This window comes from Gambusia affinis, linkage group LG15 (assembly GCF_019740435.1).
Source record: "Gambusia affinis linkage group LG15, SWU_Gaff_1.0, whole genome shotgun sequence".
NCBI classification, from domain to species: Eukaryota; Metazoa; Chordata; class Actinopteri; order Cyprinodontiformes; family Poeciliidae; genus Gambusia; species Gambusia affinis.
In genome coordinates this window covers 20,124,548-20,256,288 of record NC_057882.1, presented here as the reverse complement: position 1 = coordinate 20,256,288, position 131,741 = coordinate 20,124,548, and the positions used below count along the sequence as shown (strand labels likewise).

At 36.1% G+C, this 131,741-nt stretch overlaps 7 protein-coding genes across 9 annotated transcripts; 5 read left to right on the top strand and 2 right to left on the bottom strand.

The window, feature by feature from the left end:
- The first annotated feature begins 16,915 nt into the window (after positions 1-16,915).
- LOC122844542 (rho guanine nucleotide exchange factor TIAM1-like) lies at positions 16,916-31,131 on the top strand. 2 transcript variants are annotated; one of them, XM_044140123.1, is made up of 13 exons: positions 16,916-16,952; positions 21,590-21,814; positions 22,039-22,107; positions 22,691-22,816; positions 23,534-23,642; positions 23,807-23,986; positions 24,123-24,241; positions 24,342-24,450; positions 24,956-25,014; positions 26,659-26,755; positions 27,718-27,805; positions 27,897-28,069; positions 28,168-31,131. In XM_044140123.1, the coding sequence occupies exons 2-13, from the start codon at positions 21,632-21,634 to the stop codon at positions 28,803-28,805; spliced, it is 1,950 nt and encodes a 649-aa protein (XP_043996058.1). In that variant the 5' UTR covers positions 16,916-16,952; positions 21,590-21,631; the 3' UTR covers positions 28,806-31,131. The 2 variants fall into 2 exon arrangements, with proteins under 2 accessions (XP_043996058.1, XP_043996057.1); XM_044140122.1 differs by lacking the exon at positions 16,916-16,952 and adding an exon at positions 20,400-20,543.
- A 2,897-nt stretch (positions 31,132-34,028) lies between these two features.
- Positions 34,029-60,693, top strand: grik1a (glutamate receptor, ionotropic, kainate 1a). Its single transcript, XM_044141517.1, is given in 23 exon segments — positions 34,029-34,396; positions 41,733-41,801; positions 41,804-41,881; positions 42,556-42,665; positions 42,667-42,814; positions 43,419-43,488; positions 43,490-43,574; positions 44,126-44,179; positions 44,329-44,499; positions 45,765-45,809; positions 45,811-45,912; positions 47,925-48,032; positions 48,224-48,268; positions 51,845-51,961; positions 52,177-52,380; positions 52,484-52,612; positions 52,718-52,872; positions 53,234-53,325; positions 54,592-54,766; positions 54,768-54,819; positions 55,462-55,684; positions 57,028-57,278; positions 60,625-60,693. Coding segments are annotated over 23 exon segments (2,634 nt in total). The 5' UTR covers positions 34,029-34,314.
- A 5,482-nt stretch (positions 60,694-66,175) lies between these two features.
- On the top strand, positions 66,176-76,580 carry map3k7cl (map3k7 C-terminal like). The gene is made up of 5 exons (XM_044140684.1): positions 66,176-66,285; positions 67,549-67,626; positions 70,607-70,669; positions 71,713-71,828; positions 74,618-76,580. Exons 2-5 carry the CDS (start codon positions 67,555-67,557, stop codon positions 74,796-74,798), a joined length of 432 nt encoding a protein of 143 aa, XP_043996619.1. The 5' UTR covers positions 66,176-66,285; positions 67,549-67,554; the 3' UTR covers positions 74,799-76,580.
- Positions 76,581-78,246: 1,666 nt separating this feature from the next.
- On the top strand, positions 78,247-83,806 carry LOC122845060 (transcription regulator protein BACH1-like). 2 transcript variants are annotated; one of them, XM_044141053.1, is made up of 5 exons: positions 78,247-78,373; positions 78,518-78,757; positions 80,328-81,794; positions 82,834-83,040; positions 83,128-83,806. In XM_044141053.1, exons 2-5 carry the CDS (start codon positions 78,518-78,520, stop codon positions 83,410-83,412), a joined length of 2,199 nt encoding a protein of 732 aa, XP_043996988.1. In that variant the 5' UTR covers positions 78,247-78,373; the 3' UTR covers positions 83,413-83,806. The 2 variants fall into 2 exon arrangements, with proteins under 2 accessions (XP_043996988.1, XP_043996987.1); XM_044141052.1 differs by having other exon boundaries at positions 78,247-78,396.
- Positions 83,807-89,597: 5,791 nt separating this feature from the next.
- rab38b (RAB38b, member of RAS oncogene family) lies at positions 89,598-96,086 on the bottom strand. The gene is made up of 3 exons (XM_044140530.1): positions 95,655-96,086; positions 93,304-93,581; positions 89,598-91,103 (listed from the first exon to the last, which is right to left on the bottom strand). Exons 1-3 carry the CDS (start codon positions 95,881-95,883, stop codon positions 90,954-90,956), a joined length of 657 nt encoding a protein of 218 aa, XP_043996465.1. The 5' UTR covers positions 95,884-96,086; the 3' UTR covers positions 89,598-90,953.
- A 1,473-nt stretch (positions 96,087-97,559) lies between these two features.
- On the bottom strand, positions 97,560-120,536 carry grm5a (glutamate receptor, metabotropic 5a). The gene is made up of 18 exons (XM_044140906.1): positions 120,298-120,536; positions 119,879-120,174; positions 119,658-119,791; positions 117,255-117,516; positions 116,980-117,094; positions 113,780-114,029; positions 108,884-109,119; positions 108,648-108,769; positions 108,437-108,561; positions 108,182-108,350; positions 106,598-106,724; positions 106,104-106,221; positions 105,289-105,475; positions 104,586-104,744; positions 104,366-104,491; positions 103,591-103,773; positions 103,318-103,487; positions 97,560-101,314 (listed from the first exon to the last, which is right to left on the bottom strand). Exons 2-18 carry the CDS (start codon positions 120,098-120,100, stop codon positions 100,444-100,446), a joined length of 3,576 nt encoding a protein of 1,191 aa, XP_043996841.1. The 5' UTR covers positions 120,101-120,174; positions 120,298-120,536; the 3' UTR covers positions 97,560-100,443.
- A 4,113-nt stretch (positions 120,537-124,649) lies between these two features.
- Positions 124,650-131,273, top strand: LOC122844839 (tyrosinase-like). The gene is made up of 5 exons (XM_044140634.1): positions 124,650-125,471; positions 126,363-126,579; positions 129,485-129,632; positions 129,725-129,906; positions 130,768-131,273. The coding sequence occupies exons 1-5, from the start codon at positions 124,650-124,652 to the stop codon at positions 131,022-131,024; spliced, it is 1,626 nt and encodes a 541-aa protein (XP_043996569.1). The 3' UTR covers positions 131,025-131,273.
- Positions 131,274-131,741: the final 468 nt, after the last annotated feature.

Genomic DNA, 131,741 nt, shown 5'->3' with positions numbered 1-131,741 from the left:
AAGTAAGGAATAAGAGCTGTATAATGTAGCCATTATCAAAAGCTTTTTTTGTAACAGAAATTTAATATCAGAAATGACCCCCTAGTCCTGTTCAGTGATCCACTACCAGAACAGAGACAAAAAGCTCTTGGCATTTCTGGGTTAATTCACACGCAATTCCTGACCACTGAGCAGCTCAGACTCACCAGGTTTCAACAGAGCATGAGTGTGTGTGTACACACTGTGCCTACTGTAAGCTGTGTCAGTGTGCTGTCTAATCACCTCTCGTGACACACACAGCTTAAAGCTAATAGATCAAACCTTCCTAGTTAAGCTGTATAGAAGAGGTTGTTTCAGTATAAAAAAGAATGGAAATAAAAGAGGAAATAAAGGAAAACCTACAGATTACTGATTATGTTATGTTTTTACATATATGCTTTGTTTTAAAGAATAATCTGTTTGGCAGCTTTTTTATAGTGAGCAACTATTTATCTAATGTGTAAAATGGGAGACAAATAGATATCATGAGGTAGGAGAAATATGCAGAATTGTATGAAAGAAGAAAACGAGCAAGAGGAGAGTGGACACAAGCTAAAGGAAGAGAGAGTTTTCTAAACCAAAAAGAGATGGGGGCAGAAAGTGTTAAAACTGTTCGTGGGAAAGTGCCTGAGGGATAGATCCTCATTAATAGTTTTTATTGATCCGCCAGTCCCAAAAAATAGATAAAAAAATACAGTAGCTGTGCATGTTTGTGCGTGTAGAAAGATATATTTTTGCATATCTCTTCCAATCAAGACATGTTAGCAGAGCGTGATGCCATTTGAAATATAATTTCATCATATGACACTTTCAGAATCATACTTCCACATCTATATAGATCCTGCACGTGCCAGCTAAGCATCTGGGTCCTCATGCATAAAGCGTGCGTGTGCACAAAATATGTGCAGCGTTATATTTTACGCATAAGTCGGCATGTACAAAAATTTACTTTGCGTCAAAGTTTGTGCAAATATATGCACACTTTTCCGCTGGCATGAAAATGTGCGTGCGCACGGCTTTATACATCCTAATTTTTTGCTAAATTTCTTTTCTAAATTTTTCTGTACGCCAAGTTTTAGTGTGAAAACTGCACACTTTTTTATGCATCTGGCCCCTGGTGTTGTATGACGCATCATGCGAGGAATGAGAATGTTAGTATCTAGCTTGGCTTTCTCAGATTGAATTTTTTTCCCACCACATTTTATAGATGTCTACTCAGTATCATTTGTCTCAAATGTGAGTTCTATGATGATGATGATATTATAGATATTATTGATATTACCCAAATCATGACTTGATGTGGGAGTGGCTGTATTTTAACGTTAATCTAATAACTTACAAAATTTTAAGTCTCAAATATCCATTCTTGCATCTATACTTTGATAGGTGTCAGCCCGAACTGAAGGCAGCATCAGGAAGCGAAACCAGGCTGTGCAGCGAACCTTCAGCAAACGACGTAGCCGATTCTCTTCCCTTTGGGGTCTGGACACTGCTTCCAGAAGAAAGACCAAAGGACATCCTTCAGCTCAACAGGTCTTGATAGATTTCACCTTCTGACTGAATACTTTAAAATTAATTTCTATCTCATTATCTTTACCAATAATAGTAAGAACGCATAGTTTTCTGAAAACCTTAACGTGAATGTGGTAGTGCTATAAATCTCCATGGCTTTGTGTGCATTTGGACTCTAATCTATTTTTTTTTTATAGGTGTTTCAAAATGGGACGGATCCTGTAAGAAAACCACTGGAGCTCATGTTTGAAGACTCAGCCAGTGAGATATCTGTAAGAATAAATTTAGACATGTAAATTGTTACCCAAACTAATATAATCCAAAAAAGTTGAATTGGAAAATATTTTATTAAAAACGTTGGGAATTGTTTTGTGATGCAAACTAGTAAAATTCAGTGAATCTAGATGCTCTCTGATTAAAAAACAGAACCTTTGAAAAAATTATGAATACTTTTGAAAGGAGTAGATATGGTAAAACAGTCTCATTTCTAGAACAGCTTAAGTTTAGTCTATTTTGAGTTTAAAACATTGAGGACTTTCAGGTACACCAAATTTGGAAAATTTTGGCATTTTATTCTTTGCAGTAGCTGATTATATAAGTAAAGAGCATCTGAACGACTCCTACTGGGTGCATTTAAAGCTAGCTAACTCTAAATTAAAAACTTTAATAATGTGCAATGTTGTATAAAGTAGGTCACGACTTGTCTCGGTTTCTTTGTAGTTCTCTGCCATGCTGTAACTAAAGTGATATGAAAAAAAGCCACATCAGAGAATGTTTACATCTATACAGTAATAATCTTCACAAGGCTAAGCACAAAGAAGCAGGTCTTGTTTTGCTGTGGGCTAATTACTCATCATTGTTTGCTTTTCTTATATACCGTACTATGAGAAAGATCACTGGGGCATCTGATGGATCTTTGTGCTTGTATAATAGGATAGGGGCTTCTTAAGACCCCGAGGCCAGCAGCATAGTTGGATTTTCCACTTCCTTTGGTTTTGGTAGATACTCTAACTCTTTATGTGATGCTTTATCTGGGGGAGGCACAAAATCCCTGCACCCTTTTGCACCAGTGAGCATTCATTTGAGGTCATTCTCAAGCTATTGCTTTAACATTTATAGACATCCACTTCTTCCCCTCGACGTGGAGTAAGTGTACAAATTTGCAGGCTTATGAAAATTTAAAATTAGCAGTCTCTCTTCCCACACACTCAGATATTTCTGGAGCTTCCAGAGCCTTTGAAAATTATCAGTGCATCTTGAACTTTTCAAAATTTATTGTATGCTTGATGGGTTTATTTGTGACAAAAAAATCCATTAAAAACATGACTAAAAATGAAAAACCTTCAAGTGGAGTGAATACTTTTGCATGGCACTGTACTTGTGGTGTATAAGATTCTTCTGTAGATTATTCTCCAGCTTCAGAAGAAGAATTGACAAATAACTTTTTTTTCTATTGTTATCAACAATCTTCTATTACTTTTGTAGTTTTATTAGAGATCAAAACAAAAACCCACATCATTCTTGATGGATATCCATCTCTTTATTCCGTTGCTCCAGGCAATTTCAGCCAAATCAGAATCCCATTAACCATCCACTAGAGACATCTCTCTCTGCTGATCCCAGTGAGAGAAACCAGATCTGATATTTGCGGATCATTACCTCAAATTATGCAGACATTAGCTACCAAAGTGCCAGGCAGTTTCACACCATTTGTTCTCACCTGTGTTGTTCTGTACTGACCACAATTTACAGAAAATTGAACGTCCTAGCAAATATTTTAACAAAGAAATCATCATAGATCTCATTTGGATGTTTCTGATTATTCATCACAGATAAGTAAATGTGTGTCTTTTTTTAAAAAATGAGCTAGGAAGGAAAGGGTCCAATTAGGCAGAGGTTGTGCAAGGACAAGCATGCCTGCTCCATATTTCATGAGAAGCAATAAAAAAACAGCCGAAAGTGTGGGAGAGGAAAAGACAGGCCTCTGTCTGAACCTCGCAGACAGAAGAAAAACTGGGGCAATAAACCACTCTTGCTGTGAGGGCCCCCTGCGGCAGGAGGAGAGATCAATTTCCTTCCACCCACGCCCCACCTCAGCTGGCAGGGGGTGGGGGGAATGGGATGGCCGTAAAGAAATGCACAAGAGGCAGCATGCCCCAGCTTTTACTGATACACAGCAAGAGACCTCACATTACCACTGAAGATTTTTCACCTCTGACAGGCTGGCCCCTATTATAAGACTATATTTATTCTGGGGAGACCGATTGTTAACGTAAGAGGGAAGTAGATAGAGGAAGATTTTTAATATGCCTGCTGGAAATCCTTCATCCCCCCCAGCAGAGGAATCTTAGATAGACCAGGAGGGAAGCCAGATGGTGCTGAACAGCCTGGGAGTTCAAGGAAGTTGGGGGAGGTACTGGTCACGGGCCCCCCAGCCTGTTTTCTGTCTGGGAAAAAGAAGTGTCCCTTTTTTTTTGTCTATGTGTATTTTTTTGCACACATCTTTGCGTAGTTTTGTCTTTCAAAACAAACCAAACATGCGCATTCAGATACATACTAATTGTAGACTAAAGGATCAGATTTTGTTAACTGTCGGGAGATTATTTGGCAAGAACGACGGCAGCGCAGAAGCGAGCTGGTGGAGCGTTGCACTGATCGGGGAAAGGGCACCAGAAGGAGAGGCACTGATCGATGGCAGGGTGGGTGGAATTGAAGAATTGAAGGAAAAATGTGGATGCAGTTACTTGATAGGAAGAGCTAGGTTACAAACAATGTGAGGGCAAACAGGAGAGATAAAAAGAGAGAGGCCGACATGATGGCCAGACTGTTCACTTGGATCAAACTGATGGACCTACAGATTACTGAATGCAATCTTTGTACAGACTCATGTTGTGAAAATGTAAATGAACTCCTACATACAGAAAACAGCATACATCTCAAGGAAAATCAAAAAGTTTTTCAAAAGACATTAATTAAATAAAATCTTCAAATCATTACATGTTCACCTTGTCATTTAGAATTCTTTTTGTTTTAGTTTAAATAATAATTAAAATCAAGATGAGTTTGTCCTACATGCATATGATGTTTTGTCTTATTACTTGCCTTTACTCTTATATTTTGTCAGATTTTGTTCTATACAGTAGCTGATTATACAAGTAAAGTGCATGTCTATGTTCCATTTTCAGAAAAAAACTGAAGACTCCATGAAAACTGTTCCTCAGCAAAGCGTAGACAGTGATATTTGGGTTCCCGATTATCTGAAGCCGTCCTGGGTTTGTCTGCCAAACAATCAGCCAGTCCTGGCCATCGTTCAGCCTGGGGAGACAACAGTGGATGTCTTGAGCAGTGTCTGTAAGGTAGGCCACTGTTCAGACCATTCTTATGGCTTAACAACTTTCACATGAGATCCAACAGTATGTGTTAGAGTGAACAGAGCCCTCTCTAAATGTATGTAACAGAGATGGCCCTCCACCTTCTGTTGCTGCTGTCAGCTGGCCGAAATGCTAAACTTTCTCCTGACTGACTAAAAACAAATGGTTGTTGGAGATAAAATATTTTTTTTGTATTTGAGAAGAATTTATTTTTGTTTTTTTTAAGAAACTACAGTCTGCTAATACACTACTGTGTATTAGCAGACTGTTTAGTGTTACTGTACATATTTTTGGCTACTGCAGATGCACAAAAGCTGCAAAAAGACTTTCTAAAACCCAAAGTATCAAGATAATTTTCTGAATTCCGCAATGCTGTTGTAAATGTGTCAAATGTAATTGATATGAAGATTAATGCTAACAAGTTGATATACATTTTTGTGCAGAAACAAAATACAGAAATTGTAATATCATTCTTGTAAACAGTGTCTTTTTGCATTCAAAAAAATATAATTACTAAATAAATTTGCTATGTGTTTTTACTGACAAATTATCAAAACACCTCTGTCTTCCATTGGAAGGTTAACTTGACATCACATGAGAAAACAAATAAACATCAAATATTTGGAGCAATGTTGGAGCAATTGCACAAATTTCTTTCCTGTCTCTTTACTTCCAGACCCATCAGATTGAGCCCTCTGGTCACTACCTGCGTGTCAAGGTGTGGGTCGACAACCAGTTGCTTTATTATGTTCCAAAATCTGAAGAGGAGATATCTGATTTGGTAAGAGACTGCATTTTAAAGCTCTGTGATTTGTGGAATCTGAATTAGGATGATGTAAGCAATTAATTAGCCAAATTGTAATTTTATTGCAGATTTCATGTAATGTTGTGCTTCAAAGTATTGGGGCCCTATATAATTGTTCTGAAAATAACTTGACTAAAAACATGTCAAAATGGTAAATGTGCTCCAAAAGATAATATTACAGATATACTGTAAGCAGGAGTGTTTTGGAGGACCTACTATTCATTCTTGACATTTTTTAAACATAATATAGCACAAATGAAAATAGGTGATATATACCAAGAATGAATCAAAAGTAAGTTAAGAATAGTTGAATTGTAGAAATTAAATAAGAAAGCTCAAATAAAATGGTGCATAAAACAACACAAGATCAGATTTTTGTTTACGAGAGTTATTGTGAAACTCCAAATGAACACTCAAAGCTTTAAAGCAAGCATTAAGCTCAATTTCTCTGGTTGAATTTTAACAGGACCCTCAATTTTCCATACGCTTTATTGTAGTCTTGTTAAACCCTTAAAGGTGAAGAGCATAATTGTAAATATTAGTCGGTGTTAGTTTTAGTTCTGACCTTGGAATATTTTAACAGTTCAGATAATCAGAGTTAGTGAAAACAACTAGCCAACTATAAGAGTCAGTTTGAGTTATCAGTGGTTTTAGTTTTTTTATTACACTATGACATGAATCAGCCACCCATCTGAACTTTAGATCCATTTCATTATAAATTAATTTTTGCTATTTTTGCTGCCAGTATGGAGGCAGACCTGTGCATTTTTTATAACTCCCATTGCTGACTCGATGTGCAATGCATGCAAAATTCCCAAGACAGGATGGAGACATTTTGCAATACCTTATAAATTATGCAACAATATTCAAAGTGTATTGTGAGGACTGCGAATAAAAACCCATTTGTATTTATGTGTGTCTCTGTTTGGAGTTATTCATATACACAATCCCTATTCCTAGAATTAGGCCTCACCTTATTATTCAGCTAGAGTAAACCACCAAAATAAATTCTCTTTGTGATGATGTTTTGCAGGTGACACGCTGAACCTTCTCTCAAAGCACACTCTCTCCATAACTGGGTTTTTTCCTCAAGAGCCTTTTTATCTTCCTGCTTTGATCAGTGACTCGTTTCACCCTCTTTCATCCTCCGTCTGTGATATTACATTGTTATTTCTCTTCGGTGAAGGCTATTACACACAACACAGACGTCTGTCCCTGCTGTTGCTTCATACACACAGCTGTGTCTCTGCTCTGAGGTCAAAACCCCATCCTACACTCACTCATTTTACAATCTTAACCCATATTCTGACCCCACAACCTTCACATGCACTTGCTCTGCAGAATAATGCATGGAGCAGTTCATTCTTTATTAAGAGTAATAGTCTGACCTTATCCATCTTACAGCGACGGTATTTTTCCATTTTCTCCAATGAAATATGCATTTATTTGTATGTGTTGGCAGATCTACAAAGAAATTGAGATTTGCCCCAGAGCTACCAAGGTGATCTGTTTTGACAAAGCAGAGTCCAGCACCATTGGATACGGTACGGAGTTCGACACACTGAGAAGCTGTATCAAATTGATTCCTTAATGGGCTTTATTGAGTCTTGCTCTGATAATTACTTAAAGAGGGTGACTTAGAGGAAGCACATTTAGTCATAAGTGGACCTAATTGGTTCATATTTAAATCGCTGTGGTGATCATTTTTAAAGATATATTTATGAATGACAATCACACTCTTAAAAACACATTTCCCCAGGTTTCACTGTGGCAGTTACAGAAGAGGATGATGTACAGCGGCTTCATGTCATCGAAGTGAAACCAGAAGGCCTGGCTTCAGCTAAAGGTAAATATATATTTTTAATTTTCTTAAAGCAGACCTGCAGTATGGACTACCTTACTTTTAATGTCTGGTAGATATTTGACCTCTCTTATTGCCAGAATTAGTTAATGTTTTAAAAGAATATGTTGGCTGTTTGGCACAGACCTAGAACTTGAACGACAGTACTTTAATTTCCAATAGGGATGGTGCAGAAGTTGTGATGATGAAAGTGAAAGACAGTACAGATTATTTCAAACATCATATTGATCGCAATATTATCACTTTCCTAAAATCATGTGGCCCTAAGCAAAGTAGAGTTTTAATTCATAAAGCTCCAAAACATATTGAATGAGAATATCACTGAGTAATCCTCATATTGTAATAGTTTCCTTGATGGTAATACCTGGTACGAAAGGGGCCGAGATGCTAACCCTCACAGAGAAAAATGGACATATTAGGATGTTGAAAAAAGACAAGAATAGCAATAAATGTACAGGATAAATATAATGCATGTCATTATTATGATAAAAGACAATAATATCATTATTGCATGTGCTCTTAATATAATGAAGCATTTATACTTTTATAGGTTTTTTAGACAACAGATACGAGCTATCTAGGTGAAAATGATACACCAATTTTTAAAATAAAAAAAGAAATGAACAGATCTTGAACAGATCAGTGAGTCTGTAGACATATTTCAGCAGTGATGAAACAGAAGATTAATAAAAGAAGAGCTTCTGTGCACTCATCAGAAAGTCTAAAAAAACATGACTCATGTGCCCTACATTCTGTGTTTGTCTGATGATTTATATTTTTTTCCTTAAGGCGGGATGTGCCTAAACCTTTATCCATAAGATAATAAAATTCAATGCTCTATTTTGTTTGTCTGCTTTGGGAAGGTGGCTCTCAAGATCTGTCCGCCACTCACAGGTCCCTATCTTTTAAGCGAGGCAGAGAGACCTAATTGGTTTGAGAAACATGCAGCTGTTTCGTGGACACAGCACTAATGTATAGAAAATAACATGCTCCACTACCATGCCCCGAGGTCGAACCAAGGTTACTCAAGTGTGAGATTGTGCCCTCCAGTGTATTAGCAATCAAAAAGCTGCTATCTTAGCAGGCTGCATGCAGCCAAAGGACACAGCTGTACTGATTCTCCACCTCTACTGGGAGGGAAAAAGGTTGTGTCAATCAGTGAGCTTAGTGGATCTTAGTGCAATGTTTCATGCTTTACATTTTCTGTCAATGTAGCTATTGTTGCAACTACTGTCATATAATCATACATGTAAACAATGTGGTACAAAAGTATTCATACCTCTTGATTTTTTTTTTTTAGATTTGGTCACATTATAGCCACAAACCTCAATACATTTTAATTGGGATTTTAACAGACAAAATAGTCCATAGCTTTTCATCTGGCACTGTCTTATTGAAAATCTGTCAAGACTTTAAAATCGATGTTTGCTCTACATCTAAGCTTGAGTCCCCAGATGTGTATAGCTGGAAATTTACAACAAAACACTTGCAAGTGTGATTGTTTTTTCTCCCCAATCACAATTAAGCACTACTTTGCGTCAATCTATCACATAAAGTCCCAGGAAAACACTGAAGTTTGCTATTACTTTTGCAAGACCCTAAAACTACAATACACTGGCAAACACACCCACACACACACTCCTAAAACCCACAGCAGTATAGAGCTAGAAGCGTTATTGCTCCCTCTCCAATAAATGTCATAAGTCATGACTTATGACATTTAGCCATAAGTCATGACTTATGGCTAAATGTGCATCTCTTGTCTCCATCTATAGCTCTTTGTGTTTGCTTTCCTCTGCCATTTAATTGTGGGTTTGACAGAATTTCTACCATTTTCTTATGAAAGTGTAAAAATGCTGCCCAGGCAAAAGAAAAACAGGGCTGTATCATGTTATTACCCAAAAATGTCAATGTTCTAACAACATGCTTTTCGTGTTTGTACTATATACAGTAATTTATAGCTTTGCCTGGGTGGCAGCTCTGCAATTTCAGATTTTCTACAGGAAATAAAGTGTCAGGACATTTTGCACTAGTTATCATGAGTGCGTCTGTTTCTGCTAACAGAATAAAAATCCATTTGTATAACTGAATTCAGCATTATGGGGCAAGTTAGATTGCTATTAGATCCCAGAGCAGCTGTCACAACTAATCAGGTTGATTGGTGAAACTGGCTGTTTAAGTGCTAATTCTCAATTAACAGTGCCGAGCACAGGTGGTCAGAGGGGGGGAAGCGTCAAACTGGAGATGTGTTCCAGTGAAGTCAATGGGTTCCCTTTCATGTGTACAGTCTCATAGACAATGTATATGATAACATAAGACGACAGGAATAGACAGGCTTTGCACACTCCCTTCTAAATCCATCCAGTCTTGTTACATCAGGACTTGCCGCAAGCAATAAAGGAAGGAAGCAAGCATGGGAGGATGCATTTTTAATGTATTGGAGAACATTAGAGTCCCAACATGTCTGATTAGTCTCAGAAATGCTGTTAGGAAGTATGGTACACACATTTTGCTTGTGGGGATTATTTGTACATATAAACACACAAAGTCACTCCCTTATTGGTTATAGTCTCACAGATGAGACTAAATTTTTTTTTCACCAAAAACACCAACATTAAAACTTGTTTGATAAATTTGCTACTTTCTAGAATAACTTGAATGGTCTTTGTCTTTTCTTTTTATTCAACCATTAGGTTTGAAAACAGGCGACGAGATTCAGTTTCTCAATGGTAAACCTGCCTCCGTGCTCCAACTGGATGATTTGAGGGCAGCTTTTGGGAACCGCATGCTTACCCTGATTGTCAGCACTCTGCCCCAGCTGGACTCTAAGGTGCTGTGCTTCTGTCCTCCTCATCGCACCGACGGAGAACAAGACCCAACCACAGACATCTTTTCTCAGAGTCAAGGTTAGACTTCATCTTCCTGAATACACCTGTGCACTCCATCAAAGAACCCTAACTTTGTATACACAGAAAAGGAAAGTGCATCACTATCTGCAGGGTCTCCTAATTATGCACGGATGCTGTCTGATACTTAACCTGTAGGCAGCCGGCAGCCTTCCCCTGACCTGCTCTTTTTATTTGTGCAAGGGCATCATTTGTATTCACTGGAAATAGGGGGCTTGTAATGCACAAGCTGACAAGCTGGCATTGTTTATACAGGGGCTCAGAGCTATATGAATATTAATATAATTCCTACAGCAGTGTGGAGCTGTCATCACAGAGAATGTGCCATATGTTGAGGGTCAGATGGAGAGTCAAACACTTTTGAAGCCAGACGGAGGTCACTGATGATGTTGTGCTTGAAGAGGAGGTTGAACATGAAGTCCTCAAAATGAAGGAGACTTTAAATGAGAGATTTGTCCTGAACATGGACTGAATATGTAATCTGACTGTAAAGCTGCATCAGTAGACCCTCTTAGGGAGTGTTTTATTAGAAGTTCAATATAAAACCCAAACAAAAGGATTTATAACTTAATATTAAATTACAATGCCTTGGAAAAGTATTTGTCCACCTTGAACTTTTTTATATTTTGTTGCATTCTAATTACAAATATTCTAGCATATTTTTTTGGTACTTTACCAACAGAAAGTAGTGTACAATTATGAAATGGAAAGCAAGTGACATATGAAATCAGAAAACATTGATGTGCATTGTACATTCATCTTTTTTCTCTACTACATCCAAACAACGTCTTGTGCAACCAAATACATTCAGAAATAAGCTAATTAGTAACCTTTTTCAAGAACATTAGTGAGCAAACAACATTTGAAGATAATGAATCAAAGCAGACAGGTCTGTCATATAATTGTGGTGAGCCTTAAAGCAAATTTATAGAATAAAACTTTATCCCAAGCTTTGAACATCCAAAAAAAAACCTTTTTACCAACTCTTTAAAAATGGAAAGAGGATTAAAATGGGAAGCATATCAAATCATTGCTGTTTTTCATGCCTACAATCTCTTCACATAACAAATATTAAATTTGCTGACCTCAAACTATGAACAGTGGCAAGAAAAAAAAAGCTATTTTTGAAAGAAAACCATACAAAGTGCAGTTTAGGAGAAACCTGTTTATTAAAATAAAAGTTGAGCTAAACAAAGACACAAAAACAATTGGAACTTGGGACACTTTTCATATTAGCATTTGTGAGAACAATATATACCATGTGTATTTATTTTTTATTTTTTTGTGTTGATTGTACAAAGGAAGTTGTTGTGGTGCTTGATAATATATTGTTTTCTAAAAAAAGAGACAAAACGATTGATTTATTGGGTCAGAATTGTTCACGTTGTGTATTTTGATCCAAAATACAAAAAAGCCAAACAAATATGCATCTTGCATTGGAAACTGTCTTTGTTGTCATTGCAGAGAACATCCTGGACGAGGTGTCAGGTTTGACTGTGGAGAGCCCTGATGAGAGCATGGAAGAGGGACCTCTATTAACCCTGCAGAGCCCCAGAGATCATCACAGTGATAGAACATTAATGGCAGCTGGACAAAAGGTAGGAGAAGGCATTTAAAGATACTAAGTGCAGTCAAATGCATGAATAAGATTGTGGACATTAAAGAATACTAAAATTGGCATTTTAACCCCTTCTAGCTTTGCTGTTAAAGTCTCAGATTAACTTCATTTATTTATCCCTTTTAAAGTATCGCCATCTTTGTGCAAAATGAACAAAATCAATAGCTTTCAAGTGGACTGTAGTTTGAGAAGATTTGCTTTCATTAGCTGGCTTTATTGAGTGGTAAAATGATTTATAAACCTAAATCCAGCAATAAAATGATTTGATATAATTTAAGGAAAGTCTTAAATAGGTCAATTATTTTTCATGAAAGAGGCAATGTTACACTGTGTATGTGGGAGTTTGAGAAAAGTAGCACAGCACTTAGTATCAAAATACACAACAGGATGCCAATATTTCCAAATCCTTGATCCTTTCTTTAAAAAGATAGTATTCTTCTCAGTTGTTATGACTCCAATATTCTGACATAACTTCCACGGTTCAAATTGTTTGCTCAAATCACACACTGTCTGCACTTCATTTTCTCATTTTCAACACAAACCTTTCTTTAAATATGCCAATGGGGCATATTTAGAAACCTCTACATGTATATTTAAAGTTTAAACTTTAAACAACCTACAAAAACACAACTTTGCATCTTGTGGCAAAAAAACAACAAAAAAAGCTCCACAAGGTAAAATAAAAACTGATTCTGGCAGCAAACATTGTGATAAAAATGATGCACCAAGAAAAACTCTGGCCCTGAATGAATGAAAAAAATGTCACTGATCTTAATCTGATCCTAGTTAATGGTTTCACTGCATTCATGTTTGGTTTCATTTGCAAAAGTTCTGAAAAAAATATTTCATGAGATTTTTTGTGTGAACCTGTCAGTCAATAAATGAGCAGATGTTCATGCAGTACAATCTTTGTGTGTGTGTGTTACATGGACAGAGACAGGTGAGGGAAAGAGTGAGACAGCAGCATCACTTTCTAATTAACAGTGTGTCTGGTCCGATTAACGTCTGTGATGTGATGTCTGGAAGAGACTGTGTGCCAGCCAGTCTCCCTTGGATACGGTTGTCACTTCCTTTACCACAGCCAAGCCTGATATTCTGAAACCACCGGAAACATTTTTTCTTTGCATCTGCATTTGATGTTGAACTTTTATGCTCAAGGAAAGGGGCAGCAGAAATGGTGCCGAAGTCCCTCCTGGATGTGTGTCAGTGAGATTTAGTCAAGAGAGGACAGCGCCAGCCTCATTCCAGGCCTGGCTATGTTGGACAGAAATGGTTCTGTGACTCTGATTTGCCATTTTAGATTGAAAGCAAAGCACTGAATGATAGAAGATGCTTGGGAGAGTGGGTTGGGTTATATTTCATTTGGTGCACTTGATGTGAGAAAAAGCTGTGAAACTCCACAGCTGAGAACAGTTCCTGATTAAAAATATACACCTTTGCAGCCTTTAGCTTTTACACTTCCCTTTTTTGCTGCACCGTTTTGCGTGGTGCTTTTGCCAAGTTCGTGATCCATAATTTAAAGTTTCGCACCACTTAGTCCTACTCTAAAAACAAATGACATTCTTAATACATAGTCATGTGCCTTTTTTCTGTGTTAAAAAGTGATTATTTATCTTTTAGGGTTTGGAATATTAAATGATTTGTCACCTAATAACCAGTTTCTGAAGTTTTAAATTCTTGTCTCAGGTTCCATTTAATCTGACTGAACTTTTGCTATTTTGCAAAGACAAACTGGAAAAAGTAATTCTCTAGATATGTGGAAACTGACATACCCTGCTTGTTACGGCCCTGGGCCTTATGGCAACTTTGTTTACAGAAAAAGGTAAATCCACCAAACTCTGACTCATCAGTGCTGACAACCAGTGATGGCCTCGCCTTTTAGACATTTGCTGGTAAAGAAAAGTATACCCACTGTATGATACTGCTACCGCTGTGTTTCACTAGGCAAATCAGGGTGAAGTGAATTTCTGCCATTCAAGGACTTTTACAATGTAGTTTTTTATTTGACCAGAATATCATTCTTTCACATGCTTGGTAAACATTTTACAATTATATGCTCTAGGTTGCTGTTATTTTGTCAGATAAAATCCAGAGAAAATATACCATTATGGTTGTGATGTGAGAAAATGTAAAAAAGAAGCTTTGCTAGAAATTGTGCTCTACATGGAGCTGAAGATAATAACAAGAAGGAAAATACACTGTCGATCAAAGCAGAAGATTTTTTGATCTTGAAATATAAGGTGCTTTTAAAACCTTGACATTGTTTTCTGTCTTAAATGAGACATCCCATAAAGAAAAAATGGATTTTGATATTTAGAGAAGAAAACCAGTTCCTCTCCAATCAGTGTGCCAGAAGAAGTATTAAAGTCCTATTACAAAACCCTGGCAGTCTGTGATCTCCATCTCACCTTCCCGTCTCTCACCTCCTGCTTCAGTCTCACATATGCTGTCTGATTCATGTCCTCATTTCCATCTGTTGCCTTTTTTAGACCCTCGTTTTTGTCTTTCATTTCCTCTGCATGTAGCTATTTGATTTACTGTCATATTTTGTTCCCATAATTGAAAACAATGTGACCGTTTCAGACATGACACTAGCATTTTTTTCTTCCTTCCTCTAATCAGTCAGTCTCAGGGTTTGTTTTCCTTTGTTTTGAATGCCCTTTGTTTCTTGTATGTCCTTCCAGTTTTCTCCTCTTCTTGGTTTCTGCTCCCCACTAACCCCCTGCTGTTCATTATCATAAACAATGTGAGGCTTCTGCTGGCGTTCAGACAGAATTTGCTCTCTTTAAGCCGTCCAGCCGGCTGTAAACCTTGACCTTACCCTCAGCACTTGGATGCTTTTATTAACAAGGATGATCCAAATTTGCAACACAGATATCCAGCAGACAACTAAAACAATAGATTTTTATCATTTTATTTGTATTGTCCTTTATTTCCCCCTCATGGTGCTTACTCTTTTGTTTCACTGTCTCTTTGGAAAAGCTGGGAAGAGCTGAGGATTGTGTCTTACCTCATTTCACCCGGTGCCTACGGTCACATAGCGGCAGACGACTGAAGGAAAGGAAAAAAACTGTGAAAGTGGGACAATTTTAATTATCCTCACACTCTAATTACTTCACTCTCCGGTGTTTCACATCATTTAGTAGAGATAAATGAGTGTATGTTTAGCCAGAGGAAATGGAAATTTTCATTATTTTAGACAAAGCACACAGCTACCTTCCCTGTATGATAAACCAACTACAGAAAAAAAGCTGATTGCTTAAGAATCACAATGATAATAAAGATGTCTGTGATTGTTTGGGGGTCTCCATGCTGCAGTCGGCATTACTGCTGTCTCCCAGTTATAATTCACAATTATAACCAGGGACACATGAAATGGAAAATGCAATATTCAGTGTTTAGGGCAATGGTTCCCTAAGTGTGGGACGCCTGGGGTGAGGGGGGGTGGGGTGAGACATAGTGCCATTGCAAGAGTCGTGCAGGAAAAAGTGTTTCACTGAAAAGATGGTGTCTAGTGTGTTTTGTTGCACCTCTGTATTGATATTTTTTTTTTTTCCGTGGGGGTGGATTTTGTTGTAATCCATAGAAGGGCCCAGAAGAAAATCTTTGGGAACAACTGGTTTAGGGGAAAATTTTCATCAGGGTTTGTTTTGTTTCATGTTCTTAATCAAAAATATGAGAACATATCAAGTTATGTACTTGTCGTTGTCAGAGAAAACACAGAGAAAATATTAATTTATTTATATAAAATATAAATACATTTCAATAACTTTAGTGATACAGGTAATATATGAGTTTCTTATGTACAGATTTGTTGAATATATTGAGGTTTTTAATTGCCTTTAGATACTTTTTTTGTCAAGATGAGAAAAAGAAAATTATTAGAAGTAATAGCTTCAAATAAATACAGAACTGTGTGTTTAATAAATCTATTAATTTTAACTTCAAGATGCACTTGAAACTTCATGCTGTTTATGTTATTTTTTTAACCAGCTTCATTGAATCAGGCTGAAATGTTGCTGTTCTCCCATTTTTTCCCAGTGGAGGGCGCAACGAGATCATTAATCAAGCCTGCAAGCGAATGTTTACAGTATAAACATTAATCACATGAATATACTTTTCCAGTAATTTCTAACAACTGATAGTTTTCATTTGCATGATACCCAAAAGATTTTCTTGGAAAATTGGGACAAAAATATAAGTCACTATTTCTTTATAGTTCTACTAAGTAATACAGAGAGTAGTTTGTTTTCACTTCTCCCATATGATTTAAATATCAGGAAGAAGTTTGCACCTTGAAAAACAACAACCTTAAAATCCACTTTTCTAGGTTTGTGAGAATGTGTGTCATTATGTTACTATACTTTAAGATTAACTGATTACATTCTTTCTCTCCTCGCTTTTTTTTCTTGTAGGGATTTATGGATTTGCTTGCTTTTTTCTCGTGATTGCCCATGAAACAGAACTCAGGACTCATCCCTCTCTGCTTTCCCCTCATTCCTCCTGTGTTTTCTCTGACAAAGACAAGTACATACTTGTTACCACAGTGGCAGGAAAAGACAAGTAGTCAAAAATCTGCTCTCAAATGTACATTGAGTTCTTCATGTCAAAAGGGGAAAAATAAGTGTGGGTAATTAAGAGTGAGGCCTCTAATTCGGTCACTGAAGTGTGAGTGTGATTCCTGCCAGGATTATAAATGTATGTTTGCAGTTTCAGCTGACGGGTGTAGGAACTGGTTTTTGCTGACTTGCTCCACCCCTTTGTGTTGCACATCCCTTTCTCTCTGTTCTGAATGTGGGGAAAGACAAGGATGCGGTACATTGAGTAATGGCACTACTTTTGTTGGATTTATCGTGAAAAGGTAATTTTTGTTGTACTTCATTGACTTCTTGATAGGCTTTCTTTTTTTCAAATAGATTTTAGTTTCAAAGTTTTTGTAGCATATTTATAGCTCTATGATTCTTTAACTGGCATAAGGTGCTTTAAACTAACTTCTTTGAGAAGAAGTGCTCTTGAGTAACCCTTACAGCTGATAATGCCGTTCTTTGGACTTCCAAAGGACAATATGATTTAGATACCTACCATTCAAATGTACAAACATCAACAAGTTTTTATGGCAGGGTTAGGGTGAAATATGTCTGTCTTACACAACACAGGTTCTTTTTTCCTGTTGACTAATCTGAAAAGCTGTTTAACTTAAGCCAAGTAATTTTTCCTGGAAGTTATCAATAAGGAAAAGGAAGTGTTATCTTTGGATTTTTTTAAGTGAGACTGTGGAAGCTGTTATTAATAACTGCCTTACCTGTAGTAGAAGACAGAATTTTCTCAGTGAGTTTGCAAAAAAGTGAGGAAATCCTCAGAGCAGTGGAAGACTAGTAGCTACTTGTATAAACCCTTTACCGTTTACAGTCATGTATTGCATGGCTATTAGATTTACATAAAATACATTATTGGCTTGTATTAATAATAGCTAGTATAAAAACTTCACTTGTTTTCTGTCATACAACAAGACTCCGCTTAAGTTGGACGTAAGTTGGTGCAAATTCCTGCTTGAATATATTAGTAGTTTAATACAACAGGTGTGATTTTCTGGTACTTTAATTTATCTAACAGCGTAGCTTGCTATGTTGTGCCCAGGAAAACAGTTCTTGACTTTAGGAATGCTATCAAACTAAAATCAATTCTGACTTTCAACTCCAAAGTAAGTGCACCAATATCACATACAATAACACTAATAAAATGCAATGTTTGGTAAACGGTATGGTGGAAATATAAATTTAGCTCGAAACATGCACATGACAAGGCATTAATCTATGGCATGCTCTTCTGCCCTTTGCAAGCCGTGATGTTAATACATCAGTGCTGCCAATGTAATTATAGAAGTAGTAACCTGATAGTTGTTTGGCTGAGAAAAAGCAACCACTGGTTATTTTCTTCAAATATAGCGTTTCATCACATGTTTATGAACACTTTCAGTTTAAATGGTTTTAAAATGTTAAAATCAACTAAACCGGGATCGGAACAGCTGATTAGCTGAGTATTTCATATAGTCTGACATCAATCTAGCACAAGAAAGTGAACTACTGAAAATAATTTTGTACAATTTCACTTTAGAAGATGAAAAAAAATCCCTTAAAAGCATCTTTATATTCCAAAATATCACTTGATGGTACAAGCCGGATTCTTATTTAACTGGTTTGGTGTTTGTATGCTAAATAATGTCATAATTCTCACAGTGACATACTTCAGCTTTACCACAAAGAGTTGAAGTTTAAGGGTGCACTGATATTTATCTCTCTGTCAGTGATGCAAAAAACTGATGTCTGTCTTGGTGTGTTTGAATCTAACCACATCTCACCTCCTAAGTCTCCGCCCACAATCCTCCCCCTGGCTATTCTTGAAGAGGATGTGATGTTTGCTCCTTTTTTTAAAACATTGCAATCTGCACCACTGGTCCTGCTGTTCTGAGTCACCTGGACAGAAGACTAACAGAAGCAACGTGGACAGATGGGAATGGAGAGGAAGAGTAGAAACAGAGAGATGACAGTTGAGCCTGCGGAGTCAGTCGGGATTTAGACAGTGATTGGATGGACGCTGTAGGATAAGATGACATGAGAGCTCTGTTGTACATTGCTGTCTGTGTAATGACCTATTTGTTCAGCTGCAGCAGCATTTGCACAGCACTGTTGAAAAGCCGACCTTTAAACTTCTGCCAAACGCTTGCTTTTAGTAGTTTTGAAATAAAAAGGTGAATTCACTGCGGTGGGCCGTTTTTCGGATGAGTTTTCTGGAACTGACCAGTGCAGGGTATTGAATGTTTTTTCGACTCGGAAATTACAGAGCAGGAATGAAGGGAACACCTGAAACCTTTTTGACCTGCCAGGATGTCGGCTTTCAGGAGGAGCAGAAAAACTAAACCTTTGACTGACTCCATCTATGACGCGTTCCAGGTGGTGAGCATTGCAGTGCATGAAAGGTTGCATGTTTGATGGCTTGTGATGTGGAGTTGAGCTCACATAGGTCAGTGATTATGTAATGGTGCCGTACCCATACTGATGAGATTATTCTCAGGGTATGTTCTCTTTGGAACCTGCCATGCAAATCCATACATCCACCATACATTGTGTATGCTCACCTATCCCAGCAACTATAGGGGTTGGGAGCAACAATCTATCTTGGCATCTAAATGATTTGGATAATACTCGTAGTGTGGGATAATTGTTCTGTTGATGCTTTAGCAAAATCAAAACCAACATTTCACATTTCTCACTATTATGAACAAATATTCATATTTATTTTATTATATATTTTAATTCAGGTTGCAGAATGCAAAATAGCAGTGGTACTTCTGTGAAGCATCATGCTGCCTTTTTCAATCATTCATCTGGCTCTCAATAGATTATTTGCCACCAATTTTCCTGGCTGAAATTTATGAGATCTTGTTCATAAGTCACCGTAGTGTTTGATTTGTCATTAGAAGTATACATGAGAAAATTACAGCATAGATCAGTGTTATTTTATTATTTTGCCTATTCCACAGATCCAAATATTACATTTCTAACACTTAAAAAATATAACGTTATAAGGGTATAACATAATAAATTATCAATTATATTGCTGTTGATTGTCCACACACAAAATATTTAGCCTTAATGTTTATTAATTAATACATTTCTATTTGAGATCATCTCAATTGAAATGGCCTTCAATGCATTTGCTCCCTTAAAGATGGTCATCGTGACATCGTGACATGAAAAAAAGATTCACAGCATCATGTTGCAAAGCTGCTTTGAATACCACGATGGAAAATTGTGCTGTCGCTGCTGCAGCCTTACAGGAGACAAGCTGTGTTATTTGTCAAGACGGAACCTGTCTCATCTGTCTCCAATTAAGTCAGTCAAATAAAACAAGAAGGGTGCTCATCAAAAAACAACAAAAGTACATGATGTCACACAAAATAGAGGCATTTTATGGTATATATTTGCAGATTAGAAGCGTTAATTATAACAAACTAAGTAGGGGCATCAATTGGATAGCCTCTGCGTCTATGCAACTTCACATGGTCTCTTTTACATGTTTTATTTTTATTTTGGAAAGACAGCAGCTGTAGTAATGTGAAAAACTTATCTTTATTATGTACTTAAAATATACCAATATGCATATATGTTGGATAAAAATGAATTAACTTGACTTTTTTAATGGCTTTGCCTCAAAAATGAAGTCAATCAGAATCAGGTTTTAACCCGTATAATGTGATGAGAAGAAGGTTACTTTTGTTTTTCTCCAACACACCTGAATCAAATGAATGGCTTGTTACCAGATCTTTGCCAAACTTAGTCCTGTTGGGGTAATTCAATCATTTGATTCAGCTGGGTTGGAGCAGGTGCTAAATGTTGCAGGGGAGTAGCTCTGGAGGACTGAAGTAGGAGATTCCTGATTTAAAGTGAATCCGGTCAGTAAAGTGTAATTGAAAGTTTACTCACAGAGGTTTACTGTAGGGGTCTAGCAATTAAAATATGGAAAATGTCCTTAATTTGTCTCTGTAGGACAAAGTCCTTCCAATAGCTATTGAGCAATGTAGTGTGGTTAATAAATGCTTGTAGTAATCAAATTCTTAGGTTGAGGGATTCTAAACTGTGAATAGATAGGAGAGGCAAAAATTAGCATGTGGCCATTAAGTAGCTTTTACCTTAATGTTTACTTGAATCAAACTTGTGAAAGGAACATCTGTGGTCAGAACATCTTTCAGATACACCTCAGACATTCCTTAGGTTGCATCTCTGCTTATTAAAGAAATACATGACTTTGTGCCAGTATGACTGTCAACTAATATTTGTATAAATGCATTTTTTAAAAACATTTTTTTAATATTGGAGATTACACTGCTCAAATCTTACATGTCTGCTCATGTATGGAATGTTTCTAGGATTGGAAGTGTGGCTCTTGAGTTTTCACAACCACATTGTATGTATCCCTTGAGTTTCTTGCTAAAGTGTTCATACAGCTTGAAGTTTTGCACATTAGTCATGATCTAATCAGAAACTTTAATGTAGTTTGAGGTTTTTTGTGATTTGTCAGTTCATAGTAGTACATAGTTCAGAAATCAACAAGAATTAGTGATATTAAACCTTTTTAAACAGTTGTCTTTTATTTTATTCTGTACTTGTATTCTGTACACGCATGTCTCAAGCTTTGGACATGCGTGCACAACGTCGGACCTACCTGAGATATAGGTTTTAATCAAAGAATCAAACAAGTAAGAAAGAATCCAATGCTAACCCTGGAGAAGCTGCAGTGAATGTGTTCACAAAACTTGTTTGCCTTGCTTTCAACAAATCAGTATTTTTTTGAAAGAGTGTCAGGGAAGAAAGCCAATCTTAAACTCATTTTACATTTTGGCTCAAATCATGTAGAGGCTAACATGCAAATACAAATAAGGGTGAGGGAATTCTGACATTAGACTAATGGAATGTCTTGTTTCCCCATTTCCCACCACAGAGCACAGAGCAAGTCACTGCTTTCTGCCGCAGTCTCCATGACATGAATCCCCTGGAGTGCCCAATGTCATCCTCCTCATCATCGTCTTCATCGTCCCTGTCACCGAGCCCTGTGTCAGCTTTAGCGCCTGCTGCCGGGACTGCCGCCCAGAGGCAGCTTTCCCATGCAGACAAATTGCGCAAGGTCATCTGTGAATTGGTGGAGACAGAGAAGACGTATGTCAAGGTGAGTTCTGTTTTAACTTAATTTTAAGTCAACTTTCTAAACCTGTCAGGGGTTTCAAACGTGTTGGATATATGTCATAATGACCAACATACCATTAGTGTGTTGCATTAAGAACCGTTGGCGCTGACTCATTGTTGTTGTCCACAATACTTGGCATTGAATCACAAAAACACCTTCTGCACAATTTGTGCTCAAAGACGGATCTTGTTTTTTATCTTTTTCAGGACCTGCGCTGTCTCATAGAGTGCTACTTGAAACCTTTACAGAAAGAGAGCTTCCTAACACAGGATGAGGTACTGTCATGTTGCTTATTATCTATACCAAAAATAACAATACTCCATGCTTGCTTTTGGAAACTATATGTGAATTCTGAAATCTATTACAGAATATTGCATTGAAGGGATTTAAGCAAATCGAAAGAGTTTTATTATTTGGTTTCTAGTTGGTAGCTTGTCTGTACGTAGAGGAAGTGAGTATGTATGTAGACTCCGTAATTAATGTGAAAGTAAAAGTAGAGCCTGGATATATTTATGGGTACACAAATCACAATCAGAAGTATTGTATTAGCAATGGACAAAAGTCATTTTAAAATGTTAATGGTTTGTTGGATGTTATGAGCAGAAAAAATGTTTTTGTGTAAAGATTACACAAGATAACAATCTGAGGTTTTGACATGTCTGTGTGAAAGCATTGAAGTTAAATTTGTGTGAAAGGTTGTGAAGCAGGTGCTGTGACAAATTCAAAACCAGTCTACAAGACTGTTGGTTTATTTATTTATTTTTTTCTGTCATAGAGGGAACTGTGAACATTAGTTGACAGCCATTAAGCTTCACTATGTACGACAGTACTAACAGAATTCTCATTCTTTCTTTGTAGCTGGATGTTTTATTTGGTAATCTTGAAGAGATGGTGGAATTCCAGTTGGAGTTTCTGCGAACGCTTGAAGATGGAATCAGACTGGTGCCTGATCTGGAAAGGTTGGAGAGAGTGGACCAGTTTAAGGTGACCAGTTTTTCTCTAAACCTCGGAATCATTTGGATATCTTTTATGACTGGAAGATCAAGGTGTAGTTATTTTTGCTGTTTCACAGTGTGAAAAAAACAAAAACAAAAACCTTCCAATTAATTATTTGTGGTGTTATTGCAAAAATTCTCCACTCAGAAGAAAATTCACTCTGGTTCATGGGTATTATCACTATGGGTTGAGCTACTGTGTTGGTACAAAGATACTCGGGGCTTAAACACATATCCAAGACTTGAAAAAACATAAGGTGAGTCTTAGAGCTTCACATTTACTTGCCAGTGCAAACAAAATTTTAACAAACAGTCTGAACAGGTTTATCAAGGTTGTTTTGAATAAAGATCCACTGTTTGGAATCTTAGGAAACATTTCTCATTTTAAGAAACAAGCTTTATTTGAAGAAGCCTCTCTAATTGATAAGGATTTATTTTGGTTAGATCATAGAATCCATCTGGCAAGCGGAAGTAGGCACGAGACGAAAGAGTCTAGGATTGGACTCTTTCGTCCAATCTTTCCATAGTTGTATGGATACATACAACTATCCACATACAACTATGTGGATAGTTGTATGTATCCACATACAACTAAAATAAAGAGTTGTATGTGGATACTGGGACAGACAATATATTATATCTACCTAAATCAATACAAATATGGATCATTTTTATTAATGCGTTATGTTTTTTTCCCTCTCTACAGAAGGTGCTTTTCTCTTTGGGTGGGTCATTCCTTTATTATGCTGATCGGTTCAAGATCTACAGTGCATTTTGTGCCAGCCACACAAAGGTCCCAAAGGTCCTGGCTAAAGGTAAAAATGCAGATATTCATTCTTAGTGGCAAGAGCACAATTAACCTAAAGACTGCAGTTCTTTAGATCTGCAGTCTTCACAAATCTGCATACAAATCATATTGCAGAAACTTATACATTTGTAGTGACTTGTAACTTATAAACAGCGTCTTCTTTTTTTCCAGCCAAAACTGACCCAGAGTTCAAAGCCTTCCTGGCTGAGAGAAATCCCAGACAGCAACATTCATCCACTCTGGAGTCTTACCTGATCAAACCCATCCAGAGAGTCCTGAAGTACCCACTCCTACTCAGGGAGCTCTACTCTCTCACTGACCCAGACAGTGAAGAACACTACCATCTGGATGGTAAAGCAGTGGTTTTATTTAGTTTTTCCTTCTACATCTATTAGTCCTATGAAATGGTTTCAACATTAGCTATGCCCCTCACTGTTTGGAGCAGTAATTGATTAAGACATAGCTAATGGACTGTTGTCTCATCCAGTCGCAATGAAGGCCATGAACAAAGTTGCGAGTCACATCAATGAGATGCAAAAGCTTCATGAGGAGTACGGAGCAGTTTTTGATCAGCTCATCAATGAGCAGACGGCGGATAACAAACAAGTAACTCACCTTCTAGATCACCGAACTGAAATTTTATCAAATGTCAGAACAGAATTAACTTAATTTTTGTTCATTTTTTTTTTTTAACTTTTCAATAAAGGTGCTTGATCTCTCAATGGGTGACCTTCTGCTGCATTCAACAGTAGTGTGGATGAATGCTCCAACCACTTTTGGCAAAAGCAAAAAGGACCCAGAATTATCTGCTTTTGGTAAGAGTTAAATAGATGTTTTTGGTTATACTGTCATTCTAAAATTACATTATATAACATTCTTTCCATACCATATTACAGAGAAAAGCAATCTACCTAGTGCACAAGACAAAGTTAAAAATGCACACACAGAGTCACTGTTATTTATTTCACCTTTTTCCATGCACTAAATTGCTGACATGTCATGTTCACCCAGCTCCAAAGTGCACAGATGTAATAAAAATATAAAACGTTCACGCAGCTGACATGTTTTTCTTGCAATAAATGTTAGATATGAAAACTTTAATGGCTTTCTTTGCCAAGTGTTGGTGAGCAGAGGTGGCAGCTTTTAGCATTCAATGTTGACATGATGAATTTTTCTGATCGCATATCACTAAATATTGTAATTTTAATCTTTAGCTGCCACCAAAGGTATTCTTTAGCATCCTATAAGTTGAATTATGACTAAAATAAAGCGGATAATAAAATGTGCTTTGATTGATGTCATACCCTTTATCTCTCTCAGTGTTCAAAACTGCTGTTGTTTTTGTCTACAAAAACTCATCCAAGCACCGGAAAAAAATTGTAAGTACACTTAACATTTTTTCTGTGCATTGGTTTTAATTTGAAGAAATGGATTGAAAAGATAAACTCATTAGATGGAAGTTGATGACACTGTTAACGATCAATTTCATCACATTGTTTTAAGTAAATTATTCCACTTGTTCTTAGAGGACTGCCAAGCCAAGATGTTAAATGAATCAATTTTTAAGAAGCCCCGACTTGCAGTCTTACAATTAACTGAAAGTATTTTTAATTTTAAAAAAAAATTAAACCTTTGTTTATACAGCTATAAATATAATGTAAATGTAAAATATGCCTCAAAACTGGAAACATATAAAGTGGCCTACTAGTCATCAGTAACTAAAATATGACCAACCAATTAATTTTTAATGATTTACAACTAAGAAAACAATAACTTGGGGCTTTTTATTCAAAAGTATAAATCTGTGCAAAATGTTGTGCATATACCAATTTAAAGATGAGTGTAAAACTAGAATAAAGCTCTAACACCATAGTGAAATACTCACTCTTTCAACTTCGGTTATCCAGAGTGAGCAATTTTTGTGCTTATTTAACCATTTGAATATGAAAACATTCAGAACTTTTAAGACTGGCTATGACTTCTGCTACTTATAACCTTTATGACTATTTAACTTTAAAAAACACTTAAGTCCAACAGAGTGAATAGGGTAAACTTTCAAATCAAATAACAAACTTGTGTCTCATTACTCTCGGCCAGAAATATCATCCATATTTTAATTGGTCACAGGACATGGGGCCATTACCAAATTCTTCATCATTACCAAATCCTGCCACTGACCGTATAAACATTATGGAAAACCTTCAAAGTTTGAAGATTATACTATAATTTGATGTATTTTTATATTTTTAATATTCCTTTTCTTTTATAGGACCAAGAACAGATTGTCATATTTCAATTGTGTTTTAACACAGAAATTATTTTCTAACATATAGAGCGTTTAGTAAGGGGCTTTAATATCTAGAAACTAACAGATGTTACATTTCTTTATGAACTTTTCTTTTCAAGTCCACTTTAAAAGTTATGGCAAACTACTCAAAACTGTCAGCAGGAAAAAAAACATTTAAAAAGTAAGGAAAAAACCCCAGAGCAAATATTGTTTGGATATGCTATTTCCTGAAAGAGGAAATGAACTTGTCTGACCAGTTTCACCCTCAGCACTCTTAAAACCTTTACAGTTACTGTATTGACAAAAGGTGGGAAATGTTTGCTTAATATATGCACATTATTCCAATTTCTATTTTATTTAAAGATAAAATATAGTATGGCAACAGAGGTTGTCAAGCAAAACCTATTTTGTCTTTTAGTTTTAATGTGTTGTTGGTTCACTGGGAAAGTGTAAAACAGCCTAATAATGCAAAATACAATAATAAAACAGGAAGCCATAAAAACAAGATCAGTGGTGCTGAAGTTTGCTGGTGGGCCTGTTTGTTGGTGCATTCTGAAATAAAATTACTCTTAAGGTCTTCTAACAACCATGAGTTGGCTTTGTATATATTTAATGTTGTCATTTGATTATGATGCCTGACAGAAGCTGTTAAATTTCATGTGTTGTTGGACTTTTCCGCCACCTGCTGTCATGTTGATGTACTGCAGTAATCGTTCATGTGTGTTTTGTTTTTCAGGGGGGATCTCATCGTGCGACTGTGAGTGAGGACAGGGATCATTTCCGCTTTCGATACATGATTGCTACAGACTCCCTGCAAGTCCGGGCCGCTGCAAGTAGGTCTAACTTGTTTTTCACAAGTATTCCTAAAATGCAACTTTTAACTTTTCTCATGGCATACCAATAAAAAGTAATGAATGTTTTCAAAAAAGTTTGTCTTTCTGTTATGAACTGCAGCCCATCCTGATCCAAAAAAATGTTGTTGTCAAAACTCCAGGCCGCCTGTTTTATTGTCTCCATTCACAAATTGATTGGCTAGTTTATAAACTGCTCTGTAAAACTGAATTATCATCTTATAAGTCTTATAGTCTTAGACTTTGGACATTTGAGATTACCACAGCCTCCTGAATCTCCTCTTGATAATTCTCTGCAATGGAAGGGCATCATAGATGGCTCGTTTTCAGTGATGGAGCTGTTGCTGCACAGTCACTTTGCCTTAAGTAAAATCTGATGAGCATTTACAAAGCATTTGACAAGTTTCATTGATGAAACTTATGTGGTCATTTTCACCGTTCAACCCAGAAATTGATTTTTCTTCGCGATGTGCCGTTATTTAAGGGGAAACAAAAAAGCTTTCAAAATGTAGATTCCTTGCCAGAAAACATTGTTACAACAAATGAATCATTAACTAAGCCTACACCGCCTTACGTTTGGTGTGAAGTTTGTGTTGGACAAATAGACAAGCCTTTCTGATTGACAGGTTTACAGTTAAGTCATTGTGTTGGCCATCCTAGTTTCTTTGTGGATAATACACTGCAATTTGCTTATGTTTTGTCTCATGACTGTGCAGCGAGTTGTTTTAAGTGAATTGCCAGACTTCTGCTGTTTGATTAATGCAATTTTTAACATGCCTATTCCAGAACAAAGTTGCAGTCCCACCAAAAGTAATGTTTTTATTCAAAATCATACAGCTAACAAGGTTTTTGCAGTCTTATTCTGCATTTAACAACATCTGTAGCAAATATTGTACATCAATGAGCGACTCTTGAAATTATAAACCTGTATCTTTTCTTTTCAGGCTCTGAAGCCACAGCAGTATGTGAACTAGTCCACACAAGGTCTGAATCTGAAGGAAGACCAGAAAGAATCTTTCAGCTGTGCTGCAGGTATTTTTTAAAAGAAAAAACATGCATTAAACACATTTATTGGAGGTGAGTAAAATAACTTCAAGTTCATGTGTTTCTTGTATGATTCTAGTTCTCCAGAGAGCAAAAAGGACTTCTTGAAAGCAGTCCAGTCTATCCTTAGGGAGAAGCAACGGCGACATATTCTCAAGACAAAATCTATGTCGCTCAGCCAGAAGTATGTCCCGTTTGGTGGCAAACGCCTGAGCGCCCTCAAAGGTGCACGGCCTGCCATGAACAGAGCAGGTAAGTTTACATAAAATACTTAATACAATCTTCAATACTTTACAGACGACATTAGGTTTTTTTTTCTCCCCCTTTTCTCTTTTTGTCTCTGTGTTTAGCGTCTGCCCCATCACGAACCCTGAATCGCCGAAGCCTCTTGAAGAACCACATTACTATTGATGCTGACCAGGTTTTCCATGGCACCAACAACAACAGCACTGATGTTCCTAACATCTCCCATCGGCCACCCAGTTCCCCTTCAATCTCCCCTCCCCCCAAGCACGAACCTCATCCGTCTCACAAACATCAGGCAGAGGACACGGACCGTTGGGTGGAGGAGCAGTTCAACCTGAGGCACTACGAAGATCAGTGCGAAGACATTGACGACAGACAGGTGAAGGAGACGGACATCTTGAGTGACGATGACGAATACTGTAAATCTCTGCGAGCCCCGTCAGCCGAACCAGACTCCCTGGAGGCAGGAGTGAGAGAGCTGAGGTTGCACAGCAAAGAGGTCGACTTGAATAGAAAGATGGAGTCTAGAAGCGAGATGGAGCAGGGTGTGAAAGTGGATCGAACAAAACAGAGGGATGATTCAGACTCCTTCACATCCTGCAGCCTGTCTGTTTCTTGTTCCTCAAAGCTCACTCCTTTGAAGCAGCAGTGTTCTGTGGAGGGAGCCACTAGCAAGAACCACAACATGATCTGGGTACGACGGGACGACTTTAATAAAGGGTGCAACAGTGATGTCTTTTGATTGGAGACTACAGAATGAAGACAAGAGAAACAGAGGTGTCTTCCACTCAATACATTACTGTGCAAAATTGTTCATTCCCCTTGAATTTTTTTATTTTATTTCATGGTATACCATTGGGTTTTGTGATGAATGAAAAAATGTGCATAATTTAGTGGAAGAAAAAGGATGAATTGTTTTCTTAATTACAATTCAAATTCCGAAAAGTGAAAAGGCCATTTATATTCAGCCAATTAAGTCAGTACTCTATCGATGTTAATGTAGATGATTCCATGTTTAGAAAATCCAAGAATTTTGGCATTTTTATTTAGGCCCTTTTACTCTGACAACCCTTTTTTAAATCTCCAGTTCCAGCATCTCCCTTTATTTAGCTCCATACCCATCTCTGCTAAAGGAAAGAAAAGAAAAATCACCACAGCATGATCCTGCCATTACTATGTTTTTCTGTGGAGACGTGTATTCAGGGTGATGTTTAGTGTTGTTTTTTTTATTTTTTTACCATTTTGTATGAAGGCAAAACCTGGCCAGAGTGTCTTCAACATGTTTGTTTCGTATAAGAAGAATAATCTGCAGGCTTATAGCACACCTTTAAAAGGGTCTCTAAATTATTTATTAATCAAGTAACTGAAAAAACATTGTTGCATTGGATTTATTTAGGGTTATTTGAGTAAAAGGGCTTAAATAAATAATTTTTCTTTCACTTCATAATTAAACTGCATTTTTCCTGTCACTGAAAATCCCAATGAAATACATGGAAGTGTGTGGTCATAGCTTATGATTATAAAACTGTGAAAATGTTTAAGGGGTCTAAAAATCTTTGCAAGGAATTGTAAATCAGGATTCCAAGAAAATGTAGGGTGAATCAGGTATAAGCTTTAAGATAGTGTATAGCACTGTGATGCTAACCACTCTTTTTAACTCCACCCAGTTTGACAATCCTACCATCTTACAACATGCTCCGGTTCCTCTTGTGCCCCTTAGATTCTAATTCAGAACTTCTATCTGTAAAGTTGTAACAGAGATCCCTCACTGTATCCAGGCATTTCACATTAAACAGCTGGCATTTATCTGAAAATGAAAGCATTACATGTGCATACATGTCAGATGAGGATGTGTATGTCTTCATACGCTGAAAAGCACATCTTATGTAGACACAGGCAGCTACTGTCTCATGACACACTGCACAGAAGAGACATCCTCACTAAATTATAACTCATGGACCAAAACGTCTATTTTTCAACACAGTAATGTGGTTGTTGTATATTTTTCTGACTCTAAAAGCTGTTTGCATTTACTACCAAACCAGCCCTAACCCCCCCACCCCCCAAGGGCTGTTAGGGCTGCAGTGTTCGTTCTCTTCACGGGATTTTGGCTAATTGGCTGCTGTATAAAATATGGTGAGGTCCGACTAGCTTTATTGTGCTTTTTTTAAAAACTGTTTTAACTTAATATCAGCTGCACATCACTGTATAGTTGGAAGTAATAATAGTGCTTTTCACCTGTTGTACAAAAAAGTTTTGATGCTCACTTTTTCTCCTATATACTTTTTAAAAATGGTTATGAATAGCAAATTTTTCATGTTTATTTAACATTGCCTTTTTAGAAAACTTTACTGTAACTTAATGTTTACAACACATTTATCTGCTCAGTGTTACAAACTTTGGTGATAGAAATGAACTTGACAAAACTCTCTTTGCCCTTCTCATCTTTTTTGTTTTATTGTTTAAAAAAATCCCTCTATTTTAGTAGATTTTTAGCTCATTAGACCCTACACTGGATCTCGGAGTCCCTTCAAGTTTGATGTCTTTAGAATACAGCCCTACCACTCTAGTCCTGTTTACTTGAATATTATTAGTCCTGAGCTGCAACTTAATTATCCTCCTTTATCAGATCCAAGCAACCTTTTCCATTTAACTTATGAACATCCTGCATCCACTTCACAATCTTGTGATGCTTCTCCATTCCACCAGGTGGTGCCATTTCACTATCACCGCTGCAACGTGCTTATTGTGAGACTTCTGTACAGAACACAAGTACAAGCACTTAACACCGAACTGTGAACGCTGAGGCTAAGCTACTCTGGTTCATAGGAATAAGAAAGTGGATTATTTTAAAGTTCATGTTCTTAATCTATTTACAAAGCCGATTTCTCAGCTAACAGCTCACTGGTTCATCACATCCGGGAAAGACTTGACTGTGAGGTACAATCGCCAGGCCCTGGAGGCAAACTCTGTGAAAAGCCCTTTGACTCCCACCTTTGTACTTTTGAAACTGTTTGTACTTAAAACTGTGGATTTTTATGTGAAAATAAATTTTCTCATTAAACTTATTGGCTGTTTTGACTTTTCTCTCCATAATGAGAAAAAACTATAAAAAGTTTTAAAGACTTTGTGTTCTGCTAACAGCTAATGAAAACTCATTAAAGATTAGAATATTACATGAGCATAAGAAAAATACAAAAGTGCATTCTGAATGCAAAATTTGCACCTCTAAAGGTTTTTATAACATATTTACAGCTGCATTACAATTCATTCCATTAAATAAAACAAATTGATCCCTTACAGAAAAATGTCATTGCAGGTTTTGCTGAAAAGTTTACTATTTTATATTACTTGTTCACAATAAAATCTATTCTAAAAACAGCTTCCTCAAACTGCACCTGGTGCCATTATTTAAATTAAAAAGTAACTCTGACTTCTTTTGAATATTTACATTTTTTTCTCTGTGTTTTTAATCAAATAATCAAGTCACCCCAGAGTGTTTACTTGTGTTCTCTTTACTGATTTTCATAACAGCTTGATTATTGTGTCTTTGTGATGTAATCAACCCAAGTTATACAAAAAATGTTTTGCTTTATTTTGAGGTTGTTTTCTGAATGGGCTTGATCATTTGCTTGTATAAATTTTGGTATCTTGCTATATTGTGAGGAAAAGTCACCAGATTGTATATTTAATAACCAGAATATTTTTGCCACCGTGCTTACAAAGTATCAAATAAAATAAACAGGCACGAGTTTTTTTCTGACTATTAAAAGAAAAAAAATTTTAACAAAACAATTTGATCAGCGAAGATAGCTGTATTTAAATTACACAATAAACATTATTGTCTTAAATTGGCATAAAATATAATTTAGGTAAAGATTAAATAAAAACAAAAAATACAGATTGGCCCATTCAATTAATTTGAACATTACTGAAAAACCCATGTATTTCAGGAACTTTATTGCTAAATGAAACAGATTAATTTCACAGGGATGGAGGTTTGAAAGCTTTTATTTTTACAGATAATGAAAACATTTAAAATTAAAATATTACATCAGATCTACTAAAAAAAATCTGTTACCAACTCATGGTTTAATCATACAAATGAGCCTCATCTGAATGCATATTTTAATTTATTGAATATAACTATAAATCCTATACATAAACAATGGATAGCTACAAGTGAACTATAGCTCTAAATAAATGCATCCATATATCAATTGTCTCTACACACTTGTTCTGGCTGGGTTGCCAGGGGTTATGTAAAGCAGTTATTAAATGAGAGAGGGTGAATGCCACTGACAGGTCACCAGTTCATCAGGGAACAACACAGAGACACATGAGACAGACAGGTATTTACACTCAAACTCACTCCCAAGGGCAATTTAGAGATTCCACTTAGCCCAACATGAATGTTGTGGGTCTGTGGGGATAAATAAACATAAATATTAAAGAAATTAATATTCTAATAAAAGGATACACACTAAAATAAATAGCAGGTAAATTGGTACATTGTCGCTGTTCCTTATAAGGACTTTGAATGTTTGTCACACACTGCTTGTCCTGTCCTCAAATTAATCTAAGATCATAAATTTGAATATATCAAATCAGCTGATTTCTGCCATACAGGTTTCAAAACATGAACTTATATATTATTGCGCTGGTTTTAAGCGGTCCTAAAGAAAATCAAGATTGTATCAAAATCATTAGATTTCAACCTCTTTAGCAGCATTATACATACATGGTCTTTGTTTTCTCCCTTCTTTATGGCCACCCTTCACAAAACAATCTGTCAATGTCCCTGTACTAATCAAGTAATATATATAAGCATAAAAACAAAATAAAAATACAGAGATTACATTAAAACCTCTGTCAGATAGCAACTGAAGCAAAGAGCAAAGGGAGTGAAGAATCACTATAAAACTGGTTAACTTTCATGCAAATAGATCAATCATGTGATTTCTAGAATAAATAGTTCAAACCAATATTGGGTTGCTTGATTACCTAGTTAGATTTGTTTCAATATCTAAACTAATGACTTGTTTTCAACTGAAAAGATTCTGATTGAATTCCAATTAGTATTCATATGGTCACTTTTTCTAAGAAAATTAAATTTGCCTAAAGGCTGTTTTTCCAGAAGTTTTTGTCAAAGATTTCACAGCCGTGCTAAAATGTCAAGTCTGACCTGATGAGAGTTTTATTTGAGTGCTGAGTGTTTGGCTTTTTCAAATGTCACAATATTGAAAAATACTAAACAAAAGGTTTTCAGTTTAAAGGTAGTTAAATGTCATGCCAACACAAATCAATAAAACAGAGAAAATGGATTTTACATTCACTTTTTAATCAGTGATTTTATTGTCTCTAAACAATCTGACACCATATAGTAGAGTGGAAGTAAAATTGACATCTTGTTCTCCTAGACGTTAAACAAAGAAGGGTGAAAAATTTCATAGTCAGTAGAGAGAGAGAGAGAGGAAGAGGGAAATTATCTGACATTTGCCATGCAACTTTAAGATTATTCGTCTCTCATCAGCACCGGTGCAAACTGAATCGCTGCCAATTATTCTGCTATTTAATCCAAAGGACTGCAGCCAAACTCCTCCACACAGGGATGGGTAAACACAGTCACCGCAAACCTTCAGAGTAAAAGCTGCTTATTTCAAGTTTTGGGAGTTAATTTTACCTAGGGAATAATAATTTATTATATCAAGTTTACAAATTAATGATCGAGATTTTTACTCTAGAGTGTAACTCAGTGAAAGATGATGAATCTCAATTGTTCCTACCATCACAAATTCTATATCCTAATTTAGAATAGTTTAAAATAAACGGAAACATAAACTTGGCAGTAAAAGAAGTGAGTTCCTACTTCCGTGTGTCTTATTTTGATGAATCGAACCGGACATTTAACTTCCTTGAGTTTCACACATCCACTCTGGCGTTTCTTTGAAGCTGGCACCTCTTGGATGCGCGCAGTCCGGTGGATTTGTTTTGCCACCCTTCCTGCTTGGTCTTTTTTTAGTTTGAAAATGAGACTTTAAATTTTAAAAGTCTTATTTGTAAAAGAAAGCGTCTCAATGTAAATTTTTTCACCGTACCCTCAGCTGTAGATGGAGTGATGCGGAGCGTATCGGTTTGGGAATAAAACTTGCCGTGCGTCGCCGTGACCCATCCGTGGTGTCCTCGGTTGGACAGAAACCCTTTTGGTCGGTCATGGTCCCAAAACTCCCAGAGAGTTTGCTTGGAAAACCATGGAGCACCGAAAAAGACTCTTCTGTTACATTGTCGTCGCGGCAGAGCTCTGTTTGGCTTCTGCACAAGTCCTCAGAATTGGTAAGCGCAACACCTGTTTACGCACAGGACAGAATCAGAAACAAGATTACAAGCGTGTCCGACTTTCCATGTTTACTATAAGAAATAGTTTGTGATGCTGTTCAGTATCTCTTTCTATCATCAGTGAACTGAAACAATCTCAGTTTCAGATGTTTGTGTGCTTTAGCCTGCGAGACTGAGTTTCTTGTTCCTTGATGTCATCATAAATCAATGAAGTAGATTAAAACACGGGGAGATATGAGGTGCACGAATAAATTTAAACCGCTAAAGGTTGCAGGTTTAAGGAAGCCTGTTTGCAGTTTTACACATTGGCAAATATTTAAAAAGTGATTACAGGAGAGTCCCACTGATGGAGTGGGACTCTCCATACTAACCAATTCCATTTTTGGAATCGGTTAGTATGGCTAACCGTCCAGGGCTGCAGGGTCTCCGGTCAACACAAAAAATGGATGGAGAATAGTTTTTCTCTCAAGCAAGTTTACACTAAAATTATGATACCATTTAACCATCTCAATTCAGTGATAAAGGAAAGGCTTTCTTCTGTGTTTTGTTAGAAATGTGTATTGCCTCAGAATATCCCTAATAGAGAACCTTAAAACTGGGATTTGTTCACGTTAAGTTAATTTCTAAACACAATTTGAGATTAGTGAAATAGATTGGAATGTATTAGGGAAGGAATGGAGGGATGAAAGAAGGGACTCTCAAGCCATCAAAGTAAGAACTACTACTTCCTTCAACTGTACTCTTTCATCATGTTTTAACGCTTTTTTAAGTTTTTTTACAATGCCCTAAAATATTTGGGTTGAACATTTATGCCCTCAGAAAGTCACTAAACGTCTTGCTACACAAGCAGCTGAAACTAATATTACTGTTCACTACTTATATTTTATTGCTTCAGTACACCTGTGATAATTCTCAATCCAATTATCATCATACCTGTATAGATATAAAAAGAATCAACAAAAAGCCAGTCGATTAAACCCAAAACTGGAGAAACATTCTTTCTCTTGGTTGTACTGGTTAAAAGCCTATTAGCAGCTCCTTGTTCCGTCTGTACAAAATCAACTTCCAAAAAGAAAATACTTTACATTTATAAAATGTGATGTTGTAATACTGTAATATAAAAAAAGTCTGAATGTTGCAAGAAATCTCAATTGAGAAGTATGGATTAGGATCATGTTGACAAAAATGTAGCAGAAATTTTACTGCTTTTTTGAAGTTGGGGCTACCCATTTTCAGTATTTATGGATGGACAGAAGATTCTGTATTTTAGTTTGATCAAGTCATAACATTGTGAAGTTGAGCAAGGCATAAGAGAATTTTTACTATGAACACATAAATCAGCACCAGTTTTGAACATCTGAGGACTTCTGGAAGAAAATAAGTTGATGCCATGTGATCCTGCTGTGCTAGATTTCTTTTTGGCAAGAACAGTATTTGTGAATTTGTGGCAATGTCCAGCTGCACTTGCAGAGGATTTATGATCTGGGGTTTAGCTGTGGGTGTCATATTAATATTCAGGGCTGTTCTGGAGCAATCCGTTCAGCTTTAGCTATTCAGCTATTCAACTCAGATCCTTTGAACAACACAAGTCTAGAAGTTTCCAACTCCAACACATTTACATTAAACAATCAGCATGTTTGCATATGATGATTTGCAGAACTGCAGAGTTTCTCTACACATATTGTTTTCAACAGAATCAGTTGGCAGCAGAAGTTGTTACATGCATTTATACTGTATATAGCCAACAAAATCTACCTGATATTTTACTTTATTTTTTCTCAAGAAATTTAGGTGAGCTTTTAGGTAGACAGTTATTGCATTTCGCAATACTTTGGATATTTTGACACAGGATGTGTACAGAGTTTTATTTCAGTGTTGCCTCCCTCAGTAATGAGGTCATTCATTATACTGATAGGAATTCAGGCCTTATAAAAAGAGAGCCACAGTATGCAACAAAATTGCTCAAATGCTCTTATTTATTTGTGTTTAATGCTCTGCAAGATGGGACATCACTTGTGATTTGCAGCAAGAGTTCAGAGAAAACAGAAAATTGAAGCCATTTCTGTTTTGAATAACAGATGCACTAATAAACCAACCAGAGATTGAAATCGGGTAGTTTTCTTTTGAAAATGTCATTCTCAGTGATCCTCAGAGGAAGATAAAGCTAGTATAAGAAGAAGTGTGGCATTGGGAATGCCTAATATCTGAACTGGATGTGTTACTAGCATTATCCTCAAAATGACAATGGTAGATAACGTAGTGCAGCGATCATGTTTAATGGAAACCATATGTGTCATCTTTTTTACTCTTTACTTTAAAATCCTGCTGCCAGCTGGCCTCACAAAATATACATCATCACTATCCCTCCCACAACCTGCAAAGCTAACTTGCAATGTGATTTTTAAAATGTCATTACTTTCACAACGATTTTTTTAACATATACAAAAAGCTTTATATTATAATATTATATAATATTATGCAGTGGTTTTATTACATTATAAAACCACTGCATTTGCAGTTTTATTCAGTAGCAATAGGAAAAAAGTTCCTTGAATCTTAATATGTTCTCAATCTGCCCAAACTCTGCAGTGCTGACCAAACATGTATGTTATATTTTTATCTCTCTAAGGTTATTTGTATAGCAGAATCCATACACAGCAGACTATAAAGTGATTTACAGAAAGAATAGAGATTAAAAAAGATAAACATTTCCTTTGATTTCTGGCATAGATGTTGATAATGAACATCCACTTAAGACCTGATTCAAATGAAAGACTAGAGGCTATGAAAATAGTAAACAGTATTTCCCAGTCCCCTTGGTTACTGTAATTATCTCATTTCTTTCAGTTTACTGTACGTCTTTCATTCTTTCTAATTGTTTTCTACATTTTGAGGAGTATTTTTGCTTTCTTTGAACACCAATGTAAAAACCGTTGTCTTTTTTTTTCTCAGATATATTTACTACTTCCCTGTTGCTACCTAACCGGAGCAATCTGCCTTGCTTCTTCAGAGAGGCACTGATGTTAATAGTTTGGTTTGCCAGATATCACCCAATATGCAAATGAAAGTCTGGAACCACTTAATTTTCTGATTTCCATGCACAGGCACAGGCGTAGTAGCCTCAGGAGATAAGTGGATAAACGTACAATCAGTGATGAGGTTACATAGTAATGGGTAAGAAAATAGGACGTCTAACATTTAAATGTAATTCATCTGTACTTAGAACCTGATCAATGTAAGTAACACATCATGGAGAACTTACGTTTCTGGTCTCGCTGGCTGGTTTCTCTTTAAATGAAAATAGAGTACGGCGCATGCAGTACCTCAAAAGTATCGTGCAACAATTCCATTTTGTTGTTGTTTTTTTATTTAACTGTCACACCAGCCCCTAAATAAAAATAGATGACAAAATCAATTATAAATTATTTCAAATAAATAATGTTAAGACATGGTATAGAAATATGAAGTGTAGAACAATCTGGAATTCTCACATAGCATCTTTTTTGTAATACTGCAGATACATAAATCATTGTTACAAATGAATGTTAAACTTTAAAACCAAGAGAGAAATAAAAAATCAATAACTTCTAGCGAAAAACAATCATGTACAATTTAGCTATTTTTCTGCCACCTTTGTGCATCTTCACTGCGTGTGAATTTTATGCAAATATATCCCACCTGCAAATCACATACACATGCTAAAAGCTATTTTTTGAGTCCTCCAGGTCCTAACATCCATTTGTATTTTATGCCAGATGGTTGTGTGCTCTTGTGGCAAATTATTTCTCATTATTGTGGAGTCGAATGAAAGCTTTTAGTACTCTGGGCTACATTAATTCTTTGTTGAGCATTAAAGTCCTCCCTTTAAGAGGTAACTGCAGCCATTACAGACCACAGTACAGACAAAGCTGTTCCACAAGAAGGGGATGACAAATGAACTCATGTCATGCCTAATTATTTGTCATTAAATACTGAAGTAGAAGATGAATGAGGTGAGGTTATGCGTGCTTACAAACAGAGCCAAACATCTTCATCTTATGTTGAATGGATCGATTGGGTCTGCCTTTTTTGTTTGATGTGTTTTATTTTAACTGGAGGCAGACAAAACACCCATCCATCTCTCTGTACTGTACATATTTCTGTAAGCTACTTCTTTGATTACTTTAATGCTGTATGGTGACCAGTGACACTACAATTTACATGAATTTAGAAGTGGTTTCTTTGTATCATCAATTGATCACCCAACCCTCCATCCCTCTAACCCTTTTACCCTTAACACACTAATTAAATACACATTTTTGTTTTGCTTTGCGAAAAACCCTCAACAAATAATGCAAGGAGACAAAAAGTTTGCACTTTTTAACATATTTTTTTATTCTTTACCAAAGCAGAATTATAATTTTACTAAGTTGGGAAATTTTCTGGAGATATGCAATAAATTATCAAGACACCCCAAAGCCTATGGAAGTTTCTAATTGAAAAGAGTAAAATATAGTTAAACTTGAATTTCCTATGCATTCTTCCACCCATCTGAAATTGAGTCATGAAGCTTCAGGATGGACACCTAGACATTCCTCTACATATCAACTCTCTCCTGGACATTATGGAGATTTCAAGATGTTCCTGGGCAATAATATAAATGTATACATATAGTCCCTTCAATGAGTTTTAGATACTTCCTAGATTTGCTTCTAATGGGACATGTGCAGAAAGTCTACAAATACAGGCACCTAGGAAGCATCCTAATGGGATCTTTTGGTTGCAAAGTAGCTCTGTAGCTCCTCCTAACTCATCCCAGAAGACCGAGATCAAATTCAACTCAACTCAAACTTCACAGGGTTTATATCAAAAACAACCTAGGGATTTAAAAGAGCAATAAAAGTACCAGCAAAATTATTCTACTCTATATGCAAAAATAGTGAGCACAAGATCCAAACAGTGATCAAAATACATTATCAATAAAATAAAATGAAATAATACACTGACCGAAAGAAATTCTACAACGGATTAAAACCTAAATCATTGTCATCTATCAGTCCTCGAATGGTTACTAATATATTTTTTAAAGGGTTTGGGATTCTTTTGAACCACAATGAGAGCCATTGTCCACGACATGGACAAACGGGACAGGAGTCAACCTTCTCAGGTGTGGCTGGCATTCAAAAATTACTCTGATAACTCTTCCAGGATGCTGCAAAACCATTTTTAAATCCAGAACAATATCTGAAAGGCTGCAGGCCACACTTAGCTCAGGTTAGGTCATTATTCATGATTTTACAAGAAACTGTGCAAAAATAGCTCCATGGAAAAGTTTCAAGGTGAGAACCACTGATGACTGAAAAGAACAAAAGGCTCATTTCACTTTTGACAAAATATCTCTTGATTTTCAAAAAATGGCAAGGCAAAAGTGAAAGTTTTTGGAGGTTGAGTGTCTCATTAATTCTGACATACAGCTAGCAGACCTTCTAAAAAGACCATCATGCTGACGTGTAATATGGGCATGGTGATTGTAGTGTGATGATCTGTGGCTGCTGTCCTGCTGCAGGGCCTGAATCAGCTGTCATAATTAATTGAACCGATCAGAAAGAACTTTGTTCTTGTTCTTGACTTAAGCTTTTGATCAGAAAATACTAAAGGGAAAGAGGTTGGCCATTGGTTTGTGATCTTAAGCTCAAACACACTTTAGTCAAAGCCTGGGGTTCAACAATACTGAGGCATTACCTTAAATAGGCCCTTCATGTTCGAAACCCTCCAGTGCAGCTGAATTAAAAGTATTCCTCAAAGAATGGTTGACCAAAAATTCTGCTCAGCAGTGTAAAATATTTACAACCAATTATTTTAAAATTCTTTCTAATTCTTTTTAAGAATTTGCAAGTCCACTGTATGTCACTAGTTTGATTTGCTTTCTCCACTAACCCCCTATACTTTTGGTTTTATGTGTGATACACATACAAGTAGCTTGGCATGTTGTAAATTCCTGAAAATGAAAACTCTTTGTTTTCAAAATAATTAAGAGCTCTGTTTTCAAAGACAACGAATGACAGTTATGGTCCTCATTGATCTTTGCTGTAGGAAGCACTTTCTTCAAGCTGCAGCCAGGGTCATGGACAGACCAATGTAATTTCACTGGTGGGTTTAAAGCTGTCTGAGTTTATTGAATAGTTGTGAGATGGGGCAGTCATTACCTTTTCTTCTGTGCTATTCATCATCAGGAGTTAGCGAAAGAGAGGAAACATTCAAAAGTTGAAAAAGACTTAATCAAACATCCATCCATTTTCTGTACACCCTTGTCCCTTAGAGAGGTCAGGTGGGGTGCTTGTGCCTATCTCCAGCTAACGAGAGGCGGGGTCACGCTGGACAGGTCGCTAGTCTGTCGCAGGGATTAAACAGAACAAATTGTTGGGAATTAGATTCAATGAAGCCCTTCATCCACATTCTCAGGTAACTGCTCTGACAATTACTGATGTGCTCTGACTCATCTGACAAAAGTCTGTTTTGAAATTTAACAATAAGCCATCACAGTCTTGACATTTCTTCCCTTTAGCATGATAGGTGCTACCACCATTTCATGTGGCCTTTGAGTCCTCGCTTCACATCTTTCGCACCAGAATGACAGGATGCTGATGAGGAGTTTGTAGGCAATTTCATGAGTCTGACTTAACAGGCTTGTTTCTTCAAAGTATGCTGACAGCTGGATGTAGCCTTGGGCCCTGTTACTGTAAAAGCCAGAGAAGTGTGGCTTGCTTTTGTACTTTAGACCTTCTCCGGCTTTAAGTAGCTGGAATCACTACTTTTCTGCAATGAGAAAGCAAAAAGAAGCTGAAACTAAATGTGCATTTTGTTGTTATAAGTCATAATAAACATTAGTTTTACACTTATAACAACACATATTAAGAAGTGTAGCTATGGCTATTTATGCTATGAAAAGCATTGCTGACAGATTGCCAGAAAGTCCCATTTGCAGTTTGTCATAAGTCATGTAGTGGATTCAGAAAAAAAATGTGGATTCTGTGCACAAATAAGATCAAAATGGAACTTTTTACTTGGACAAAAAAATGGCAGATGAAGTCCACCTTATTCTGGTTTATGACCTCTGATACTAAATTTATAGCTACTTGTACTTTGAAATAATTCATATCAAATCCTTTGCATGTGTTAAAATTGGTGCACAGCTATGTATTTGTAGGTTTTCAAGCTCCTTCAAACTAGCTTCAACAATGCACTAAAATTGTTTTAGAAAAATAAAAAACCAGACAGTGTGCATTGTGTCATGCTCTAAAAGTAAATGCCAAAAATAACACAACAGAGTGTAATTCATCATTTCTGTGTCCAGGTGGCATTTTCGAGACCAGAGAAAGTGAGTTAGTGAGCATGGATGAGCTAGCCTTCAAGTTTGCTGTAAATTTGTGATGAGAAAACAAAATCATGCCTACGACATTCAGAGGATCAACGTCTTTGATGGCTTTGAGGCTTCTAGAAGAGGTATGCAATCATCTTTCGGTGACACGGAATCACCTTTTGCTGCATCTAAAAGATGACAGCAGCATAGACCACTACCTATCATCAGTGGGACATACTGCATTTAAGACCCACACATGACTTTCTTTCCATCCATCCATGGATGGATGGATGGATGGATGGATGGAGCTGTGTTTGTTTCAAATTTAAGATATATAAAATTTTATATGTGAACATGGAAGATCACTAAGAATCAAAAACATGGAAAAAAGGGACGTTAAATAAAGGTACATCTCCAAAAAAATTTGAATATTATTATAAAAACAATTTTTCTCAGTAATTCAGTTCAAAAAGTGGAAGTTACATGTTTCTTATTTCCTTACTCTGATACATTTCAAGCATTTATTTCCAATGAATATGTTTAATAAATATGATGAATCCAGTTTACCAGAACAAAATGATTCGCTCTGCAAAAGGGAGGGAGGAAGACCAGAGTATAGTGGCAGATAACGACCTCTAAAGAAAGACGGAACACACCTTGTTGTGTAAACAAGATTTCAGCATTTTGTTTACACAATGGTGCAAAGTGCCTGATCTTTTTCTATTAAGATATGCAGATACATGGTAAAACCTCTTTAAAAAAATCTATTTTACTTTAAAATAATTTATTTTAATGTTTTTTTCCTCTCTTTTACCAGTGTGTGACCAGCTAGCTCTCGGGGTAGTGGCTGTGTTCGGACCTTCTCACAGCTCCTCTGTCAGTGCAGTGCAGTCCATCTGCAATGCTCTGGAAGTTCCTCACATCAAATCAGACGTTTTACTTTGGCGTGCCTGTCAACAAAGACACTTTTTTTATTAACCTATATCCTGAATATACAGCCATCGCCAGGGCCATCCTAGATGTGGTCACATTTTTTAAATGGAGGAAACTAACAGTGGTCTATGAAGACAGCACAGGTAAGGCAAATTGATCCTATTATTACACCACTTTACTGCTAATATCTGTAAAATATCAGTCAGAAATTAACAAAGTTTTGCAAAATACTAAATATCTTTTACATAATACTTCCTCAAGTTCAGCAGTTGGAATTAAAGGCTTTTTTCCTGGCACGGCTTCCATCATGACAAAAAAAATCTGACATAATTAATTTTGATAATAGGAAATTGCTGATCTGGATTTGCTCAGGAGTGGCAACGGCTGACATAAATTTTAAGAAGAAACATCTGAGAGGAGGAAAAACATTAGAATGCAACAATTTTGTAATATGGATGGATCATATTTGCAAGTGATTCAGTTTAGTTCTATTCAATTTATTTATATTTCATTTGGAAACTTTTCTTCCCGGATTTTTGTTCCGAAAAAAAAATCTGATGAGTACATAATGTTATGGGTCCATACAGTCACTGTACACTATTTCAGCACTGTGTGTGGATAATACAGATAATTTGTGGATGCTGTTACGAAGTGAAAAAATTATTTCCATGAAGTGTCCCAAGCAAAGTTGAAATTTCCAGAAAAAATATTAAATTGTAAATAATTAAAATTCTTATGTTATTTTAGGTCTGATGCGGATGCAGGAGTTGATTAAAGCTCCAGCTAAATTAAACTTGAAGCAGGTAAACACACACGCACATACAGTACAAACTGAAGAAAGACAGAGAGTTTTTTATTATCTTTGACTGTTCTTACCGTACAGCTTCAGAACTTTTAAAACAGGTCAGGGATACTACTTTTATTACTTTATATCCCTTTTCTATTTCCTTTTCACGACACATTCCTTCCTTTGGCAATACTACATTCAATGAAATTTTTTAAACAGCACATTATAATAAAGTAATAAATCATGCAGAAGCTATTTAATGTATTCACTATCCCTCCCTTCATTTTATTTTTGAGTAATAGCAATAAAAGACATAAGATATTTATTGTAGCATTTCAAAAGCATTTTATTTTATATTCCACAGACCTTTAACAATCTCAGTGCTAGTTCTCAAATAGCATTGAGTACTATTTTACTCAATGCTTCTGAATGAATGTACAGTTATGCACAAATACAAGGACGTTACCTGTCTTTACTGAATTTAGAACCCTGATGAAAACAAATGAGGCAGAAAGTTTGATTTCTGCATGATTTTAATGTGTTTATTTTAAATTTACATAACTTGTAAGAAAATCAAAGAGTGTGTTATAATTATTTAGTTATTTATTCACTCTTTAATTAACCTATAATGAGATATTATAAGTGATGTGTTTATTATTATTTCCAGCTTTCATCTATGGGGATGATGACAGAATACTACCATTTTTTCTTCACAACTTTGGTGAGATAGTTAAAGATTGTTTTGGTTTCTGACTGAGAAATGTTGTTAATTGACTAGAGATTAAAAGTGATCATAGATCACTTTCTTTCTCTCCTTGTACTCAGGTTTTCTTCATTCCTCTGATTTTCACCTGCTCTTTACTCCGGCAGGATTTGTTCGCTCTGGACCTGGAACCCTACCGTTACAGTGGGGTTAACATGACTGGCTTCAGACTACTTAACTTTGATGATCCGTGGGTAGCTTCAACCATTGACAAGTGGGCTTCGGACAGAGTACAGGCTCCCAAACAGGAGAGTGGTCTGATGGAAGGAGTCATGACAGTAAGTCTTGGCTCAAAGCCAGTGATGCCAGATGATGATCTGACAATATGTAAACACCCAAAAGCTACGACAGATGTTGAAGGATATTGAAGAGTGATAAATCAAACAGAACATTTTATAATCTAAAAACAGATGTTCCTCTCAGATGCAGATCTAAAAATACATCAAGGATTTATGTTCTTTAATTGTTTCAGAGTCTTAATAAATGTATCACATTATGAAATCATAATTCCCCATTAATTCACAATATTAATGGGGAAAAAAAATCAAGATATCCTATTTAATGTTTTGTTCTCTATAAAGCAATGGCAATGATGACTTATTTTTAATTTTCTCTCAGGAAAATCTATTGCAAATAAGCAACAAAAAATAACTTTTTTTGTTAATTGAATAAAAGATATATATAACAATATGCAGTCTTAGGAGACCCTACCACCTAATAGATAGTGTCACAAATTTTGATTGAAATTCATTCAGTTAAATGCTTTTTGGAGCCATTGCCTAGTCTCTGACATTATTCTGAGGAAAGCTTGCCTCTCTCCTTAAAGTAGATTTTTTTTCAGCCATGAGATATATTAAAGGGTTTCTTGCATGCACTGCCTGTTTCAAGTCAATTCCTTAATTCTCAGGCTGTCCACGGGGGTTTATTGATATGTTTTGAGTCCAGTTCTGCTTTAGCTTTAAGGTTTTGACAGACGGGTTGACATTTCCTTAAGCATCCTCTGAATCACCATATGTTTTATGGAGGATTCTATAATCTGAGCTGGTCAGGTTTTGCTTGAGGAAATCATTATGTTTCCAACTCCAACTTAGATACCGGTATATGAATATTCTAGAATATATTGAATTTACCTAAACCTTCACAAAATTGACTGAAAGTCATTGATATGTATTTCTGTAATTTAAAAATCTGGTGGCATAACAGAGCGCACAGAGCAGTTGGGAGGTGAGACTTAAAAGACTTCTTCACAGTAAGTTTCTAAATCATGACAGGTGTGTACCTTTACAACATTATCTTGCAAAACAAGAACCATCTCTATTAAAATTACATAAGTAGAATGACAACTGTAAATATGGTCACAAACACATCTGATTGGATTAAAGAAGTTACATAAGCAATATATTATATTATGTTGCATGTAGTCACTTTTTGTGCAGTCCCATCTAATTTTCATTTTACAATGTCTACAGCTAGTAGTCATTTAAAGTGCTGCTTCTGAATAATTAAAAAGTAAACACATATGTTTTCTGTATGTTCTCTATAGACAGATGCAGCCTTGATGTTTGATGCTGTGTACAAGGTGAAGTTATGCTAAAGTCTTAAAGGGGTGGTATTAGGCCGTCAGCTCGCTGCAGTGTCACCGCCACAAACCCTGGCGCTTTGGACCTCGCTTTATGAACTTATTCAAGGAGGTAAGCGTTAGAAAATGATCCACATTATGACAGCAGCTGCAGCTTTGCAATGACAGAATTTGCAGAGTTGGTTTTCAAAGCACCGTCATTCTTTACATTTAAAGCACCAGCATTCTTTACATTTATACTGCCAAAGCTTTAGAGTTGAATTGCAAACAAATTTATTATTAAGTGAGGTGATATATTTTGTTGGTCCCTTCCATATGAAAGGAGTCAATATGAAAATACATGCCTTTCATATACTAAGAGGTTGAGAACCTGTAGCCTATAGCCCGGCTGTCTGACTGAATGCCCTACAGACAGAAATGAAGCCTTTGATGCTCAAATAGTTTGATCCCTTTAAGTCTTAAATCCAGTCGAGGACCGATGCCTGCCTAGGAGGGAGAATGTTATCACTCCATCCCCTTGCTTGGATTTTCTTCTTAATGGTGTGCTTTTTTTCTGTTTGAATTTTCTTCTTTAGCCTCTAGTTTTATTTACTGGTTTTTGAAGCACACATTTTTCTGTGCTATTTGTTATTTAATAATAGACTGTCTGATTGCAAGAGCAGCTAGCATAATCCTTGACATCATGCTTCATTAACACTACAATAAGTTTGATTTCTCTTTTCTTTGAATATTTTACTGCATATTGTTCAATATGTTTTTGACTGAAGTTAATTACTTTTTATTTTACCTTGGCAGGCAGTCTTTTGTCATTCAGAATATCCTCAGAGAATCCTTGAAATATGAATAATATCTTGTGGTTTAAACTGCAACAATTGAAGAGAGATATTTTTCTAAATTACCTTTTTTTATGCCTTTTGTATTAAAACTTTAAGTAAAAGTTAATAATTTATGAAAAGAAAGCACCCCAGGGACATAATCGAAATACTGTAATTTGATGTATTACTGTATTGAACCCTCAATTTAAATGCTGAATATATTGTACTTGAAGCAGTTCATAAAGTAAGGGTTAAAAAAGGGGAAAAAAAAGTACCACTGTCTCAACATTCTGAAGAGTAAAGGGCAATAGGAAAGCAGAAAAAAAGTCATACAATAATTGTAACTGCAACTTCAGTAAATCATCTTTTTATATATGTTAATTATAATTCACTTTTTAAAATAAAATAAAGGCATTAAGTTAAAAGTTTTTTAGCGCATGAAGCAATCACTGTTCCACAAAGGCCAGATGTGTGAAGTACAATATTAATAATACACTTGCTGTCATAAAGCCCTGCCTATTTCCACAAAGCTCTTCTTTTGAGCTACAGTCCCCATCAGAGCTTTTTCGCCCTGAACGTTAAGCTGGACCAGCACCTCTCCCGTCCCTGTACAGTCACAGCTCCTCTAGACTAGCAGCATCTAGCAAACACCTGGTTGAACTGAGAGTCTGCTGAGCTTCACAAACTAATTGATAAATGATCAAAGTATGATCAATGACAAAAGATGTTCTCTCACATTAGTTAGGATTTTATTGATCAATGTATATCATTACTCTATGTATAGGGAAATTATTTCTCTCTTTACATTTTTCAATTGTACCCATTGAGTGACTGTGTCATTAAATGACTCATACGCAAAGCATATATTATTTCCCTGCTTTAACATCATCCTGTTATTTTTACATAGTGCAATGTGTGTGGACTAATAAAGGTGTGTGGAGCACACATGGCAACTGTTTATCTTGGGTTAAAATATTTTGTGGCATTGAACTTATGTTCTGTCCTACAACATTATTTTCCCTTTAATTCTTTCACATTGTGTCTAAACTAGGCAAATAAACTTCTGAGGAGTTTTTAGGTTGAATAATTCCATAAAATCACATAACAAAATCCATTGATTGGGCCAGTCGTCTGTAATAAAATGCGACCCATAATTCAATCAAGGAATATTCTATTTTTATATGTGACTTTGTTTCCCGTATCATTCTGGGAGCGAATTATCAGAGTATCTCTTTCACTCCCTCCACATTCAAAGAACTTAGACACTCTCTTGATGCTCTTTCTTTTTCTTTCTGTGTCTCTTTTTTAGGCACAGTGGGATGGACTGACAGGGCACATTGTACTTAATAAGACAGATGGCCTAAGGAGAGACTTTGATTTGGACATTATCAGCCTCCAGGAAGACGGCACTGCCAGAGTGAGTACAGCCACCTGAAGAGCGGGCTATTACACAAACATCATGCTCGGTCTGTATTTGGTGGGTGACTGAAAGATATGTTTTTCACACTGTAAATTTGCAGAGACATAAGTATTATTAATGTTCTACCAACTTACTGTTTCTTTCCATGCTGTCTGTGGTTTATGTTGCTTTCTTCACATTTTTTAAAGGGAGTTTTGGAGGGCACAAGTCGCCTCACAAAAAGGTGGATGAAGGTTTGTTCTGTGCCCTGTTTGGTTGAAGCCTTTTGTTGTTTTTTTTCCCCAGACCTTTCTGTGTTTTACATTCCATATGCCACCCACCTCTTCTGTTACCTGCCTTGTCAACTCTGTTACCCTTCAATGATTTTGTGTACAGCTATGCTATATTTGACTTTTCAGCTTTTATGCGCTTTGGGTGCTGGTTCTGATTGATATGACAAGCAACAAAACTTTTTCTTGGTAGAGAAAGGAAGGACAGACAAAAGAAAATAGGAAAGTAGGGAAGAAAGAAAGCAAGAAAGAAAGCTAGATAGATAAAAATAGAATGCTGTAAATTTACCAACATCAAGTTTATTTAAATCCTCTTTCCTTTATTATACGCTAACATATAAATGGCTATCCAAAGCAAATCTGATGATGGTTTAAAGGGTGATCAAATTGAACTTGCAAAAACTCCTGTGGTGTTTTTGAGACTCTAGTTGTTTCAAGACTGTAGAAGTCTGTTATAATTTCCAAAGTAGCAGTTAGCTTAATTCTTTGGGACCAAAAAAATCTTTGTTTATGCTAAATGGAGAGTTACCTCTGTGAAGGATCTCAATTTAAAAATTCTAAAATATCTCCTTGAGTTTAAAATGATGTCAAATACTCCTATAGTACTTTTTGAAACATTTGAGCCAAAGAACAGATGTTCAACCAGTCCATCCTCTTAGACAGCTTGTGCACTAAGTTCCCAACTCCATCTGTCTCAGTTGTCAGAAAGGCAGCTATGTGGACAGTCATCAGCTGTCAAGTTCTAGAGGCCGTGATTTATGTTGCAGTTTAATTTTACGCTGCCCTTTTAACTTTTAACACTAATCCTTAAGGCCTCGTTACTATATGGAATATACATCTCATAAAACACCTGACTTCATGGTAATAATATGGGATTATCAGTTCATTGCAGTTGGGTTGGTTTTTGGGTGCTAGGCACACTTTGAAGAGGTGGTAAAGAATAAAAGTAAGAAATAAAGTAATTTCCTTCAAAGTTGTTGACTCCTCTGGAAATGTGTTTTTTTTTTTGCCTCCAGCCTCCTTCTTGGCTCGGATTAGTATGCTCCTAATCTTTGGTAATGGTTTTCCAGTGTGATTTGGTTCTGAGTACGGATGAGCTTTAGGGTTCTTAGCATTTTTCTTAAAGCACACGAGGGAGAGAGAGTCAGTTTTTATGACAGTGTTTATTGGAAGCCACTCTGGTACACATGATAAATTTGCAATGCTATATACAGCAAACCCATAACTCATCTAGTAATTCATCCTTAACTACCTATAAACGACATTCCAGCTATTTGAGTTGGTCAGATTTCTGAGGTTATCTGAAATGGATAAGGTTCTCTAGATCTTGCTGAGACATTAATCCTTTAATCCTAGAAATGTCCTTCAGGTGACAAAAGGCCAATTTTGCAACTGTCTTTATGTGGCTCTGAAGTCTCATGTTTGAGTCCTGATCCCTAGTTTCTAGTTATAATAACTACTATATACTAGCAGTTATTCAGCCACTTTGTGTGACAAAAATAAACATTCACTCTGCCCACATTGCTGCCTTTCTGAATCAGTTTTTTCTAGAACACTATAAAATGTTCTAGATACTACTTTCTACAGTAGTGTGCTGACTTTTCATTCGTCTTTAGGTCCAAAGATAATTACTACAATTGTATTTTAAGCTCAGTTTAATACAGTCAGAGGCACTGATGCATTCACTGCTCATCATCCTCTTTGCAGTGATTGACAGAACAGGCCATTGTTCCAGAATAAAAACATTGTTTTGTTTAGAGAGTTGAACGCCAGAAGAGAAAGGCTTGTCATTGCCAGTTCTTATTAACAGTGACGCATAATAAGTTAATGCGCTTAACTTTACTGCATCACTGTCACGAGCTCCCATGACCCTTTGCTCTTAAACACTGAGAAGATTTGAGAGGTTGAAAATCCATCTGACAGATGCCTGTTTTAATCTGATAACTGTTGGGATTAAACTGCCTGGTGTGGCCAACCTCATTCACACACACTGGGATCGTGTAGAGAACAGATTCCTTGTTGCCCTTTATTGCCTCTGAACCCATCTGACTCTGCTGCCTGTGTTTCATTCATGCTGTTCCTGTTGGTGTCAGTCCCTTAATGTTACATCCAAACTGAGCTTTGTATGTATGGTTGCAAAATATTAATTTAAATAATATATATTTACAGTGAAAAGAGGCAAAAGGTTTTTCACACTGTTATTTCAGAGGTGGAAAATATGTATTTTTACTACATTGCTAATTAACACTTACAAGATCATTCTGATTAATTGTACTAATTTACTTCTGTTTCTCCAATAAGTAAAATTTACCAGTGAGATTATGCAAGATTCATTTGAGGTTCAAATAGTATTAAAAATATAAATACTATAGTTCCAGTCAGAAAGTCTCATATATTTTCCTTTGGCATAAATAAGCTTATTAGATTTTCTAATGTGTTCAAATATTTCCAGTGTTAAATGAACTTAAAACACAGTTTTAGAGCCTTTCAAAATCAAGGAATGGTAAGTAGTAAATTTATACATTTTAAACACAAGGAATGGATTAACATGTTTAAAATATTTATTGATTTGTTTCAATAAGTTAAGGGGAAGCTTTAAAACCTCTTAGACTGTATCAGCGGTTATGCATGGTTGTGGCAGCATCTTGTTTCTCATACAGTAATACTAAAGATGAAAGAAAATGTGATTTTTTTAAATGTCAAATCAAAAGCTAGCTGGTAGAAAATGATGCATTACTGGATGCTCCTAGTACAAAGGACACATAAAACAGTTTGGGGATATATAGGTTGAGTGTATGTAACTTCTGATCCTGTATGTATGTATTTCTTTAGCACAAATATATAGATGCATATTTGTGCTAAAGAAATACAAATTTATGCTCTCAATTCTTGTTTTCAAAACTCATTGATTTTTTTTTTTTCAAATAAATCACTAAATGAACAGATGTTTTTATTTCAGAAGAAAATAAGAATTTTATTTATTGGTTTACCTGTGGGGCGATGAGGTGAATGTAGGCCTTTCACCAAGGCACTTGGAATTACTTCTTCATGTTAATATCCTCTGTTGTCATGTACATAAAAGTTTCTGCACTTTGGTAAAAATCATTAGCGCTCTGCCAAGTAAAGGTAAATGTTTTAGGACAATGAATTAGGAAGAAATTTGAAAAGGAGGCACTAGTGTTAGATCTTTTTACCTCCACTTTTCTTTTAATTTCTCACTTCACCGAGTTAGAAAATATGATTAATTTCAGTTCACTGACGCAGCTTCCAGTTTCCTCTTTAGCCTTGAAAAGAAAACAAATAAAATCTTTTTATTTTTCACCAATGAATGAGAAAATGAACTGGTTTAGTCCCTTTAAAGATGCAGGTGTTAGTGATCACATAACACCCTTATTCAGGTTTTTGCAGCTTAACAAGTCTCTGCTTGATTTCTGTAATTCTTATCCCCTGAGTAGAGCAGGTGTCACATGTAGCATGATTCGATTAAAGCAGCAAAGGTTTTTTTTTTTTTTTAGTCTGAAATCTGGTTTGTGGTTCCAGGTGGCTGTGTGGAACTCATACAGGGGGATGAAACTAATGGAGAAACCCAACCGGGAAAAGAATACCAATGTGACAGACTCTCTGGCTAACAGGACTCTGATCGTCACAACCATACAGGTGAGAAGATGGGTTAATAACAGAACATGACAGGAAGAAGAAGGACGATTTTAAAAAGATAGAGAGGATTATTTAATACTCATCCAAATGTAATTCCTGTTCGCTTTGCCAGTATCGTCAGACTAAAACTCAAGATGTAGTTAATTTCATAGAAGTACTGTCATAAAGACTATTTGCATAGTAAGGTTTATTTTTTTATTTATTTATTTTTAAAGGAAAATCCTTATGTGATGGTAAAAAAGTCTGAAAAGGAGCTGGTTGGAAACGACCGTTATGAGGGATACTGCATGGACCTTTTGAAAGAGCTCTCCAACATCTTGGGTTTTACATATGAAGTCCGGTTGGTGGGTGATGGGAAGTATGGAGCTCAGAATGATAAGGGAGAATGGAACGGGATGGTCCGGGAGCTTATCGACCATGTGAGTGAAAAGTAGTTTGTTGTGACTCTCACTGTTCTGCATTACTAATTTTTTATTCTCTTCTTTAAACTGAATCTCTAAAAATGTAAATTTTTAACAACAGGTTGCAGATCTTGCTGTGGCTCCTTTGACTATCACTTATGTTCGAGAAAAAGTGATTGACTTTTCCAAGCCCTTCATGACTTTAGGAATCAGGATTATGGCATTGACTGTATGCTTTCCCTGCTATCATGTAAAAACTAATCTTCTTGTGTTGAGCTCCTGACCCTATCCTCCTATTAGTAGCATCTGCCTACTTATGTTCAGTCCAGGATTCACTAGTCATTAAATTTCTCAGTCTGCCAGTGGAAGGGGCTTCATATACATAAAAGAACTAAACCAAACCTATTGACCAGGCGTGTTCTCCTTCCTCAACCCTCTGTCCCCAGACATCTGGATGTATGTGCTATTAGCCTGCACTGGGGTCAGCTGTGTGCTCTTTGTGATTGCAAGGTAAACCACTAAACTACTGCATGTGGAAATGATTGTTGTTACAAACATGACTTGGCAGATTTATGCATGTAAGGTTAAGGTAGCAGCCATGACTGTTAGAATCTGAGCAATGTCAATGTTGTCAGTAGGTTTTGATGAAGGCCACAAGTTGGTTTCCCATTTTAGCAATTTATGTTGGAGTCTTCACCTAAAAGAGTTGTCTCTGCTAATCTTCAAAAACATAACTGTTTAGTTCAAGGTTGACTGAAAATAGATTGCTTGAAGTGATAAGAATTTAACTGTAAAACAAAGCTTATGGCCTAACATAATGTGAATTGCTATGCGCTATTTCTCTTTCACAGTGTCACTCTTCGTCTTTCAGGTTTACACCATATGAGTGGTACAACCCACATGCCTGCAATCCATCCTCAACTTTGGTACAGAACAACTTCACATTGCTCAACAGTTTCTGGTCAAACAATCACAGTAATACACTCTTAAATAGGTATCAAACATTAAAAGGTAATAGTACAGATCTCCTGTTTTGCGTGTTTTTTAATTAGAAGATGTGTTTGCTAAAGGGCAAGACATAAATTACAATTGTCATGTTTTAAGCATTGTGAGAGTTATGTTGGATAATTTGGACATTTTATTTATGTAGATATGAGAGGCTGCAATAGATGACTAACAATACACTAAACAACCAGTGTAAGAAGGCTGCACTGATAGCTTGTCAGTGCATCAGAGAGTGTAATAATTATTTTATTTAATTACATGCATTGTTTCTTTCTTTTGGATTTACAATATACAGGCTTGTGAAAAACTTTCTGACAGACAGTTTTTCCTCCATTTTGATATAAGGCTATTTAATACATACTTTTGCCATACTAAAACATTTAAATAACATGTCTACAAAAACCAAACAATCAGAAAGTATCTTTCAGTATGCAAAAAATGTGAAAAAATGTCATAGGTGTTAAAGGATAAATTCAGACAGTTTTACATTTAACAAGGCGAAATATTCAAATTTCACATCAGGTGCAAATCATTAGTCAGCATTTCCAAGCAAATTTGACCTGTTTACACCTCATACATTTAGTTTAGTCAACTACTGACTTCTAAAATGAGAATGAGCGCCATGATGAGGGGAAAAGAGCTGCCTGAAGCTTTCCAAGAGAGGATTGTAACAGCTTAAGTCTCTGGTAAGGGGTTTAAAAAAGTCTCAAGAATATTTGAAATCAGCTAGAAAATATTATATGAGAAGAGAACATTCTAAACAGAAAGTTAAATGCTTAGGTCTGACTGTCGAAGCCATTCACCCAGAGAACAGACCAGAAGACACTGAAAGAAGTCACCAAAAATCTTAAAATATACAAGATCTACAGCAGGCTCTTGTTTATATGCACATGCTTCTGTCCAATCAGATTAAGATTAATATAAAAAATGCGATGATACATCTCACCATTCAAGGGGTTTCCATTTCTTTTTCAAATTGCTGCTTGCATATGTTGTAAGTGTTGTGAAATACAATTTAAAGAACTCTTACTGCAAAACAAAAATAAAATACACAATATCTACAATATAGCTGTAAACTGTGCTTGTATTTTATTGCACTAACCATCAATACACTGTATTTCCATTCAACAAAAAATTTTTTAATATGCTTATATATATCATACACTTATTTATCTCCATTCCAGCAGTACTTTTAAGACACTTTTAAACCTTTACCCATTTAACTTTCTTTTTTTCTTGCAACCTCTCCAGGCTCTGAGGTGATGCCTAAGGCTTTGTCTACCCGCATAGTTGGGGGTATTTGGTGGTTTTTCACTTTAATTATCATATCCTCCTACACGGCCAACTTGGCAGCCTTCCTGACAGTTGAAAGAACTGGAATTACGCAACACTCACCTGACAAGGATTGAATACGGGGCAGTGAGGGATGGATCCACAATGACTTTCTTTAAGGCAAGTCTTGAGATTTTTTAACAATAAATGCTAAACGTTTTTACTTATGAATATAACAGCCTCGCACCCTTTTCAATGTCTGCAATGCTTCCATACTTGCATACTCATGTATGAATATAGCATTCATCAACATTGCTTTATCTCTTGGAAAAACGTTGCTCAGAGATTAGTTAAAACTGGTCTTCTGCTCTTTGGGAAAAAAATAATAAAATAAAGAACAGAGAGGTGACTCAAGCCTTTGGAGAACCGTAATAGTGTCCTTCGGTAGAACTGTCTATATCTTGCGTCACAACATTCACCTCTCCTCACATGCTGTGGCTCAGTGGGGTTGATTCATGCTGAGCTTTATCCTCCCAGATTGCAGCCAGTGATTATGGCTGCCTCTATGTGAAGAAGCTGACTGGGTGGATGGCTTCAACAAATTGAATCAGCTGGGGGAGATTTACCACACAGCTGTCCCATTTTCTCTGGCAGAGCAAGAAGAGACATTCACAATGAGCTATACACTTTGTAATTTTACAATTACTCACGTTTGTGGCTGCACATTAAACAGTTCAGTATTATTTTTTGCTTCACTGTAACATGCATATGCATCTAGAATAATTGTTACACACGCACACACTCCCAGTGTTTCTCTTTCAGAAATCAAAGATCTCCACCTATGAAAAGATGTGGGCTTTCATGAGCAGCAGGAAAACAGCCCTAGTAAAGAATAACAAGGAAGGCATCACCCGTGTGCTGACAACTGATTATGCCATGCTGATGGAATCCACTAGCATCGAGTACATCAGCCAAAGAAACTGCAACCTCACACAGATCGGAGGGCTTATAGACTCCAAGGGCTATGGAGTAGGAACCCCTATTGGTAAGAGGAGTTAAAACAACATTTCATATTCGTTTACACTCATTAGATTAAATAATACTCAAATCTGTGGGAAACTCAAAAACTGTGAACATCTAACATAGAATTAGAGTTATTTCAGGACCACTGCAGTTGCCAAGATAATCAAGAGTAAGAACTACATATTGGTCAGCTCAACAAAACAGCACCAACCACAACAACAGTCAGTGTTGGGAAAGTTTAGCCTGTTAATATCTGCCAGCATAACGCTGTCATCCACTATTATAAACATTTTCATTTTGAGCCATTGTCATTGTTCATAGGGAAACAGATTTTACATCTTTGTTGAGAGTTTTGACCAATTACTAGTACATCTTATATCCAGACTCAGCATGCTTCCTTTCTGTAATATTGCATATTTTAAAAACAAAATACTTCCGGTGTGGGGAGAAAGTATTTTCCAATGCCCACTTACAGATTTAGATCAAGAATGATTTAAAAACTGTAACCTTTAGCTTCAATGAAATCTTAAGGTACACATGTTCGCAAACTGAGTGCTGATAAAGATTCAGTTAAAAGGTCACAAGGCAAGGAGTGTATTTGGAATAAGTAGTTAAGGTAAGGTTTTCAGACATAAGAGTGCTGTTTAACAAGATGGCAACTTTATGATGTGGGGCCATTGCACAAAAGCCATGAAATAATAAGAGGAAGGACTGCCTCTAAAATATTTTTTGACCTGAAATCAAGTAGATGGACTAAACGAGAGTGGCTATAACAGTAGCTATATCATAGATAGTTTATAGAGAAAAGCAGCATAAGTCCAAAAGGGGTTAGGAGTTTAATTCGAAAAAGGCAGGAAAATACCAAAAGCCAAAGCTGAAAGATCTATTCTAAGTTTTCCTTTTCTCAGTAATTGTTAGGAGGAATAAAGAATAAGACAACCTTTGCACAGTTTTACACACCTTCAAATTCAGCTTCCATTCATGCCAGCATGCCTACTTGATGAGGCAGTTAATTGTTGCTTCTCAGCAAACAACACTCTCATGCTTGTCTCCCTGCTGGAAAAGTACATGAGTGCTGAAAATAATGAGCACCACAGGATTAAATAAAACCTACAGCTTCATAATTCAGGCAGAACTGAAAACTGAAGCCCAAACTTGATTTTGGAACTAATTTGACCATCCTTTTGCACAGGACTTCTGTGCAAATCAGGTCTAAATAATTCTTATCAAATAATAATTAAAAACATTGTTTTAATGTGATGCTGCAAAGTGTGATTAAGAGAATAAAAGTGTTGAATATAAAAGGGTAAACAATAAATCAATAATTTAATAATCATTCTGTGAATATTGTGTCTTCTTTGACAGGCTCCCCCTACAGGGACAAAATCACAATCGCCATCCTCCAGCTGCAGGAGGAAGGGAAACTACACATGATGAAGGAGAAGTGGTGGAGGGGCAATGGTTGTCCAGAGGAGGACAACAAGGAAGCCAACGCTTTGGGTGTGGAGAACATTGGTGGGATCTTCATTGTTCTAGCTGCCGGTTTAGTGCTGTCTGTTTTTGTGGCAATTGGAGAGTTCATCTACAAGGCCAGAAGGAATGCAGACATTGAGGAGGTGAGTGAAGAGCAACATGACTGTTCATCTAAAGAATTCAAGAGTGCAAAGTAACATTCAGATATGAAAAAATGATTGAAATTTTGCAGTAGACAATTTAAATAGTAAGGAATAAGAAGTTGAATTTTTTTATAACTCTATTATTGATCATTTTTGGTGTTTTAATTATTATTTTTTTAATGTTAGTTGCTCCTGCTGTGTGTGACATTTATAAAAAAGAAAGAGGTTCCTGATTGTTCTTCACAATAACCAAGGTTGAACTGAATAAAAAATTCTAATCTAAAAATGTCAAAATTAACCAATCACTTCTCTTCATTTGAATTGAAATTTTAGATACAGTGTATGAGAAGATGCATAGCTTCTTTTTCTTAATGTCTTACAATTACCAAATTTATTTCTGTTTGCCAAATTCCACAGTAATTACAGTGAAACTTTTCTTTTTAGAGATTTTTTTTAACCTTTTTTTTCTTTTAAACTGAATGATTTAAATTATCATTTAGTTGTCCTTTCACAAGCTTCACACATTAGTTAGGGACTTGGACGAAACATGTTTTGAAACAAAACAGTGATGAAAAATATGTATAGTTGTTATCTGACTGCATATAATTACTTAGTTTCAACTCTATGTTGAAACTAACTCTAAGTAGCTGTATTTCACTTTTTTACTTTTTTGTCACTGAACTCGCATCATAATTTTAGCGGCCTCATTTCTCTTTTTTTTCGTTTGGTTTGACTTTGTGTATTTCAGCTTATTTTTTTGTTATTTTGCTTTCATCTAAAAATCTCCACTGTCTTTTAAGTTTGTTTATCTTTTGCATGTTTTCTCCTACATCCATTTTTATTTCTTTTTTTTTTTTGCAAAGTTCTTTGTGAGTCGCAACGGCTCTGCCCCATTCCATGAAATACCTGCCGCCAGTTACAACGCCGTGGCTCCACTTCCTCCTCTGGCAGCTCTTTATCAAATGATCTGGAGAGCGGCAGGCTACTGGGGGATGACACAGACTAGCCATGGCAGCTCATGATCAGGAACGGCTGTGCCCTCTCCTGCATGTCGTGCCCCAACAAGTAAACCAGATGACCTTCTCTTTGTCCCACATCATAATGCTCCAGTATACCCTTACAGTCACACGCAACCACTGATTTGTGATTGCTAGAAGTGTGGGAAACTGAAAAACACAACATGAAAAAGAGAAATGTGAGTTTTATTTGTTAATGTGTGCCTCAACATGTACAATGCTTTCCTGAATTCATTCCTCATTCTTCTACAACCACAACCTACAAGAACTCCATCTGTCCACCCTTCAACTCTGACCAGCTTTCTGGTCCCTGGTAAAAGAAAACTAACCCTCATCATAATGCTGTAACCATTGTGTTTTATGGTGGTGATGATGTGCTCAGGCTGATGTGAATTATTAGTTTGTCAAGAAGTAACAGTTTAATCCTATCTGACCAAAGAACCTTCTTGCATTTGTAAGCTGGACCCATTATGGGGACACATAAGAAGTCATTATCCTCCCTCCGTTTACTCAGTCTGATAGCATGATATTAGACGCGCAGCAAAACCGCCTTGCAGCTCAGCGTTGCCAAAAGAAAGCTGGCTTACACCATATTTGTTGTGATTTCAGAAGATGGACTGAACAGTGCTTTGTGAGATGTTCTTATCTTGGGACATGCTATTTCAAATTAACCCTAACCCTGCTTTAAACGTCTGTTTTTTTGGTGTTGTTTGTTAACTCATGTTCTCAAGAAGCCCCTTAAGATCTTAGAATAGTAGGTTTATACTGAAATTAAATTACATACAGGAGGATATTCTTTATTTATAACTTGTCGTCTGAAGGCAGCTAGTTGCACTGGATTGCACTTAGGCATGAATCAAAATGGATTGAGCATGCACACATGCCACAGTACTCTGACTTTTATTTGTAAAAATGTCTGAAATGCTTGCAATCTCCTTCTTCCACGTCTGAATTATGCATTACAATGTTTGTTATCTATAACATAAACTCCAAATAAAACATGAAATTGCTGGTTGCTATGTGAAAAAATATAAAAAAACTCAAGGTGCATGAATACCTTTAGAAGGCACTCTGATCTTTGGAGTTTTACTTAATATATTTTGTATTTCATTGGGTTCAACAACCTTTTTTCTCTAAAAGTAAATGCCAAAAATAAACCTCATAGTGAGTATAAGGTAAAATAAACCCCCCAAATAGTACTCATAAGCTTCATTAAACACGAGAAATGAATTTGCAGGTAATGTAATAACAAAATGGATTGCAGCTGATGAATAATAACACACTGGGTGAGTGTCCATGAACCTGAAAACTGTGTGTGCTAAATTTAATGGTTGCACAAGAACCCCAAAACATTATCTAAAGATTAGAATAAAAGTTGTTTAGTTCTGCAGAAACTGAAATGGTAGACTATAGAGTGAATGACAGTAAAATAGCTAAACTGTTGTCACTGATGCACAACTTGAATAGTAAAATATGTTGAACCCAATATACAGCGGAAGAAAACTTAAAAATTATATGCTATGCACAGTAATAATTGAACTAAACTGCAACATTTTAAAACAGCAAACCAAATTCTTAAGAAAATTTACTATTGTTAAGAATCCAAAACAAATATAATTCTAGAGAATAGTTACTGAAGATACTAGAATAAATTTGGTTAAAATATTTTTTGTTTGTTTGATAGAAGATGAGTTTTCTTTACTGAAGCTACAAGTTGCTAGTATTCATGGAAAATCCCTAAAGATAGCATGTTTGTTTGGGAAGCCTTTGGCAAAGCTTGCGGATGAAAGAGGAAAATCTTCTGTCGGCTTTGAACATAAAGACAAACAGATGATAAAAGAAACACTTTGTGCTATGAATGATGATGTTTCACACACAAGCCAAAGAAGAATAAAACATAAAGAAAAGATACATAATTGAAGATTAATGTGTTTTTAATGGGATCTAATATTCTCCAGCTTCAAATGAGCCTGAGGCTTTCCATCCCTTTGATCGTTTCAAATTTTTACCAGATCGTTAACTGGCTAATTGATTTTGGTTTGGTGATTTAAAATGTTGCACATCAGACGCATATTTTGTGATGAGAAAACAAAAATCATGAGTCATTTAACTTTCATGTAGAAAGATAAAAAATAAAAATTGATCAAGTCTTTTTCTTTATAATTGGTTACATGCTCACATTGAGCTGCAGCCACCAGTCTTGATTTAAATTAATACAAGTTCATTACACATGTTACATATCAAACAATATTTAGTATTACCATGGATTGTTGTTATTGAAAAATCAATTAACATTAAAAAACAATAAAATATTGTCCTTTTCTTGGCAGTGTGTGTCTTTTAGTGCTGTGATGGAGGAGTTGGGTAGATCCCTGCTTATTGCTATCGACGTCGTATGAGCTTGAGTGCAACAAGGTCCCCTGCATCTTCTGTCACCCAAAATTCTGGAGAGGGTTTATTTTTCAATGAGACTCCAGCGCTTGAGCCTTGCATCTAAAGCTTGATGCAATTTACATCAAACTGAAGTTCACTTACTTTTTATCTTCTCTGAAATTTTTGTGAGACACAAATTAAAAATATATATATATTTATATTTTTTTCATTCCCTTTTCTTTAGATTGATTGTCTGTGTGAAGCACTCTACTGTAGATGTAGTTTACAGTATAATAGCCCTGTAAAAACAACACATATTAAAAATTAAATCTCTCTTATACATTATTCATAGTCCCTCATCTTTAACTGTTAACAGTTTGTAAAGTTAAATCTGCAAACTTTATAAAGTATCCCATGGTGTAAATGTGAAGCAGCTTTACTGATATTCAAAATAAATACGTTTTTTTTTTTTTTTTTTTGCATTTCTGTCGAAATATGATTGGTTTTGTTGACAGTGAAGTCTTTGCACACTACTTTGTTTATCTGCTTGCGAAGTTCTTTACTGAGCCAAGTGCTGCCATGGAAATTGGAAGACAAATAACAGTATTTTAATCACTTTGTTTTTTTATTAATCACTCCCCTGTGCGTTTCCTGCTGTTTTATATCCCGCTCAAACCAACATCACAGATATTCATCCAGAGACTCTCACTCATACACACAAAATGGAGCTCCACAATGCTGTGAGATGGCAAGAGGGAATGGTAAAAAGAGAAAGAGTTTCAAATGCAAGAAATTCTCAGCATCTTAAAACACAAAAAACAATCTCCTGTTCACCTGAAAGTACTGCTGAGTCGCTGTTTTTTTTGTCTTCATTTGTCAAATTTGAAAGCCTGAGGGGACGTCTTTTCTCCCTGCAGTCACAGCAGGTTCTATTGGATGTATGACGTCTGATGTGTTGAAAAGGTGAATACATCAGTGAGGAAGACTATTTCAGTTTCAAGCTTGCTGTACATGTCAAATACTGTACAATATTTTTTCTACATGCTGCACATTTCCAGTCCATAAAAAATCTTCCAATTAATAGATGTGGATTTTACTGGTGTTTATAACAAAAAGTAGCATGGCTTTAATGGAACAGTTGTGAAACAGGACTTGGACATTTTAGGGCAGGTTAGATATTAACTTTTATTGTTTCAGTAACATATTACTCTTCTCTTTGATTGCAGATAAATTCTGATCTGTCACGTGTGGCTGCATTAAACACTTACAAATTAAAAATGTTCTTTATCTTTGTTTTGCTGCATGAACAAACAAACACAGCTGGACATTAGTATGATTGGCTTTGAGGGAATCCACAGCCTTCTAGTATTTTCCTTAAAGAAAATGTAGACGCTTGTGTTTTAAAATATTCTATGTATTTGCTCAGCCTTACTATTATCTGTTTTAGTTTAAAATCTCTTTACTCCCTTTCAACTTAAATGAACTGCAGACATGTCTCAACCATCTTGATTTGTTTTAAGCGTTCTTCTTTAGTCTCTCAGGCCAAAAGTAACAAGTTCAAGCTTTGAGATTTTGAAACACTGAACAGTGTGTTCTCATCAAATCACAAATGACAAACTAGGTTTCTCTTTTTTTGCAATACACTAATGGCAAATAGAAGTTTAATCCCAAAAATTAACAAATTGGCTGTTTTCATGGGATGCAAGGGATCTGATGATGCTTTGCATGACCTTTTTCTCATCAAGTTATCTCTTAGCGTGTACTTCTTTTTTTTATCATGATTTTAAATATGAAAACAAAATCAAGCTAAAACTAAATATCTGTTATTTCATTTTTGACCATGAGAAAGCAAAAACAAAAAATAGCCAGTATTTCAATTGGATATTTTAATTGTGCTTTAATAAAAATCCATCGTTTTGTTATATTTTATTTATCTGGTTTAGTTTTTGTCACTGATTTCTGAATACAAAATAGAATGGGACAAATACTTAATGGAGTGACATTGAAACTGGAATAAGTGCTTGTGTAAACAGTTTCTAATTCACGGCTCTACATGGACATATACTGGAAGTTAAAACAAGGTCTGTAAACTGACTGTTCTGTACACCTCCCAAAAGAACTGGACCATGCTTTATTTAATCCCGTCATGTAATGAGTTTTCTCTTCTTTTCCCAATTTTTTTGTATTTAGATTAATTCAGGGATTGGGCTCGGTCCTGTGTAATAGCATTTGGTTGCCTCTAATCTCCTAACCCCATAAATCTTAATCAAAACCAAAGGCAGTTTTTCTTTCTTTTTTTTTTTATCTTCCTCTAATCCACCTTGAACAAGGCCAGGGATTACAATTCTGACCTTGGCATTCTGCTCTACTAAGCAAGAATCCTTGTCCATCTTTGTAGTGGACATGTTACCTGACTGATACTATTGACATGTTTGCATTTTTTTTACATGCTTTATCCCTGAGATTTAAGCCAGAAAAAATCTGACTGCATCTCTGGTCTTGAAACAAACACACACACACACATAAAAATACTTTACTTATTTCTGCTGTTCAGATGGAGAAACTTCAAATGGATGCTGGCATTTTGTGGTCTTGATCCAAAAACGAGATTATTTATGCAGAAGTCTTGCACCAATGACGAGGAGATTTACAGAAAACATTCACTTGAGAATGGTTCTTATGAAAAAAACCCTGCATGGTAAAATTGACAATATTCTAAATTAATAAGTATGTTGTATAAACTAAAATTCCATATTAAAATCTACAGTAGAAATAAAATTAATTTGTATTACGGATCTTTCTGAGTTGTCAGGCTCAGTTTGTGTATCAGCATGTGACGTTTTCAACTGTACAAACAACAACAAAGGAATTAAATTTCAACTATGACTGCAGCATAAAAAATGGCAGATGTCTGGGTGTGTCCCATCCATCACAATGAAATGAAGACTCCCTGAGGCTGATAAGGCAGGTCTGTGTCAACAGCCTGTCAATGAAGACAAATGAGGAGGGGGAGGCTTTCAGAAGAATAGAGTATCTTTTATCTCCATCTGCTCCCCTCAATGTGTCTCTCTCCCGTTTTCAGAGTGCTTGATGTCCTGGTTGTGAATAATTCAGGATCAATGCTGCCATCTGCTGGTGGGCATGTGAAATGGTCTTGTGGGTAAAAACAAAACAACCCAATTCATAAGTACACAGTCAAAATCTCAAATGTTACATATCTTTAAAGAAGTATTTCCAAGTGCTAGTCTAAAAAGTGTAGGTGCATTTTAATTTAGCCCTTTTTACTTTTAGAAATTTAAATTAAAATATTTTTGCAACCATGTTTAAATGTTACTGAATTACTACATAGAGTCCACCTGTGTCTAATTTATTCTCAACCTGAACATAACTTTAAATGCCTTTGAGATGTGTTCGAGAAGATTCATCATCAAACTGCATCATTAAGACCAAGGAACAGCACAGACAAGTCAGGGACACAGAAGGGCAGAAACTTAGAGCCATGGCAGGTTATGACAAAATTCCCCATCAGTCATCTCACAGCGCTCTAATTCATCCATCTGACAGAAAAATTGCTGGATTTTTTTTAAGCAAAGAAAATTTCAGAAGACACCATCAATTCTTATATTAGAAGCAGCAGTAGCAGCAAGAGTCATCTATAGATCTTGCAACAAATGTATAATTATTTTCTGTTATGAATTATTTTTCATTGAATAATTTTTATTTTACAATAAATCATCTTCTAATATAGCAGGTTATTAACACCGTTTTGGATTCAGTAGAATTTGGCATTGTCTCTACTGCTGACCTACTGCAGTTTTAAAGTGGCTGAATGTTTCAGCATTTTCCTTCATATGCTGAATGGACAACTTTCTTTATAATAATTGTGTTAATAATGATTGGAGACCTTACTCTGCAAACATTTTAATTGTTAGCGGAATCTAGAGCTATATAAATGCAGCCACGCATTTTTTTCTTATCCAATCCATAATCCTTTATTTCTTTTATTTCAGTCACTTTTCCAGGGAGCATAGAGCTGTGGAAATGAGCACCTTATCCTCTAGTCTGTGAAGTGAACACTCATCATGCTGAAGTATTATTTTATAAAATGCATAATTCATGAAAAAGTGACAGCAGTGTCTGATCTCCTTGGAGCACCAATGGCATTTACATCTTTATGATTCAAAGGCTGTACCAGGTTTTTCTATTCAGTGCTCTGCACCTCACATACATACAGTTGCTGTGGTATGATCCATCCTTTTGTGATTCATCTGTGCTAATCACTGTCTTAATCTTTCAAAGCCTCTTAAAGGCTTTTTCCTGGCACGGCTTCCATCCAGATTAAATGCTAACAATCTATTTCTGATTATGGATGCAAGATTTACAAGACTTAACAAAAGGTTCTTAAATTCTTTCCATCAAAAACTTTACTATTATGCTGATTTAGATGATTTGCAAAAGGTCTTCAGATCCAACTGCAAGTTGCAACACAAATTAAGTTTTATTAAGCCTTCTTTTCCTGGACGTTTCTACCAATTTTTTCTTTTATTATTTATTTATTTATTTTGCAATTGCAAAAGGACCATCTTTCATATTAAACAACTAAAAAGGTTGCTAAATTTCCTTTGCAAAATAACTAAAACTCTATTTTAAAAAAAGTGATAATCGTAGAAATGAGAATGATCTTTCTGTCAAGACTTTTGACTGGTATCTTTTGCTGTATTTTCTACTTCATGCATTGCATCTTGGGAACAAGAACCTTTGCGGGAATTGGTTTACTAGCTGCTACCCAGATACTGGAATGTTTGTCCTTTGGACTTGGGCTGAACTTAAGAGTTGGAGTAACCTCTTTTTGGCACTTTTGTTGTATGTAAAGTAAATCAGAACACTATTTTTCATTAATAAAATCCTTTGTTATAGTAGCTAAGCTTAGCTAGTTTGCTGTAGTAAACTCTTTAGTGGTCTCACTTCAATGTTTTTTTTCAGTTTTCAAAAAGTATTATTAATATTGTTAGGTTTTTTTTCACATAAAGGGTGGTAGGGACTCAGTTTTCCTCTACAAGAACAAATAAGAGATGCTTACTCTGAACAACTGCCTTATTGCAATGCTATTGCAAAGGGACCATCCCAGGGGGATGACTGTGTCACTCAAAACGGAGTGGGAGCTGTGGGCATTTTTGCAGGCTAAAGTCATGTCATCTGAGACATTTAATTGGGTCTGAGCCGCCACAGGGGGGGACAGTGAACAGTATTCCCGCTCTGCGTGCCTGAAAACTGAGTTTACTCCACTCCGCGTGGCTGCAGTCTGCGGATAACACATGCGTGCCGAGGCAAACTTAAGCTGTGGGTGACATTAACAGCTGAGGCGAGCAAAGTGGACATCTTTTCTTAAATCTTACTAATCACAAAATAATGAAGGGATTTTAGTAAAAGTTCAGATTGAAGTAAGAAGACATTAGTTTTTCTATTTTATCTAAAGGATTTTTTTTTTTAAATATAAGTTGATTGAAGGGCAATAGGGAAGACCCCAATCCTTCCCAACTGAGGATTTACTCGACTGCTTGGATTTGAACTTTTCAGTAGCCTACAGCATTTTCTGGTTTAGTTTGGATCTGCTTCAGGTAACAATGCCTTTTCGGAACTGATTTTTGCTTCTAGCTCTTCATGCAAATAACATTTCACACCATATCCATTGTGGTGTTAATGTGTAAAACTATATACAAACTCTACTTGATGATAGTGTCATCATTAAGGAATTTATGGCATTAGTGAAACTTTTAAGAGACAACTTTGTCATAGAAGGTCATTGGGGGAGAGTGGAGTGAGTTAAGCAGGGTTAAAGAAGGCAAATGCCCAGATATAAAAAGCCTGCACCTCCACTGAAAGGGGTCATGCAGCCCTCATCACCAGTCTGTCAAAGCTCTGTAATTATTTAATCCCTCTGCAACTTCAAATGTGTAATGAAACTGGTGGTTGTGTGTGCTGTGTGTAGTTAGTGTATTTATAAGAGCCCACAGAGCGGTTTCATCACATGACTTATCAAACGGTCGGCATTGACTCTCATTGCAATTCAACACGACCCCTGCTGAGTTCAGTATTTATTTTACCTTACCGATTGAAATAACAGGAATGCATATAGTTTAATTGAAATTTAAAACGTCTATGGATGTTTTTAATAAGAGAAATTCCAAAAAAGTCTTAGTGACACTTTTAAAATCAGAAAATATGAAGGCTCTGAGATGCAAATAATAAAGAAAACCACACACACAAAAAATACTACAATATAACAAAAGACTAATAAAGGTATAAAAAAAATCAGTGTAGAATGACACATTCTTAGAATGCATACTTTCCAATGTTTCTATGGTGTACTACAAGGTTGGTGTTGGATTTTCTGTCCAGCTCTGTTTTTTTTTTTTCTGCTTCAATGAGAGTTTGGTGTAAGTGGCAAATCACGATTTTTGAGGTTTTTAATTGTGAACTAAGAAAAAGTTTTCGACCTCCAACTGTTATAAAAAATTCTTAATGTGGAAGTGCTTAAAGCATTTAGTCATCTCAGGTATAAGGCAAGAATCTATGTTCTTAAGAATACACAGAAACTCTTCTGTACAAGTAACAATGTGCTAATTCCTATCACAAAATGTTAGTGACATTAAAACTTCAGCTCTGTCTTCATTTTTCTGTTTTACATTTTTTGAACAGCAACTGCTGTCACTCATGTGGAGATACATTACAGCCTCTCCTTATAAATAATAACGACCAATTTCAGTAGCAAAAAAAACCAACCACAAAATTCTGATCTGTCCATCTCTAAAATATTGCATCTTCCATATTGGGCTTTGGATTGTTCTGACAGCTATTTTTTTCTTCATTGCCCCATGAAGGGATAAATGATCACCTCAACCAGAAGAGTGTCTCCTGATAAATCTGAAGTTAGAATAGCCTTCAGCCTTGATGACACATACAAAGACTGGCTAAATCTGTGCCGCCTGTTGTCAATACTGTGAACACACACATAGCCAAATCCTTTACTAAAAAACTCCTTGCCTGCACCTGTGCTCCAGGATCTCAGAATGATTAGAAACAAGTTATTTTGAGGTTTTGAGCTACTCTGATTACTCAGCTTGTCATTTAACATCAGATCAAAACTACTTTTGGTTTGTTTCCACTATGTGTGGAACATGTGTATTACATTCTGCCAACCAAAACAGACCATGCCGATTGTAGCTTGAGTAACTCCCACTTGCTTTAACTGCGGGTTCATTCTTCCACACTATATCTGAGACAGGTGTTATCACTATTTCTGTATGACCACAGCATGTTAAAAACAAACACATACCTTTGTGCAGCACTGTACTGGCAAAATGCAAATATATGGACACCAAACTACTGTTTAATTTTTTAGAAAAAGGACTTATGCCCTTGAGGTTTTTCACATTTTGTAATATTACAACCATACGCTTATATTTTTGGGAATTTGGTGTGAGTCCTACCAAAAGCTACGACAGATGTTGAAGGATACTTGGGTTTCATCTTTGTAAAATAACACAAGCTCAATCAGATGGCATTTAGTGTTTGTGAGCAACAGATTTTACATTTTGTCAAAGCTTCATAATTAGATTTAGATCTGGGTTTTGATTTAGCCATTCTAACATACAGATACACTTTGATCTAATATTATATTGTATTGAATTGTATTATATTATATTATATTATATTATATTATATTATATTATATTATATTATATTATATTATATTATATTATATTATATTATATTATATTATATTATATTATATTATATTATATTATATTATATTATATTATATTATATTATATTATATTACATTGGCTCCGTGCTAACTTTCCAAATTCTTGCTGAGTCCTGGATCCATAGAAGCATACACTACTTATTTTCCAGGTAAAAAAAGTGCAGTGTTCCAGAACTATTAGGTAAGTGTGTTACCTTCAGTTATGAAATGCTATATGAACAAATGCATTATGCGTTATGAATGATCTTGCAAAGGCCCATATAGTCAGTTTTCTAAATTGTTCTTTTTACTACCACATACACATGTATATTAAACCTAAAGAGCATACCTTTCATCCTAGGTGCTGTCTGTCAGGATGTTTTACTGCAGTAGGGTCAGGCACTGGGACAGCAGCTGCAGCTTTGCAATGACAGAGTCAGGTTTCTCTTATAATACTAACAGTGTCTTGCCGCCTGATTCACCGTTCAGCTTTTAGAACACTGTCCTATATTTATAAGCAGTTAACACTTCCAGTTCAACCCCACCCGTCCTTGATCCTCCCTTGTCTTTCTTTCTTTTAGGCAGCAATGTGAAGAGCTATACCAGCAACAACCATCTCAAATTTGACTCTGAGAGGTCATTTGCCAATCTTGTTCACTGAATGCAGCTCTCTCAAGGCAATTGTGCATACACTGTTAAAGCTGCCCAGGCAGAATCTTACCTGCAAATCATAAATGGATATTTTGGATCCTCTGAGATCATGTTATTGTCTCTTTGAACTCATGTTTCACAGCAGGAGATGAGCTGTGCTCCATCTGAGGATCAATGTTTAGACCCTCTGTGACTTCATGCCTGACATAGTTCAAACCCAACACTGTGTCAGTCCTAAGCATGAGAACCATATTTATTCCTCTTTATAATTGGCCCAAGGCTAAAGGCTTGCCCACTAATACTCCTGATTTTAGAAGGTTGCATCACTCCAGGATTCTCCACATGTTCCACAACTCTTTGGAGGGTATGCATCACTACCGAAACAGTGCAGACAATCTGTCTGTTTCTGTATGACTGAATTCCTGTTTGACTTTACATCTGGTCTGGATGATCTTCCTGTCCATTGCAGACAAGTACAATGCTTGTTCAGTTGTATTCTTAACCTGCATGTCTTTCAGCCTGGCAGCTCATTACTGCTGCTCAGTCAGAGGACATGGCTTATTTAGAAGTGCAGCATTGTGTTACAATGTTGTTGGGCTATATAAGAGAACATATAGTGTTACATTTTCACAGAAAAGCATTGAGATGCTTGAATCCGACATTCCCGATTTTTGAATAAATAATAATTTTACTAAATACAGCTGTTTGGTATTAAAACCATGACTTTTTTTGACTTTCTAAATTCTCCCTAGGTGCGAGTGTGTGTGTGCATGGTTGTGTGTCCTGTCTGTTTCTGTGTTGCCCTGCGACAGAGTAGCGACCTGTCCAGGGTGTACCCTGCCTCAGATGGATGTTAGTGTGAAAAACAAAAAAAATGGATGGATGGATTTATTTTGATCAAATATGTGCAGCAGAAGTTGCCTTGGTATTCTAAATAGAAACACATTTTTAAGACAACTGCAATATCTAGTTTTATTCCTGATTTAAACTTAATTAGTTAATGAAAATTATAAAAATTCATGGCATGTAAATATACTTAATTTCTTCATTTGTTTGGAGCACAATGATTAAGTTAGAGAGGCAGTTACTTCCAAAGCCCTATAAGTTTTTTTTGTTTGTTTCTTTTATGTCTTTTTTCATATAAAAATTCAACACAAAGCATTCTAGAAAAAAAATAGCCTACAATTTTAGTTAAATATAGTTTACCATAATCGCAATAGGTTCCAACTGGTGCATAAAGTAAAGAAGTTTGTAATTTGCAGGGCAAATCCACATGCAAAGAAATAAAGAAAGGAAGGACATGTGAATCTTGAAGGTTTCAATCAGATATCTTTATCCCATACTGTTTAGTTAGATTTTAAAATTTTTTATCAAAATAACCACTAGAGGGAGCTTTTGAACCACAGATGGTGCATCTCCTGTCACTACAAGCACGGGAAAAAAAAACTTTATAAGTCAACACATAATGATGAAATTGTTTGGTTAGTTGTGAGTCCGAGTTTTTTAACAATAATTTCTAACAGATTATGATCTCTATTTCTTCAGATATAAAAGATGTTGAAGATCTTTCACAGGCCTTCCCTGACCTTGAACAACGTTTACAGGTATGTAGTTCTGTACTGTCCACTAATAAAAGGAAGAAAATGTCAATTGTTTGTTTTGTGGTACTTCTATTGTTCCTTTAGCCCTGAACAGGTATTTTGCTTCTTGCTCTATTGTCACATTTTAATGTGAAACTCTTTCAAAACAAGATATTTAAAAAGGACCAAAGTAAAAAAAAAAATTTCATTTAAAAAAACATATGTCCAATACATTTGGGATAATATATAGATTTATCCAGATAGCACTTTAACTTTTATTTAAAAAAAAAAAAAAAACTGTTTCATTGCTCTCAAAATGCTGTTAGTGTTCATGTTGAGTTGCAATAGTGTACTGCTCTGAGTGTACACATTACTCTAACTCTGAATGGTTTTTTTTTGTTTTGATTCTGTGCTCAAATCTGTCCTTTTTCTGTAATTAGAAATGTACTCATGTTGTCAATGTTTCTCTTAAAAAATATGACTGAATTGTTTTGGTATTTTGTGATATCTAAAAATTTTATATGGAAAGTATGTCAAATAATGTTACTCCTTAACTGAAACATTTTAAAAACATGAAAAGATAGAATAATACCAATATTAGTAATGTAAATATATCTAGTAATTCATCCTTAACTACCTTAATGAAAGTACATAGTTGCAGAAGGTAAGCACAATGTTCTACAGGAATCTTTAGAAGAATTGACTAGTCTAGATGGCTATATAGTGATGCAGTTAGTAGCTCTGTTGCCGTGCAGTGAGAAAGTCCTTGGTTGAAATTCCAGTCAAGGTTCTGTCTGCATGCTGTCACTGTACTTGTGTGAGTTCTGTCCAGGCACTCTCTTTTTCACTTTTTCCCTCAGCCCAAAAACATTAAGTCAACTGTTAAGTCAATTAAATACTCTGAAATTGCCCTTGGGCATAAGTTTAGGTGTGGTTGTATTCCTGTGTCTCTGTGTTCCCCTATGATTGACTTGTAACTTAGAACTGTCCAGGGTCACAAATTTTGACCAGTTTTGCTCAAAATAAAACAAATCTGTCTCTTTCATCTTTCTTCCTCTGCCTCTCAGCCTGTGCCACCTTGCATGTCCCTCAGAGAGAGTGTGCAGGTGTACAAAGAGCACTGCAGGATGGCTAGAGAATTCCATCATGTAAAACACGAGATCTCTGTCCTCGAGGAACGCAAGTAAGGCTTGATAATATGTACAAATTATTCCAATCTTTGAATGCAAAAGGAAGACTTAATTACATGTGATGTAATTCTGAAAACAACTGAGCAAAAACACACATGGCTTAGTTGAATTTCTATATGCAGTTTTTCCTACACTGCTAGCACCATGGGTCTGTAGCTATTGCAGGCCTCCTGGAAACTGCTGTAGGATTCATGGTTTCCCAATTTGGGGGTTGCACTGAAACAACCCACTTCAGTATTCCTAAATGAAGAGATGCATGAAGACTGACCCTAGATAAGATAAGACATGATGAGTCATGTTGCTACACTCACATTACTTCCTTGTTGCCATTGTCTACCAATACACAAAGACTTCACATCTAACTAAAACACAGCAAACAAGCAACAGATATACAAGGACAAAATGACAAAATACTGTTTATATAATGTAGCTACAACTATCTCAATACTAAACATGCTTTAGACTTTTGCTCACAATCATTAAAAGAAATTTATTACGCAATACTGAGTCAGTTTTCCTTCTCATATTTTAGACACACAAAGTGTTGCAAGAATGACAACAGGGATATTACTTCAACAAAATGACAGGATCCTTTCTTAAATGTTTTGCTACACCGAGTCTGTATGAAAGCAAAGAACACTGAGGACTTTATCACTCTTCAGTATTGTTTGTATTACTTTGTGATTTAACATTTCAACAAAAATAAAATACTATACTTATACTATACTGTAGTAAGATCTTCTCAAAAAAGAATTCAGTAATGTACAGGTTAATGTGAACGTTTTAAAAGTCCCATGCATATGAATGGGGTTCTGAAAATTTTCTTCTTCCTCTTTTCAGCCACTTTGTGTGACAAAAATAAACATTCACTTATATACCCCCACATGTGTGCACACATGATTTCCTACTTACTTCCAGATTCAGAAACTCACAAATACTTCAGAATGAAGGTTGTGGCCTTTTAGTGAACAAAAACAAAACATTGTAAAAGACAAAACACTTTAATTTCAGTTATAACCAAAGTCGTAATCCCTAATTCATTAGCCAGATTACCACAGAAACCACATTTCTAAACAATGAATATATTTGTGGTTGCCAAAGATGAACATCTGGTATGGCACCAACAGTCAAATTAGAATATTATTAATTAGTTCATTTATTTCAGTAACTGAGATGATTAAGTGAAACAAGCACATTATATTGACTATTTACACAAAGACACATGCTTTCAAGCACATTATTTAGCTAATTAGGATGACTTTATGTTTAGAGCTAATGAAAACATGGTATTTAAGGACTGTATGCTTTCCCTGCTATCATGTAAAAACTAATCTTCTTGTGTTGAGCTCCTGACCCTATCCTCCTATTAGTAGCATCTGCCTACTTATGTTCAGTCCAGGATTCACTAGTCATTAAATTTCTCAGTCTGCCAGTGGAAGGGGCTTCATATACATAAAAGAACTAAACCAAACCTATTGACATTTTCAAAGCATTTCACAGAAACTATGTAAGAGGTTTCAAAGTAAACAATAGTAATACACTCTTAAATAGGTATCAAACATTAAAAGGTAATAGCAAGCCTTTTTTTTATTTTACAAGATATATAAACATGAATATCCAAATAAGATTATTTTATTATTTAAATGTGAGCTTTAAGAGTTTAATGTCAGTATAAAATCTAATGTGGCAGGAACCAGAGAAATGATTCTTGACACCAGTGGTGACGAAACATATCAAGCTGGAAAGGTTTTCATTTGGAGTGTATGACTGAACTAAGGATGAATAAATGGAGTGAGGTCTTGTATGCAGCAAGGTAGGGATCACTGCAGCTTGTTGTGGTAAAAGAATAAATGAGACAAAAAGTGAAGCTCTCAATTTAATGACTCGTCTATTGCCATTCAATAACAAAAGGACAAGAAACCGTTCATAAATTACTAAAATACCCATTTTCCCCTGGAGAACTCACTCTGTTCTTACACAGTTAAACAAGTCAGTAGAGATAGTTTTCAGGTCTACAGGACACTTCCCTTTTCAGGTTTACTGTACAGATCACACCTTTGTAGACTATGAGCTAAATAAATGAGTGTTGCTGGAAATTGGGAGGTTTAGGTTTCCACTGAATTTTCATTCAAGAATAGACTTAGTCACACTCAGTAATTAAAATAGACTAAATACTTTAAGGGTTTTCAAAGACATTTTTGTTGCTGTGAATAAACTAAAAATGATATCTTGACTAACAAGTGAGGAAACTGCACAGCTTTGAGAAATATTTTCAGACCTTTTTAATTAAAATACATGCTAAATTGTTGTGCGTTTAAAAAGAAAATAATTCAAAATAAAATTATTTTTGCATTTTTAACTAAATAAATATCCGCTAATTTTGGCTCCTGAGTGCTTTCAACTTGGCAATTTTGATCCACAGTGCAAAATGTTTGGACAACACTTGACTAGAAAATTCCAAGTCAAGATAAATGTTTGTTTTGAGAAATTAGGCATTTGAAATATGCTTTAAGATGGAAAAAGGGGCTTCAACCATTATGTTGAATTAATTAGTATCACATTTAATTTTTCATTTGTGTAGATCTATAAGGTAAAGAACATATTCTACTCACATTATGATATGATCTACAAAATGTATCAATTTCTCTCCCTACAGAGATTAGCTTAAAAGTCCAGCATATTCAGGAAGAGCTGCCAGCTTTTTTTCTACTAATGAAATGTTCTTTCTTGATACACCATAAAAAGAAAACTCTTTGAAGGTTTGTCTTTCTCATTTCTTCAGGCGAAAGTTGCTGGCAGAGTTGGTGGAAGATGAGAAGGTAGCTGTAGAGATCGCCCGTCTCGAGGAGGAGTTTCAGCGCTTAACAGAGGAGAACCAGACGTTGGTGACCCTCCACAGTGAGCGCAGGCAGCAGCTGGAGAGGCTTTGCCTCACCAATCGAACAAGGCAAGACTCCTCTTGACCTCCGACTCCCTAGAAACTGAGTCTACCAGACTTTCAGCTGACATCAGATCAGCGACCAGCAGACTGTTTTCTTGTGCAGTCTTTGAATTGTCTAATTACACTGACAGGACCTGTTTCTGTGGATGATCTGAGTCATGTATGTGAACCTCAGATGTAGAAGTTGAGAAGTTGTTAGAGTGATTCTAATCAGCAATGATAGATTTTTAGGGTGCTGTTTTGCTGTTGTTTTTTATGTGCTGAGCCATAATGGTCATAATAACAGAACAATGCATTGCAAAAGTATTTATATCATGTGAACTTTTTTACATTTAGTCACATTATAATTACAAAATTCAATGTATTTTATTTAAACTTTAAGTGATAGACCAACCTATTAGAATTGCACTCAACCTAATTCACTTTCATAGCCCTAAACAACATACAGTTGGCTTCATGTCTCACCTAATCAGTAAATCATAGTCAATCTGTGTAATGTGCTTTTTTATTCCGTATCTCTGAATCAATATTTTTTTAAAAATTTTTTTGGTGCAATTAAAATTGTAAGTCATTTGGGTCTCTTTGGAGATGTGGAGTGTATTTTCCAATCAAAATAGTTCCTATTGGATCCCCCCTGGATTCAGATCTGCACTTTGACTAAGACCTTCTAAAAATAACCATCCTTCTAGCTATACATTTCTCTTTTTGCTTAGATTGTATGCTTAAGTTTTTTGCAGCATCTAGTATGATTTTTATTTTTTGCTGTTTAGAATTCCAAAGAAAACCCATACAAAAGGAAGACTCTGCCAACACTGTTTCACAGTGGACAGTGGACATGGTGTGTTGAGGTTGATTTGTTTCTTAACCATACAGTGTACATACAATGTATGCTGAAAGGTTATATTACAATCTCATGTCACAAAAACAGTGTCTTATATAAGTTTACTGTCCCTCCAAATGACCTTTGAAACTTCAATGGTTCTCTAAAAACAATAGTTTTCTTTCCACCATTCTATAAGAAATCAATTTGTGCAATGTACCACTTTTTTTTTTCCAACAAACTCTCCCATTTTATCTGTTTATCTCTGGAGCTCATCCAAAGTTACCATGGACCTCTTAGCTGCTTCTCTCAGTACTTATTCTGCCCATCATGTAGTGGGTTTGAAGTCTTGGTTGAACAGCTTTAAGATAATCAAATACACTGGATTTTTTGAAGGTATTAGAATAAAAGGAGCAAAGTATAAAAAGTCATACTTTTAATTTTTTGATTTCTAAAAACAATGTTCAAACTGTGCATCAGTTTCCTTACTTTTCATAACTATGAGCTGCTTGGAGTTGGTCAGTCACATAAAATCCCAGTAAAATATATTGAATTTTGTTACAGTAACATGACAAATGTAAAAAAAACCCAACAAAAACACATAAAACATTATGAGTTAAAACTACTTATGCAGATTGAATGACTGTGACCTGATGTAAAGCAAATTCAGGTCTTGTGGAAAGTCAGATGCTTCAGCAAAGGGAGCAAAATGGACCATTTTGGCTATGGTCCAAAATGTTATCACAAATTTAAGTGTTAAAAACTCTGTGAGGGAAATTAAATTACCGAACTCTTTGGAAGTAATTCCAAGAATGAAAAATAATCTATTAGTAGTATCTGCTGTCAGAATTGTAAATTACCATTTACATTTTGTGATCAGTGATGTAAGTGGAATAGTGTAATCCTGTAAATAGGAAAGTAAGCAACATTAACTGCTGTTTTCTTCCTCTGATAATAAAAAGATATTTTATTGTAACAACAGCATCACTTCCTTAGTTTCATTTCTAAAATCATTCACTGTTGTGTTGTGTCCTCTTTGCCAGCCTTGCGAAGAAAAAGGAAGAAGGCTTTTTTTTTAATGACGAATGAGTTTATTCTGGAATTACGCAACACTCACCTGATTGGCTAGTTTAACTGTCTCTGGCTTCCTTCTTCTTTTAAATCATGTGACTCTTGCAACTTTATTTGGCAATGATCACCGTAGAATATTTTGCTGTAGCTACTTAGGAAGCTGACTTTTACCATTGTTAAATGTCATCATACAACAGTTTACATACAAAACCAATTTCTACTTCTATTCTTTCTTCAATACCTTAAGGTTCAGAAGACCTATTAAGTTTGAGGAAATTTGTTGACATGTATTGTACCATTTTGTAATCAGTCATTATTCTTGTGATGGACAAAGACACACATACACACACACACAACACAGACAATAATGCTCTTTAGAGAAACATTTACCTTTAGTTTAAGAAAATCTTCGCAGTGTTGTCTTTTCCACTCACAGGTTACTTCTCCTTTTGCTCTTTTGTCACATTTAGATTATTCAATTCATCAAATAGATGACATAAAACAAAGCTAAGCAAGATCAATACAAATACAGCATACAGATACAAATACAGATTTTATACCTGCCCCTCTTGCGAAATCATGAATGAACTGCAACTCAACAACAGTTTTGGAAAACTGCTTAGTTTCACTAACTACACCCAGAGTTCCAAAATACAACTTGTCTGACAACATGAAGGAAAGAAGCAACACATAAAAGCCCTATCTGACATCTCACTGTCTGGAAAACCATTTCAAAGGTTTTGGTACTCCAGTGAACCACAGTCAGATTCATTATTGATAAATGAATGAAACATGGAGCAGTGCTGAATCTTCCAATTTGGAAAGGGTGGCTTCCAAAACACTCCTAGAGCACATAAACAACAGCTTATCATACAACCTACTTCTCAGTCCTTCATGCAGAGGAGTGATAGAATGAATAGGTGCTTCTTAAAGAAACAGATGTCCAATTTCAAGGTGTCAAATTGCAAACTCAAATTCATTTTAAATTCAAAATACATAACAGCCTCGCACCCTTTTCAATGTCTGCTGTTGCTGCCAAGGGTGGCATAACCAACTGTTATATTTGCAGGTAACTAGTTCTTCACATACAATATGATCTGGTTTACTCTCTTTCTTTAATTAATTAAAGCTCGCATTTTTTTATTTGCCCAAGTTATCTCATTCTAGTATTACATTTAGTAAAATAGAACAGTTCAGTATTATTTTTCGCTTCACTGTAACACTTGAAGAAAGTAATTGTGTGTGTTGTTGTTTTTCTGCAGGACATTAAATTCTTTGTTTGATATAACTTACCTCATCTTCTTGAAATCCAGGCTTTATTGCATGCCTTTATCTTAAACTGCTTTATTGTGCTCGGGGTGGATTTCCAAAGAAAAGTCTGTTTACCAGACAGATCCAATGGGGTAAAAAGTGCTAGCTCATCCTTTATCGGGAGGAGCGCATGAGTCAGCTCTGCTTTGTTACACCCATAGTGGTTACAACACGTATGCAGACACAGACTTACACACGCACACACTCCCAGTGTTTCTCCCTCCCTCCCTCTCACATACGCACTCACAGGCCATATGACTGAGTCAAGCTCAGTTTTTAGTTTGTAGCTGAGCTGCGATAAGGCTTTCTGGGAAACAGGCTGGTTAGTCGGCATTCCATCTACCAAAATCTATGTCTGTGAGGCTGCTGGAACTTTCTTTAGCACCTTAAGAGAGGTGAGCAAAGCCAGCTTTTTAAGGTAGGCACATTTTATTTTTTTTCTTTTCTATTAAGTGATAACATATCTATGTGTGAAATATGGTTTTAGCATTGTGGGAGTGGTTAACCTGCATGTGCCTTTGTGTTTTGTATACACATAGATGGCTGGGCTTACCCCGCGGTCGTCTGTGTTTACATTCGAGTCCACAGTTCATTCCTCCCAGGTGCTGCACCGCTTGAATGAGCAGCGCTGCCGGGACATGTTGTGTGACGTGACGGTGCTGGTGGAAGGTCAGAGCTTTAGAGCCCACTGCTCTGTGCTCGCTTCCTGTAGCGAGTACTTCTTGCAAAAGATTTCTTCCCCCACTCAGCACGGAGCAGTGATCACTTTGCCTGAAGAGGTAAGAAGTTTGTTCAGGATGCCATGTTACAGAAAAAAAGTTTTACAAAAAACTCTTCCTCAGAAACCACAAATCTGTTTGAAAATGAAGTGAGAATCATAACTAAAACCTTTATTTCCTCAAGTGCCACTCTAGGGGATTTTTGTTTTCCTGATGACTCATGAACAGTCAGCTTGTCAAATAGACAGTAACTAAACTTATCCTTACCAAAAAGACAACTTCACTTTACAAATTTAGTTAGATTTTGAACGTTACCACATCATTTGTTTGTTGATCTCTTGGAATTAATGTAAAAAAAAAGTTCAAACACTAAAATTTAAAAAAGTCAATCATGTAGGTTTTTGGCATTGCAAACCAATACCAATTTCAATGTATAATTTTAATCACAGAATGACTAATTGTTATTCTGCAAATTGTTTTTCCCATTTAACAAATATAATGGATGGAATCCTCCCCTGTACAGATATCAACTCAAGATATCTTTCTCAATAAAATTCACAAAGAATCAAAAAGTTTCCAAGACAATTTTATAAATATGATCAAATGTAGGCTTGGAGAATTCATTTGTTTAACTTTTCTATCTTAGTGTTTAAATATATCAATATTTCTGAAGTGATGATCTTTTGAAATTAAGTTATTCCTACAAAGTCATCTTATCTAGAGTGCATTTCGTCTTGTCTTTACTTTCCATAATTCCTTTTAAATTGACCCCATTGGCTGATAAAGGAGGGGTCCCCTGATGTAGACAATGTCACAAAACTATTCCAATCCAATTCCACATACTGGGAAGAGGTCCAGGGAAACATTATCTTCTCCGTCTTTAAGTCATTGTTACATCTTTGTTGATTATTTATACAAATACTGATGATTATTTGCAGAGTAAAGTAAAGTAATTTGCATCGTGTGAAAGGTTCTGCTGTTTCAAATGAGATATATATTAAGTGTAAAAATGTAAAAAGATTTAGCATTTGTTTAAAACTCTGTGATACATTGTCTTTTAAGACACTTTACATTCATATCAGAAGGTTACTCTGACTGGAAATGTTTTACATATTCTGTTCCCTGTGTTTGTTTTAGACAGGAATATCCTTCTGTCTCCTCCCTGCTATTCTTGTGTAAATATCCTAAGCTCTGCATGAATAACTTTTCAATGCAAATGTGAGCATTGTATAAAAGTTTATAAAATTGCTTTTGAATAAATCCTATCGATGTTTTTGAGATAGGAGTTGTTTTAAGACAACAGAAGTCCACTTTGGTTTTGTGCCCTGTCAAGATAGCTACTAGGTGTAGTCTTCAACCAAATCTTACAAACCCAAATTATCTACTGCATGAAATATATTAACTTTTTATGTGCTTACCAGAAAGTTACAATATTTTTCTCCTTTCACTTTGACATTATTATATCAAACAACAACAAGTGTGTGGACTTATCTTCACACAATGTCACTGCACAACTAAGACTTATAAAGCATAAAGTTAAAAGTAATAAATATTTTAAAAAGAAGTATGTTACTTTCAGCTAGTGTATTCCAAATGATGTTGTTAATGTATCTTGTTTATTTTTTTACAGGTGACAGTGGCTGGCTTTGAACCACTGCTTCAATTTGCCTACACATCCAAACTCAACTTTGGAAAAGACAATGTTTTAGAAATACGAAGCTCAGCCTCGATCCTTGGGTTCAGGGACTTGGACGAGGCATGTTTTGATTTCCTCCTGCCAAAGTTCTTTGTGAGTCGCAACGGCTCTGCCCCCATTCCGCGAAATACCTGTTGTCGGAAGGAATGCAAGAGGCGATTATCAAAAGAAAATAATGCCACAGACTCTGATGACGTGTTGTTGGATGACAAAGAAGTAAAACCAGTTGCTGACTCATCACCAAAGCGGGACGTGACTTGGGACTGTAACAAGTCGGTGAGCAACAAAATGGGAAGTCAAAATAGCACACGAAGTTTGGGAGCTGTAGCTGAAGGCAAAAATGGCCCAGTCATACAGGGTCCAAAGTATCGCAAGTTCCAGTTGGCTTGCGAAAAGGGAATGTTTGCCAGTGAGAAATGCTCCTTCAATTCAGTCATATCAGGGATCAGGAACGGCTGTGCCCTCTCCTGCATGTCGTGCCCCAACAAAGTACATTGTGAAAAAAAAGCCGTGGTTGATTTCCCTGGAAATCCAAATTCCAATACATGTATAGAAAGCAAAGCTGAAGAACAAGAAGTGTGGGAAACTGAAAAACACAACATGAAAAAAGAGAACTGTGAAAATAAAGTTGTAGTTGATATTTCTAAGGAAGGTACATTTGAAGAGGGAAACCAGTGTTGTAAGGTAGAGGAGAAGAACATTAAGACTCATGAAGAAAAGATGGAGTACTCATCTGAAATCATTTCTTCAGAGAAAACAAAAATAAAGACACTCTCACCTAAGCCAAACCCAATCCTCTGTGAGAGATCATCACTGCCCTTTTGCCCCTTAATGTGTCTGGGTGTGGACTCTACAATCACTCAGTCAATGGGGAATGAAAAGTGTGTTGTCAGCAATACAGAAAGTAAAATATCAAGAGTCTCTGGCGCAATAATCTCATGCTCTTCCCAACAAAATGAGATGTCAGAAGGCAAAGGACAAAATCAAAATGATGCCAGTCAACAAGGAAGAAAAAGTGCACAAATGTCAAACATGGAAAGAGCAGCTATCATTAGAGAAACCTCCAGAGAGAGAAGCACAGTGAAGAAGGAAACGGCTGATCAACTCCACGAGCAATTCAGGTTCAGTAAAGAAGCCTACCAGCAAACCTTTCTGGACTGTGAAGCAGGGTGTTCCACAGATGCATGTGGAGAGTGTGTGCAGGGCTCATCTCTACAGTGGTCAAACATCGGTTCCACCAAAACTGGGTGCCCGTTTTACCAGGATTTTGACCAAACGAACTGTGCAATGTTTGAGAGTGAGGGGACAAATCAGTCGTCTGTAAACTCAGGGGAGGATGGAGATTCTGAGACAGAAACAGAGGGAGACAGTGAGTTCTCCACCAGTGAAAGGGCACTACAGGTGAGCAGTGAACAGTTTCACTGTCAAGCTTCAATGCATCTCATAGGATTTTATATTTTACACCAAGACAAAGTACTGTATGACTCTGAGTTAAAAACAAGGTTTTCTTTACCCAGCACTCCTACAGCATGCTGCTACCACTACCATGTGTCACTTCAAGGATGATGTATATTGCAATTTATTAAGAATAAAAGCATTTCCTCAGCATTTTTATGCCACTACCATAATTAAGAATGGTGTGTTCAAAGCCTAATACAAGTGCATATCACTCTAAAGCATACTTATCTTTTGAAACAAAAATTTTAAAAACAGGTTTCAAATCTCTTCCATTTTACAATTATGCACTACTGTGTGCAGTTCAATGAATACATTTTCCATAAAATACTTAAAGGTTTTAGCTTTACCTTAAAAAAAAAACATAGTCTACAGTATGTCATCATATTTTCTAAGATAAGAAAATCAGGTTCACTTTGTCATAAACAAACAAGCATCTGCATTTATGTAAAGCAGATATGCTATGTTGTCAAGTTAATTATTCACCCAGTAGACAAGATGTATGTGTGTGTGTGAGCAGTTTGTCTGGTTCAGAGTCCAATACAGAAAATTCACAGCATAGCCTTTTTGCTGAGCATCAAACTGAGGTCATTTCATAGCTTTCAGAAGTTTCTGAGGTTGCTTAGAAGATTGGGTGAGAAATACAGATAAGGGGTTTGCAGATAAGGCTAAGTTCTTCCCAGGGGTAATGTATTTAAATTATTAACGCCAGAAAAAGCTTCACAAGATTGATGCTGCTTAATGAATCTGATGGTGTTGTATTTCCTGGTGCATGCTTACCTCAGCCCTGGTGATTTCTAGGTCTAATATTTACTGGCTTGGAAAAAATGTAGCAACACAAAATTTCCCATTCTTGTTTTTGCATTTACAGAAAGTTTTACATGGGCATACAATATATTAGCATCAAGGAGCATAAATGTCTTTACAGACACACCTCTACGCATATGTTTTGTGCATAACTTTCATTTTCACTGGGTTTTCTCAGGTGCAGTTGCCATTCTCTGTGGATTGGATTGTGAATCTGAACCGAAATGACTTCCAGCATCTGCTGAAGCAGCAGGTTCTTACCCCAGAACAAATAGAGTTTGTCCATGATATTAGACGCCGCAGCAAAAACCGCCTTGCAGCTCAGCGTTGCCGCAAAAGAAAGCTGGACTGCATATATAGTCTACAGTGTGAAATTAACAAACTGGTAAGGCAGTCTTTTTTTTTGGAATGATCTTATTTTTCATCAGATGTTTACAAATCAGGTTGTGCTTTCTCTACATGTTTGCTATAGAAGACAGAGAGGGAGAAACTGATCTTTGAGAGGAGCCGGCTGACCCAGAGGAAAATGGAAACATGTCACACTGTAAAGGCTTTGTGTCGGCGGGTCTGCAGTGAAGCAAGACTACAACCTGACCAGCTACAGGTGTTAGCCAGTTGCACCTCTTCAGACTGCCCTCTTTCCTCATTGGTTCCTCAGATAGATGCGCTTTTGTCACAACACGGATCATCACTTCATCCACAAAATGCGGCATCCCAGGAAGATACACTTAACCCACACATAAATACAAGCACATGACAGAAAAGCTGAAGCAGTGCCACAGACTATAATGATCATTAAGCTGTATAGTATTCTTTTGCATTTGCTAGGACATTATCATGCACGGTGACCAAAGGACAGAAATGTCCAGAGATAGCAGACAGTGTAATTGCTGTGATCAGTAGATTCTTTTCATTTATTGCTTATTTTATTCTCTTTTGAACTCAAATATATTTGGAATGGTCACATTGAGTTATTTTATTTATATTCCAAAATCCACAATGTTATTTGTCACTAGTTTTTTTACAGCATTGCACAGTGTTTTACTTACTGTCCAGGGAGCCACTCTGACACAAGTGCTTCAAAAAAGTTATCTGTAAATTTCTGAATGAACGGGTTTTGTATTATTTTTTATTAAATTCTTTAAAATGTGGTTTTATAATTAGCATAATAAGCATGAAACCTAAATACTCAATCCAAGTCTGGACTCAATTGTTCTATACTGATTATAGATAGTTTGATTTTGATTCAGCACTCAGGGCATCATACATGCAAGATCTTTTCAAAGCCAGTAACTTATACTGCCTTTGCAAATTGTACATTAATGACAGTAAAGGATCAGAAAATATCAGGCAGTTTTCAGGTATCCTACTGAGACATGGTTTATAAATCATATTTTTTTAAAAGTTTGCCCTCAAGAGGCAAACCTTTTTCTTTTTTTTTTTATCTTTTAAAGGAATAATTATTTCTGTAAACTTTGTAAACCTAAAAATGACCATTTATGGTTTGTCCTTGTGTGCTCAAAAAGAAATAGTGGATATGTTTAGGATGAATTGAAAAAAAAAGCCCACAAATCTTTAAATAAAAAACTGTTTAAACCAAATAGAGAATATCATTATTATTGCTATCGACGTCGTATGAGCTTGTTGCTTATTTTCCAAAAGAATTTTATTTCTTTAAAAGTAATACATCTACATGTACTTAAGATTTCAGATAATGATGCAAATGTTTTTGATGTAAAGAAATATTGTACTATATTTGGTATTTTTTACAAGTCTGGTGGAAACAATGGTAACTTCTGGGTTTGTGACACAGATCCCAAAATATTCTTTTGCTCTGGTGGTTTGTTACGGGTAACAAAAAAAAAAGGGGTTATTTTTTGATTTATGGGTTGAAGCAGTTCTTTACAATGATTGAATGTCTTTCTCCTAATAATGCCAAAAGAGCAAAACCAATCCCCAAACAACCTTTCTACAATTTCTTTTTATGATCAACTAGTGGGAATGGAGAACACTCCCCTTTTTTGTGCACACTGTAAGAAAATGTTGCTAAATACTATGAGTAGCTAACAATGCTAAGGCTGGTTTTTGATTGGAAGCTTATTACTTGGTTCTAAATGAAAGTGTTTTTATTGTTTTATTTTACTTGAGGATTACAACGACCTTAAATTCATCCCTCTAATTATCTATAATATGGGCTTGTTGACTTGATTGGTCATTGTCCACCATACTGCCATAGCAGTGGAAGAAAGGGTTTGCCGAGGGTTTATACAAGAACCACTACATGATCAGAACAAAATGCAGACAAGAACCATTTACAAAACATTGCTTTCAAAATGGTCATGTACTGGATTACAAAGAACAATCGTGAGATCAGCATGCCAAGAAAAACTTTTAAAGATCCAGATAGCATTAAAAACTATTTTTGTACTAACATATTTAGAAAAAATGTGGCTGTTTAGTAAGCCATAAAGAAATGATAAATGACTGAGGATTTCTACAAATTACTGTAACTAATCCAAAAGTCTATGCATTGGCATGGTGTGCTTTGTACAGCCTTTCAACAGTTTGACTCTCATTTTTCTTGCAGTCATTGTGGTCTCTTTCCCTCAGTCGACCACGGTGACAAAGATCTTGTAGGAACCATGTATCTGTCCTAGCTCCTTAAAAACCTAGCAACACAAATCTAGCCTCATTTAACTGTAAGATTCTTTAAAAAACTATTTAAAGAAAACACTTCAGTATCTTTCCAAAGTGCGAGGCTTTACACCTGGCCAACATTTTGATTCATTAGGAGGTTTTAGTAGTAAAGCCATCCCCATTTTTCTATGTAGTACTATAAATAACTTTAAAGAACACTTTGTTTCCTTGTTCTGTTTTGAAGCACATTCTGCTACAGAGAAAGTTTGGCTTGTTACTTATTGTCTTAAACACCATTATCTAAATCACTGACAAAGGTCAAGTTAACAAATTATACAGAACTTACTGATGATGAAGCACAATTAGATTTAAGTTAATTTCCTGATGCCTTTCCCTGATTCTTTATCTGTGGATTTTAGGTTAGCTATTACATTTATTGTAGTTATATATGTCTCATCTACAGTTGCTTTTTATGTACTTAAGTAAGATTTTCTTGATACTTTCTTATGCTATTATATTTAAAGCGAATCATGTTTTTAACCAGCTATAGTCCGCTTTGATTTACTTAATCATTATGCGCATGTTTTTATTTCAGCTATGTATATATTATGATATGTGGTGAATGAATATATTTTATAATACAAACTTGAACTCTAACACTACTTCTTAATCAGTGTGGTACTGACTGCCCTCTAGTGGCCCTCTCGTTACTAAAGTTTAAGCTATTATGTTACTGAAAGGAACTCCAGCTCTTGTATTTCTGTGTCTCTCTTTTGTACCTTGGCATTCTCAGTTGAAATATATAAAAATTAATTTAGATAAAATAATCCATCTGTGCTTAGTGTAAGTGGTAAAGGTGATTGTTTTATTTCTGGAGAGGGCTCATTTTTCAATATTGACAAATTCCTTGTGATTTTGTCAATATTGTCCACATCTCTGTTAAATCTCATATCTTAGTCACAGTATTGCACGTATTCTCTTGTGCTTTAATGGCCTATATATACTGTATTTAGTAACTAACCCTACATCGTTGTCTTTCTACAATGAGTTGAACAAACTTTCTGAGGTGTATTTGAAAACACCTTGTTAATACCCATGTAGAGTATGTTTTCTTTGTTAACATATGTTGGAAGACAAATAACAGTATTTTAATCACTTTGTTTTTTTTATTAATCACTCCCCCTGTGCGTTTCCTTGTAGATTTATTTTATTAGCAGAAACGTGTGAAAACATAGACTGATACTCTCCAAAAGACTACAAAACCTTTTATTATTCAGAAAAACGCTGGTCACTCTCACACGTTGTCATTGTAAGTGAAAGTGAGATCAGAGGCCCAATTCTGCAAGGCAACTGTGGGAACTGTGAATATGCTCTTCAATGAATAGTATTTCTCTTTACAAAACTTATGACTAAGTTGAAGATCTGCTTTGTCTCCAGTGACTTAACTTCTCTTAATAAAATGACACCCAACAATGTTTTTTATTTTTTTTATTTCAGTTTTTCTAAATTAAATATTTCTTAAACAGAATATTTTCCCCAACATAAAATCTAATCAGGACACACAATTCTGGTATATTTAAATCTTTTCCAGTAAAGTGACTAAAAACATGCAATTTCATGAACTTGACAATAGATGGCTCTACATGAACATATACTGGAAGTTAAAACAAGGTTAACTTCCTTAGAAGAAAGGACAACACAAATAGTCAGTACACACATCACGCCCATAATTTTGTTTGAGCTCTTTTAGCTAATATGAAGATAAAAGAAAACTGGGTTGATTGATTGAATATGAACATAATTCCAAAAAAAATCTTTTAGAATCTAAAGGGATTTTTTTTTTTTTAATATAAGTTGATTGAATTGTATGTATTTGCTGTATTCAGGCTTGGTTAATCTGGAGACCTTCTTTTTACATCCTAAACAGACATTTCTGCCTCACAACATCTATTTCCAGCTCTGTTTTTTTTTTTTTTTTTCTGCTTCAATGAGCATTTGGTGTAAGTGGCAAATCGTGAGAACCACAGATAGCAGGATATACTGGGTGCATAATCCCAACAAAGACTGGCTAAATCTGTGCCGCCTGTTGTCAAAGTAACAGGCCATATTTTTAGAATTTGATCCCAGTGCTAATTTAAAATAAATTTTAAAATTTTTATTTTATAACTTCATGCGACTGTTATTGTTTTATTTGTTTGTCTTTCTCCTGGGAAAAAAAATCTATATAAGATATTCCCCTTGGGTTTCACATTGGCTCCGTGCTAACTTTCCAAATAGACCGTGTGTTTGAACACGGCCTCGAAAACACATCAAGAGTCAGGCAGAATAGATAGAAAGAAGAGAGAATGGAACGATGCTCCCGTGTCAAGAACAGCATGAGAAAACAGCTAATCTTATTCTACCAAACTACTGGACATCGTGACCCTTAATTTTACATGACTAAATAAAGAAGAGTACGCTGAAAAATACGGAATTGCTATTTTTTCTTCTATTCAAACCTTTCATTGCATCCACAGGCCTCAATTACACATTCGAGAAGGGAAACATTAACTGGAGCCAAAAGCAGATGACCAGATCTAATCCCTCATGCGGAGAATAATCCAGTCATGTGTCCGATTAATGAGGGACCTGAGAGTCCTGGATCCTTCTGAACAGAAGCATACAAACACACATTTTTCAGCCTAAACTAATAAAACCTGGTATTTTTTTCACTGACCCTTAAAGTGATTTGCAATCCTCTGCTTCAGTAAAAATAGTTTGTCCCAGGCTAAAGATTAAATACTATTAAAAGACTATTTCTTTATGAAAATGTATATGATATAGAGCAAACACAAGGTAAGTGTGAAACTGGTTTATTTGCCATCTTGTTTAAGAGCACAATAAATAAGTACAAACTCAAAAGTTGTGTTTCTTATGTCCTTTAAACTAAGAAACAAAGTGCTTTTCTCAATGTCCTGTGCTTTATATAATATGACACTATGCTGATATCACATGAGGTCACATGAGTCACACACCTTCATCTTGTTAATCTTCCCTGTAGAAGGGGATTCCTTGAATCCGACATTCCTTGAATCCAGAATGTCGGATTGCTTGAATCCGACATTCCCGATTTTTTGAATACAATGGAATTAGGATAATTTTTGGAATTTGGATAGCAACTTAAAAATACTGCTGTATCTTACACTGACAATTAAAAAACTAAACCTTTAATGTGAATACATACACATTAAAGATGGATGTTAGTGTGAAAAAACAAAAATCAATCTCCTAAAATAATCATTTTGGTCATCTCTAACAGTTTAACTAGATCACAGTGTCAAGACATGCTTAAATAAGAATACATAATTAAACTGGGAGTGTGAACATAATGTGAAACAGAGGTTAATTGTTTTTATCCACACCTTGAAGTGAGAAACATAAGACAATGTTGCATTCAAGCATGGCAGGAAATGGCTTCAAGAAGACACTCAAAATTAGCCCCCAAATTTTCTCTAATTAGGCATTTATTTCAAACTCATCATTATCACAATAAAAAGCAGCATAAAAAGTTTCATAAGGTAAAGCGGTGGTAAGGTGGTAAAGTCGTTAAACAACCAAGAGATGTATTAAACTAAAACTTCTTAGTAGTCATCTCTCAAATCAAACAATCAAACTGCAACATCAATTTTGAAAGAGAAAAATCAGTTTGGATAAAAAAAAAAAAAACATGTTTCCACTGCTTTTTGATAACTTACTGTACTGTATATTTGTTGATGAGATCCAAGTCTTGCTGTGACTCTAATCTTCAGCTTCTCCCACAGACTGCCAATTAGACTTAAGTCAGACCAGTCAGAAGAAAAATGCTGTTAAACTAAACTAAAAAGGGTAAAGATCTAAAACATTATGTCTGAAGCACTACAGGAATGGCTTAAAATCAACCCTTTTTTTGTGGGAAGAGATTAAAAGAAGCATCCAGAAGTAAGAAACCAGAAGTCTGGGTTAACCAGAAAGAGTCTAGAAAGAGGAATGATCAAAGATCTCTCTTTCTGAATGCTGCAGGAGAAAACTAATATGGCCCTTGTGACTTTGCTTAAAAACAGCTATTTCTTAATTTGACATTTTAATAAATAAACTCAAATTGCACACTTAAATTTTGTTACTGTGAATAAAGATGAATGTAGCTTAACACTTTTTACATATCTTAAAACAGTGTTTCCCAACCCTGGTCCTCAAGGCACACTGTCCTACATGTTTTAGAGGTTTCCCTGCTTTAATGTGCCTGATTCAACCTGTTAATCAGTCATCAATTGAAATCAGCTGCACTGAAGCAAGGAAATACCTAAAACATGCAGGGCAGTGTGCCTTGAGGACCAGGGTTGGGAAACAGTCTTAAAAGGCATGCCAGCAATTACAGTGTATAGTTTTTATTTTGGTCAGACGATAATTGATGTAGACTTGACACCAGTTTAGAATCTAATGTTTAGAAGTAAAAGCCAAATGTTGGCTTTGTGCAGAACCCTCAGCTGACTAGTAATAGCAGTACTCTGTCAAGCAGAAATAACCTTTAAATTCAAAAAGGAAGGCATGGGGAAAAAAACAGTGAAACAACAACAAAGCCACTGAGTAGGAGAGAGGACATGCAGCGTCTTTATGTGTTCTTTAGTCTGTGTTTGTGTGCACGGCACAGCGAGACACAGCTCTACATAGATGGTAGAGCAAACCCCATAAAAAGATTCCTGTTACCATGGATACTGAGGTTTTGGTGGACGAATTGAAGTGTGTTCAGTTTACAACATTAAGATTAAAAAATTTCATGTGTTTTGCCAACCTACCACACACACATTTTTATTCAGCTCTGATTAAAAATGGTAATCATTATGTCTGAAAAGTCACACCAACCTTTAAATGTTACAGCAACCTTAACTCAAGGATGTTTATCAATTCACATTGGTTCAGCCTAACCACACTGTTACTATAAATAACACTGTGTTCTTACTTAAAGTCTAAACTTAAATAATTGGATGTATCTTCAAACTCAAACGTGCACCTTAAAATATTCACTAAAACACTCAGTAAATAACTTAAAAACATAATAAAAATATGTGCAGATTAACACTGAGTTACCTCGTGTGCTTCACTCACAGTGGTGCACAGCCCTCTCTATGCCTTGTTAGAATAACATTAGGGAAACACAGTCTCCAAGAGTACTACATCTTTAAAAGCAAACAGAAAAGTAATGAGTTATTTTTGACCAAAACACTGCAAATCTATCAATAAGTCCAAGTAAATGTTGAATTCACTGCACCTACACTTTGTTGGGTCAGTTAAATCGCTTTGCTCATTAATGCGAGGAAGTTATGTGAGAAGAAAGAAGATAATCCTCATAAAGGGAATATACTTGTTACTTACTCTTGTATATGCTTACTGTAATATTATTCAAATAGTTTAGACAGTGGTGTTACCAGAAATCTCTGGAAATGCATTTTGACCACAATTCAGAGGCATTCTAAAAAAAGAGAGGTGTTAGCTTTGGTCACTAGAAACAAATAAATGTTCGACTTCATGGCGCACAGACTTCGTACTGCTCCACTCTGCACACTGTGTAGGATTTCCTTTGAAGTCCTGTCCTTTCTCTGTTCTCACACGTTCATTCATCCTTTCTCCCTTCCTTCCATTGCTTGATTATTTGAAGCATCCAGAGCAGCTCATCTGTCTGCTGGAGTCCATCTGCGGGGAGATGGTGTCTGGCACCACAGACTTTAGGATGTCATTCTCTGTGGCCATTATGTGCTTGACCAGGAAGTTTGCAGCGTCGCTGATATTGAGATTGTCCTAAAACGGAGTAATATGGTATGTTAAAAATTGACAGAACAGTAAAGGAACTACTTTTTGTCATTAAGTATACTGTACAAATTCATTTATTTGAAAGCCCAGCAAGACTTCACTGTACATAATAAAAATAAACTTTGTAATGTGCTCAATATCTGTGATGGACTGGCGACCTGTCCAGGGTGTACCCAGCCTCTCACCCGCTGTCAGCTGGAGATAGGCACCAGCACCCTCCTGACCCCAATGGGATAAAGGTGTAAGAAAATGGATGGATGGATGTGTTCAATATTGTCTAGTAAAATAATTTGTGCTATTAATCAAGTAAATTAGTTTTCAGTGCTCAACAACAGCTAAAATCTCCCCCAAAATGTCACTGTTTTTCTTTTTCATAGAAAATCATGCCTAAACATTTTGATCACAATGAAGGTATTGCAAAGTGTGGCACCAGGTTTATAACAGAGAGATGTGAAAGTAGTTTTTATCAGTATACACCTCATGAAAACCTCTATTAGTTTGAAACCAATTCATTTAAAATGTTGCTGCAATGCTGTGCATTTCTTTTGGGCAAACAGACTCATTATAGAAACTACACCCTTTGAGAATGTTGAGTCTTAGTGGCAAAAGAAAGATGGCACACTCCGACATGTCAGTGTCAACAGAGGATGTGAGAATCAGTACAACATTACTTGTATTTAAAGAAATGTGAAAGTTCTGAAGTACATTTGGATTACTCTAAATAAAACAGGATTTTTTTGCACAGTGGTGTAGTTGGAAGCACAGTTGCCTTGTAGCAAGAATGTCTTGGTTTAAAGTCGCACCCTGGGGTCTTTTTTTGCATGGAATTTACATATGTGGGTTCTCTATGGGCTCTCTCGCTTCCTGATCCCAAGGCCCAAGCACACCAGACAGTCCACTTCTGAATGGCTCTAAAGATAAAATAAAGGTTTTGGAGTGGCTTAGTCAACAGTCCTGCTGTAAATCTGACTAAGATATTTTGGCCTAACATCTTAGTCATCCTGTTTTGACACTAAACAGGTTGATCATGCTCAAAACCATCCAATGAATGACAATAAACTGGTTCAACAAGGAAGAGGGGTGTCACAGCATTGTAAAAGAATCATTGCTAATTATTGCGAATGGTTGACAGTGCAGTTGTTGCAAGTAAGGTTCCCAAAATCAGCTACAACGTTTAGGGGCAATAACTTTTTAAACAGTCCCAGGCAAAGTTGGATGGTTATTCTCCTAATAAATTAAATCATTACCTGATAAAGGTGTCATTTACATTTACTCCAAAACATGTAAATGTGAGAAAAGTAAAAACAGAAGTCTCTAAAGAATCTTTTTCACATACATTTTATGACTTTTCCAATTCAAGCCTCACAATAATTAGGATGTGCTATTTGCCAGGTTTGTGGCAAAGTTATTTGAAAGTTGTTTATTTCCAATAAATTTTTAACCACCGTGCATTAACAGCTTATATGAAATAATAAACTCAAAGAAATAGCAACATCATTCAGGTAATCTGTTTAATACTGCCCTCATAAAGATTACAGACAGAACAACAAGAAAAAGATTTTTCTTCAAAAAAACAAAACAACAAAAAAACAGTGTGTGCTTTGTGATATAATCTGCAATCTAATTCAATAGCACCAATCACCTGGATAAGGAATCTGGAATCAGGTTCTAATCGGTAATCAGGTCCTGTTTTCACATTTCCACAATTTTCTTTCTTGCAAGACAGATTGAATCTTGTAACAATGACAAGATCCTGATCCTGCCTATTTTTGCTATGCTTCAAGCTTAGCATTTGTTGATAAGACACAGCTTTTCAGGTCATTTGATGCATTGCATGAAGCCTTCTATGCAGAAATCACATTGAAGCTTTTGGTTCTTAAGTGGAAAAAATAGTTAATAGAAAAATGAATGCTTTTATAATTCACCACAGATTTGCAACAGTTTGATTGAATGGTTCACTAAAGATCACCAGGTAATGACTTCTGAAGTGCAAGATGATCTCTCACATAGATTTAGGTAAAAAAAATAAATATCCTGTACATGTGGTTCATTCATGGATCATTATGTGAAACTAAACTTCCAAATTTGAGAGTGAGTTGAATTAGAGTTGGACCCATCCTCTGATTTTACAACAAATGCCAAGACCCACATACTGAAACAGAAAATCTTAAATATTCCCAAGTCTCACCTTTGCTGATGTCTCAAACCAACCAACAAAGCCATGGTCTTTGCAGAACTGATCCATTTTGATGCCATTGTTGCTCAGTTCCCTGCCCTGATCACACTTATTAGCCAGCAGCACTGTAGCAATGCTCTGTCCATTAGCCAACATTACTTTCGAATCCAGGTCTTCCTTCCACTTAATGACAGCCTCAAAGGTGGTTGGCCGAGTCACATCGAACACAATGAAGGCGCCCATGGCTTCGCGGTAGTACACCCGCGTCATGTTTCCAAATCGTTCCTGACCTGTGACAAGCACATGCACAGACAGAGTCATGCTTTAGGACTGCAGCATTCCAGAGCATCCCAATGATGAGACGTATTCATTGTTTTTCTGAATTTTTTCCCAGAAGTATATCTAAGGCAGCTGGCAACAAGACAGCAGTCAGCTGTGCCTATATTCCAATGAAACAACACATTCCTGTAGTCTTACCATCGCGTTGCAATTAAACTGTCAATGCAACTATTTGTTCCTGCTCAGAATAAACAATAATATTTGTCTGTAGGTAGTATATAACTTTCTTATATTTTCTAAAAGCATTGCCATGTATAGATTCCCTTCGTGTCTACCTCATTAATGTGAATATTTAATTTCCAGCAGAGGTTGTTAAGTGTGTATCCAGCTTGCTGATAACTGGAAACCTCCACAGAAATACAAAGAAGAGAGGAATTAGTACTTTAAGCATTGCAAGATGGCAATTTGTTGCCATCACGAGCAGGAAGAAACGTAAATCTGACTCAGTGGAGGAACAACTTCCTCCTTTCATCCAAGAAATTGTTTTACTTATAAGGAAATGCTGTCTCTGCAGTGGCATGACAGCAGTCTTAGACACACACTGCCATCATACAAATCACTTGACACACAGTCATTTGATGATGCAAGTTTCTGCTTTGCATGACCTGACTATTACAAAACCGATTCTATAAAATACATCTATGTTGACTAAAAAAGGTGTCTCTTGTATTCACACTGTTCTAAGAGTTAAAATACAATGCCTTGAAATTGGCTTCCTACTCTTTAAAATTAAAACCAAATGTCATATTGAAGTTGGAAGGTGAACTCTGAAGGGTTTTGCAGACTCTCACAGGTTTTCTTCTAAAACTGCCTTGCAGCTCCATCAATCTTCCCTGTTTCCTCTAAAGGAGGAGTATGCACACAGCCTGGAGGGTTAATAAAATGTTCCTGAACTGAATTACGGTACTCTCCTTCAGTGCTAACATGGTTATGAAGTCAGAGTTGTTACCAAACCACATGGTTTTGGAGTGAGATCAAAATGTTCAATCTGAGTCTCAGTTTGAAATAGTACTCCCTTTGTGAAATATGGCAAACTTTGGGACTTCTCATGGCTTTCCTCCAGAGCTCAAATGAACTTCTTGGCAGGTTTTCTAATTAGTGCTTTATGACTGGCCTGTCCGGTAGATGGTTTGCAGTTGTGGCATCCTCTTTCAGTATTCTGATGGTGCATTAAACATTAGCGAGATATTCAAAGTGTACAAAATCGTTTTCCATGCCTTGTCTGATGTGTTCCTTGGCCTTCATGATGCTGTTTGTTCACTAATGTTCTATAACAAACTTCTCAGTTGCAATTGACTTTATTAACAGGGAACAGATTAAAGGAAGTTGGAGACATAAAAAAATGCTATTCAGAATTTTATTTTTGAAACCTTTACAAAATCTCTAAAAACATTTTCCTTTCACTTTAAAATGATGCATTACTTTGTGTGCTACATGAAATTCCAGTGAAACACATGTAACATTACAAAGAGCAGTAATGTTCAAAGGGTGTGAATACTTTTTCAATACACAGTAAATGTGACTTAAATTTAATTTGTAAAGTAATTCATTGTCTACACCTGTATGTTTGCTAGTGTGTGAGACTATGGGAGGATCTATAGTTGTTTTATTAAGGCTAGAATGACATTCCTGTGACTTGCCTTTAAATCTCCCTCACATGGACCTGATCACATGATGTAACATCATACCTAAGAAATGATAAGGAAACAATGTGCTGGTCTACTTTACAGACAGCAGCTCCCTCATGACTGTGCTTATTTAGGTTGTCTTTCATAACTTAACAAGGCTGATTACTGTAAGTTTGAAGATAAGTGTTATCTACCCAAATTATCAGCTTCATTCCAGGAAATGAGATGGCATTTCTGAACATTTTTATGTTTCTAAGTTTCCCCACTCTTACACATTCAGATCATAAAAGGCGTGGAATACACGTCCATCACTACTAGCTTTCTGCACATGCTCAACTTGGTGTCACTGCAGTACTTTCTTTCCGCAAATATAATCGGCTTCTTAAATTGTCCCACCTGCAATGTCCCACAGCTGAAGCCGGACAGTCTCAGAGTCCCAGTTCAAGACTTTCAAGGCGAAATCCACTCCGATCGTGGCCCTGTAGTTACTAGAGAAGGTCTGGTGAACGTAACGCCTGATGATGGAGGTCTTCCCGACTCCGAGGTCTCCGATGACCAGCACCTTGTACAGGTGCTCCTTCCGGAGACTCTGCATGCCGTTGGGTTGCAGGGTATGGTTCGTCATTTCACCTGTTGGGTTTCACAGGGCGGCAGCTCCCAGGAACTTTGACACGGTTAAACTGAGTTTCGAGCCTCCGTCTCCCGGGTTTAGGAACCGCCCTCCATGTCGCGAGTGTGAGATTGCACAGGGGCCGTTCTTGGAAACTTGTGACCTGGCCTGGCCACCCTGAAGAGAAGTGCTGTGCACCCTGACAGCTGGAGGCGGGGTTTTCATCCGTTCAGTCGCACTATTTATTTTTTTCAGCTACTGAGTAACGTCATGTTACTTCCTAATATTGTGACAGCTGCTTTGCCACGTTATCTATGTTTTAGCTCTGAATAAAACAATTTAATAAAATAATTAATCATAATTCTTGTGAAAAAAATGTTATATAAATAAAGAACAACATTCATTACGAAAGAAATCTCAATCTGAGGAAGAATTATTTAAACAGGATCTACTTCATGTTTTATTTCTGAGGCAAATGCAGTGGCGGCTGTTGCATAAATTGCCCTTAGGGTGGGATCCTCATGGTGCTACCCCCTTCTCACTCCCTTAAAATGGACTTTATAAAGACGGTAATATGTATTTTTTTTTTTAGGCAGATACTGCCATTTCATAAAGTCATCATGGAAATATGTTACCTTCAGTTTTTTTTGTTTTTTTTTTAATGCAGCATATATCATATCTTGAAATTGGCTTTTGTCTCTTTAAGAAGACATTTTTTACAACACTCGACCTTCAGCCTGTCTCACCAACAATGCCATGATTCTGCTTACAACAGTTCTTAGGAGCGTAGGACTGAAAAATATTTTGAATTGTAAGCTTTGCAGACATGCAATTCCAACAGGTGTTTGCTAATTACTGCTACCAGTCTGGTGGAGCTGAACTGGAGGAGCTGAGCTCCAAAAGGAGCTCAGTTCCACCAGGAGGGGTGTTCCTGGAAGGTTTCCCAGGAACACCACTCTTAGCTGGAAGCTTAGCTGGAGACTGCAGCTGCAAGGAGGAGCTTTGAACAATAGGTGGTGCTTGGTGAGAGCAAGCACTTTAAGCTCTCTGAATGGCTCCTATGAGAGTTTCAAGTATTTCTCAAACATGCATGAAAGAATCAGTTTCACTCATGCCATGGTTTTGTTGTGACAAAATAATATAAAATTATATAAAGGTTTAAAAAGTAAATTTTACACGACACCACACCCATTCAAATGACAATTATATAAAAAACATTGAGTCACAAAGTTTAAATTTCGGATTTGTTAATGCTGCAAAGAATTATCAGTGCAGAATGAGCACTGCATAAAATAGATGTTACTGGGTTGGTGGGGGGCATACATACGAACATGGGCAAGCTCTGCATAAATATTTAGCTATAATGTGTTATTTAATGAAGGGCGCCCTAGAAACCCCAATCCCTATTATGCTTAATAGTTTTCACATGGCAAATTGACACAATTAAGTTCTTTTTTTGACAGTGTATTTAAATAACAAGAGCTAAATATATGTTAAAAAAAGACTACTTATGTTCCACTTTGTTAATTAAAAATAGTTACTATGTGAAATAAATGGTTGCTTTAGGTACATTTGGAAAAACGTGCAATCAGTAATGTCTGAATATAAAAAAAATAAATCTGCATCCCTTTGATTTTATTTTTAAATGAAGTTGTACTAGAAGCTGAAAGTAACAGCAAAAAGATTGCAGCTAAATTTAGATGAATTCCTTTAATGCAGTAAAAGTCTGTCAGTAATTTATAAAAGAAAAATACAGGCTATCTTCAATAAGTTACAAACACAAACTCACATTTTAGTCTGCAAAATGTACAAAGGTACATGCGAATATGGTAACTTTCCAGGAGTATACTTAGATTATTACTAAGTAAAAACTAAAACTAAAAATACTGAATATAAACACATCATCGCCTGTGTAAATATTAACAGAGAGGTAAGGGACTGAAGCCAAACTTTAAATAAAGAAATAGATAAACACATAAAGGATAGCTGCAACATAAATATCAGTTTTGTTTCACAGGCTAAAAAGCTGTGAGTCTGTGAATACAAACATTCATCTAGAACTTCAAATATGTAGAAAAAAGCATAACAAAACACAGTACTGAGTGATCTGAAAGAACCAGGCAAAAGAAATGTACATTTTGTGACCTATTTTAAAGAAACAAAACTCAAACCACAGCAGGAGATTGGCACAGCAAGAAGAGAAAAATCCAACACATTTTCAACACTGTTTGCTTGTCTCTTGCTAAAACTAAACTGTAAAACAATCAAGCTCACTACTTGAATAATGACATTGCTACTGTATCTAATAACCATAAAATTCTAATTCCAAGATATGTAAAGTAAACTCATTTAAAGAGAGTGATCATGCAAAGTGGAAACATTTTGCGCCAGCAACTTCACTAATCCAGCAGGAAAGAGTTGCAGTCAGAAACAATTTATTTCAGATGCATCCTGAGATGAAAAATAGTTTTGGACCTCTTACAAATCCTACCTCATTATACATTCAGCTAAGTCATATTGAGATAGAACGATAGAAGAAACATCCAACGTGTCTTTAAGCTCTTTGTGGGTTACATTCCTGTTGATTGTGTTCACTGAGACAGTAGCTTGTATTCCCTGGAGAAGCAAATAGCTTCTTTCCACTCAGAAGAGGAGGATTTGCTGAATGGAGGAGGAGAATGCACAACAAAATGCAATATTTGCAGTTTTTGTCTGTTTTTTCTTTAGGATTTTCAATGTTTGAGGTGCTGTGGTGGCACAAGGGCAAAACACAATCCACATATTGAGGCCTTAGTCCTCATGCCAATGGTCGCATGTTTGACTCCCGGCCTGGCGTTATTTGCCACATGTCTTCCCCTCTCTCATTATCCTCTTTCCTGTAAAACTACCTTCAAATAAAGGCCACTAGAGCCAACAAAACCTTTTTTTTTAAAGGTCACAATGTTTTTTTTGCCAATGAGTTAGTGAGTGAGTAAAAAAAAGTCATTTATAATCTTAAACTTATTTTTTTCTTAGGATTGTCAGTAATAAAAATCACCATTATGCAGAAACTTATCAACAAGCTAAAAAAACAAATCATTCTTTCAGTTATCATAAATAGCTAAAAATATACAACTGAAATACAGCAATTTAATATGCACACTGATTTTTTGAGATTGAGATCCATGTGTAATTTTGAATTAATTTCATGAAACACTTAAAAAGAATATTTGAATAAAGAAAGATGTGATTTAAAGGCTTATAAATAAAATAGTCTTCAGCTTAACATCCATGTTTTCTTTGGAGTTGGAAACATAATTAGAAAAAAACTGTAGTTCAGTTAAAGTTTTTTGTTAGTTTATTTAATAAATTTTGTATTATTTAATATTTAAAATTTTGTGATGGTGTGGTTTCTGTCAAAAGTTTAGATGTATTCATCAACATCATAAATGTTACATACATTTTTGGCTTTTATTCATGTATTTCCATCCTTCTTTTGGAATAGTTATGCAACATATAACGGTAACTATTCTTTAAAAACAACCTTTAGGTGCAGAAATTTTAAATTCCTGTGGAGTTGTGTAGTGTAGTCTGCACTGTAAAAAGTATATATGCATCTTCACAGTGCATACATGCCTATTTGAATTTGGAAAAATGTTCCTCAACAACTTGCAAAGAAGAAACACATTTTATAGCCATCAATAAAGAGATGGATATCCAAATAACAAATTTGACCATTTACTTTATTAAAATTAATATAATTTGTTAAATTGGTTGGCTTCCTCTTGTAAATTTGGCTCTGAATCATGTTTTATAAATGATCAAAAATGTCATTGAAGCTGCTTGAGAAGCTTACTATTACTCTTCGTTATGTTACAAAACCAGTTGTGACATCTGCTTATGATGATTTTCCTGTGAGAACACAAATTTTTCCAAAGTTAGAGCCATCTGACCCAAACAGCCATTTTCAAATGAAAGAAAACTGGTCAGAATCTCTTGGAACAACAGAACCTTCTGGATCTTGATTCAACAATTGCAAGATGCTGGAACATAAGTGTCACAGTCCACAGTGGCATCTTGATGCATTATTGCTATCATTTGGGGGATGTAAGCATAATCTAATGTAAATATCCTGCATATAATTTTGATCCAGTGTAAATGAAAAAACAAAACAAAAAAAACAACAAAATAATAACAAAATGAAACTTGGCCACCCATTTCTAGTTTTACAAAATTGCATGTTATTTTATTAAAACAATATGCTAGCTACTGTAAAGAAATAGTTCAAATTAATGATTCAAATTCCCAAATAAGTGATGTTTGTGTAGATTACTAGTGATTAGAAATGTTTGACCGGAACTGCTTAAAAATATTTTTGCTATGTAAGTCTAAGCAGTATTCTTTTTTTCCATCCTAGCCCCAACTGACATTTGAAGTGTATTCAATCCCATCTGAAAACTTTACAAAAACCAACTGATTATCTACAATATCCACATGTAGAAAGGCATTGAAAGTTTGGTCCTGGCAAAAATGGCTGTCTTTACGGAGTTAAAAATACTCCGAATAAAAGATAAACACAGAGAGGAGAGAGGAGGCCTAAAGAGAGGAGGAGCTCTGGTAGTGTCTCAGCAGCAGCTGGTCACATTCGGCCTCAGAAGCCGGGGACAGTGAGGGAGGCGAGCTCTCGTCAGAGCTCAGGGAGAAATCCCTGAATGGGGACGGAGGTGTCAGAGCCATCAGCTCCTCCGGATTCTTTGCCCGTCTCCCGCCCGTGCAAGTCCCAGCCAGTTGCTCATAAATCTTAGGTCGATTGTCGCAGCAGTTGGAGACGGCAGTCACTTCGGCGTATGTGGTGACGGTAGAAGGTGTCTGTCTATTGAAGTACTGGGATGGACACGGGGAGTTGTCTGAGGCAACGGGCGGAGCTGTGGTGGAAGGCGGGAGGACGGGTCCTCCTGGCAGCATCATGGTGTTCAGCTCACTGATGTTGGCGGTGAAACGATTGACAACACAGCTGATCTGGTCCATGATGGTGGTACCCTGAGTTTGGCCAATTTCACCCACGCTAATGATGCTGATGTCCCCACCGTCTACAATCGTAGCAATCTGGCCGTTGTCCCCACCTCTCCGCCTGACCCCAGAAGAGAACTCAGGTGCATAGGGTGGTAAAACCTGTACCTCCTCACCTTTCTCGTCTGAATGGTGACCTCTTGTTTTAGCTGCATGTGGACTAATAGTGGGCAGAGGTGACTGAGAGGGCAAGCAGGTAAAAGATTGAGACAGCTGTGGGCCTTCGTACTGCTCTGTGACACTGTTTTCCCCAGTTGTGTCTCCTTTAGAAAATGGCTTGATGATGGCAGTTTGATTCACCTCGACTGGGTCTTTTTTCTTAACATGGAACGACATCCTCTTCCACAAGTTTGGTCTGGAGCTCCGTTCAGTCTTCCCCCAAGATTTTCCATTGGAACTGCAAAAGAGACAGTTAGATTTTAATCCTGCTAAAGCCTTTTAGTAATAACTCACATATACAGTGCAGTGAAAAAGTATTCCCCCTAAAGACTTTTGGTCTTTTCTGGGTTTTTTTTGTTTGCTTTATTTTGTCACATTTAATGTTTAACTTAAAGGACCTGATCAGAATCTGCTGTGTCTATTGTAGTGCCACTGGCAAACTCCAAACTTGACTTCTTATGGCTTTTTTAAGAATTGCTGTCTTTTTTCAACACTCCCATAGAGGCTAAATTTGTGGAAATCCAAAAACATTTTATTTCTGAGTATCATTAAATACATTTTTCTGTTTTTTATTTGTAAGGTAAATTGAAAAGCATGTATCTTCTTAGCTTCATAGTAGTGGTCTAAATCACCGATAAAATACTGTGAGGTTTGTCGTCATAGCGTGACAAAATGTGAGAAAATTCAACATGAAGACTTTTGCAAGACACTATACATAAATATATAACTTTCCTCCAAGTCATTTTACATAACCTTGTCTCTATCTGTTTCTTAGTCGCATTCTCCATTGGATTTCTCTTCTGTCTTCTGCTGTGTGTGTGTAATATTAAATCTCCTTGCATGTTCGTTTATGTTCCTTAGAAAGAAAAATCCTCTAAGGATCCAGTTTTCCTCTGGGAGGACTTAACCCAAATGAGGTAGGCTGTTCTCAGCTTAGAGAGCTGTTTCTCTTAGCTTCAAATGCAGCCTGTTGTAATTTGAGGACTTCAGTGTAGAAAATAAAAAAAATGAACAGCTTTGTAAATGTTCATAAATAAATATTCATATGATGAGCCACTATGTAAAAATTCAAGGCCAGCTAAAATTTTAGGTTAAAAATCAATTAGATTTTGTAAATAAAATTGACAAGTGTTCAAATGTTAAGGTCTGTTTCTTCTTGATGTTGGCAGTCTGTCTGCTTTGCTTTGTCTCTTCCCACCTGACTTTCACACATTTTGCAGATTGGAACATTACATCAAGTCTCTGCTGAAGTGGTAGGACTGAGAATGGGACTGTTCACAGTTTCATTTTCCATGACAAGTAAATATGATGGGTTTTATCTTCACAAGAGCATTCGCTGAAATTTTGTCATCTAGAGAGAGAATTCTGTGAGCAATGAGGACTTTGGGAGGATATGACAAAAATCTATAACTCCTACAACAATAAGGGTCTCAAACAATTTTATCTTTAACAAAAATAAATGTGTGCACAGTCGAATTTGAAGATCTGAAGTAAATCTTTTTTTTTTTTTTAATTCTTGAAAATGAGAATTTATGAGAATGCAAAAGAATTCTTCCACCTGCGCAGAAGAGTCATTTTCTCAAAGTTTTGCCTGATTTTAATGAGAAATTTGGTGAAAAATATAAGAGATTTGAAAACATCATCCTCACCTTTGAGGAATCAACATATTTGTTTGCAATATACATGAAATGTATATGCAGGTTTTTACATTTTTTCAAACTGTTCCAAATACTCTTGCCATGAGAAATTCCAATACAACTGGATATAATAGCAAACATCGTGCCACATATTTTGGGATATGCAGTCAAGATGCTCTATTACGTTCAAGCAGTAGTGTTTTTTATGTCAGCAATAGGGATGGGATTAGAAAGGGTTGGTGCAAGCACCAGATAAATTAAAATAACTTGCTTTATGCATATACAATCAATGAGATGTTGGCGCCTACTTGCTACTGAGAATAGGGAGAATAAGAGATTTGCGTAGACTAACGCTAACGTAACAACTGCTTCTATTGAAAGTTGATAGACAAAAAGTGTATTATTAAATTTGTGTAGAGGTTTAGAGTAATATCTGCCTCATATGCAATGCATTTAATGCTTTTCCTTAAATGGCAAAACCATTCATTTCTAAGGCAGTCACCAAAAACAGAAACCTTTTAAAAGCCAAAACACCACACTTGTTGATCATGTCTACCTTTTAGCTACAGTCCATCTTCAACAGCATATTCTGGTCTTTAGCTACCTTATGTTGTCCTGTGCTGATCCACCACGTCGAAACAGGTTGGCCATGCTGCTGGATGACTTGCCAGTCTTGGCAGCTTTCTTGGCATCGCCCACATGCATGCGCACAACAGTGGAAGTGGTGAATGCGCTGCGTACATTCTTCTCAGGCTTGGCAAGCATGATGTACACCTGACAGTATAAAAACAGCAACATGTAAGAATTAGAGTAGAAAGATAAATATAGAAGCATAGCTCTCAAAACAGAAAATATTGTTTTTGTGCTTGTTTCTTACTTTAGGGACAAACGTGCAGCAGAGAGCCACTGTGGCACTGAGACTCACGCTAAAGCACATAGTTATGATCTTGTAATTAGAGCCGAAGTAAATGGGCACAAAGGCCAGCCAGATAATACAGGTGGTGTACATGGTAAAGGCAATGTACTTGGCCTCATTGAAATTAGCTGGCACGTTGCGAGTCTGTAGGAGAAAAACACAAATAGAAATTTAGAGCAATGCAAGTTACAATTCCTATTTTTTTCACATATTGTCACTTTAAAACCACAAACTTTAAAGAAGTTTTATGATTTGGAAGTAAAAGGACACATTTGAATGAGCTTAATTTAAAAAACTCAAAAGTGTGATACCCCTTATATAAAATAAAATGAATTTTGAACTGATCTGGAAAGAAACATCTGGAATATGGTCGCACTTGACTTGAGTAAAGTGACACACATCAAAAGACCTACAACTGCATTTACAAGGAAAGAACACAAATGTACAATGCAATTATTAAATTTTTATAAAACCCATCCAAATTTCTCCTTTCTTTGAACAGTTTTGGAGTACTTTGTATCAATCTATGATGTAAAGTTCTTATAACATTAACTGAGGTAACAATATTAAAAAGTTAAAAAACAAAACAAAAACAAAAACAAAAACAAAAAAGGAAAGCAAAAATTATTATGCAAGGCACGTTTGGATAAAAGCATATTATAAGGAAATTAAAATAGTGATAACCAGGCTGCACTGGAAGATCAGTGAGAAACAAACTGATGTATTCCTGAAGTACCTTGAAGGCATAAAAGGTGCAGCTGAGTATAAGCAGGCCATTGTAGCCCAGTGGTGCCACCACTCCCAAAGTGGTCAAATTGCAGATCAAATGTACCTCACGGATACTGGGGTAATCATAGATAACCTAAGAAACCAAAACAAAAATGTTTCTCTGTTTATTTGAATAATGGTCCTTTAATATCATCCAGTATTTTGGAATCACAGATATACATACGTACCTCTGGTGGCTCTATGATAAGAAGTGCCACAATAATTCCCAGTTGCAGCAGTATGAGTAGGAAGGCGATGACCAATTGTGCGCAGGCGGACATAAAACGCGGTTTCTTTGTGCAGATCTTCTTCTTGCTCCCTGCCAAGATGCGTGCTATGCGGTTGGTCTGAATTAAAAATAGATCAAAATGAATATGGGTGTTTCAGTTAGACTGAACGAAGATAACACTTCTCACGGTGATTTGTGTGAATAATCATTTTCCTTGACCTGGAATATCAGCCTCAGCCCACGCTAAGATTTTTAATTTTTGTCTCACTTATAACTGGCAGTGTGCCAGCCTCTGAAGCTCAGCTATGTTGTGTTTGTTGCTAAAACCATACATACATATGAACAAACAAAATATCACATTGTGGATGCACGCTCTATGGTAAATTTTTTAAATGCAAATAGGAACACCTTTTGATGTAAGTATTTTATGTAAAATAGGGATATAAAAAAAATAAACAAAATCATATTTATCATTCAGATTCAGTACTTAAATCCAAATCAGCTTGATAAAAATGTGTCAAACTCTTGTGCATTTTATGGTGTTTTGTAAAAATGTGACATCAGATTATTGCAAATGAACAACAAGTAATAAAGCTGTATCTCAGTGTTTCATAGGAAGGGACAGAAATGAATGATTAACTTCATTTTGTATATGAGAGTACCTTGGTAACTAAGGCTGAGTAGCTCATGGCAGGGGACAGGCCAATCCCCAGCCGCTGTAGGTAGCAGTAGACAATGTGTGGCTTGGCAATTAGGCTGAAGGTGCACAGGTAACCCAGACATATTCCAGCAAGAATGATGTAGCAAAGCTCCCGACTAGATGACTTCACCACAGGAGTGTCCCAAAATCTACATAAAAAAATAAAATAAAATTATAGGTTCAGTGAATAAAGACAAACTTCAATGTATTTTATGTGACAGACCAGCACAAAAGTGATGATAACTGTGAAGTGAAAGGAATATGATACAGGCTTTTCAAAGCTATTTTTTGTGCAATTAATCTACAAAGTGTGGCATGCAGTTTTTCTCCCCTCTTGGATCAAGACTTTATGGAAACGTAGATTTCACTACAGTTACATCTGATAGTCTTTTGGGGTTTGTCTCTACCACTTGTACATATCTAGTGACTTTTTCAGATATGTCTTTGGAAAACAGCATTAGCTCAATCAAACATAGATGGAAAGCATTTCAAAACGTAATTTTTAAGTCGTGCAACAGATTCTCATTTGGATTTAGATCTGTACTTTGACTGGGCCTCTCTAACTTAGATATATGTTTATATCTAAATAATTTTATTACTACCACCATAAAATAAATACCTAATATGTATGTGTATAGTACAAATACTAAACAAGATCTATACTGAACTGAAATTACACCAAGTTACACCAACTATTCACTAAATTGTCCTCATTTTGATCATGTGATTTTGAATAAGAATATGCATTACATGTAAGAAATGTATCCATTTAATTACTTGATGAAGACAGAAGTAACAAAAAGTGTAGCCATGAGTCCCAGACAGGCAAAGACTACAGCTGCGATTGGCTCTGGATCCCCCCATCGCACATACTGGACCGGAATTGGTGCACAACCTGAAGAGAAGGATTGGAACATATGATGTATGTGAAATTATACAAACTATACAACAATAAACATTTCATTAGTTGTTTGGATATGAAGTGGAAAAAAAAGAGCTATGCTAAAAAATGGTGATCTGGAAGTGTAAACTCTAGAAAAGAAAAGAACAAAGCCATTGTACTGTCTTTCGGTATGTAGCATTTGGCTTATTTGTACAGTGGTAAGTCACTCACAATGTGCTTTGCATATAGCTAACTATAAGGGAGTGTTTGAGAACAAGATAGAGAAATTCTGAAATGGAATTCTTAAGGAGGTTCAACCCTCTGTAAACCAGATGTGATAGTTCCTCTACCCTGTTTGAATATCGTATGTGAGAGATAAAATGTTTACCAGTAAGGTCGTAGGTAGGCCAGGAGCCCAGGATACAGGCTCGACAAGTGTACTCATCAAAGACGAATTCGTTCTCCTTGCAGGGAGTACAAGTCCAACAGCAGCTGACTTCTCCTTTACGGATCACCTGGAAACACATTCACACAGAGGCATACAGCTGAATGAAAGGTGGAAAGGTCTCAAAGCTCCAACGGCACTTCTCTGTAGCTAATCTTACACTCTGACTTTTCTGAAGGATGAGTAAATTAAAATTTGCTCGTCATGGGAAACAAAGAAGACAAGAGCATTTACAATGTCATGGAGTTATATTCCACATCATTTTTCAAGGAACTGTTAATTTATGGTAGCTAAAAAGTTTAATGTTTTCTCCTCTGGCAAGCATGCCAAAATGCACACTGTCAGAGTGACAATAATTAATTCTTGGCTCAAAAGAGGAATTGGTGCAGTAACTGAAAAATAGATGTGTGGAAGACTGCATGAGATTCCTTTTCATAAGTCATCAGTCATCAGCAACACAAAGTTGTTGAAGAAAGAAAATGAGGCCTGGTTGTTTGGATTTGACAGAGAAAGGGAATTTGGTTTGGGGTAAGAAGTTCAGAGCAGGTTAGGATCTTTTTGATGTTCAGTATTTTATTTAATTCAGGGTGCATTAGATAATAGAAACTGCTTAATAAGAGATTAATGTTGGAAAACTGTGCGATGATAGAGAGGAGGAAAAGGTTCCCCTCAGCACAAATAGGATGAAGCTAAATAAAGCTGGATTGGAATTGATTAAATTCTGAACAATGGCATGAGCTGCATCTCTAGGAAGATATTTTATTATTGTCATGATTAGCAGTGAACATCTGGGATTAATTTAAATCTGGTGTGTGGGTTGTACTTCACAAGTTTCCTCACAACAAGGGCTGTTATCTATAGTGGATATTATGCAGAGGTGTAGTTAATATCCAACTGGGAACTGCTACTTCAAACTCCTTTTGCTCAACACACGACTTGAAACATATGAGCCTTTGTAACACTCAGATCCCATGTGTGAAGAAGCAGAGGCAGAATAAGGGACAGGAAATGCAATATTTTTAGAGGTATGCTTTATAAAGCCTGCATGCAACGTAGTAATGTGCAAACCATGAAATTAATTCTTTTTACAGCAATGACTTGCATATTCGTTGTTAAGTATGTAAATCAAATAAAATACAGAAAAGTAAGGACTGTATAAATATGGTACAAACCATTGGACACAAATTTTCTAAATTTAAGATAGTACTGGATAGTATTGGATAGCATTGGATGCAATATTTGTATCATTCCCAAAACTGATGCCGTTCAGGCTGAGACCACAGATCCACCCAACGATCCAGATGCCTCTCTTAAGACAATTTTATTTACATTTTCTATAATAAAATCCAAGAGTTGATGATTTATACTGTACCCCCCTTCTCTCAGCACTCTGAATTTAGAATGAATATTGGTATTGACAGATATGTAAATCTAAGAGTCCTAAAAATCTTGCATACCACCTCTATTGTAAAATGAATGAATTGTCACTTCAAACTTAACTGAACTGAATTAAATTTGAAATCCCACCTTGATCTGAGCCTTTTGGCAGGGCTCAGAGCAGACTGATTGGATGATTTCACTGCTGTTGCTCCATATTTCCTCATCATTCATCTTCAGACCACCCTGATCCCAACTTCCCACATGGATGTAAGCGTACTGACCCACTCCAAGCTGCTTGAAGTTCATGATTTCATACCTGTAGCACACATCAACCTACATTTTCAGTGTATAGTTTAATACTGTGTATATTCTCCTTTCTTTGGTCTTCATCAGAGTCCTTACCTGCCAGGGGAGTCTCCATTCTGGTCAAAGTGGATGATCTCTCCAGATACACCAGTAAAGTTGGTTCTCATTAGGTAATCCAGCAGCTTGCGGCCATCTATCGGCCGCATGTTTTCACACAAACCCTTTGAAAGACAGAACAATTATGCAGTAAATATTATTGCCATGAGAAGTAAAGGAATCTGGATAAGCACAATTTTGAGGCTCATACTTTATATCCTGGACAGAGAGTTTGCTGCATGGCATGCAGACCATAAGCCATTGAGTAAATGGCATTTATGACAAAACCCATTTTTGTATCTTGGGCATACTGGTGTCGTAGAGATTCTCTCCCTGTGGCAAACAAAAATAAACATTACCCAAAAAACAACTCAATTTTATGATGTCATTGACAGATTAAAAATGTTCAATGTGGGTGCAGGGAGTATGCTTTTTTTTCATACTAACAGCTGCAAGTCCGGTTGTACTTTGGGCTCTCCTGTGGATGCCCTCTCAGTCGACACTGGAAACGGTGCTGCCAGAATTCAGGAAACCAGGGATTCCTCAGGTTGGAATCAGGCTTCAAGTTCAGGTAATAATCATCAAACCAGTTCACGTGTGCTGACTTTAGCTTGATGGTGATCCCACCGGCAGCCTCCATTTGATAGCCATCAGTGACATCATACCTGTCTGCCCAGCCATCACTAAAGAGAGAAAGTCCATCAAGGAGGTTAAAGTGAAAACTGGAAGTGGACAGATTTATGTGATGTTTCTTATCAGATTTAACACCATTTCTACATTTGTTTGGCTTCAAACCAGCAATTTCAAACAGTGAGAAAAATGACTAAGTGCATATTTGTGCAAAGTTTTACAGAAACCATTCTGTGCCACAGCAGTTTGAATATCTTGTTAACTGCTTGTCATTTTTGCAACCCACTCCGTGGTTTGACTGTTTAGACGGCACTGTCACCTCGGCAAAAGTTGCAGAAAACCATTTACTTTCCATTGTAAGGGAGGTTGCATTAAAACTTGATACTTAATGACAGAGAAACAAAAGAGAACATATACTGTATATTTAGCTGACATCAAATACAATGCCTCTATTTGTTGACAGCGATTGTACATGTGCAAAATTCTTTAAGATGAATTTATTTTACTGTAGTTTGGCCTCATACCCATATTTTAAAATCCAACCTTTGATTTGAGAACATTGTTTCAGTGTGGAAGAAAGTCAAATCTCAAATAAAACCTGTTGACAGAATTGTTGGAACAACTAACCACCCCGTTAACAATAAATTAAATATAGATTTATTTAATTTATTTATTATGCATCTTAATGGTTTAATGATATCTAATACAGTAATTGTCTATTATGTAAATTGTTTAAACATTTAATTGACTATTTATTTATTTATTTATTTATTTATTTATTTATTTATTTATTTATTTATTTGTTTATTTATTTATTTATTTATTTAATTTTGTACCTTTTAGCCCTCCATAGAGACACACTTTTTACTTTAACTCTAAGGTATCCAAATGGCTATCACATAAATTTCTGTGACAACCTGTCAGCTTTAAGCTTCAGTCAATCATCTTTTTGTCAAAAGAGGATCAACACAACATGCCTTGGTTTTTTTCACAAAACCTTTCTTCCTTTGACATAATGCTGAACTTCCCTTAAGAGCTGGAGGTGTTATCTAATTTATGGGTTTTATTAAGTTTGTTCTCATTTTTATTACTTCCCAACCTCTGCTTTTATACAGATAAACACTCAAGGACGGAGTGGTTCCTTGCTACTTCAAATATGCCACCCACAATAGTGATATAATTATATGTTTACATCTGCTGGTGGTCATAATGTCATGGCTGACTGGTGCAAACGTCTTCTAACAAACTTAAAGAAAAAAAAAACTGTGAGAGAAATTGTAATTGTCTAAAAACTTATTTAACCAAGCTGGAGTTACACAACAGTGTGTGGGTGTTTTTATAATGCCTGATTCTAGTGAGGCAGGAGATCATTTCATAACACATCCTTAGAGAAGCGAGTACAGAAATGGTGCACTGGCATAAAAAAAGGCAGGAATAGATTTGAAAAGCATAGAGGGCTTTGACTCTGGATAGTTTGAATCACTGTTCAACAAGCGCTCTGAAACCCACACATCGACCTAGCAGGGCACCATGCTGCATACGGCGTGTTGCTATACCACCTACATGCCTGAAGACACATATATGTGTGCTATGCAGTGTGTGCACACAAACATCTTGCTCTGATTTTTCATACAATTTTTAGAACAGCCCTTTTTTTAACAATCCAACAGCAAGAAATGTGTCATTTTTTCACTTGAAACTGAACAAGAGGTGATAGAAATAGACTAAACATCAACAACTGTCTGATCTAAATGGACTAAAAGCTCTCCTCCATGACCTATAAGCAATCTCAGCTGCTGTGTTTCTGCATTGTGGGTGGAAAACCAATGAAGGATCACTTTGCATTAACAGTAATAGAAATTCCAAGTAACAAGAGCTCTTGTGTGAAAAAACAATGTGCAGCAGCCAGAACCAAGGGTGGAGATTTGTCGCTCAACATTACTTAAACTTACAGTGGTGTATTCTTGTGTGTAGAAAGGAAGCATATGATTTTTAAAAAGTTTAAAAAAATAAAAGGTTTGACTTGCATTTTGTGTTCACCCCTTAACCAACCACCTAACAGCCAGTATTTAATGTTGGGCTATATACCTCCACTAGTTCTGCCTTTCTAGGCACCTTTTTGTTCGTTCTTCTTTGGAAAATAGCTCAATCCAGTTAGATTTGATTGAAAATAGCTACTGCAACAGATTGGCGACCTGTCCAGGGTGACCCCACCTCTCACCCGGAACGTAGCTGGAGATTGGTACCAGCAACCCTCCTGACCCCATTAGGGACAAGGGTGAACAGAAAATGGATGGATGGATGAAAATAGCTACTTACCATATCTTCCAGTGATTCTCAAATAGATTTGGGTGTAGACTTTGACTAGGCCTTTTTAATACACATATTTGTTTTGATTTAAACCATGTACCTCTGGCAGTTCACTTTTGGTCACTGTGCAGCTGGAAGGTAAACCTTTGTTCCAATCTGGGTTTTTTTTTTTTTTTTTGGCTCACCAGCATTTCTGTTCCCCCTGAATAAAACCTCTCAGCATGATCCTGCCATCACCATGTTTCATAATGAGAATGATATGTTCAATGTTAATTTTCCAGCACACAAGATTTACTTGTAGTCCAAAAAGTTCCTTTTTGGTGTCGCCTGACCGGAGGACTTTCTTTCATATGTTTGGCATGATCCAAGTATTTCTCTCCATTTATGAGACATAAGCATGCACACATGGCATAAAGGCACAAAACTGGCAACAAAATCTCCAGGCTCACATAAAAATCTAAATATCTGCAGGTCACTAAACAAACCTGTAGAACAAAGAAACATTAGTGATTACATTAAAAGAACAAATTTTGGACGGGACAAGCATATCAAATTTTTACAAGCAAATCATAATATAAGTAAAAAAAATCCTAACGATTTAACTGACATCAATAAAATAATTATACAATGGCAACACAGCTAGAGTATTTATGACGTGTGAGCTTATGGAAAGTCTAGAGAGTTGTGTTTTTACAATATGTAGTTCAAGGTTATTTTACATTTTCTGCTGTCAAATTTGAGCGACAGCCTACATATGTGGCTCCTAATGAGGAAAGGCATTTATAGAACACCAGGGACGAGAGCGATCCAGAGAGCCAAACCTTAAAATAAAACACGTTATTCTCAGAGAGAGACTGGAACCTCTTGCTAGATCCACCGCCTCTTCTTCACTTGTTTGCATCGCTAATGATTTTAAAGGCCTTTATCTTTCTTCAGTATTTTTTGCCCAATCTTTGGCTTATTTTCTTTTAAAATAATTTGCAGGCAAATGGTCATATAATATGGTAAAAAGAAGATTTATTATAGAAACTGAGAAAACAGGGCTCTAAACTTTGTATTTCTAAACACATGGACAATGCAGTCATTTTCATCAAAGTGAACAATTAATATTTAGGTGGCACTGATACTTTGAATACATAAAAATTAGGATTATGAAAGATAATAGGCAAATTTGTCACAATTATGCACAGGAATATATATACTCCTTGACCCTTTTCAAATATGCGCACACAACAGTTTTATACTTTAATGGGTTTCACATTTGATTTGACAAAGCAACACTGAGTAATGTATCTTTGTAGGTTAAAAGGGAAAAAGAATAAAATTTTTCAGAATCAAATAAACTTCTAAAAAGGGGGCTATTCCTTTTTATTCAACCTCTCTGAGCCAATACTTTGATGAATTACTCATTGCCGTAATTACAGTTGCAAGTATTTTGAGTTATGGCTCCACCAGATCTACATTTCTTCAATTCTTCTTTGTAAAATAGCTCAAGGTCAGTTTGATTGGATATGGGATGACTCTGAACAGCTTTTTCAAGTCATGCCACTGGTTCTCCATTTGATTTACTAGGTCATTCAAACACAAGAAAAGCATTGGTCTAAGTCTAAACTATCAATCTGTACTTCTAGCTATATGTTTAGGATCATTGTCCTGCTGTAAGGTGAACGCTGCAGTCTCAAGTCTCAAACAGGTTTTCATTTAGAATTAAAATGCCATTAGCAGCATCGATATGATGACAAACTGTGATCAGTTTCCTTCTCGATGCTAGTGTAAAGCTTCCTACATCATAATTCTTCTGGTTCTTTAAATCCTAGCAGTGAGTATCTGCAACTCATCCAGAGATACTGTGGACCTTTTGTTGTTACATTTAACACTGAGATTACATTAATCACAGGTATACTTGATTTAACAATTTTCTGAGGGAATTGGGGAGCAAAACCTTTCACTATTTTAGGTGCAAGCATTTTGTCATATACTTTTCTTTCCACTTCACATGCTTATACTAGTTTGTCCTGGCCTATCATGCAAAATACAGATAAAATACATTGAAATTGGTGCTTGTAATATTGCAAAATGTGTAAACATTCAAAAGATATGAATATTTATACACTGTGGAAAAAACATCATAGAATGCAAAAATACCTTGAAGTTTAAAGGTCACCATTAAACTGAAAGATGCAATGATGATGAGGATGAGAGGACAAAGATGGTTCCGCTATAAACAAATACATCGGGATGGATGACGCTGGACATCTGGAGAAAGTGGAAAGCAACAAGACTGTAAATGTAGAGGCACAAACTGTACATGGCTACAACTTTTATTCCCTAGTAAAAGCAAACAATACACACAGCGACAAGACGTGCAGGCAGAAACGGAAAATGATAGATTTCCCTGCTCACCTTCCCACCAGCAGCAGCTCCCCCACCAGGCGCTTTCGTCTCATGGCCATCAGAATGCCTCGGACTGTCATGCCCTCGCAGAAGCAGGCTACCACTCTGGCTTTGGGTAGATGAGCCATGAGTTTTTGCAGTAGTTTGTCAAAGTTCTGTTCCCCTGCATTACTGTATATTTTGTCGGAGTGGGCAATGCAGATTCCCTCTTTTGCTGCCATGTCTTTGAATGCCTCCATACCGCTCTCACCATAGTTACCTATGGATGGAAGCACATTATTGAAAACACACATTCAGGTGTCTGTCATTCAATCTAACTAAATGAAATGAGAAAACTGAGACTTTTCCTGACCGAATAAAGTCATTTTCAGACATTCTATACTGGAATCTGGTCAAAAATCTGACAGATTTTTTCTAGGAACAATTTCTTCTGCGGGCTCACATGTGTAATTGCAGTACAGGAAAACAAGGAAATACACTGGTGTAATGCCAACACAGCACTTGAACATGTGGTAATTTTGTTCCTGTCATGGGAGATGCTGTCGAGTGATTGATTTCCCCATTATTGCTGAAAAGTGGGTCACCTAGTTTCTGCAGCTGTGCAAGTGTATACCAAAAATTATTATTTACTGGGTCATAAACTTTGCCATTAGTTCACAGAAGCCCACTGCGGTGCTGCAAGTATGACTGACCTACATTTATTAAATAGATAAATAATTGAAGGAAATGGTCTGATGACTAATGTCCATTAATCAGATTTATAAGTCTGCCTAATTCTTGTAGAGACATGGAAGGGTTGGTGTCTGACACTACCTGACAAGTTTAATATACAGCCTCCTGCTATTATGAAGAATAGATTTCCTAAAACCTTATATTTCAGGTGGCTAGTGGGAGAATTGAACCCAGGACCTTGGCATTCTTAGCAAGAGGCTCTGAACAGCTGAGCTAAACTGCCATACATAATGTTGAGTTTTCATCAATGCAAGAAAAACTTTAGAATTTCACTTTTTTTCAAGATCATGTAAGTTTTTCTGACATTGATGAAAACTCGAATTTATGTGTGGCTGGTTAGCAGAACTGGTCAGAGTAGGGCACTTATAATGCCAAGCTCATGGGTTCCATCCCTCCACTGGCCAACTGAAATATAAAGTCTTCAGGAAATCAATTCTTCATAATAGCAGAAGTCTGTGCATTAAACCATTATGCACATTGATTTTGAAAAATAATATAATATGAGCGCTTTACTCAAATCTTCATTGTGGTAAGATCATTTAGGTTTTTGTAAATCCATGAAAACAACATTATGAGTTACCATGTATTTAGGAAAACTCTGTCCAGCTGAGATTAGCTCAGCTGGACAAGGTGTGGTGCTAATAATGTTGAGGTATGTGATTCAATCCCCTTACAGGTCAATGGAAATCTAAAGTCTTTCAGACAAACAGTAGTTCAAAATTAAAATTTTCTGTTTACAAATGACTCCAAAACTATGCACAATTTTAAATGCATAGTTCGAATCAATAAATATCGAGGCAGACTTACCAGCCGCCAGTTTACATGCCTGTGTTTGTGCTACAAGCTCAGCAGTTTGAACAGAAAAGTGTTTTGGTAAGGAGCCAGAAACTATTGTTTCGTGCAACTGAATTGAAACAGTTCTCAGCTTAGCGTGAACCCCTCAAAGTTTAAGAGCATGATTCTCAACCTCAAAAGGTGAACCATTTGCTCCAGGCAGAGGGAGATAAGTAGATAGACTGGAGTCTATTTTTCAGCTTTACAGCTGTTACTATAATTTGTGGTGGAGAAGAAAGACCACAGCCAACAATCAAAGAATTCAGTTTACTGGTTAGTCTATGTTCCATCTCTCACCTATGGTAACAACATTTTTAACATGGACAAGATCCTGGATCCAGCTGCATGAAATAAACATTTTCTGGAGGGTTACTGTGCAAACCCACTGCCTACTGGCAGCTGAAAGAAATAACATAAAGATTCATGGTTTTCTTTGGAGAAACAACTGACAGCATTAGTTCTCAAAGCAGAAAACAACATTTGAAACGACTTGGCTGTTTTGAAAATTTTGTTCAACACCAGTCTGTTAGTTATATAAGAAAACAGAAAATACAGTTTAGATTCAGCATTTATTCAAGCACATTAATAAACAGTGGTAAGAACACTGAAAGCTTAACAGAAAGTGTCGTAACACACTGAAGAAAAATCAAGACTTATACAATGGCAGCACATTTGTTTCCTAATAAATAGGATCAGTCACTCAAGGACTGAGTCTATGAAAAATGATGATAGCATTGTGTGTTTATTCCTCATGTGTTCTGCCAGGTTTAGAGGATGGCTTACAGATCTAAATTAAAAAAGAAAAAAAATAGTGGGATGCCATGTGTCCTTTTGAGCACAGAAATATTATACCATTTGACTTTACCCACCTAAAAAATTATTTTTCCTACCATAAATAAACAAATTTCTGTCTAAATCTGGCCAGGTGAAACAAGTTCAGCTTCAAGCAAGTCATACCCTGATTCATGTAATAGTTTTTCTTTGTTTGTTTCAATAAAAAATACAAACTACTGAAACTACACAAACAAAATCTCTAAAACCAGACATTTTACAGGACGTACCTATTGTTTTTGGTGTTACAGTAATGGATCCAGTAAACTGAAAATGCATCTTAGAAAGGTAGAATATTCTGAAAACTTTGTCATTTACCAGTTCTATTTACAAAGTTGCTCCCAGGTGATAAAAACCAAGAATGCAGTTTCTAAAAAAATGACTATTAAAAATACTAAAATAGAAAAACATTAATAAAAATTAACTTTGATATAAAAATGAAATGCTATGAGCATATGTTTGACTACACCTGTATTAGTGTCAAAACGTCCAGTACCTTCTTTGTTGTTTATGGTATTTTTCTAGATGAACAGCAAACTCTTCTGACCTAAACCTTTAATCTGTGGGTTTTTGCCCAGAGGAAGATAAGTGAAAGCAATGCTCTGCTCAGGTGATTTTACAACATTTTGTGTTCTTACAGAAAACATCACTCACTTATTTGAGAAGTAACTCAAATAAATGAACTTGTCAATATTTCTGATTTATTTTATTGTAACTGCACACAGGTTTCACTAGTTGGGTTAATTTACTGGAATTAATTTGCTTTCAATGGTATTAAGATACTATGTTTGTTCATAGGCATACAGTCTTACCCTCTGTGTGTATTGCAGACACATAGCTCCAGTTATACCTCTTGACAATGTCCACCATGGCTCTGGCTTGTTGCATATCTGATGGCACCACTCTCATAAAGTATTTATATAGACTCTGTTGGGAGAGATTTACATGTTCACAAGTCTAGTGATGTACTTCTGTGTATTTTCAAAGAATGGTCTGTACACTAATTTGTACATACATAGCATCTGGCCTCTAGGTTATAAAATTCAACAGGAACTTTTAACACATCTGGTTTGTTTTCCAACTTTACCTTGTCACTGAGATCCATGCTGGTGGCCGAGTATGCAATCTGTGGGATATTGAAGAGCTGCAGGAGATTCTGCACCTGGATAGCCACAGAGCTGGATCCTGGTCCGATGAGTCCCACAATGGGCTTCTTTCCCTGCAGGAGTATGGTCCCTGCTTCTGCTGTGCATCTGGCCTGGCTCTCCTCCTCATCACTGGACACTAATGTGTCCCGGATAAACTCAATGCTCTGCTCTAGAGCCACCGCTGAGTGCCAGCACGAGTCCCTGGTGAACAAATATTGAGCTCACCATCACAATATTTTGGCAAAAACATTAGAGGAAGAGAGGATCTGATAGTGCTTCCCGAGTGAAACAAAGGGTTTCCACAGTCTGAATTAGTCAGTAAACTTGTCGTTTTTAGTTATTTCAAGCTCAAATTTTGTTAAGCTTTGACCGAGAGATTTGCCCTAATTCAATAAAGTATGTTTGAGGCTGACTTCAGTCACTTCTCGTCATTGTGAAGCAGAAGCTTCTTGTTCCTTTCTTGTAATGCTCATTGATATTTTGGAAACAAAACTACAAATTGTAGCAAAATGACTGGAGAAGTATATCTTTTCAAAAAGGGTTTCTCCAGGTACTAAATCTGGATTTACTTCAAGGTCATGGTTTTCAAATTGTGTTACAAGAGTAAATAAAAAAAATAAATAAATGGTACTACTTCTTCACTGCAAACATAAAACAGTGATCTGAAAAACAAGAAACAAACAACAATATAGTCTTAATCATGGTTCTGTTTCAAACTGAAAAACTAGATATTCTACATGTTGTGCTCAGTAACGAGCTTACCAGTAATAGCAACAAGAACAGACTTCTGTGGCTATTTTGGTTGTAGTTGAAACTCTCAATGATTATTCCAAAAATATTTCTGAATCACTGCTTTGAGGTACTTTACAAGCGGAAAGAAGGTAGCTGATTTACTTGGATTATCTTGTTTTATCCTTAAAGATTTGAAGGATAATCGTTTGTTTCATTCTGTTAATTAAAAGTGGATTCCTTCTCAACCAGCCTTCTGTCATTTTCTTGTGCATTTTTCAAGGGATCATTAGTCTGTATCTAGTTCCCAGAAGTGTCCATGAAAGACTGTTCTTGCTCCCCTCCCACATAAAATTGTTTTACTCTTATCTTCAGATATTTCACTTTTATTGGTCTTTTTGTTTATTTCTTTCTGATCTCTTTTATAGCTCCTTTCCCATTTATCACCATTCCTTGCAATGATATGTTAAAGCCCTAAAATACATGGTTGTTATGGAAACTTGGTGACCCTAAGTTACTCTTTGCTGCAGTTTTCTAACACTGAGCCTTGGAGATATTTTTACCTTACTTACCATATCCTTCACTGTGCATTGTGGCAAAATAAACATGAATCTTCAGCCAGGTTTATTTATTACAGCTTTAATTATTTTTAAAAATGATACCTACTTTTCTACCTGTAAACAAGTTTAGTCAAGAAACTATTTTTATGTAGCTATTTTAAGTCATTATGGTTAAAACACATGTAACAAATTTAAGTAGCATGTTTTTCTATCTTTACTATTTCCAAGAGTAGTTAGGAGAAATGATTCCCATCATTGTTATAACCCAGAGAAACAATCTAATTGGGGAAAAAAGAGCAACATATGTTGAATTAAACATATTTAGAAGTTGTTAGGGATACCAGTTAATGTGGCACCAATTACTTTGGAAAAATTGAAAAATACAATACTTATCCTATAAATTTTTCACTCTTACTAAAGTTACTCACAAGGCTGCATTTCTCAAACTTGTCTTTAAAGATATAAGGTGGAGTTATTGTTTTAATGTTTTTTCCCCCTTTTTTCACACCTCTTACAGAGGTGTCAGTGTATCTATATTCAATGGTTAATTTCCATGTCCCAGGGTGCAGATTGAAAAAGTTTATGTGGAAAAAAATTTGAGTGAATAAAACAATATTAAGTAATAACATTTTTCCGATTTCCCTAGAAACACTAGAAACTGATTCAAAATGAATCAATTTAAAATATTTAATTATGAACAGCAAATTTGCTTTTATTTTTTAAATCGAACTGCCATAGCTGACTACCTAAAAAATTTAACAACTCTTGAATAAAGATTTTATCTACTTTTCAAAACTGTTGGTTGTTTTACATTTCAAAGTTGTCTAAATGACTTTTAAATGGCAAAACTGTAGTGCAAACACTCATATATTACATTATCTTTGGTTATTGTTAACGTAAGTCATCAGCTTCATCCTAACTTATTTGAGATTTTTTTTGTTGGTTTTGATTCATTACAAATTGTAACTGAGTCCTTTTTTCTGACAGATTACTCTGAGTAGGTTAGTTATTGACTTGCTAAAAATAGGTGGAGCTACTGCTCCTGTTGCTGACCTTATCTCACAGCCCAAAGAAATATTGGGAAGGATATTGGGGTCTGCATTAATCCTGTCCAGAGTGTGCATCATGGCCTCCACTCTCTGGATCCCATACTGCTCACGCACTGCGCCGCACTTTCGCTCATGCACCTAAACAAAGTGCACCAACAAGTGGATTGTTAACCTTCATCACACAGATACAGGATTCACAAGGACATAAACTCACACAACAGGTACCTTGTCTGCAGGTGGTTGGTGGTGGACAGAGAACAGAGCTCCAATGATAATGTCCCCTGGGATATGCGCCAGCACCCTTCTCTCATTATTCTGGGCACTGGCCACAGCCTGCTCTTTCAAGCTCAGCCAGCTCAGATCAGTTGCAAGCAACAGAATGATTCCAAACAACCTCACACATAATATTTTCATTGTCCATGTGCTATTCTTTACACCTGCCTCCATCCTCTGCCCTCTCACAAGAATCTCTTGTGTTTTGCATGGAGAGAGCAAAGCCACAGACAAGAGTTAGACTCCTCCTGAGGAAAAAGATGCACATAAGCTAGGTATGGAAGAACTGAAGTCAGAACAAGATACCTTAACTTGACACTAAAATTTAAGAGCTGAGCTAAAAACTGAACAAACACATACTTTCTGCTTACCTTTTGCCATCCAAATTTCAGTCCATTTGAGATCGTTTCCATCACAGAGGATAAGTAAAGAGCAGCTTGTGCAGCTTTTTTACTCGAGCTCAGTCTAGTGCCTGGCTACGACAAACTGCAAATAGCAGCAGATAATACAGCACGTTATTGGAACATGCTTGACTTACTGACGCACAAGACAAGCCCCCTCCTTCTCTCCTACTCCTCTCCTCCCTCCTCCGTTCCTCCTCCATCTCCTCTACATCCAAAACAGTGTGGAGAGCTTCAGCACTGATTGTTCGGATGGGAACTTATGGAAACAGAGAATACACATTGCAACCTCAAACTTCAGTGCACGGTATTATTTTTATGAGATACTAAGTAAAAAAGGAAGACAATTGTAATATAAATAATAGTTTAAGCTCACTGACTTTGTCTGGGCCATCTAAACCATTCTGTTGTAGCTCTGAATGCAAGAGCTGTCCTCCTGAAAGGTGAAACTTCTTAGTTTTAAGTCTTTTGCAGCTTTTACAGGTAATTCAGTACATGTTAACTTTAACTTTCTGTCATCCACATGCTGTCAACATAGAGAACCTAAACCTGTGCGAATAAAATCTGAAAAACAAGAAGACATCATATCTCCTAAGTGGTTTAAAATGTTTTTGTTATTTTTTATGCTTTAATTGTACATCTTTTGAAATTAATGATTAACCTTTGAAAACTTTACATTTATTTGGCGGTGAGGTGGGAATTTGAAGGTTGCTATATTTGCTGAAGTGTAAGTCAGCAGACTCATTGCAGCAATTGCTTCTTTTTCTCAGGAAATAATCACATGACTTTCCCAAAGCTATTCTTCAAAGCCTCTAAATATTCTTTAATGATAATTCACCAACCGTCTCCTTCAAGTTCTCAAATGTTTGTCACAAACACAATGACAAAGAATCTCCATTTACCATGTTAACATGACTTCCGCCCATCCATTCATCCTTCCTTTCATTCATTCATTAATTCATTCATTCATCCAGGGTGTAGAAGTCTAGAGTACCAAGAGTTCTCTCTTGGACATGCTGGGAGAACATATAAACTCTGTGCAAAAAAGGTCTAGGCTCTTCTGCTGCAAGGTGACTGTGCTAACCACCCGGCCACCATGCAGTCATCAGCAAGTTGCTATCAAGACTTTTCACTGTAAAATCTCAAAATATTACAGTAAGTTCCCTGCAGTATGTTCCTTATTAAACATACTTGCTTAATAAGTTGAGCAAGTATGTTTAATTTGATTAAACATACTTGCTCCTTTTTCCTTTAGTACATAACTCTCTGAGTAATGTTGTAAAATTAGGGGAGGTCGCAGCATGTTATGGCAGACTCTTGAAGAAACCAGCTACTGAATCTTAGATTTCAAGTTCTGTGAAACTTAAAACAGCCCTATATAGGACAAAAAATAATAATAATAAAATATTATATTTCATAAAATAAAATATATTGTGCCATAATGTTAAGTTGGTTTAATTATGTATTCCATTTTCAGTTAGCAGCTCACATTTCCAAGTTTCAAACAATGAAATCAAAAGAACAACCCCTCTAAAGTTTTGTTTTTGAGGGTATAGTCAGAAGAACAAAAAAAAAAAAAAAGATTCCCCCCTTTATCTTATTGTCTACACCCATTTTTTCATGCAAGGTCGGTGCCTGTCTCCAGTGGTCATTGTGCAGGACGCAAGATATACTCAGTGTCTAAATAGATGCACGGCGCCTTCTAGTGGCGGGACACTGGTTTTCATCGACTACATTTGCCATTTTTGTAACACTTGCTAGCAGACCTATAATAAAGCTACACAAATCCAAAGACAACAAGTTTTTGTTGAAATTGGTTGCAGTCTTGAGTGTTGAGAGTCATGTGAGAGATGAGCAGTGATTTAAAGGTATTCAAGTTTTTGTTCTTGGAAGTCTGTACAAAGCAAAGCACTGCCCAGAGCAAGGTTTTGAGTCAGCTGCTTCTCAGTGAGGACACTGCATAAGGTCTCTGATGTGAATTATCAAATATATTGCTGATTATCACCAGGGTCAGTAGACTTTTGAAGAATGTACAAATAGAAATATATGTGTTAGACTTTAGTGAAGAGCTGAACAAAATTTCTTTCACCCAGATCCTAAGGCCTTTTACCTCAGATATACCTAAACTAAAATCCTTTATTAGGATAAGTTATAAATAAATTATTGTGGCTCAGTCAGGTATTTAGAAATATACTTAGAACATTCCTTATTTGTGTGTAATGCTTTTTACACAATCTAATATAGGCTATGGCAGGAAGAGAATGTTTAAAGTTATTTTCAGTCAAACCAGTTTAACCTACATATGGCTAAATAATTGTCTTTCAACTTGTCGTTTTGTTTTCCTATTATGCTGTAAATCATTATTAAATCAAGAAAATATCTGCCCTCCCACAACATGCAGCGAGGCCTTTGGAGATATGACACGGTATAGGGTGAGTAATCGCAGTCAGAGCATGTGTTGCTGCATTTTCCCTGCTTTTTTCTTCTTTATTTTTGTTTTTCATCAAATTCTTCCCACGACTGTGCTTATTTGCATCTTGTTGGCAGGAGAAAAGCTTGATGTATATACACACTGTGTAATCAAGTTAATGAGTGTTTTTCCTTTAACAGCTACCAGGGGAAGGATTCAGGCTGAAGAAATAAAAAATATACATGGCGCCCACTAGTGGTAAGATACTGGCCTTCACTGTCTGCATTCCTCCCCTGTGGCAAACACTTGGTAGCAGATGTGTTGTGTTATCAAGATAAACAAATTCATGAACATTGATCTTTTTAACAATGGCTGCTGTCTTGAGTACTAAATGTCACATGAATCAGCATCAATGATGTTAAGATATTTGAGTTTTTCTTCTTAAGAATCATCACAAAGCACATAACTGCTCAGAGCAATTATGTGTAAGTCAGCTGCTTCTCAGTGAGGACTTTGATTCAGGTCTTTGCTGTGAATAGTCCCGTATCTATGATATGTGACGACAGAGTAAGTGGTTTCTGAAGAATGTAGAAAATGTCGAGGATTGGACTGAGGTTTTTTGTTCTTTTTAGTGGGTTAAAAAAACTTTAAAGAAACCTGTGGAATTTTTTTAAATTCTTTTGTTAGGCACTGCCTGTAAGTGTGTTAGTTAATTGAAACTGAAAATGCATTAATTTACCATTAACATTAATGTTAAAATTAAATATGCATACAGAGTAAGATTTTTGTGGCAGAATTTAAAACTGTGGTCCCACTACTGTCATGGAGAGTTTCACAGTGCAACCACAGCAAACACTCTGATGTTCTGTGTGGCTATATATTGGGAATTAGGTTCATGCCAACACAATCTGAAGCATGAAATTAGTAAGTATACCACCAAAAAGGGTGTTTAGTATACAGTATAAATAAAACTTCAATCTTGTATCTAATAGAAATAAACTCCAGAACACATGCTAATGGTTCTGAAAATGTGAAGATGCTTATCATACATTTCAGGTTTTTATCAGTAAAACATTTCATTCATTCCAATTCAAAGCAATGCATACATTTGGGTTACTTGATGTGTATGTTTCCAACACACATTCAGACATTGAAGTTTGTGGTAACATGACTAAATAAGGGATACAATTACATTTGAAGGCACAGTAAATTTTATCTAATTCAATAATCTAATGGGGCATGTATATGGAATAAACATATTATATACATTTGCATTCATAGCCATGGCTAAATTGCTGTTCTTGCTCTGAAAACAGCCTTATTACATACATAACACCTCTGGTAAAAGGAAAATATTTAGCACGATTACAAATCTGAACTTTAAAAAGTGAGCAGCATTCAGTTTTTATGCACCACAAATCTGGAAATGTCCAACATACAGCTAAAACGCTGAATTCCTTTAAATCAAGGCTAAAAACACACCTCTTGAGAGTTGACTGTTTATTAATAACTGGAATATTAATTTTATATTTGATGTATATTTGCTAATGATTTTTCTTGATGATTTTGATTATGGAATTTGACAAAACATGTTTGTTTGTTTGTTTGTTTTCATTATTGTGTTATGTTTTTGTTATATAATGCACTTGAACTGCCTTGTTAATATATAAATAAATTTACTTGACTTAATCCATGAAGATTACCCCAGTCCTTGGATATGTAGGTTCTTCTCAGGCTGTTTGAACCACTCATGAGGTAAGCTTGAGGGTATTATAGCATGTGACTGAGAGAGCAGTGGAGGGGGGTAGTGGGGGCTCAAGAACTTCAGTGAAAATGCCTCCCACTTTCCCACTGTGGCAGTTCGTGGCTCGTGTCTCAGTGTCTGCTTTGCCTCTGAAAAGAAAAGGCTGAGATGTGGGGGTTAAAAGTTATTATTTTCATCCTGTATTTGGTGCCCACCTATCAGCAGTTCCCTCGCCTTTGTGTAACGCAACAAGCCCTGCGAACCAAGGAGTGCTGTCCGGTGTGGGAGGGGGACAGCTCAGCTTGTGGAGCCGGGTCAGGCAGGGGCTCCTGTGAGGATGTGGAGATCTCAGAGCAGCCCGACGGACCGCAGTACCCCTTCTCGGGACTGGACGATCGAGAAAAGTGGCCTTTGGTTTTTTACAACCGGACTTGTCAGTGTGCAGGGAACTTTATGGGGTTTAACTGTGGGGACTGTAAGTTTGGCTACTTTGGGGACAACTGCAATGAAAGAAGAGAGTCTCTTAGACGAAATATATTCCACCTGACCAGGGCTGAGAGAAACAGACTCATTTCTTATCTGAATCTTGCCAAGCAGACGATCAGCAAGGAATATGTTGTTGCCATAGGGACCTATAGGGAGATGGAGAATGGCTCCAATCCAATGTTTGCTGATGTTTCTGTGTATGATGTATTTGTCTGGATGCATTACTATGTGTCTCGCAATGCGCTGTTAGGTGGGCCAGGGAATGTCTGGAGAAATGTGGACTTTGGACACTGGGCTCCTGCATTTCCACCATGGCACCGTGTTTACTTGCTGCACTGGGAACATGAGATCAGGAAGCTGACAGGAGACATGACTTTCTCAATTCCTTACTGGGACTGGAGAGATGCACAGGACTGTGATGTGTGCACTGATGAGCTGATGGGGGCCCGGAGCCCCCAGGACCTCAATCTTATCAGCCCAAGCTCTGTCTTCTCCTCTTGGAAGGTAAAATAAAGCATGCTTTTTTCTTTTGTTTATTTATATAAAAATGTTTTTGAAAAGATATATTTTTTGCTGTATATATTTTTTCCTAATAAGCAAAACAGAATTTTTCAATACATGACAAACATAAACTCTCTTCAGTCCTATCTTTCAGAAAAATATTTATTTTTACCCTAAGAGGAGGGAAAAAGAGTTGCAAAAACAATTCTTCTGTTTTGGCTTTTTTGTCAACTGAAATGATCATTTCATAAAATAATTTAAATTAAAATTTCATAAAACTAAAAAAAAAGTATCCCCACCAGGCAGATGCTATGTGAAAATAATATAATATTTTAAATTAACATAGCTTGATTTGTAAGATTCTGAAACAGCTATGATTAACTTTCTTTTATAAGTTAAAATAAAAGACAAAAGAGGTAAAAATGGAATCCATAGAAGTTCCAAGGCAAAGTAAACTGACCAAAATAAACACAAAGGCACATTTCAAAACTGCCAAAAAGCAACATGACTATATTGGGAATAATCTGTGGACAGACAAGAAAAAGGGGAACATTTGTAGAGTATTTGTACCATTACATCTGCTGAATTACTGGGGAATTATTTTTTCACATAGGCCCCAGTTGCTTTAATAACTTTTTCATTAATACATAAGTCTTAAAACTGTAACACCTTCTTTCAAAGTGGTGATTAAGATTTTCACACTGACCCAACCTTATTTTGTAATCCCAATCAACTCGTTTTTCTTTTTTTTTTAAGTTCAAAAGTATACTTACGTAAGAATTTACGGAATAAAAAAATCTTCTAAAAAGGACATCTGCACAAGATTAAGTAATTTTTAGTTCACTAATAAGGTTTTATGTTTACAATTTAACTTTCTGTACTCGGCAACAACAGGTGCTGTGCTCCCAGGCCGAGGAGTACAGTAACAGGGGTGTTCTCTGTGATGCCAGAAATGAAGGCCCTCTCCGCCGTAATCCTGGAAACCATGATCATAATATTATGGAAAGATTACCAACTTCTGCAGATGTGGAGTTCACTCTCAGCCTCCCAAACTATGACACTGGAGCAATGGACCGCACCGCCAACATGAGCTTCAGGAATACCCTAGAAGGTCAGCCAGTCAGAGATTGACTAAAAACCAACATGCGATCTAACATATCCCGTTTATCTGACTGCTTCTATGTCCTGCTGTCATACTTTTATATGTAGTGCAAGTTCGTCTTAAGGTTGCTCATCATTCTTAGCCGTGAAGGACCTTTCTCTTCACTGGAAAAAAAAGTTTGATATTTTTATAGGTATTTAACATCCAAGCAAAAGCAAATGTCCTTTCTGTTTTGAGAAGTAGAAAAAGCTAGGATAGTCCATTCTGGATAGAATAAACAGATAATTCAAAACAGAGAAAGTTATTTATTTGAACATTTACTGCCTATCTCAAGCAAAAATGGTGTAGTGTAGCACTGCTGCTAAGCTATATAAAATCCTCCATCTCTCATACCTCATCTGCATTGGACCAATGGATCTGACTTTATGTTTGAGGGAGATACCCATGTGACCCTAAAACACAAGCTTCCCGCATGATGGTTGAAGGAACACATGTGACCCTAACGATGATCATATTGCTGACTCCTAAGCTCAAAATGACCTGCAATCAGTGGGAATTAGAAATATTTCTTGGACAATAATAGTGCTTAAGAGCCAAAAAAGTTTTTAAAAAAAATAAGTCTTGACCTGTGACATTGCTAGGATTAGAAGATAAGCTGGTCTTAGCCCCCAAGGTCAACAGGAAGTCATGTACAGCTTCATTGGATTTCAAAATCCAATAACATTTTCAAAGCAGAGTTCATACATTTTATAGTGACTATTGTAGAGCATTATGAACCTGATATCAGTCCAGTTTTCTTTATTCTGCTTCTTGTAGAAATAGGAGAAAGGAATCATTCATTTCTTAAAATGTGAAGTGTCAACAAAGACTTAATGGAATGGATTTATTGATATTGAGTTAATACAAGGTGAGACGGATGAAGGTAAACAGAAAATCATTAGTTATTGCTCATGAAGTTTCTTAAGTAGCATGTTGGATTAGGTAGTGGACTTTTACAAAATGACTTTGAGAAGTGAATAATTAAAAATATAGAAGCTGATGTGTTTTATATATATATTTAAATTTAGATTTAAATAACTATAAAACATGGTAAAAACCTGTTGTTATTAGTATGTCCCAATACATAAAACTGTGCAAAAAATGCATACCTGTTTTACTATTCCTATATGACTTGTATTACTAAATTAGATCATATTCATATGCTTATGTACTCAGTAAGAGTGGCCATTTATTTAGGCAATGTTCGCTGACAGTAATGCAGAAGAGGAAGAAATGCATTTGGATCATCATGCTCATTTAAGAAGGCTGTTGAGAGCCTAAGCTGCGACTGACTTTTTTACTGACGCCTCAGCAAACATTTTAGGAGTAATACCATTTTAAGTTGTGACAGATAATGTGAGGGTTTCCCATGAGCTCATTCAAGGGTGAACATACTTGGAAGCAGTAAAATAGTGCATTGCTGCCAGACATTTCTTCTAACTTCTAGAAGCTCTAAAATAATTGTTTTGACTTTTGGCAGCTAATTGAAGTTTTAAAATAAAACAATAGTGTGTCTACTCTAAGCAATATCAATTTTATGTATCTAGTGTGAAAGATCACTTGACGAGACCTCTTCATGCCTGTAACACTGGAGGTAAATATCTGTCACAAACCTGAAGAAGAGGAAGTCAGTAAATTATTTAATAAACAAATATAAATAAAACATTTTGAACATGTATTCTTTCAAGTGTCTTCTTCTGATATATAAAGAAAATTGTGTTCCTTCATTCATATTTTGATCATAAGAAGAGTGAATGTAAGCATGGCAACAATTGTTGCTGCTAGCATAATACTTCTAGACCTGAAGGAACCTTAAGATGATGTCTTCTACCTCCCACAGTTGAAACCCCCCCACCCCCCCAAAAGGCAATCCTTTCCACAAAGTGTGGCCTATGCACTGAATGAAAACTACAAGATGACGCCATGCCAGAAACTAGTTTAGAACAAAGCCAAGGTGTATTTCTTGGTCTGGTGGAAATACAGACCAACAAATGTGGCTCTTCCTCCCAGATCCACATTTGTTCATACTAACATTTTCGCCTGACTTTGATGAAATGACCAAATGAGGTCAGAGGTCACTTGGCACATTGAAACAATGACATCTGCAGGATGTGGCATTGAATCTCTATGTATCTAAAATATTTCTGAACACTCTTGTAATCATTCTTTGTTATATTAAAATATGATTAGGTATGTGATGATTTTTCTTTTTCATATATGTACAAATAGGCCAGATTTGTATAATTCAGACTATTCAGTTTCCCACCGGCAACAGTTGTTGCCGAGTATAAAACCTACATTTTCACCAACATAACCAACATAAAATTTAATAATTCATAAATATCACATTTTAGGGAGGTCCAAGGATTGAAATGCGTGCACTGATTTTGCAGAAAAAAAATTTGGGATTAAACTGGTTAATTTAGTTAACATAGTTTAACAGCTCATTCACAATGCTTCTTTGTTTGACGCCATTAGTAAATCAAAGGAAACTGGTGTCCCAGAGAAGAACCTGTTTGGTTTTGAGACATGCACCTGTTCAAGGTATTGAAGCTGCCGAAACTGATAGGAGTATTTCAGTATCCATGGTGAAACCAGTCATTTATCAATGTTGGCTGAAATGCTAAAGAACCCATTATTTTAACAGCATCAAAACAAGATAAATTACAGAAAATTTGTCTTCATAGTGTTTCAAAGCAACTACTTTTAACTGTATATTCTGAGTCACCATGATTAAGATTATTTACCAAAGTGAAAAACTAAATATTTAAAAAGAACAACAAAAAAACAAAATTTGATAATGATGTAACATGGAAGTTTGCAGTTTTCTAGTTTTCTTTGCTAGCTCTCGTTACCCATATTATTCTTTCTGCAGGATTCGGGGACCCTCAGACTGGGTTGGGAAGCAGTTCTCGTTTGGGTATGCATGCTGCCCTGCATGTGTTTATGAATGGATCTATGTCCTCTGTGCAGGGCTCTGCAAATGACCCCATATTTATGCTTCACCATGCTTTTGTTGACAGGTAAGAAATGCATCCGCACAGACCTGAAACTGAGACCACCATACATATTTTTGCAGTTAATAGTGGTTGTACATTTTCTCTATCTTTTGAAGTATCTATGAACAGTGGCTAAGGAGACACAAACCATCTCCATCTCAGTATCCGGAGTCTAATGCTCCCATAGGGCACAACGGTGATTATCACATGCCTCCGTTTATACCACTGCACAGAAACAAAGAGTACTTTATTTCCAGCAAAGACCTTGGATATGAGTACTCTTATTTGTTGGATGCCAGTAAGTTCCTCTTAGATTTTAATAAATTGTTTTTATTGATGTTGATATTCTTTTTATTTTATTCTGTCATGCCAGCTATTTTAATTTACAGTTAGTCTAAATATATTACAGAATTTATTAGTTTTAGAAATTAGAAATTAGTTTACACATATACAGTGCAATTCAAAAGTATTGACACTCCTCAAAATTGTTATCATTATTATTATTATTATTATTTTTATCATTTTCTTATATTTTCACACCAGAAATTCAAAGATTTTTTTGGAATATTTTTGAATAAATCTGCAGGACACATTGCTTAATTAAGAAGTGGAAAGAAGGAAATACATGGTTTTCAAAAAAAATAAAAAATAAATAACACCTGGAAAAATTGGGTTAGTTTTTACGGAGCCCCCGAGGGAACGCAAAAGTATTGCGAGGGAACGCAAAAGAAAAAAAAATTCCCCATGTCCCCTAGGGCGCTCCGTAAGTTTTAATGAATTTGTTTAAGAAATTATGTTACCACCACGATTGATTTTTATGAGCTCAATTGATAAAATTAATGAAGAGAAAAGTGAAGGAGTTACAGTTCAGGAAAAAAAAAGTCTGTTAGTCCTATTAACAGCTTGTTTTGTATGCCACAAAACTGGCCTTTGTGAAATATTGAGAACAAAAAGAAAGCTAAATAAAGCAAGTTCCTGTTGTAGTTTGCCGCAAGTGATACAGCAGATGCAGGGAAGGAAGTGGCTCTGGTTGGACAAGAAAACAACTCACAGAATGTTGCCTTTTGTATATTGTTTAAACTATGCATGGGTTATTAAAAGGGATTTATGGCCATATATAAAAACACACCTAGCTGACTTTGCTCCACCTTTCTTGCAGACCAAAGGCTTGCAGAATCCATGCGTCCCTACCTGGATGAGCTGCACGATGTGTGGCCCTGGCTGATCCTTGCAGCGCTCTGTGGAGGAATTGTGACTGTGACCACAGCTATTGCTATCCTTCTTGCTAAACATCGATTCAAAGCCTGGCCTCGCAGGAAGAGTTGGAAAAACTTCTATTCCTTACCAGAAAAGCAGCCACTTATCTGGAACAGTGAAACTGAACCCAGCCACCATAACTACCAAACAACTATGTAATTACTCATCGCCAAAAACATGGGAGTATTAACAATGTTTATCTAAATATATCTGTTGCATGCATTTAGAAAACTGTAAAATGTAATGTAACCCTGTCTACAATTGATTACATTTTACTAAATGTTATCAAATTCTTCCAGAACATTATGGGATGCAGCACATGCTTTTAACATATGTTCTTGGAGCAACTTCATTTTTCAGAAAATGTTTTCATGATTCCAGACTCTTTACCTTTATTATGATAATCTTGAAAACTAAGGCTGATTTACTTCGTTAGTTGTGAACTTGAGCTTTTGGTCTCTTTGAATAAATTATGAAAACATTATGCTTTCAATCCTTATTAATCCTAACCTTATCTCATATGGGGAACTTTACAAATACAGCATAAAGTTACTCAATGGCATAAAGTTATTCAAGGACAAAAGATTTTGCCCTTGTTGGATGTACATCAATAAGCATATAAATTTATTGTAGTTAGCATCGTTTCCTTATCAAAGTAAAAAATGCACAAGGCAAAACTGTAAGCTAAATGAAATGCAATTTGAAAATGATAATTGACACGTAACAAATGGGAAGGGAAAGAAGTAAGCTCTGCTAATTGAACTGTAAAAGCCTGGTTGCAGTAAATGGGATTTACATAAAAAACAGCTTAATGTAAACCTCAATTTGAAAAGAAGAAAACAAGAAAACAGAGCCCCAGAGCAAAGTTACAGACTC

What these genes read in the sequence shown, in the direction of transcription:
- LOC122844542 (XM_044140123.1), top strand. Translation starts at nt 21,632, where the DNA reads ATGAATCCCCTGGAGTGCCCAATGTCATCCTCCTCATCATCGTCTTCA. An exon ending in AGAGAGTGGACCAGTTTAAG is followed by an intron (nt 22,817 to 23,533) that starts GTGACCAGTTTT and finishes CCCTCTCTACAG; the next exon opens with AAGGTGCTTTTCTCTTTGGG. An exon ending in GCAAGTCCGGGCCGCTGCAA is followed by an intron (nt 26,756 to 27,717) that starts GTAGGTCTAACT and finishes TTTTCTTTTCAG; the next exon opens with GCTCTGAAGCCACAGCAGTA.
- map3k7cl (XM_044140684.1), top strand. Translation starts at nt 67,555, where the DNA reads ATGATCACCTCAACCAGAAGAGTGTCTCCTGATAAATCTGAAGTTAGA. An exon ending in ACCTTGAACAACGTTTACAG is followed by an intron (nt 70,670 to 71,712) that starts GTATGTAGTTCT and finishes TCTGCCTCTCAG; the next exon opens with CCTGTGCCACCTTGCATGTC. An exon ending in TCTGTCCTCGAGGAACGCAA is followed by an intron (nt 71,829 to 74,617) that starts GTAAGGCTTGAT and finishes TCATTTCTTCAG; the next exon opens with GCGAAAGTTGCTGGCAGAGT.
- LOC122845060 (XM_044141053.1), top strand. Translation starts at nt 78,518, where the DNA reads ATGGCTGGGCTTACCCCGCGGTCGTCTGTGTTTACATTCGAGTCCACA. An exon ending in TGATCACTTTGCCTGAAGAG is followed by an intron (nt 78,758 to 80,327) that starts GTAAGAAGTTTG and finishes ATTTTTTTACAG; the next exon opens with GTGACAGTGGCTGGCTTTGA. An exon ending in CCAGTGAAAGGGCACTACAG is followed by an intron (nt 81,795 to 82,833) that starts GTGAGCAGTGAA and finishes GGGTTTTCTCAG; the next exon opens with GTGCAGTTGCCATTCTCTGT.
- rab38b (XM_044140530.1), bottom strand. Translation starts at nt 95,883, where the DNA reads ATGACGAACCATACCCTGCAACCCAACGGCATGCAGAGTCTCCGGAAG. An exon ending in TCAGCTGTGGGACATTGCAG is followed by an intron (nt 93,582 to 95,654) that starts GTGGGACAATTT and finishes TGCTTGTCACAG; the next exon opens with GTCAGGAACGATTTGGAAAC. An exon ending in GGTTTGAGACATCAGCAAAG is followed by an intron (nt 91,104 to 93,303) that starts GTGAGACTTGGG and finishes ACTCCGTTTTAG; the next exon opens with GACAATCTCAATATCAGCGA.
- grm5a (XM_044140906.1), bottom strand. Translation starts at nt 120,100, where the DNA reads ATGGAGGCAGGTGTAAAGAATAGCACATGGACAATGAAAATATTATGT. An exon ending in GAGCTGCTGCTGGTGGGAAG is followed by an intron (nt 109,120 to 113,779) that starts GTGAGCAGGGAA and finishes TTCTCTCTTTAG; the next exon opens with TGATGGCTGGGCAGACAGGT. An exon ending in GCACCTTTTATGCCTTCAAG is followed by an intron (nt 103,774 to 104,365) that starts GTACTTCAGGAA and finishes TTTCTCCTACAG; the next exon opens with ACTCGCAACGTGCCAGCTAA.
- LOC122844839 (XM_044140634.1), top strand. Translation starts at nt 124,650, where the DNA reads ATGTGGGGGTTAAAAGTTATTATTTTCATCCTGTATTTGGTGCCCACC. An exon ending in CTTCAGGAATACCCTAGAAG is followed by an intron (nt 126,580 to 129,484) that starts GTCAGCCAGTCA and finishes TTCTTTCTGCAG; the next exon opens with GATTCGGGGACCCTCAGACT. An exon ending in CACCATGCTTTTGTTGACAG is followed by an intron (nt 129,633 to 129,724) that starts GTAAGAAATGCA and finishes TATCTTTTGAAG; the next exon opens with TATCTATGAACAGTGGCTAA.